Below are 123070 nucleotides of genomic sequence, written 5' to 3'. Positions count from 1 at the left end.
CCCAGGGTGATACCCCCAGGGGGATGTTCCCTCATTCCCAGGGCAATGCCCTCAGGAGGATTCTCCTCCATTCCCAGGGTGCTGCAGCTCCCCAGGGTGATGGAGCCCCCAGCACCATGCAGCCCCCCTGGCAATGCCCCGAGGAGGAAGTTCTCCCATTCCCATGGCAATGTCCCCAGGAGATGCTCCCCCATTCCCAGGGTGCTGCAGCCCCCAGGAGAAGGTTCCCCCATTCCCAGGACAACGTCCCAAGGGGAGTGTTCCTCCATTCCCAGGGCAATGCGGCCCCCAGGAGGGTGATCCCCCATTCCCAGGGTGATGGAGCCCCAAGGGGGGTGTTCCTCCATTCCCAGAGTGATGGAGCCCCAAGGGGGGTGTTCCTCCATTCCCAGGGCGATGCAGCCCCCAGGAGGGTGATCCCCCATTCCCAGGGTGATGGAGCCCCAAGGGGGGTGTTCCTCCATTCCCAGGGTGATGGAGCCCCAAGGGGGGTGTTCCTCCATTCCCAGGGCAATGCAGCCCCCAGGACGATGCAGCCCCCAGGGCAATGCCCCCAAGAGGATGTTCCCCCATTCCCAGGACGATAAAGCCCCCAGGGTGCTGCAACCCCCAGGGCAGCGCCCCCAGGAGATGCTCCCCCCTTTGCCAGGGCAATGCAGCCCCCAGGTCAATGTCCCCAGGGGATGTTCCCCCATTCCCAGGGCAATGCAGCCCCCAGGGTGATGCCCCCAGGAAGATTCTCCCCCATTCCCAAGGCAACGTCCCCAGGAGATGCTTCTCCATCCCCAGGCTGCTGCAGCCCCCAGGAGGATTCTCCCCCATCCCCAGGGCGATGCAGCCCCCTGGGCTTCCAGACCCCATCCCTTTGCGATGCTCCCCCAGCCCCAGACCCATGTCAGCCCTCGAGGCGCTGCTTCCCCACCCCGGGGCTCCACAGACACCACTCAGGGCTCGCTGCTGCTGCTGCTGCTGCCCGGGAACTGCCCCGGTTTCCTCCTGGGCTGAGGCAGGAGCAGCCGGGATGCCAGCTCAGCTCAGCTCAGCCCAGCCCAGCACAGCCCAGCCCAGCCCAGCCCGGCCCAGCCCAGCCCAGCCTGGCAGTGCCCGAGCCCGGTGTGGGCACGGTGCCCGCGGAACCACCCGCACATCCCGGCCCCGGAAACCACCAGAACCCCGTGGGGACCCCCCGAACCCGAGGGCCGTGGGTACAGGGGGGCTGCGAGGGGCTCAATCGCCCCGTTGTGCAGCCGGGCGTGGGGAGAGGCGCATAACTCGGCGCTGGGCTGAAAGAACGGGCTCCTTTGTGCCGGGCAAAGGGCTGAGTCACGGCCGGGCAGGGCACACGGTGACTCGGCTGGCACCCACGGCGGGGCTCAGCATCACCCTGCCCGTCCCCGTGCCCGATTTAGCTCGGTGCTTCCCGTGCCCGGGGATGCTCCGAGCCAGGAGCGATAAGAACCCGACATGGAGCTGCCTTCCTCCCCCCCCGAAAAACCCCCGAAAAACCCCCGGCCCCCTCCTCTCCTGAAGGCGACAGATTCCTTTTAAGGTGAAACTCCAACGGATCCAAACACCCCAAGGGAAAAAAAAAAAAAAAATCCCCTTCTGATGAGTTTAATCAGGCGCCGAGCCTGCGTTCCATCACACAGCCCGGCGGCAGCTCCAGCAGCGCCCCCCGAGCCCCCCGAGGGGGTCCCCAAAGCTGGGGGGTCCCGGGGAGGGGGGGGAGGATGCTGAGGAGGAGGAGGAGGAGGAGGAGGAGGAGGCGGCTCGGGCCGTGCGGGGGGTGACATTCCTGGCGAAATGAATCCGCATTCCTGCGGCGCTGACAGCGATCGGGGGGCGCAGATGGCGGGGGAGGGGAGCCCCTTCCTCCCACAGGGGGGGGAGGAGGAACAGGAGGAGGAGGAGGAGGGGAGGAAGCGCCGAAAGCTCGGAGCCAGCCGGGGGGATGGGGGAGATCGCCGGGGCCTTTGGGAGCCGCGGGGCTGCGGAGGGGGGAGAAAGAGCCGGGTCTGGGGAGTGCCCGAGGGACCGGCACCCAGAGTGTCCCCAGCAGGAGCGAGGGTGTCCCCAACAGGAGCGAGAGTGTCCCCAACAGGAGCGAGGGTGTCCCCAGCAGGAGCGAGGGTGTCCCCAATAGGACCGAGTGTCCCCAATAGGACCGAGTGTCCCCAACAGGAGCGAGAGTGTCCCCAGCAGGAGCGAGGGTGTCCCCAATAGGACCGAGTGTCCCCAACAGGAGCGAGAGTGTCCCCAACAGGACCGAGTGTCCCCAAAAGGAGCGAGAGTGTCCCCAGCAGGAGCGAGGGTGTCCCCAATAGGAGCGAGGGTGTCCCCAATAGGACCGAGTGTCCCCAATAGGAGCGAGGGTGTCCCCAAAGGGAGGGGTGTCCCCAATAGGCCGTGTCCCCAACAGGAGCGAGGTCCCCAAACGGTGTCCCTGGTGAGAGTGTCCCCAATAGGACCGAATGTCCCCAACAGGACAGAAGTGTCCCCAACAGGACAGAGGGTGTCCCCAAAGGGATTGAGTGTGTCCCCAACAGGACAGAGGGTGTCCCCAAAGGACCGAGTGTCCCCAACAGGACCAAAAATGTCCCCAACAGGAGCGAGAGTGTCCCCAAAGGGATTGAGTGTGCCCCCAACAGGACCAAGAATGTCCCCAGCAGGTCTGAGAATGTCCCCAAAGGGACTGAGCATGTCCCAGCAGGAGCAAGGGTGTCACTGGTGGGACTGAGAGTGTCCCCAACAGGACCAAGAATGTCCCCAACAGGACCAAAAATGACCAAACAGGACAGAGAGTGTCCCCAACAGGACAGAGGATGTCCCCAAAGGGATTGAGTGTGTACCAGCAGGAGCAAGGGTGTCACTGGTGGGACCAAATGTGTCTCCAACAGGACAGAGGATGTCCGCAACAGGACCAAAAATGTCCCCAACAGGACTGAGAGTGTCCCCAAAATGTTTGAAAGTGTCCCCAACAGGACTAACAGTGTCCCCAACAGGACAGAGGATGTCCTCAAAGGGATTGAGCGTGCCCCAGCAAGAGCAAGGGTGTCACTGGTAGGACCAAATGTGTCCCCAACAGGACTGAATGTGTCCCCAACAGCACCGAGAGTGTCCCCAAAGGGATTGAGTGTGTCCCAACAAGACCAAAGGTGTGACTGGAGGGACCAAATATGTCCCCAACAGGACAGAGAATGTCCCCAAAGGGGTTGAGTGTGTCCCCGACAGGACAGAGGGTGCCCCTGATGTGACCCAGCCTGTTCCCAGTGAGATGAGGGATGTCCCTCATGGGATGAAGCGTGTCCTCAGTGGGATCAGGAGTGTTCCCAGTGGGATCTGGGCTGTCCCTCAGCACTGTGTGACCACAACAGGAGCAAACACAACCCTGGGGGGACCAAACGTGATCCTGGGGGGACCAAACACAACCCTGGGGGACCAAACGTGACCCTGGGGGGAAGAAACTCAACCTTGGGGGGAATGAACACAACCCTGGGGGACCAAACGTGACCCTGGGGGGAATAAATGTGACCCTGGGAGGACCAAACTCAACCCTGGGGGGACCAAACGTGACCCTGGGGGGGACATGGGTGCCAGGGTCACCCCATGACCACCCTGCCTGGGGCTGCAGCTCAATCCCCTGACCCCAAATCCCATCAGAGCCAAGCAGGGTGTTCAGACCCCACAGGCAGCACCCACGGGGGGAGGCGCACACGGGGAGAGGTGGGGAAAAACATGATTTGGGGGGCGGAAAGGGGCGCCCTGCACTCAAACTGGGGGCACACAGGCAGATTTTGGGGAGCACGCTGATTTTGGGGGGACTGAAAAGAGCAACGCAAGCGCCCTGCACTCAAAGCCTGCTCACCCCCGGCAAACAGGAGTGTGCAAAGGGGGGGTCCTGCGGTGGGAGCTGCCAATTGTTGCCCGGGCCGGAGCTTTGAGAGCCCCTGGAGCCCCCCCGCAGCCTGGCCCCCCGCCAGCCAGGGCAGGGCTTTGTTTCCTGCCAGCCTGGCCCAGGGGATTTCAATGGAGGCCGCACAAAAAGCTCCCTGTGGGGTGAGCCCGCCGCGGGACAGCGAGGGGGGAGAGGAGGGATGACCTCAGCCATGATTTCATCCTTCTCCCAGCTCCCAAAATTCGTGGGAACCTTATAAGGAAAGGACTGAAAATACAACGGGAGGGGCTGGGGCTGCCCTCGCTCCCCCTCCCCAAAATGGGGATGAGCTGGGCCAAGGGGGATGCACGGTGGGGACATCGATCTTCTTGTGGATGGAGTGATGAAATTGTCCTTTGTGCCTTCAATTGAAAAGGAAGTGAGTTTTTGCGGTCAAACCAATCAGCGCTGGGATTTGAATGTTTGAAAGAAGCTCAGAGGTTTCTCTCTTCCATTAAGTGAAAAGACGCCTTGTAGGATTTAGGGTCCTGCAAATTTTCTTCAAGTTTATGAATTTTTTTATAAGTTAAAATGTTTATCAATTTTTCTTCGAATTTAAAGATAGCTAATTCAACAGAAGCCAAAAAGTCTGCCTGGGCAATTAACTAGGAAAGGACGTGAACAAAGAAATGAATGATTTTTGTAAGGTGTTTTACTAAAAGCAAGAACCTCTGGCACCTGGCTCAGTTTTCCTGTTTGTTATTTCGCTTTTTATTAAACCTTTTTGTTTCCAACACTGCAACAGAAGCCATCCTGCTGATTTTTATGCCTCCAAGGGTAGCTGAGCTACCTTGGTGTGTTATAAATCTCCAAGAGCTCATTAGAACCTGGCTTGAAGAATCTGCTACAACAGGGACAATCCTGTTAATAGGGACCCTGTTAATAACCACAATCCTTATGATAGGGACCCTGTTGCTCTGATTTTTTAAGATTTTCGAAGCTTTGGGATGTTGACATTCATCAATGTACATCACATTTACAATGCATTCTTGTAACGAACTTTCTCACACACTTTCTGTAAATAATTCATTGTTTTGCATTCTTTTGTAGAAGGAGAGAAATTTGATGGACTGTTGGTTTGTCCAGTGTCACTGGAGAGGTGGCACTGTCACCCTCCAACCCACTGTCACTTTTAGAAATCCATAAATGCTGGAGTTAGCATTAAAATTCTCTCTTTTTCACCTTGAAAACAGCAATGTGTGCACTTGTGTTGTTTCACATCCTATAGTGACAGCACCCCAAAATCCCAATTGGACAGCAGAGCAGGGCTGTGGGTGACCCCAGGGTGACATCCCCACTCCCCACAGCACTGTCCCCTCCCGTGCCACCTCCTGTTGCTCTGATTGTTTAAGATTTTCTACGCTTTTTGAAGTTTACATTCTTGTAACAAACTCTCTCACACACTTTCTGTAAATAACTGTTTGGGATTCTTTTAGAGAAGGAGAGAAATTTGATGGACTGTTGGATAGTCTGGTGTCATTGGAGAGGTGGCACTGTCACCCTCCAATCCACTGTCACCCTCCAACCCACTGTCACTTTTAGAAATCTATAAATGCTGGAGTCAGAATTAAATTTCTCTCTTTTTTTGCCTTGAAAACAGCAATGTGTGCGCTCGTATTACTGACAGGACCCCAAAATCCCAATTGGAGAGTAGAGCAGGGCTGTGGGTGACCCTCAGGGTGACATCCCCACTCCCCACAGCACCGTCCCCTCCCGGCCAACCCTTCACCGGGTCAGAGCCGGGAATAGCTCCCGGCGGCTGCAATCAGCTCCGGGGGGCTCGGGGGGCTCGGCGGGCCGGCCCAGCTGCCGGGCCGTGACCCCGCAGCCTCGGCCGTGCCCCCGCTCCGGCTGCAGCTGCTGCCAGACCCGGGCGGGGCCGGTGCTGCCCGGGGCCGAGCCCGGGGCAACCGCGCCGGGAATGCGCGTCTGGGGCTGTCCGTCATCGGCGGGTGGGGGGAACCCCCGGGACAGGGCACCGCGATCGATGGCACAGGGCACCGCGATCGATGGCACAGGGCACCGCGATCGATGGCACAGGACGCTGCGATCGATGGCACAGGGCACCCCCGGGGACAGGGCAACCGCGATCGATGGCACAGGGCACCCCCCGGGACAGGGCACCGCGATTGATGGGACAGGGCACCCTGATCCCCGGGACAGGGCACCGCGATTGCCGGGACAGGGCACTGCGATCAATGGCGCAGGGCACCCCGATTGATGGGACAGGGCACCCCAATTGATGGCACAGGGCACCTCGATTGATGAGACAGTGCACCCCCCGGGACAGGGCACCCCCACGGATGCGGGATGCACCCCGATTGATGGGACAGGGCACCCTGATCCCCGGGACAGTGCACCCCCATTGATGGGTGATGCACTCCCGGGGTAATGCGCCCCGACCCTTGGGACAATGCGCCCCAATCCCTGCGGTGATGTCCCCAAATTCCTGGGGTGATACACCCCCGGATTGATGCACCCCGATCCCCGGGACAATGCACCCCCATTGCTGCATGATGCACCCCGATTTCTCAGTGATTCGCCCCGATTTCTGGGGCGCTGGACGCGGGACAGTGCACCCCGATTGCTGGGATAGTGCACCCCAATTGGTGGGTGATGCACCCCGATTGATGGGTGATGCACCCCCGGGGTGATGCACACCAATCCCTGGGGTGATGCACCTCAATCCCCGGGACATTGCACCCCAATCCCCGGGGTGATGCAGCCCCCAGAGTGATGCACCCCAATCCCTGGGGTGATGCACCCCAATCCCTGGGACATTGCACCCCAATCCCTGGGGGTGCTTTCCCGTTCCCAGGCTGATCCACCCCCCTGGGTTGGTGTTTCCCATTCCTGGGGGCACAAATTCCCCCTGGAGCAACGTTCCCCCGTTCCTGGGCTGATGATTGCCCCTGGTGTGGCACAGGGACACGGGGGGTGTGGCACATGGGTGTGGCACAGGGACACAGGTGTGGCACAGGCATGGGTTGTGGCACAGGGATACTGGGTGTGGCATAGGGACACGGGGTGTGGCACATGGGTGTGGCACAGGGGTGTGGCACACAGGGACAAGGGGGATGGCACACAGGGGTGGCACAGGAGCACACCGGGTGGGGTGGCACAGGGACACAGGATTGGCACAGGAGCAGGTGGGGTATGGCTCATGGGTGTGGCACAGGGACACAGGTGTGGCACAGGGACATAAGTGTGGCACATGGCTGTGGCACAAGCATACGGATGTGGCACATGGGGTGTGGCACAGGGACACAGGGTGGCACAGGGGAACACACAGTGTGGCACAGGGACACATAGTGTGGCACAGGGACACTGGGGGTGGCACATGGGTTTGGCCCAGGAGCACACGGGGGGGGGTGGCAGAGGGACACACAGGGTGTGGCACACGGGGTGTGGCATGGGGACATGAGGTGTGGCACATGGGTGTGGCACAGGGACACACAGGGTGTGGCACAGGGACACTGGGGGTGGCACATGGACACAGAGTGTGACACGCGGGAGTGGCACAGGGACACAGTGACACAGGTGTGGCACACAGGCATGGGGTGTGGCACAGGGACACGGGGTGTGGCACAGGGACATGGGTGTGGCACATGGGTGTGGCACACAGGCAGGGGTGTGGCACAGGGACACTGAAGGTGGCACATGGGTGTGGCACATGGGTGTGGCACAGGGACACTGGGTGTGGCACATGGGTGTGGCACAGGGACACGGGGTGTGGCACACGGACATGGGGTGTGGCACATGGGTGTGGCACACAGGCATGGGGTGTGGCACATGGGGTGTGGCACATGGGCGCATGGGATAAGGAGAAACCCCATCCAGCACCGGCACCGTGCCTCAGTTTCCCTTCTCACCCAGCCTGCCAAGGCCCAGCCACAGCCAGGGTGGGCATGAGCTGAGGGTGGGCAGAGGAGGAGCCCCCCCAGAGCCCCCTCTGATTTTGGGACAGGCTGGGGGACATCAGGGCTGGGCACAGCGAGCGTGGAGGTGACACAGCACAGCTGGACAAGCACGGGTGGCACAGTGGGGCTGTGTCCCCGCCCAGGGCTGGCCCTGAGCCCTGTGCCAAACCCGCTGCCGGTGCCCAGGGGAGGTTTGGGGGGGCACGTGCTGGGGACAGGATGTGACAGCAGCCAGCCCTGAGTCACCGCTGGCCACCGGATCCAGCTGGGGAGGGACAGGAGGGGACAGGAGGGGACAGAAAGGGCCCTTGGCTCCAGCCCCTTGTCCCCAACAGCTCCCACAGAGGGGCTGGGGGCTCGTTCCCAGTTTGGGGCTCCATTCCCAGTTTGGGGCTCCATTCCCAGTTTGGGGACCCCCTTCCCAATTAAGAATCCCCATTCCCAGTTTAGGAACTCCATTCCCAGTTTGTGAACCACGTGCCCAGTTTAGAAACCCCATTCCCAGTTTAGAGACCCCATTCCCAGTTTGGGGAGCCCATTCCCAGTTTAGAAATTCCATTCCCAGTTTAGAAATTCCATTCCCACTTTAGGGACCCCACTCCCAGTTTAGAAACTCCATTCCCAGTTTAGGAACCCCATTCCCAGTTTAGAGACCCCATTCCCAGTTTAGGAACCCCATTCCCAGTTTAGAAATTCCATTCCCAGTTTAGAAATTCCATTCCCAGTTTAGAATCCCCATTCTCAGTTTAGGGACCCCAATCCCAATTTAGAATCCCCATTCCCAGTTTAGAATCCCCATTCCCAGTTTAGGGACCCCATTTCCAGTTCAGGGACCTCACTCCCAGTTCATGGAGCCCATTCCCAGTTTAGGAACCCCATTCCCAGTTTGGGGAGCCCACTCCCAGTTCAGAGCCCCCACTCCCAGTTCAGAGCCTCCATTCCCAGTTCAGAGCTCCCATTCCCAGTTCAGAGCCCCCATTCCCAGTTCAGAGCCCCCATTCCCAGTTTAGAATCCCCACTCCCAGTTCAGAGCCCCCATTCCCAGTTTAGAATCCCCACTCCCAGTTCAGAGCCCCCACTCCCAGTTCAGAGCCCCCATTCCCAGTTTAGAATCCCCACTCCCAGTTCAGAGCCCCCACTCCCAGTTCAGAATCCCCACTCCCAGTTCAGAGCCCCCACTCCCAGTTCAGAGCCCCCATTCCCAGTCCAGAGCCCCCACTCCCAGTTCAGAGCCCCCATTCCCATTTTAGAATCCCCACTCCCAGTTCAGAGCCCCCATTCCCAGTTCAGAGCCCCCATTCCCAGTTCAGAGCCCCCATTCCCAATCCAGAGCCCCCATTCCCAGTTTAGAATCCCCATTCCCAGTTCAGAGCCCCCATTCCCAGTTTAGAATCCCCATTCCCAGTCCAGAGCCCCCACTCCCAGGTCGGGGTGCCCGTGCCAGCCCCTGCGCCCCTCGCAGTGCCCCAGGGCACCTCCTCGGGCTGGAATTCTCCGCCATTCCGGGCCCAGCTGCCCCGGGGCTCCTGCGGGGCAGCAGCTGCCGCCAGGGCTTGGGTTTCAGCCGGGGGAGGGGGGATTGATCCCTGCAGGACCCCCCAGCCCACCCTGAACCCCCTCGAGCCCAGAGGGGCCCAGCCTGCCCAAACCGGGCTGGGGGGGCAGCAGGGCTGGGCTGGAGCTCGGCGAGGGGGTCCCAGCACCCCCAAAGCCCACCAGAGCCTCTGGAACCTTCCTCCTCCTCCTCCTCCTCCCCTCCTGGTCCGACCCCTGCCCAGCCCGGCCTGAGGCCGTGGGGGGCTCAGGGGGGCACCAGAAATGCCTGAGCAGCCCTGGGGGGGGAGACCCTGACCCCCCCACTGTCCCCTCTGAGCGGGGACAAAGGGAATGGGAGGGTCCCAGACCCTGGTTCAGACCCCAGACCCCAGTTCTGACCCCAGACCCCCAGTTGTGACCCCCGGAGAGACCCCAGACCCCCTGGTCAGACCCCACCCCCCCAGTTCTGTCCCTGCCCCCCCCCCAGACAGGCCCTGGTTCCTCAGTTCAGACCCCCCCCAGTTCAGCCCTCAGACCCCTCCCCGCTCTCGTCCCCCTCCTGCTAACAAACCCCATTTGGGGAGGGGGAGCACAACCAGGAACAGCCGGCAAGGCTCTGCTGGGCACCCCTATGGCACGGGGGGGGGAAGAACAGAGACCCCCAGGGCCCCCCACCCTCGTTGGGAGCTCCCCAGGGCCCCCCATCACCCTTTTAGGAACCCCCAGAGCTGCGGGGACCCCCCTGGGACCACGCAGGACCCCCAGGATCCTCCTCAGGACCCGCCTGGGACCACCCGGGAACCCCCAGGAGCCCCTCGAGCCTCACCCGTGACCCCTGAGCCCCCCCAGAACTCCCGGTGCTCCCACCTCAGCACCCAAAACTCCCCCAGGGCCACCCCATGTCCCCCCCACCCAGGCCACGCCCATCGCCACGCCCCGTATATAGCCACGCCCCTTGGCCCCGCCCATTCCATTGACCCCGCCCACTGTCCCGCCCTCTGCGCGCCCCGCGCGCCCCCTGCCGGCCGCCCGCCGCACCTGCATCCCCCCTCTCCCCTCTGATTGGCCACCCGCTCCCAGCCAATGAGAGACAAGGAGTCAACACCCAGCCGCTGTCTCAGCCAATCGCAAGGCGAAGCGGCGCCCCGCCTCCCGAGCGGGCAAGCACCGCCCCTACAGCCAATCAGCGCAGGGCCCGCAGGGTGATGGGCGGGCGCAGGAGGGCGTTTCCACCAATGGGCGCGGCGTGCGGCGCGGAGGGGGCGGGGTCAGCGCGGCGGCTTCCAGAGAGTTCGGAGACGGCGGCGGAGCGGCGGCGGTGAGTGGGGGGGGCGGCCCCGGGACCCCGCCGCGACCCCCGGAACCCCCCGGAGCCCCCCAGGCCCTTCCCGACCTCCCCGGGACCCCCGCCCGCCCGTGTCAGCCGGGGCCCGGCCCGCACAGCCCTGAGGCGGCTCCTCGGGGTGCCCTGAGGGCCTGCCGGGCTCGGGGGGGCTCTGAGGGGACCCCTCCTCCGGGAGCGCCGGGCTGGGCTCCGCTCCGCCGCTCCGGTGTGCGGTGTGAGGGCCTCCGCGGCTGTGGACGGGCTGTCACCGTGTCAGCTCCGGTGCGCGACCCGCGGGGCCGAACCGCCCCACACGGGGCTCCTGGGATGGAGCGACCCGGCCTGAGGGGCCCGGCCCCGGGGGTCTCGGGGGACAGACCCCGCTCCAGCCAAGGGGATCCCGAGCTGGACCCGACCTGTCCCGAGGGACAGACCCCGCTCCAGCCAAGGGGATCCCGCCTTGGACCGGACCGGCTCCGGGTACAGACCCCGCTGCGGTCCCCGGGACCCGGTCCGGAGTGGGAAGCCGGGGTTATTTACCTGGGCGCTCCCCGTGTCGCAAGATAAACGTGTCCCCACGCCCCGCGGGGCTTATCGGCTGTGACACATGGCTGGAGGGGGGGACAGGGCACCCCCGAGTCCGCCCCTCCCTGCCGGACCCCCGTGCTGTGCCTGGCTGTCCCCGGTGGCACCGGTTCGGGCAGCCCCTGTCACCCGCGGGATGCTGCTGCTGCCGGGGGGGGGGGAAACTTGTGCCTGAGGGACAACAGGGATCAGCAGAGCCTTTTGGGGGAACGGGATTTGGGGTCCGCTTGCAGGAGCCCCGTGTGGGGTTGTTGTCACCACCCCCTGTCACACTGGGGGGAAACTGAGGCAGGGCTGTGCATGAGGGACAACAGGGATCAAAGCTTTTTGGGGGAGCAGGATTTGGGGTCCGCTTGCAGGAGCCCTGTGTGGGATTGTTGTCATCACCTCGTGTCCCACTGCGGGGAAACTGAGGCAGGGCTGTGCAGGGGGGGAGCTGGGATCAAAGTCTTTTGGGGGGATGGGATTTGGGATCCACTTGCAGGAGTCCCGTGTGGGGTTCTTGTCACCACCCTGTCACACTGTGGGGAAACTGAGGCAGGGGCCTCACTCAGCGAGGTTTTGGGGTCACTCAGAGCTCAGGCCGGGTGGCAGTGCCAGGCTCACAGCCGAGTCCTGTCCCAGCAGGTCACAGCAGGCGGGAAGATGGTGAAGGAGACGGGTTACTACGACCTGCTGGGCGTGCGGCCGGGCGCCAGCCTGGACGAGATCAAGCGGGCGTACCGGCGCCTGGCGCTGCGCTACCACCCCGACAAGAACCCCAGCGAGGGCGAGCGGGTACGTGCGGCCCCCCCGGCCCCTCCCCGGGCCCCCCACGCCCAGCTGACCCCCCCTGTCCCCTCCCCAGTTCAAGCAGATCTCCCAGGCCTACGAGGTGCTGTCGGATGCCCACAAACGGGCGCTCTACGACCGCGGCGGCAAGCGCGCCATGAAGGAGGGAGGCCTGGGGGGCCGCGGGGGAGGCGGCGGCTTCGGCTCCCCCATGGACATCTTCGACCTGTTCTTTGGAGGGGGAGTGAGGATGCGAGGCCGGGCAGACAGGAGAGGTGAGGGGCTGAGGTGGGGAGGGACTTGCTGTGACCCCAGGGTGGGTGGGAGTGAGGGGGCTGGTGCCCAGCACGGTGAGGAGGTGACAGGAGGTGACAAACCTGCTGGGACCTTTTGGTGGGGAGGGGGCTGACCCCAGCATGTTGCTCACTCAGGACGTGACAAACCTGCTGGGACCTTTTGGTGGGAGAGGGCTGGTGCCCAGCACGGTGAGGAGGTGACAAACCTGCTGGCACCTCTTGGGAGGGGGTTGATGCCCAGCGCTGTGAGGAAGGGATGGAAGGTGACAAACCTGCTGGGACCTCTTGGTGGGAGGGGGCTGGTGCTTAGCGCAGCGCTGGTTTGGAGGACAAGGGACCACTGGGAAGCATGACTGGGAGAGGGTTGGCACCCAAATGCAGTGTGACATTGGCTCAGGAGGTCACAGACTTGCTGGGTCCCCTTGTGTCAGTGCTGGTGCCCAGCACGATGCTGTCTCGGGTGCCAGGAGGCCAGAACTGGCTCTGGGGTGACAGTGCTGCTGGGACCTTGGGGTGCCAGGAGGCTGGTGCCCAGCATGGCACTGGCTCAGGGGTGCCAGGAGGCTGGTGCCCAGCACAGAGCTGGCTCAGGGGTGCCAGGAGGCCGGTGCCCAGCATGGCACTGGCTCAGGGGTGCCAGGAGGCCGGTGCCCAGCACAGAGCTGGCTCAGGGATCCAGCCAGGCTCCCCAGGCTGTCTCTGCCCCTGCGGCACAGCCCGCTGCAGCTCCTCACCACCCTCATTACTTTCTCCATCTGCCTCTCTTCAAAGCGCCCTTCCCTGTCCCTGTCCCGGCTTTCCCCCGCCGTCCCCGGCCCCGGGGCTGGGCTGAGTCACCGGAGCAGCCGCGGGGTGGCAGCAGGACGCGGGGCCAGCCCGGTGACTCGGGCCTGGGTCACAGGGACACGGTGACTCTGTCAGCTTCTTGCTGAGATGGCAGGAGTTAATTGCAGGGCAATTAAGAGGCTGAGGGAGTCATCCCAGCCGCTCCAGCTGGAGCAGCTGGGGGTGGCTGGGAGCCCTGGGGTGGGAGCTGTGCCCTGCCCACGCTGGGGACCCGGCACTGCCCCAGGGTGGCATCCAGGCTTGGAGTGAAGCTGTCCCTGCCTCTGTCCTTGAGGAAGGAGCAGGGCTGGCTCACCTGGTGAGCCTGAGCAGTGTCCAGTGCGTGTCTGGCCGTGGCACGGGGGTGGCACACGGCTGGTGCTGAGCCAGGCTCTCCCCGTGCCCAGGGAAGACGGTGGTGCACCAGCTCTCGGTGTCGCTGGAGGATCTGTACAACGGCTCCACACGGAAGCTGTCCCTGCAGAAAAACATCATCTGCCGCAAGTGTGGAGGTGAGTGAGGGGCTGAGGGGCCTCCCCAGCACCCCCTACCGCAGTGTCTGACCCCCTGCCCCCCCTGGCACAGGCTGCGGGGTGCGGGAGGGCGCCCAGAGGAGATGCCCCAAGTGCCACGGCTCGGGCATGGAGGTTCGCATCCACCAGCTGGGGCCCAGCATGATCCAGCAGATCCAGACCGTGTGCTCCCAGTGCCAGGGCCAGGGCGAGTGGATCCGGCCCCGCGACTGCTGCCTCACCTGCAACGGCCGCAAGGTGGTGCGGGAGAAGAAAATCCTCAGCGTGCACCTGGATAAAGGTGAGCCGCGGCTGGATGCACAGGAGGTCAGCCCAAAGCGCCCCACGGGCTCTGAGCCTCCTCCACCCTCCTCACAGGCATGAAGGACGGGCAGAAAATCACCTTCCACGAGGAAGGGGACCAGGTGCCCGGCCTGGAGCCCGGGGACATCATCATTGTCCTGGATCAGAAGGAACATCCTGTTTTCCGGCGCAGCGGTGACGACCTGATTGTCAGGAGGGAGATCAGCCTGGCAGACGCCCTGTGTGGGTGCAGGCAGGTGATCCACACCCTGGACAACCGCACCCTGCTCGTGTCCTCCCCGCCAGGTGAGGGGCACTCAGCGCCTGGGAGTGGCACAGCACTACAGGGATGTGCCCCCTGTTGATGGAGTGACAAAACTGTCCTTTGTCTCCTTAAAAAGGAAAAAAAGCCCAGTTTATCTCCTCAGTTAGGTAAAAAGACAGCTCATAGGAGATGTCCCCACCTCCTGGGGGGATTTCACCTCGAGCTTAAGGATGGCCAGTTGGACAGGAGCTAAAAAGTCCCACCTAAGCAATTTACTAGAAAAAGAAGAGCACAAAGGAACTAATCGCTTTTGTGAGGTGTTTTAGAACCTTTTGCACCTGGCTCTGCTTGTCTCTGTAAAGAGTTTTGTTATTTTGCCTTTCCAACACTACCGCAGAAGCCATCCTGCAGATTTTATGCCTTCTAAGGTAGCTGAGCTATCTCGGGTGTGATATAAATCTCCAAGAGCTTATGAGACCTGGCTCAAAGAGACCAATATATCACACCAGGAGCTGCCAGCACAGCAGGGTGACCCTCATCTCTGTCCCTCAGGTGACGTGATCCGCCCCGGGGACCTGAAGTGCATCCCCAACGAGGGGATGCCCGTGTACAGGAGCCCCTTTCAGAAAGGAAAGCTCATCGTGCAGTTCGAGGTGAGCTAGGGCAGGGTGCTGAGACTCAACATCTCCCACCTGTGGCCTTCCCGAGCTGCCTCACACCTCTCTCTGTGCTCTCAGGTGAAGTTCCCCGAGCCGGGCTGGCTGCCCACGGATCGCCTGCGGCAGCTGCAGGGCTTCTTCCCGCCGCAGGAGGAGGTGATGGCCACGGAGGACACGGAGGAGGTGGAGCTCAGCGATTACACGGCTCGCGGCGGGCCGGGCCGGCGGCCCTACACGGGGGAAGCTTATCACGAGGATGATTTTGAGGACGGCATGCGGCAGCACGTGCAGTGCCAGACCTCCTAGCGGGCTGGGGCCCGGGAGCAGGCAGGGCGCAGGCGGGGCAGGGGAGGGGCTGCCACCTTCAGGGATGTACATAGGGCGCCTTTCCGACAGCACTTCACCTTCCCGGCCCCCCAGAGCCGGCAGAGCCCCCCCTGCCCTGCCGGGTGAGCCCCCTGCCCTGCCGTGGGGGGCACGGGGTGGGCTCCAGCTGCCGCTGCTGGAGAGGAGCAGGGGGTACCCGCTGCCCCTGCCTCAGTTTCCCCATCTGCTGTGCTGGAGGCAGTGTGGGGAGCAGGGGAAGTGCCCACCCCCTTTTGGGGATGCCCCAATCTCAGCCCCACCCTGGGCACCTGCTGCCCGGGCCCCCAGCTCCTTGCTTTGCCCGTTTCTTTCCTTACTGGAGCCTGGCTCAGGCCTGGGATGCAGAGGGGGTGGCTCTTTTCTCTTTGCACACGACAGGAGGGGTTGGGGGGGACCCGTCCCTTCCCTTTAATTTATTTTTGGAAGAATTTTAGAAGTTTTTCTTTTTTTTTTTTTTTTTTTTTTGGGGGCGGAGATGGGGGGGTGGTGACTTTGTACTTGGCATTAAACGCGAATCCCAACTCGGTGTGTGGGGCTGAGCCTGGGGCAGGGTGTGGGGCTGAACATGGGGCAGGGTGTGGGGCAAGGTGTGGGGTTGAATGTGGAACAGAGCCTGGGACAGTGTATGGGGCAGGTTATGGGGTTGAGCCTGGGACAGTGTGTGGGGCAGGGTGTGTAACAGAGTGTGGGGTTTTGTGTGGAGCAGGGTATGGGGTTGAACATGGGGCAGGGTGTGGGGCTGAACATGGGACAGCATGTGGGGCAGGCTGTGGGGTTGAGCCTGGCTCAGGGTGTGGGGCAGGCTGTGGGATTGAGCGTGGGACTGTGTATGGGGCAGGGTGTGGGGTTGAGCATGGAGCAGTATGTGGGGCAGGCTCTGGGGTTGAACGTGGGGCAGGGTGTAGGATTGAGCGTGGGACTGTGTGTGGGGCAGGCTGTGGGGCAGGCTGTGGGGTTGAGCATGGGGCAGGATTTAGGATTGAGCATGGAGCAGTATGTGGGGCAGGCTGTGGGGTTGAGCGTGGGGCAGCAGAAGCCCCAGGGCAGTGACTCTGCCCCGCTTTGATCCCGGGTGTGCCTCAGTTTCCCCCTCCTTACCCAACCGGGCGGTGCCGGCTCCTGCCTTCCCCTGCCCCCGGCTGCTCCCGGCTCCTCCCGCTCCCGGACCCCAAGGCTGCCTAGGGACGGGTCTGTCCCCCTTCCCTTCCCCCCTTTGCCAGCCCTGCACCCCCCTTGTCTGCTCTTCTCCCTTGTCTGCACACAGCCTCGACCCCATGCACACCCCCAGTCCCTCTCCCTGTCCTTGTCACTTCCAGAACCCTCCTGGGCCCTCTGCATCATCTCAGCATCCCTGGAGACCCCAAACAGAGACAGACCCCCCCCAAATAGCTTCAGCCCTGCACTCACCCCATGGGAGGTTCCAGCCATGGCACAGAGCTGGGCTGCTGAGCTGTTAAGGCGGATCCCCCCCCAAAAAATCCCCCACTGGGGGGCAACTGCATGCCAGAACCCCCCTGCCCCCTCCACGTGCTGGACCAGGCTCCTCTCCACAGTGGGATGGGGGTGAAACCCCCCAGGCCGGGGGAGCTTTGTGGGGCTGGAGCTCCCCCTCCCCTGGAACCCAGGAAAGCTCCGGCGCCAGCTGCAGCTGGAGGGAGGAGGAGGAGGAGGAGGGAAGGAGAACAATGCTGGCCGGCCGCCAGCCGAGGGGAGTGGGGGGAAGGGGGGAGCTCCTGCCCAGCCCCCGGCCCGGCGGGCACAGGGAGGGCTGAGCGCGGGCGGTGACAGTGACAGCCCCTGTGCCCCGGGGCTCAGCAGGCGGTGGCAGTGACAGCCCCTGTGCCCTGTGCCCCGGGGCTCAGCGGGCGGTGGCAGTGACAGCCCCTGTGCCCCGGGGCGGGCGGTGACCGCCCCTGGCCCACCACGCCTCGCTGAGCCACCCAGGCTGCATTGTCCCCGCTGCCCTGAGCCATGGAGACACCCCTGGGGACACCCCCGAGAGCAGGGTCCCCTCCTGCCACGCTGGGCACAGGGACCCTGTGCCATGTGCCAGAGCCCACCTGGGCACGTGGCACGGTGGCTGCGTGGTGCCCCAGCCGTGCCAGGCACCGAGCGGGGTCCCCAGGTTTGTCACCCATCCAGAGACCCCTCTGGAGAGCAGGGCAGCCGGGACACCCCGCTGGGGCTGGCACCTCCCTGTCCCCAGCTCCTCGGTCAGGACGTTTTGGGGTGGGGGGGATGCCAAGCAGCCAGCCTGGACCATCCAGGGTGGGCTCCGAGCTGGGCAGCAGCCGGCCCGGGGTGTGGGGGTGACCCCAGCCCTTGGGGGGTACAGCTTGGCTGGGGTCACGTTGGATGTGTGTCTGGGGGGGGATGTTCCCTCCCTCCTCTACCCCATCCCCAGCGTCACCGGGGCTGGGTGACCCCCCAAGCCTGTCCTGTGCCCCTGTCCCTTGTAGGGACACCCCTCTCCTGTCCCCTTTAGGGACACCCCTGTCCTGTCCCCCTGTCCCTTGTAGGGGCACCCCTGTCCCTTTGGGGACACCCCTGTCCTGTCCCCTGTCCCCTTTAGGGACACCCCGGCAGGGGCAGACCGAAGCCCCCCCGCTCCCTCCCGGCACGGAGCGGGGAGGGGGATGAGAGAGCCGCGGTTCCCGCACACCCAGCCCAACCTCAGCTTCCAGAAAAATGCGCGGAAAAATTCCGGGGTGAGGGGCCAGGGCCCCCCAGGGTCGCGCATTCATTGCCCGCTTTGTCTCCGCAGATGAAAGGCGAGGGGCCAGCCCGGCCCCCTGCCCAGCCCGGGGGGGCAGCGGGGTCACCGGGCGGGATTAGTGCCGGATTAGAGGCGCCGGGCACCGCGACACCACCCAGGCGGAGCCGCGGGAGGGGGGCACAGCCCCCCGGAGCAGTTTTGGGGTTACTCACGGCCCCAGCCCCCTCCCCAGGAATTGCAATTCGCTTTTGTTCCGAGAGCCGCCGAGCTCCGGGGAGGGGGCGCCTCCCGCCGCTGCCCCTCCGGAGCCCCCCGGGACCCCCGGGCTGCCGTGGGGGCAGCGCAGGCAGCCCCAGCCCCCTCCCCATCCGTGCCCCCGCCATTTCTCGGGGTCCCGGAGCCCCCCCAGGGATCCCCCCAGGCCGAGGCGAAGCGGAGCCGTCCCCAGGGCTCCGAGGAAAGCGGAGATTCCTCCGGCGGGGCGGGGGGCACGGCTGCATTCCATTACCGGCGGCTCCCGGCGCTCCCGGGGTCTCCGGGGCCGCGGGGGTGAAGTGGGGAGGGGTCCGGGACCCCCGGCGGAGGCGGGACAGGGCCCTGGGAACGGCGCCAAGGGTGATGGGCGCCTGCCAAGTGTCCACCTGGAGATACCGGAGCCTTCCTCCCCCTTCTCCTTCTCCTCCTCCTCCCCAGGGAAGGTGTAATTCCACCCTTGCTGCTCCTGGACGAGCTCCCGGGGTGCGGGATCACAGCCCGGCCGTGGCGGTGAGGCCAACACCGAGCCCTGGCTCCCTTCTCCATCCCCCCGTCACTGCTCCGTGGGGCGGTGCCCCCCAACTGCCCCAGGGCCGCTCGGGAGGGGGGCACTGCCCCCGAGGGGTCCCGGCCCGGTCTGGGGGAGCCGAGCTGGGCAGGGAACGGGGGGGAGCAGCAGCACCCCGGAGCTCGAGGCAGGGCAGTCCTGCACCCCGATCCTCCCTGCACCTTCCTGCACCCCGATCCTCCTTGAACTCCGATCCTTCCTGCACCCCGATCCTTCCCTGCACCCCGATACTCCCCGCACCCCAACCCTCTCTGCACCTTCCTGCACCCCAACCCTCCCTGGACCCCAATCCTTCCTGCACCCCGATCCTTCCTGCACTTCCCGAACCCTCCCTGCATCCCGACCCTCCTCCCTGAACCCCAATCCCTCCCTGCACCCCGATCCTCCCTCCTCCTCCCTGCACCCCAATCCTCTCTGCACCCCAATCCTTCCTGCACCCCAACCCTCCCTGAACCCCGATCATTCCCTGAACCCCGACCTTCCCTGCCCCCCCCCAGCTCAGCCCCGGTGTCCTGCGCTCATTAACGCCATCCCATGCAGAGCAATTATCGGCCAGCCCGATAATTAACAAACCCACAGAACAAACCCACGGGCGTCCCCGGCTCCCCTGCCCCAGCCCCGATGGGGTCTCACGGTGACAACTGGGGCAGAGCCCAAAGTCCCGGCCCCACACCGCCCTCCCTGCCCCACAGCCACCCCACAGCCACCCCACAATGACCCCACGGTCACCCCGGAGCCAGCACCCGCTTCCCACGCGGGATGTGCCAACCCCGCTGCCGCCCTTGCCCCCGGCCCCTTGCGCAACGGCCCCACAGGAGGTGTGGGATTTGGGGTGCAGAATCCAGGGTGTGGGATCTGCAGTGTGGGATTTGGGGGTGGGGGTGTGGGATTTGGGGGGTGGGATATGGTGTGTGAGATCTGGGGTGTAGGAATCTGGGGTGTGGGATTTGGGGGGTGGGATTTGGGGTGCACAATCCCGGGTGTGGGATCCGGGGTGTGGGATCCAGAGGGAAGGATCCAGGCTGTGGGATTTGAGGTGTGGGATTTGGAGTGCACAATCCCGAGTGTGGGATCTGCAGTGTGGGATTTGGGGGGTGGGATTTGGGGGGTGGGATATGGAGTGTGGGATCTGGGGGGTGGGATTTGGGGTGTGGGATCTGGGGTGTGGGATTTGGGGAGTGGGATTTGGGGTGCACAATCCCAAGTGTGGGATCTGCAGTGTGAGATTTGGGGTGTGGGATTTGGGCTGTGGGATCTGGAGAGAAGGATCCAGGGTGTGGCATCCGGGGTGTGGGATTTGGGGATGCAGAATCCGAGGTGAAAGATCTGGGGTGTGGTAATCCGGTGTGTGGGATCTGGGGTGTGGAAATCTGGGGTGTGGAATCCATTGTGTGAGATCCAGACTGCGGGATTTGGGGTGAAGGATGCAGGATGTGGGATTTGGAGTGCAGGATTTGGGGTGCAGGATGCAGGGTATGGGATCCAGGGTGCAGGATTTGGGGTGCAGGATGCAGGGTGTGGGATTCAGACTGAGGGATTTGGGGTGCAGGATGCAGGCTGTGGGATCCAGGGTGCAGGATTTGGGGTGCAGGATGCAGGCTGTGGGATCCAGGGTGCAGATCTAGAGCACAGAATGTGGGATGTGGGATGCAGAGCCCCAGGGTGTGGGCTCTGTGTGCCAGTGGGGCCAGCAGGAGAGTCAGGGATACCCGGGGGGGGTCACAGGACATTTATTGAAAAAGGGGGGAGGCAACAGAGGGAAGCTGGACCCTGGGGTGGGGGCTGGGACCTGGCACTGCCCACGCTGGGGGGTTTGGTGTCCCCATCTGTACCATATTCACAAATAAATACCGGGGAGGGGTGGCGGGGCAGGGCTGGGGGCTGTGGGCACCGAGAGCAGCCCGAAGCCGAAGCAGCTCAAAGCAGCGCCGAGGGCAGGCAGGGAGGGGCCGCGTTACCCCCCGCCGCAGCCGGCACCGAGCCCGGCCCCAGCGGGAGCAGAGCGGGGCCGGGCCGGGCCGGGAGATTCTGCTGGGCCCGGAGAGCCCCGCCCTGCGCGGGGAGGGAATCCGTGTGTGTGTCCCCCCCAAAAAATGGGGGTTCAGGGATGCAACACCCCCCTGTGACAGGGGGAGGAGCGCAGGGGACTGAGGGGACACGGGGAGGGAGAGGGGGGAGATTGGGGAGGGGTCGGCTGAGCGGGGTGGGGGTCACTCCCGAATGTACACCCTGGTGCACACAACGTCATCGGCCGTCATGGTCTGCAGGGAGAAGGGGGTCGGTCACAGGGGGTGTGCCCCCTCCTGTCCCCATCTGCCCTCCTGTCCCCTTTACCCCCCTGCCCCCATCCACCCCTCCTGTCCCCATCCATGCCCCCTCTTGTCCCATCGCCCCTCTGTCCCTCCTGTCTTTTTGTCCCCATCTGCCCCCCTGCCCATCCTCCCTCTTGTCCCCATCCACCCCCTTCTGCCTCCATCCCAACGTGCTCCTGTCCCCATCCATCCCCTCCCGTCCCTTTCCCCCCACTCCTATCCCCATCCCAGCGCACTCCTATCCCCATCCCAGCGCACTCCTGTCCCCATCCAGCCTCTCCTGTCCCCATCCAGCCTCTCCTGTCCCCATCCAGCCTCTCCTGCCCCATCCACCCCCTCTTGTTCCATTCCCCCCTCCTGTCCCCATCCACCCCCTCCAGTCCCCATCCCAGCGCACTCCTGTCCCCATCTGTCCCCTCCTGTCCCTCCTGTCCCCTTTCTCCCCCTTCTGTCCCCATCCCCTGCTCCTCCTGTCCCCATCCACCCCCTTCTGCCCCGATCCCAGTGGGACCACTGCCCCCACAGCCCCGGTTGGCCCCGGTTGTCCCTGGTTGGTCCCGTTTGGCCCCGGTTGGTCCCAGCTGGCCCCGGTTCCCCGTTGTTCCCCTCACCAGGATGAGCTCCCCGTCGTTGCTCATCTCCCGGGACCAGCCCGTCCTGGGCCCGTCTCCCTTGAGCAGGCGCTGCTCACACACCATCTTGTTCTTGCCCTCGTCCTCCCACCTGGCCAGGCTCTGCGGGCACGGGGGGCAGCGCTGGGGGGGGGGGTGCTGCTGTGGGCACCCCCGGGGCACCCCCTGCCCTCCCCGGGGCACCCCCTGCCCTCCCCGGGGCACCTGCCACCAGCCCCGGGGGCAGAACGGGCCCTTCGTCCCTGTGCCAGGGGCGTGTGGGGGCACCAGGGGGGCACCGGGAGGGGATGGGGGCACAACGGGGGCTGGGGGGCACGAGGAGGGGATGAGGGGCACAATGGGGGGCTGGGGGCACAGGGAAGGGAATGAGGGGCACAATGGGGGGCTGGGGGCACAGGGAAGGGGATGAGGGGCACAATGGGGGGCTGGGGGCACAGGGAAGGGGATGGGGGGTGCAAGGAGGGGTTGAGGGGCACAGTGAGGGATTGGAGGCACAGGGAGGGGATGGGAGGCACAGGGAGAGGTTGGGGGGCACAGGGAAGGGGATGGGGGGCACAGGGAGGGGATGGGGGCAAAACAGGGGTTGAGGGGCACAGGGAAGGGGTTTGGGGCACAGGGAAGGGGTTGGGGGAACACGGAGACGTTGAGGGTACAATGAGGGGTTGGGGGTACAGGAAATGGTTGGGGGTACAGGGAGGGGTTGGGGACCCAGGGCAGGGATGGGAGTGCAGTGCAGGAGGGGATGGGGAGCTCAGGAAAGTCCTGGGGGGCACAAGGAGATGTTGGGGTGCAGGAGCAGGGGCTGTGTGCACTGACAGACAGACGCCACACACACACAGATACACACACAGTCACACTCACACTCACACACACACACTCACACCCACACACACACACACAGTTACACACAGAGACACACACACACAGTCACATTGACACTCACACACACACACAGTCACACACACACACACACAGTCACATTGACACACACACAGTCACACTCACACACACACACACACAGTCACACTCACAAACTCACACACACAGTCACACAGTCACACACACACACAGTCACATTGACACACACACAGTCACACCCACACACACACAGTCACATTGACACCCACACAGTTACACACAGAGACACACACACAGTCACACCCACACTCACACAGTCACACTCACAAACTCACACTCACATTCACACAGTCACACCCACACTCACTCACGTGAACACTGACAGAGTCACACACACGCACAGAAACACGCTCACACACAGACACACACACACACAGACAGTTGCATTCACACACACACACTCACACATAATCAGTCACACACATTCACACACGCACAGAAACACAGGATCACAGTCACACACACACACAGAGTCACACTCAGTCTCACATTCACACTCACACACAGTCTCACACTCAGACACACACTCACCCTTATTCACACTCACACAGACTCACACTCAGTCTCACACAGACACACTCACACACAGACACACCCACACGCTTTCACATACAGTCTCTTACTCACACAGAGACACTCACACTGACACACACACTCACACTCACATACCCACACAGTCTCAGTCACTCACACACATTCACACACTCACTAACACACTCACTCATACACTTACACACTTATTCACACTCACACACTGACACACACAGTCACACACAGCCACACTTTCATGCTCTCACACTCACACACACACTCTCAAACTCTCATACACACAGTCTCACACTCACACACTCACACACACTTTCACACTCACATACTCTTACACTGACACATCACACACTCTCACACTCACATACACACTCACATACACACTCACACACACTCACACACACTTCCACACTCTCACTCTCACACACACTCACACCCTCACACTCACATTCTCACACACCCACTCTCACACTCACACTTTCACATTCTCACACTCACACCCACCCTCACTCTCACACCCTCACTTTCACATTCTCACACTCAGTCTCACACTCACACACACTTTCACATTCTCACTCTCACACCCACTCACACCCTCACTCACACACCCTCACTTTCACACTCTCACACCCTCACTCTCACACCCTCACTTTCACACTTTCACACACACACTCACACCCACACTCACTCTCACACACACACTCTCACACTCACACTCTCACACACAGTCTCACACTCACACACACTTTCACACCCTCACACTCTCACACCCTCACTCTCACACACACCCCCACACTCACTCTCACACACACACCCACACCCTCACTCTCACTCCCCACCACGTGTGCCCCTGCCGTGCGGGTCCCACCTTGCAGGGCCGCCCATCCACCGTCTGCTCCTCGAACTCCTCGCCCACCCTGAACCGGATCTCGGTGGTGCGCACGGGGGTCGAGGTGCGGATGTAGAAACTCTCCCCGTCCCCGTCCTGCCGGATCTCCACCGCCGGCTTGGCCGCCGCTGCCACCGCGATCTTCCTCAGCATCACGTTCACGCCTGGAGGGGGCACGGTGCCACCGAGAGTGCCCGGTGAGCAGGGGGGAGCACGGTGCCACCGAGTGTGCCCGGTGACCGGGAGGGGAGCACGGTGCCACCGAGTGTGCCCGGTGACCGGGAGGGGACACAGTGCCACCGAGAGTGCCCGGTGAGCAGGGGGGAGCACGGTGCCACCGAGTGTGCCCGGTGACCCGGGGGGGGAGCCATGGTGACACCGAGCGTGCCCGGTGACCGGGAGGGGACACGGTGCCACCGAGTGTGCCCAGTGACCGGGAGGGACACGGTGCCACCGAGTGTGCCCGGTGACCCAGGGGGGTGAATGGTGGTGCCTGGTGACCAGGGGGATGGGCACGGTGCCACTGAGTGTGCCCGGTGACCCGGGGGGAGCGCAGGGAGTGGCACCGAGCATGCCCAGTGACCGGGGCGATGGTGGTGCCCGGTGACTCGGGGAGGGGACACGGTGGTGCCCGGTGACCGTGGGGAGGCCCTGCACTCGGCAGTGCCACCCCCCAGGGCACAGCGAGGGCTGCAGGTGGCTCCAGGCAGCCCTGGGTGGGAGGGGGGGGACGGGCAATCCCCCGGCACCGCTGGGCCACATCTGGCCACATCTGGCTCTCGTTACCTGCCGAGGGGGCGGGGGTGGCGCCGGATGCGGCCCGGGCAAGGCCCGGGGGTGACAGCGGGGACAAGGCCCCCGGGCCCAGCTCTGTGCTCGGTGTGACCTGTGTGACCCCCCCGGGGGTCCCGCGGCCCCCCCTCGGCAGCTGCGGCTTTGTCCCCGCTGCAGAGGCCGCTCATCCATCACGGCCCGCGGCCCCCGGCTGTCACGGGGGGGCTGCTTTGGGGACATTGTTCCCGTGTCACCCTCGCCGTGGGGACTGACACCCCCCCCCCCCAACCCCGCACAAAGGAGGCGCCCCCGGTACAGCGGGGGGGGCGGGGGACACGGAGGGGCTGCGGGAGCCGGACCCCCCCCATGGGAAAGGACAAAACCCCTCCAAGGCGCCCCCAGCAACACCTGATTCACACCGGGGGGTGCCCCAGAGCCCAGACACGGCCCCCACCGTGATACTGACGGGAATGGGGGAGCAGAAACGGCCCCCAAAGGGAGCGAAACCGAGGCTGGGGGCGGCCGGGTGGGGTCAGTCTGGGGGGGCTGGAGCTGATGAAGCCCCCGACCCCCGCAGGGGAGGCTGTACCCCCCAAATCTGTCTGTATCCCCCAAATCTGTCTGTACGCCCCAAATCTGTCTGTACCCCCCAAAATGTGCTTCTACCCCCCCCAATCTGTCTGTACCTCCCCCAAATCTGTCTGTATCTCCCCCAAATCTGCCTGTACCCCCCCAAATCTGCCTGTATCCCCCCTAAATCTGCCTGCACCCCCCCAAATCTGCCCCCAAGTCTGCCTCTATCTCCCCAAATCTGCCTTTACCCCCCCAAATCTGTCGGTACCCCCCCAAATCTGCCTGCACCACCCCAAATCTGCCCCCAAATCTGCCTGTACCCCCCCCAAATCTGTCTGTACCCCCCAAATCTGCCCGCACCCCGCAGGGAGCAGCCGGGGGGAGCCCCCACTCGCTCCGTGGGAAAGCAGAAAGGTTCGGGGGGGGCTGGGTGGCAGATTTATTTTCCTGCTGAGGTTTCCCCGAGCCGGTTCCATCAGCGGGGCCAGGGCGGGGAGAAGGGGAGAGCCGGGGGATCGGCAGTGAAACCCAAGAAAGTGATAATTATCCTGAAATATTCGTTACGTATCCCCTAACCTGGAAAATATTCTGCTCCGGCTGGCGAGGAGCGGCTCAGGAGGAGGGGAGCAGAGCGGGAGTTGGATTTGATCCTGCCCAAAGCCCCGGGGACCCCCCCACAGGCCGAGCCCCCCCAGTTCCAGCCCCCACGATGAGTCCTGGTCCTCCCCACCCCCGCTCAGCGTGGACACGGCTCTTTGCCCCAAAGGGCCCCGAGATGAGAACGGGGATATTGGGACCCCAAAACCCTCACGAACCCCCCCCAAAAAGGCTCCTGCTCGGGCTGGTTTGGGAACACCCCAAAACCGGGGGGGACAGGTGAGCCCGCGGGAGTTTTTAGGGTGGGGGGTGGAGGGAAGCGGGGTGGTGCTGGGGGGAGCACCAAGGTGGGGAAACTGAGGCAGGAAAGGGGTGGGGGGGATCCCTCGGGAGCGGCAGCGTCGTGCCTGTGACTCCTGAGCGGGCAGCGAGCGCCAGAGCTGCGCGAAAAGGGGGAGCAGAGGGATCCCCGCGGCACACGGCGCCTCCGGGCCCCGCGGGCTGCGAGGGGCTTTGGGGATGGGGAGATGGGGGGAACCCCCCCGGCCCCCCCAGCCCGAGGGAGCTCCAGGGAGCGCGGATCCACTCACCCAACGCCTTGAGCAGCTCCTCGAAATTCTCCGAGCTCTTCATCTTCCAGTTGCCGGAGAAGTTGGGCATCGCGGCTGCCGGCCTGGGGGGCGCAGGGAGGGCACCGAGATGGGCAATGAGCGCTTCGAGGGCTCCCTCGGCACCGGCACCGGCCCCGCCGCTCCCTCCGTCCGTCCGTCTGTCTGTCCGTCCGTCCCGTCCCGCCCGCGCCGCCGCCGTTTTATCGCCGGGCTGGTCCCACCCCCCGCCCCGGCCCCGGCCCGGGGGCTCCGCGCTCACCTGCGGAGGGAGAGCCCAGGCCGAGCCCCCCGCCCCCATTTGGGGGTGTGGGCGCCGGCTGGAGCTTTGCATGTCCCCCCCTAAATTCCCCCATCCCCCCGAGATCCGTTCCCTGCTCACCTCCCCGAGCTGGGGCATCTCCCTGGTGCTCCCTGATCGCCAGCATCCCCCCGAAACTGCCCGTGCCCCACATGTGCTGCACCCCCAAATCTGTTTGGACCCCTCTTAAATCTCTCTGTACCCCCCAAATCTGCTTGTATCCCCCAAAATCCTTCTGTACCCCTCCAAATCTGTCTGCACCCCCCCAAATTTGTCTGTACCCCCTAAATCTGCCTGTACCTCCCCTAAATCTGCCTGTACCCCCTAAATCTGCTTGTACCCCCCCAAATCTCTCTGTGCCCCCAAATCTGTCTGGACCCCTCTCAAATCTCTCTGTACCCCCAAATCTGCTTGTATCCCCCAAAATCCTCCTGTACCCCTCCAAATCTCTCTGTGCCCCCAAATCTGTCTGCACCCCCCCAAATCTGTCTGTACCCCCCTAAATCTGCCTGTACCCCTCTAAATCTGCCTGTACCCCCAAATCTGCCTGCACCCCCAAGTCTCACCGCACCCCCCGAGCGTGCACAGGCCACGCGTGTTTGCCCAGGTGTGTGACGCTGGCACAGGGGTGTGTGGGTGCCTGCGCTCACTTGTGCACACGTGGATTCCATCCTCGACTTTCCCAGCCTCGCCATCACACGCAAACTCGGGCACGGGCTCCCAAACTCACGCAAAAATTCGCACACAAAGTCACAAACTCGCACAAAAATTCACACGCAAACTCACTCCAAACTCCCAGCCGTGTCTGTGCACACTCGAGCTGCCAGGGGCAGGTGGAACCCCCTCTCGCAGCCGGGTAAAAGGAGCTCCGAGGGATTTCCCGAGGTTTCTCAGCCCTGGGAACCGCCGCGGGAAGGGCAGGTTGTGCCGCGGGGCCGGTTCTGGGCAAGAAAAGCCAGAAATGGCGTTTCTGGTTCAACAGGAGCTCTGGAATGGAAGGAGAGAGGAATCTTCTCTGATTTGGGGTGAAAAGGCCTCGCAGAGCCCCCCGTGGCCCCCCTGCTCCTGGTCACATCCCCCCCGTGCCCCCAGAAGCTCCGGCCGGGCCAAGTCCCGGCTTGCCGCATCCCTAATCCCCTGAAGAACAGGATTTCTCACCGGGCTCTGACACAACCTCACCTGCAGCAGGGCACGGGGGCAGCCACAGGGCCGGGCAGCGCTGCAGGGGCTCGGGGAGGGGGCGCTGGGGAGGGGGGCCCTTCACTCTAGGTGCAAGTGCCTCCCCATCACTCTAGAGATGCAGGAGATGCCTCCCCGGGAATGGGGGAAAGTCGTCTTTTGCTCCAAAGCTGGGGGAAATGGGGGAAAATCATCTTCATTGCAAGGGGGAAAAATAATCTCCATTCTAGCGGGGAAAAATCATCTCCATTCTAGGGGGGAAAAATCATCTCCATTCTAGGAGGGGAAAAATCATCTCCATTCCAGGGGTGGGGGGGAAATAATCTCCATTCTAGGGGAAAAAATCATCTCCATTCCGGGGGGGAAATATCTCCATTCAGGGTAAGGTGGTGCAGGGGTTTGGGATGGGATCTGCCTGCAAACCCCCAGCCCCCCCGTGCTGGGTACCATCACCCGGTGGGGTGGGAGCGCCAGCCCCGCATCTGGCAGGGATTCTGCCGGGAAGGGCAGATGAAGCCTTTGCACCGCACCCTCCTCTCCCTCCCTCCCATCGCGGTGAAGGCCTGGCCCCAAATAACCCCCCCGGAGCGCCGGTCACCCCTGGGAAGGGCACGGATTCCCTGTGCGGCTGCCAGGGCAGCAGCCCCAGCTGGCTCAGCCTGCGGAAACATCCGGCACCATCCACCCCCCTTCCCGGCAGAAATCCTCACAAACCGCAGAAATCCCGAATGCAAATCCTGCGAGGGCTCCCCCAGCCCGGGCAGGGCTCCATCGCTGCCCCGGGACCCCCCCAAAATGCCATCGGTGCCCCAGAGCCCCTCCCGGGAGGATGGGGGGTTCTTGGGGATGTTCCCCCCTCCCCAGTGCTGGGATCCACCCCGGGAGGGGCTGCCGGGTGCCCTCACCCCACACAGGAGCTGAAGCTGTTTGGGGTCACCACAACTTGGGAGAGAACATGGGGGGCTCCTCTGTGTGGGGGGTGAAGCCCGAGCAAGGGCAGGTCACCGTTGTCCCCTCCCCACGTCCCCACAAACGCTCCGCAGCTGGCGGGACGCAGCCCCCACCCCCCGCCTCTGGCCACGGCCACGGCCGCTGCGGAAATGAAACACAGCTGGAAACACAGCTGGATGGCGAGCCCGAGCCCGGCCCGGCCCCGCGGCCGCTGCGACCCCCGGCTGTGCGGCGGGACGGAGCCCACGTGCCCCGGGAGCTCTGCTGGGCGGCCCCAGCGGGGCCCTGCCCTGGGCCGGGACCCTCACTCAGCTCCAAGACCCTGCCCTGGTTCTGGACCCTGCCCTGGTTCCGGACCCCTCCTCAGCTCCAGGACCCTGCCCTGGTTCCGGACCCTGCCCTGGTTCTGGACCCTTTCTCAGCTCCAGGACCCTGCCCTGGCCTGGGACCCTCAATCAGCTCCAGGACCCTGCCCTGGTTCTGGACCCCTCCTCAGCTCCAGGACCCCTACCCAGCTCCAGGACCCTGCCCCAGTTCCAAACCCTTAACTCCAGGACCCTCACTCAGCTCCAGGACCCTGCTCTGGTTCCAGACCCTTCCTGAGCTTCAGGACCCTGCTCTGGTTCTGGACCCTTTCTCAGTTCCAGGACCCTGCCCTGGCCTGGGACCCTCAATCAGCTCCAGGACCCTGATCTGGGCCGGGACCCTCACTCAGCTCCAGGACCCTGCCCTGGTTCCAGACCCTTCCTCAGCTCCAGGACCCTGCCAGTGGCCCTGCCGGCCCCAGACCCTCATCCAGCCCAACCCTGGGACCCCTACTCAGCTCCAGAACCCTGCCCTGGTCTGGGACCCTCACTCAGTTCCAGGACCCTGCCCTAGTTCCAAACCCCTACTCAGCTCCAGGACCCCTACTCAGCTCCAGGACCCCTACTCAGCTCCAGGACCCTCCCTCACCCAGGACCCTCACTCAGTTCCAGGACCCTGCCCTGGCCCCAGCCCCTGATCCAGCCCAGCCCCGGGACCCTCCCTCAGCCCCGGCAAGCCCCCCCCGGTCCAGCCCCATCCGGAGGGACCCCAAGGTGACATTGCAGCCATCCCCCTGACCCTGCCCCGCATCCCGCACCCTCCGGGGGCTGGGGCCCGGCCGGCTGCTTCTCATTTCCAGGGCCATAAACCCCTTGAACGCCCGGCCATTTATAACCGCTGTAAAGCCCCTAATCACCGCCAGAGCCAGCGCAGACACAAAGGCTCCCGCCTGCTCCTCCGCCCTCCCACCTTCCGCCGCGTTTTGGGGCTCGCACAGCTTTTCCCACCCCCACCCGGGCCGATCGGGGGGGATGAACCCCCAGAACCCCGCAAGCTCCGTGGGATGCTCGGCCGTTCGCTCTCCAGCACTGCGGGGGGATCCAAATCCCCCCCAAAAAATGAGGAATGGCCTCTCCTCCTGTACCCCAAAACCCTCCCTCGGGCTCCAGCGCCCCGAGCCAAGCGCAGCCACGTAAACACGAGGAAAGGCTGGAAAAAATGACGCACGGCGGGGGCTCGGGGCCGCGGCCAGCCCGGCGGGGGCGGCGGCGGGCTCGGCACCGGCACCGCTCCCGGTAACGGCAGCACCGGGGAGCCGCCGGTGGTGAGGGGAGAAAACGGGGTTCGGGGGGGTCGGGGAAGGGGCCAGCTCGGCCCCGGCAGGAAGAGGAGGTGGAGGAAGAGCAGATGGCGGAGGGTGCCGGGTGACGGTCCGGTAAGGGACCCCCCGCTCCCGCCCACCGGGGCCGGGGGCTCCTCCCGCCGCCAGCCAAGGGAAGAGCTCTTGAATCATTTCTTTTTAATTAGGATTTTGCACATAAAGCTTTCAGTTCAAAGCGCTTCCCGTCAAGGCTCGGGCGCCTTCAGGGTCCGGCTGCCCCTCCGGGGGTGTCCCCGGGCCAGCGCAGGGAGGGGGATTCACCCCGGGACCCCCAGGGTCGCTCCCGGGGCAGCGCGGGGGGCTCGGGCAGGATGGGGCGATGCTGCTCGGCGCGCCCGGCTTTATCCCGCCCCTTGCACGATGAGGAAAGTGGAATTTCACCACCCTAGAGCAGCTCCCAGAGCAGGGACTTTGCAGAGGGACGCGATCCCAGCTCCCGGAGCAGAACGGGAGTTTTTGCAGAGGGACGCGATCCCAGCTCCCGGAGCAGAACGGGAGTTTTGCAGAGGGATGCGATCCCAACTCCCCGAGCGGAACGGGCACTTTGCAGAGGGATGCGATCCCAGCTCCCGGAGTGGAGCGGGAGTTTTTGCAGACGGATGTGATCCCAACTCCCGGAGCGGAACGGGAGTTTTTGCAGACGGATGTGATCCCAGCTCCCGGAGTGGAGCGGGAGTTTTTGCAGAGGGATGTGATCCCAGCTCCCGGAGCGGAGCGGGAGTTTTTGCAGAGGGATGTGATCCCAGCTCCCGGAGTGGAGCGGGAGTTTTTGCAGAGGGATGCGATCCCAACTCCCGGAGCGGAGCGGGAGTTTTTGCAGAGGGATGTGATCCCACTCCGCAGGCGGGAGTTTTGCAGAGGGACGCGATCCCAGCTCCCGGAGTGGAGCGGGAGTTTTTGCAGACGGATGTGATCCCAGCCACAGTCCCGAGGCGGCTCCCGGCGCACACAGAGGTAGTTCGGGGAGGAGGAAGGAGCCTGCTCCACTCCCCACGCCCCAGAGATGGGGGCTGTGCTCAGGATGTCCCAGGGTCACTCCCGGAGCAGCAGCAGCCCCGAAGCGTTCGGGGGGTGCAGAATGCCAGAGACCCCTCTGGGGTTCCTCCCCCACGCCCTGGGGGTAGCGGCACAAGGCACGACAGGCTTGGGGACAGGGACATCGCACCTGGCTCCTCCTCCTCAGCCACGGACACGGCAGCGCCTCAGTGCTCACAGGAGCCTCGAGGGGCAGGACCGGGCTGGGGGTGTCACTGTGGGACCCCCCAAAGGCAGGACCGGGCTGGGGGTGTGTCACTGTGGGTGATTTAGGGGGATGCAGAAGCTGGGGGTGTCACTCTAAGCCCCCCAGAGGCAGGACCACGCCTGTTGGCATCACTCTGAGCCCCTCCAAAGGCAGGACTGGGCCGGGGATGTCACTCTGATCCCCCAGGGTGTCACTCTGAGCCCCCCCAGAGGCAGGACCAGGCCTAGGCCATCACTGTGGGTCCTCCCAAAGGCAGGACCAGGCTGGGGGTGTCACTCTGATCCCCCAGGGTGTCACTCTGATCCCCCTCAGAGGCAGGACCGGGTTGGGGGTGTCACTGTGGGACCCCCCAGAGGCCGGGGGTGTCACTCTGATCCCCCAGGGTGTCACTTGTGCTCCGGGTTCTGCTGCAGGTGCTGCTCCCACTCCTCCTCCACCACCTTGTAGAGCTCCATGGTGGCTCGGGCATCTTCCACCGAGGAGTGGCCGCTTTTCCCCACCTGTGGGCACAGACACAAAGTGGCCACAGCTCCCATTTTTTGGGGGGATGATGTACAGAGATTAGGGAGTGCAGGCAGCTGTGGGGTGGGGGGGGATGCAGGAAGATTTGGGGGTACAGGAAGCTCTGGGGGGTGCAGGGAGCTTAGGGGGGTACAGGGAGATTTAAAGGGATGCAGGGAGATTTAGGGGGATGCAGGGAGCTTAGGGGGGTACAGGCAGATTTGGGGGGTACAGGGAGCTTAGGGGGGTACAGGGGGATTTAGGGGGATGCAGGGAGCTTAGAGGGGTACAGAGAACATTGGGGAGGTGCAGGCAAAGCTGCGGGGTGTGCATAAAGGGAAAAAAAAACCCTGAGGCTGCAGGGGTTGAGCTGAAATGGAAAGGGAAACTGAGGCACGGGGCTGCCCTGCTCCAGGACTGGCAGCCATGGCTGAACTCAGGGTGCCTCAGATCTTTCCCCCTCCCCTCCCCACTGTGCCCTGGGGTGCTGTGGGGTGCCCAGGGTACCTGGATGTCCTGGTTGAGCAGGGCCTTGGTGAGGCGTTTCAGGGAGATGGCCACGTTCTCAGGGAAGCCAGCCCTGCGGTTCAGCAGAGGGATCTGGGACGTGTCCCTGGTCAGGGCTTTGGGGTGGCAGTAATGCAGAGCCTTGAAGTCGTTGTGGACGGCGTGGCCCACCACCACCTTGCCAGCCAGGATCTGCAGCACCTGCAGGACACGAGGAGGGTGAGACCCCCAGCAGGGCCAGCCCTGCTCTGCGGGAAGTTTCTGTCCCCTCCCCAGGAATGGGGGCAGGCCCACGGGGCAGAGTGTGGGGCTGGTGAAGTGTGGGGACAATCCCTGTGCCCCACGGAGCAGGCAGGGACAATCCCTGCGCCCCCCACATGGCAGGAGGGGACAATCCCTGTGCCCCAAAGGATAGGGCAGGGACAATCCCTGTGCCCCTGGGACAATCTCTGTGCCCCAAAGGACAGGGCAGGGACAATCCCTGTGCCCCTGGGACAATCTCCCCACAGGGCAGGGGGGGACAATCCCTGTGCCCCTGGGACAATCCCTGTGCCCCTGGGACAATGGGGGGAACTCATGGGCTGGGGCAGGGAGTGAGGGATTGCAGCACCACGGGTGGAGGGCACAGGGTTGCGATCTGCAGCCCAGGGGGCACAGGGATTGTCCCCATCTGCCCTCTGGGGCACAGAGATTGTCCCAGGGGCACAGGGATTGTCCCTGCCCTGTCCTTTGGGGCACAGGGATTGTCCCTGTGGGGCACAGGGTTTGTTCCCTCCTGCCCTTTGGGGGGGCACAAGGATTGTCTACCCTTGCCCTGTGGGGCACAGGGATTGTTCTGAGGGGCACAGGGATTGTCTCCAGGGCACAGGGATTGTCCCCTCCTGCCCTATGCGGCACAGGGATTGTCCCTGGCTGCCATGTGCGGCACAGGGATTGTCCCAGGGGTACAGGGATTGTCCCAGAGGCACAGAGATTGTCCCAGGGGCACAGGGATTGTCCCAGGGGCACAGAGATTGTCCCAGGGGTACAGGGATTGTCCCAGAGGCACAGGGATTGTCCCAGAGGCACAGGGATTGTCCCATGGGCACAGGGATTGTCCTGTGGGGCAGAGAGATTGTCCCAGGGGTACAGGGATTGTCCCAGAGGCACAGGGATTGTCCCAGGGGCACAGAGATTGTCCCAGGGGCACAGAGATTGTCCCAGAGGCACAGGGATTGTCCTGTGGGGCACAGGGATTGTCCCAGGGGCACAGAGATTGTCCCAGGGGCACAGGGATTGTCTCCAGGGACACAGGAATTATCCCAGGGGCACAGAGATTGTCCCAGGGGCACAGGGATTGTCCCAGGGGCACAGAGATTGTCCCAGAGGCACAGGGATTGTCCCAGGGACACAGGAATTATCCCAGGGGCACAGAGATTGTCCCCCACACCCCACACCCCCGTGTCCCCAGCAGCCCCCGTCCCCGTGCCCACCCCGCTCCGCGTGCCCGGGCAGGCTGACCTGCTGCTGCGCCCTGCGGAAGGGCACGGCCTGCGCCATGTGCCGCGGGCGGATGCCGCTCCAGCGGGTGCGGTAATCCACGACGGGCGCCTCGGGCCGCACGTAGCGGTCGTACACCACGTCCCCCTCGTAGGTGACGATGCTGCAGCGCGCCAGGGCGCTGGTGCGACCGCCGGGGCCCGTGCCCACCATCTCACAGTCCAGGGCCACCAGCTTGGGGGGCGCCGGGGGGGCCCCGACAGCCCCCCGGGCCTTGGCCTTGCTCTGAGCGGGGGCACCGGGGCCGTTCTGGGATACCGGGGGGGCTCCAAGGGCCGCCCCCCGGGCCTTGGCCTTGCTCTGAGCTGAAGCTCCGGTGCCGGTGGGGCCGTTCTGGGCCGCCCCCCGAGCCTTCCCCTTGGCTCCGGTGCTGTTCTGGGCCGCCCCCCGAGCCTTCCCCTTGCTGCCGGCGGGGCCGTTCTGTGCTACCGGAGAGCACCGGGGGTGGTGGCGTTGCCGTTCTCTTTAGGGCAGCGCCGGCCCGAGCGCGGTTTGGCCGCCGAGCGCCGGCCCGGTGCCGCTGCCGGGAGCTGTTTCTGCCGCAGGACCCCGCGGCGCTCCAGCTCCCGGCGCCGCCGCACGAAGCTCTGGTGCTTTCGGTTGCCCGGTTCCTTCTTGGCGCGGCGCTCCGGGGCGGAGAAGTCAACGTTGAGGATCAGATCGTCCATGGCGGGGCCGCTGCGGGGCGGAGAGGGGGATCAGCGGCGGGGCCCGGGGCACCGGGAAACCCCGGCAGTGGGAACCTCTGACCCCCGGGACCGGCAATCCCCGACCCCCGGACTGCGGCACCGGGAACTGCCGACCGCCGGGACTCCCGGTACCGGGTACCCCCGATCCCCGGGACCCCCGGTCCCTCAAATCCCCGACCCCGGTACCGGGAATTTCTGACCCCTGGGACTCCCGGTACCGGCAATCCCCGACTCCCGGGACTCCCGGTACTGGGAACCCTCGATCCCCAGGACTCCCGGCCCCGGCAAGCCCCGATCCCCGGTACCGGACACCCCCGGTTTCACCCATACCCCCGCTCACCTCCGCGCCCCGGAACCGGAAGTTCCCCGGGAACCACGCTGTCGGCCCGGTACCGGCAGTGACGTCATCCGCGCGCGCCGCGGCGGGAACTCGGTGGCGCCGGGCGCTGAGGGGCACGCACGCGGCCGCTCCGTGACGTGTGTGATGACGTCAGGCCGACGTCACGGAACATCGGCGACGACATGCCCGGTGTGCCGGCCGGGCCGGTGACGTCACGGGTGCCCGGGGGTGAGTGATGTCATGGCTCCGGGGGGCCTCTCGGTGTGGGGGGTGTGATGTCGCTGCTGCGTGACGTCACGGCGGGACGCGTTCTCGCGTGACGTCACTGCCCAAATGACGTCATGTGTGTGCTGAATGGCGTGGGCAGAGCCGGGGAGGGGTGAGAGTGCCAGGGTGGCCTCAGGGTGCCAGGGTGGCCTCAGGGTGCCATTGCTGATGTCCCTCAGGAGCCGCCGTGGCAGCCGCGCCCCCAGAGCCGCCATGGCAGAGCCTGGAGCAGCGCAGAGCCGCCGACATCATCCGCCTGCTGAGCCTCTACCGGCCCCTGCTCGACGCCTTCGTCATTGTGAGTGTCCCAGAGCTGTGCCCGGGCTGTGCCCCCCGGGCTGTGCCCACTGAGCTGTACCCACTGAGCTGTGATCCCTGGGCTGTGCCCCATGAGCTGTGATCCCTATTCTGTCCCCCAGGGTTGTGTCCCTCAGGTTGTGACCCCCTGAGCTGTGACCCCCGAACTGTCCCCTTGGGCTGTGTCCCCTGCGCTGTGATTCCCAGGCCTGTGCCCCCCCGGGCTGTGCCCCCTGGGCTGTCCCCTAGGCCTTTGTCCCTTGGGCTGTGCCCCCCAGGCTGTGCCACCCCCAGACTATGCCTTCCTCAGGCTGTGCCCCCCATACTTCCCCCCCATCTGTGCCCCCCATGCTGCCCCCTGTCCCCGCAGGATTTCTTCACCGAGGATCTGTGGTCCCAGCTGCCCCCATCCTGGCAGCCCGCCCTGGCCGGTGCCACCCCGGAGCAGCTGGCCGGGCTCCTGGGGGGCCGGGGGTGCCCGGGGGCGGCCTGGCCGCTGTCCCTGCTGGCCTTTGGGGCCGCTGCCCGTGCCCTGGCCTTCCCCCGGGGCTGCCCGGGATCGGCCCCGCGCCCGCCGTGCCAGAGCTCCCGCCTGCCCCCGCTGCTGCGCCGCCACGTCAAACCCAAAAAACAGCACGAGATCCAGCGCCTGGGCAAGGTGGGTGCCGCTCGCTGTGCCCTGAGCCCCCCTGGCTGCCCCCAAGAGCCCCCTAAGAGCCGCCCTTCCCCACAGCTGCTGCAGCGGCTGAGCCGCGCCACCGGCTGCGAGCGTGTGGTGGACGTTGGAGCGGGGCAGGTGAGAGCAGGGGGACATGGAGGGGGGTCCTGGGGATCCCCCAGCCCGGCTGAGCCCCTATCGCCCTCCAAGGGATCTCCCAGCCCAGCTGAGCCCGTGTCCCCTCCAGGGGATGCCCCCAGCCCAGCAAAGCCCATGTCCCCCTAGATGATCCCCCCAGCCGAGCTGAGCCCGTGTCTCCACCTAGGGGATCTGTGGGCCCAGCTGAGCTCGTGTCCCCCCCCAGGGGATTCCCCCAGCCTAGCTGAGCCCGTGTCCCCCACCATGTCCCCCCCCCAGCCCATCTGACCCCTGTCCCCCCCAGGGCCACCTGTCCCGGTTCCTGTCCTTCGCCCTGGGGCTCAGGGTCACTGCCGTGGAGAGCGATGCCCGCCTGGCAGCCCTGGCCGAGCGCTTTGACCAGGAGCTGCTGCAGGAGCTGGGTAAAACCAAGGGCCTGGCACACAGGGGAGCCCCCCCGTGCCCCCTGACCCCCCGTGCCCCCCAGCACATCCCCGGCCGCCTGGACCCCGCAGCTCCCTGGGGGGAGCTCCTGCTGCCCCCCGACCCGCCAGGAGCTGGCCCCGCTGCCCGCAACCCGCTGGGGGGCCCGGGGGGCTCCGAGGACGGGCACAGGGTGCTGGTGACAGGGCTCCACGCCTGCGGGGACCTCGGGCCGGCCCTGCTGTGCCACTTTGCCCGCAGCCCCGCCGTGGCTGCCATAGCCTTGGTGGGCTGCTGCTACATGAAGCTGTCGAGCGCCCCGGAGCATCAGCAGCACCCTGGGTACCCCCTGAGCGCCTCGGTGGCGGCACTGCCGGGCCACCAGCTGTCCTACCGGGCACGGGAGGCTGCGTGCCACGCTCTGGAGGAGTACCAGGCACGGCTGAGAGGGGGCAGTGCCCACCTGCGTGCCCACTGCTACCGCGCCGTGCTCGAGAGCCTGATCCGCACCGTCGAGCCCGGCAAGAGGCACCTGGGGCTGCAGCCCGGCAGGAAAGCACACACCCTGAGCTTCACACAGTGAGTCTGGGCATGGGGACCTCCTTGTGCATCCCCTGGTGGGCAACAGAGAGTCTGGGCATGGGGACCCCCTTCTGTATCCATCCCCTGATGGGCACCAGTGAGTTTGGGCATGGGGATCTCCTTCTGCATCCCCTGGTGGGCCCCAGTGAGCCCTTTCTGGGAGGTCTCCTGGCCCTCCATGAGTTGGGGGATGGAGGATCCCTTTCTGGGATGTGTCCTAGCCCACCATGAGTCTGGGGAGGGAGGATCACTTTTCTGGAACTCTTCTTGTGAGTCTGGGGAGGGGGAACCCCCTTTCACTCTTCATGAGCGGGGTCAACCTCCTGTGTCCCCTCCTGACCCTGCAGTGAGTCTGGGGAGGGGGGGAACTCCCTTCTGGGACCCTCCTCATGAGTTTGGGGCTGGGGGAGTCCTGCCTGGGACTGCCCTGCCCCCTTCCATGACAGATACGCCCAGCTGGGGCTGCCCCTGGCGGGACTGGACCCAGTGAGGGTCCCACTGGACTCGGGGGCTGTGGGGGCCATGCTGGAGCAGCAGCACAAGGTGGTGGCGTTCTGCACCCTGGGGCAGCTCCTGGCACCTGCTGTGGAGACCCTGATCCTGCTGGACCGGCTGCTCTACCTGCGGGAGCAAGGTGGGCATAGGCACAGATCCTCCCCCTCCTGTTTCCTCTCTCCCTGCACCCCTCTCTTTCTCCCAACTCTCCTTTTTCCCTTTTCCCCAGGTTTCCACTGTGCCCTCGTGCCCCTGTTCAACCCCCGGTTCTCCCCACGGAACCTGGTGCTGGTGGCTGCACGGACCCCGCTGGCCACAGCGCTGGCTGGGCTGGCCAAGGACACTGAGGGTGGGCACAGCAGCGAGGATGAGGATGTGGAGGAAGCAGAGTCCCCCAGAGAGGGGCAGAACCCCCAATAAACCCAGGATTTTTACACTCAAGGGCTGGCTATGAGTCGGTGCCACACCAAAAGCACAAACACAGCAAATTGAGGGGGTGTTTATTGCAGAGCCCACCTTGGGGGGCCCCACCTCCCCCAGTTAATACCAGGAGGATTTCTTGGCCTTCCTCAGGAGGCTCCCAGCTCTCCCAGTTAATACCAGGAGGATTCCCTCGGGGGGCTCCCAGCTCTCCCAGTTAATACCAGGAGGATTTCTAGGCGTTCCTCAGTGGGCTCCCAGCTCTCCCAGTTAATACCAGTAGGATTTCTTGGCCCGGCGTGTCTCCACAATGCCCATGGCATCCATGATCTCCTCCTCGAAGGTCTTCAACGACGGCCGGTATGTCTTGGCCAGCGCGTCCTCCTGTGACGTGTCCTTGGGGCCATCTGTGCGGGCAGGGGGACAATGTTGACCCCTCTGTGTGCCCTTCCCCATGCCCCCAGCCCCCTGTGCCACCCCTCTCACCGATCCACTGCTCGGGCACGATGCCGTCCTTGCGTGGCTGCGGGGGCACGGGCAGGATGCGGCCGCTGCGCAGCGACACGCGCACGCGCTCGCCCTCCTCCGTGAACCTCCACTCCACCTCCGTGGGCTTCCTGCGGGCACACGGCGTCGGTGACAGGCAGGAGCGAGGTGGGGTTCCCCTCAGCACCCCCCACCCAGGTTTTACCGGTCCTCAGGGTCCACCAGGCTGATCTGGCTGAGCAGCAGCGGTGCCTCGCTGGCGATGTAGGTGCCCGAGTACTTGGCGGTGCGGTTGACATAGCGATAGTGCTGTGAGGGGACACCATGGGGTCACTGATGGCCCTGTGGCCACCTCAGCCTCCCCAGGGCCTCCTGCAGCCCTCCCTGCTGCAGCCTCACCGTGTTCAGTCCTTCCACCACCACCCAGTTGCGGGCTTGCACCACCTGGCTGACCAAGCCCTGCTTCCCCGCGTCCTTCCCGGCCAGCACCTGCACCTGCGGGTGGGGAGAGGGGCACAGGTGTGTGAAAAACGCCAATCACTTGTTTTTAAAATTTGAAAAGTTTCATAGTAATAAAATGGTTATAAAAAATAGTAATACTATTAGAGTAATAATAATTTGGACAATTTGAATTAGGACAATATGAGAAAATAAATACAAAGAGTTACAGATGTCCAGGTACCTTTTTCTGGGCAGCACCAGCCTGAAAAAGGACCCACGTTAACAGAGGAATAACCCTTAAAAGCAACAGCCTGTTGCATATTCATACACCTCATACATGATGCATAAATTCCAGTCAAACACAGGATTCTGTCTGGTCATCATCTGAATCCTAACAGCACCTTCGAGGCAGGAAGAAGTTCATTTCTTCTGATAAGAAGGCAATAAATTCTTTTTCTCTGAAAGATTGAGGTGTCCTGTGACTGCTATCTCACTGCGAGTCCTTTCTTTAAAAAAACTAACCTACATAGCATCGTTTCTATTTTAACATTTTTTATAACCTAAAACTATATTTAACACACCACTTAAGAGAATTAATACAGCATTACTTTATAACAAAACACATATAATATTCATTTCAATATTTGCGAAAAGCCAATCATAAAATACACGCATTTTTCACAGGTGAGACCCCGGCCAGGGGGGGCAGCCTGGGGAGGGGAAGCCTCACCGTGTCACCCTTGAACACCTTCCAGTCGTCCTTGGCGATGGGTTCCACGAAGACCTTGCGGCGGCGCTGCCCCGGGGGGTTGCGGAGCCGGGCGGCGGTGGAGTCCGGGGGCCACGTGCCGTGCCGGTAGCCCGGGGGCAGCCGCGGCCGTGCCGCGCTCAGCAGGACCGACAGACGCATGGTGCTGCGGGCTGGGAGGGCAGGGGGGCTCTGGGGACACCCCTCATCCTCACCGGGGCTATGGGTGTCCAGCAGAGTCACCCCAACCCACCCAGAGCCCCCTCTGAAGGGGAGGGAAGCGTCTGGCAGAGCAGCCCCCCACAAATGGGATCCCACAACTCTCACCCCCCCTAACAGATCCCCACAGCCCAAAGGGGATCCAGGTACTGGCAGAGCCATCCCTTAACTACGGAGGGACCCAGGGATCCCACAGACTCTCACCCCCACCATGCCCCCAAAGGGGACCCGGTCCCCAGTAAATCCCCACAGCCCAGGATCCAGGTACTGGCAGAGCTCTCCCTCACCCATGGAAGGACCCAGGGATCCCACAGGGTACCCCCCACCCAAAGGGGACCCCGGTGTCCTGCAAAGCACCCTCTCCTTCCAAAGGGGACCTGCAGAGCCCCCCACGCCCCGACGAGACCCGAAGGCTCACACAGACACCTTCCCCCTTCCCCAGTGGGGCACAGGGCATCCCACACACGGGGAGAGACCCCAGCAAGGAGCACCCAGCGGTCCCACAGAGCTCATTCCCACACGGACACGGGCAGAGCCTCCTCCAGCCCCAAAGGGCCCCATGGATACCCCAGAGACCCCCCTGGCTCCCAAAGAGCCCCCTGGCTCCAATGACCCCCCGGCTCCAAAGGCCTCCCTGACTCCCAAAGACCCCCCTGGCTCCCAAAGAGCCCCCACCACCCAAAGGGAACCCGCAGAGCACACACCCCCTCCCCGCCGCCGGGAACGACACCTGCAGAGCTCCGGCCGCCCCCAAAGAGCCCCAAGCCCCGGCAAACCCCCCCAGCACCCCGGAATAGCCCCGCGGAGCTCCCTCGGAGGTCCCGGACCCGACCCCCCTCACCTGAGGGACCGCGCCGCTCCCGCGCTCCGGGGGGCGTGGCCAAGATGCGGGGCCCGCGGGGCACGCCGGGAGTTGTGGTCCTAGCGCGGGGCACGCCGGGAGCCGTAGTCCCGGCGCGGGGCACGCTGGGAGCTGTAGTCCCGCCGCCCCTCCGGCCCTCAGCCCCGGCCCACGGCGAGCGGCTGCCGGGAGCTGTAGTCCGGCCACGGCTCCATCTTCTGCCGCTGCCCTCCCTGCCCCCGAGGTTGGTTCAGGAGCAGGGGACGGTCCGTGATGTCCCCTGTGCAGGGAGCCAGGCATGGCCTAGTTGGCCCGGTTGGGCCTCCCCAGGCTGGGCTGTGTGTGTGGGACAGAGCGGCCAAGGACGGTCACAGCCCCGAGCCTGACACAGCTCATGGGGCGACTGGACACGGCCCTCAGGCACAGGATGGGATTCTGGGGTGTCCAGAGCAGGACTCGATTATCCTGATTGTTCCTGCTCAGGATATTCCACTGTTTCAGCATAAAACATGAGTGCTTGGACAATGCTCTAAGACACTGGGATTTGGGAGCATTTTGGGGTGTCCTGTGCAAGGACAGAGCTCAATGAGCCCTGTGGGTCCCTCCCAGCTCAGGATACCCCATAGTTTCATGATCCTACAGGTCAAGGAGTGTTTAAACAACGCTGGGATTTAGAGGGCAGCAGTGAGAGTTGATCCTTCTGTGTCTCATCCAGCTCAGGGCGTTCTGTGATCCTGCAGTTCCTATTTCAGCTCCCTCCAAACCCTTCCCTTGCCCCAGCCCCATCCCTCCCCATGGTCCATGTGTTGCCACAGGGGCTCTGGCAGCCCAAAGGGTCCCAAACCCCCCCATGCAGAGGTTCCAGGGGCTCACCCACATCCCACAGGCGCTTTTAAAAAGGCAAGATTCGCTTTTATTTCAAATCAACAGCTTAGCCCCGAGGAATCACCAACACAAAGCGTGTGCCCACGGCAGGGCAGGCACAGAGCGCTCGGGGGCAGGACCCAGCTGCTCTGCATTCCTCTCCTTTCTTTTCTTTTTTTTTTTTTTTTTTTTTGTAGTTTTTTTGTTTTCTTTTGGAAATTTCCTTGTCTGGAGCTCCTGGACATGACGAGCCGGCGTGGGGCAGCACCAGGAGCCAGGGGGAAGGATCAGCTCGCCAGGGAAGCCACTACAGGCTGTGGGGGGCCAAGAACAGAGCCAGGCTCTTGTCAGAACCCCCCAAAACCTGGAGGCTGTGGGGACAGGGCTCAGAGCACCCCCCTCACCTCTCCTTGTGGTCTCTGACCTCCTCCTTGCCCTCCTGCTTGGCCTCGTTGGTGGCCGGTGTGTCGGCGGCGGCGCTGTTCTTGTCCCCCTCTCCTGGGTTGGCTTTGGGCTCCTCCTTGGGGGCCTCTTCGTTGGCCACCTTCTTGTCCCCTTCCTGCCCCTCTGCATCCTTGGGGCGTTTGGGGGAGTCCTGGGGGGGGAACTCAGGTCAGCCCAGCTGCTGTCCCCAACATCTCCATCCTCTGTCCCCTGGCCCAAACACCCCCATCTCCAGTCCCTGTCCCAAACATCCCCATTCCTGCCCCCAAAATCCCCAGCCTCAGTCCCCAGCATCCCCATCCCCTGTCCCAAACATCGCCATCCCCAAACATCCCCATTCCTGTCCCACCCATCCCCATCCCCTGTCCCAAACATCCCCTGTCCCCAACATCCCCTGTCCCCAACATCCCCATCCCCAAACATCCCCATTCCTGTCCCCAACATCCCCTGTCCCAAACATCCCCTGTCCCCAACATCCCCATTCCTGTCCCCAACATCCCCTGCCCTGTTCCCAACATCCCCTGTCCCAAACATCCCCATTCCTGTCCCCAACATCCCCTGCCCTGTCCCACCCATCCCCAGCCCCTGTCCCCAACATCCCCTGTCCCCATCCCCTGTCCCAAACATTCCAGGTCCCCAACACCCCCATCCACTCTCCCAAACATCCCATCCTAATCCCTGTTCCCAACATCCCCCATCCCAAACATCCCCATCCCCTCTCCCCAACATCCCCATTCCTGTCCCAAACATTCCCGGTCGTCCCCAACATCCCCATCCCCATCCCAAACATCCCCTTCCCCTGTCCCAAACATCCCCATTCCTGTCCATAACATCCCCAGCCCTGTCCCCAACATCCCCTGTCCCAAACATCCCCCATCCCCATCCCCCGTCCCAAACATCCCCCATCCCAAACATCCCCACCCCTGTCCCAAACATCCCCCATCCCAAACATCCCCATCCCTGTCCCAAACATTCCCTGTGGTCCCCAACATCCCCATCCCCCATCCCAAACATCCCCATCCCCTCTCCCCAACATCCCTATCTCCTGTCCGCAACATCCCCAGCCTGTCCCCAACATCCCCATCCCCTGTCCCCAACATCCCCATCCCCACACATCCCCAGCCCTGCCCAGCCCCCCCAGTACCTCCAAAGCATCCTCAGCTTTCCTCTTGCTGGCTCCTTTCTCGTTCTTCTCCTTGCTCTGCTCGTCGATCACCAGCTTCCCCTCCTCATCACTGCTGCCCTCAGCGTTGCCCTTCTTGTCCCCGTCCCCCCCCGGCTCCCGCTCGGCCGCCTCGGGGCAGCTCTTCTTCTGGGTGGGCTGTGGGCAGGGGAGGGGTCACAGGGGGCTCCCAGGAGGGAGGAAAGGTGGGGGGAGCTGGGATGGAGCCCCCTCAGCTCGTGACCCACCTGGTAACCGGAGGCTTTGACCGTGGGGTTGTTCTCGATCTCCCACAAACCTTCGCTGAACCCTTTCCGCTTGTTGGGTTTGCCAAACTTCTCCTTGCACTCCTCGTAGGGGAAGAGGTCTTTGGGCCCCAGGAATGCCCTGTGCCAGGGGAAACCAGTGAGGGGTGGGAGCAGGGGGGGGTCTCACCTCTCCCAAACTCACTGTGAGCCCCAGCTCCCACTCACGTTTCGTGGGTCCCGAAGAAGAAGACTTGGTACTTATTGGAGGAGGATTTGACTGCAGCTTCTGGCATCTCATCAATCTGTGGAACACAAAGGATGGGGTGAGAGGAGAGGGCAGAGACCCCTGGGGCTCCTCAGACCCCCAGGACATCCCCTCCAATGTCCTGTTGATGGGCACAGCCCAGGAAAGGAAAATTCCTGGGGAATTCCCCCACAGTCTGGAGACAGAGCTGGCAGGAAGTGCTCAGCAGAACAAGGGGTGCCCCTGGTGTGGGGGCCAGCAGGGCTCCCCTTCTCTCACAAGCTCTGCTCTAGACCAGCTCAGACACTCAGCAAATTCAGGCTCAGACCCCAGGACATCCCCTGCAGTGTCCTATGGATGGGCACAGCTCAGGAAAGGAAAATTCCTTGGGAATCTTCCCCCTGGCAGTGGGATTCCCTTCCCAGCCCTTTCCTGCCAGCCCCAGCCCTTCATCAGCCCCTCCTGCACCCCAGGGGATGTGGTGCCTGGGTCTGGAGATGGTGCTGGCAGTCAGTGCTCAGCAGAACCAGGGGGTGCCCCGTGATGTGGGGGCCAGCAGGGCTCCCCTTCCCTCACAAGCTCTGCTCTAAACCAGCTCAGACACACTCAGCAAATCCAGGCAGTGCTGCCAGCAGTGCCACAGCTCCTCAGATGTCCCCAGGACATCCCCCCCATCCCTTCCAGTGTCCTATGGATGGGCACAGCTCAGGAAAGGAAAATTCCTTGGGAATCTCCCCCCTGGCAGTGGGAGTCCCTTCCCAGCCAGCCCCAGCCCCTCCTGCACCCCCGGGGGATGCAGTGGCTCTGTCTGGAGACAGAGCTGGCAGGAAGTGCTCAGCAGAACAAGGGGGTGCCCAGTGGTGTGGGGGCCAGCAGGGCTCCCCTTCTCCCACCCCTTCCCCCCCAATCTCTTATCTAGACCAGCTCAGACACACTTCAGCAAATTCAGGCAGTGCCACAGGCATCGCCCCCAGCCTGGGCCAGCAACAGGGACTGGGGTGCCAGGGGGGACACCCTGGCCAGAAGGGGGTCAGCAGACAAGGGGACAGCCTGGCAGGGCGCTGGGGTCAGGCAGCAGCCGGTGCCAAGCCCCAGGCAGGTGCTGCTCCACCGAGCGTGAATAATCCCGAGGCGCCGAGCGGGAAGGGAGCGAAAGCAACTCCGGCTGCTTTTTATAGCAGCTAAAAATAACCCCCCCTGCAGCCAGCAGCCATAAATTCCCCGAGAAAACCTCAAAGGGAGGTGGAAGGAGCTGAAGGAGGATGCGGGTGGGGGTCTCAGGGCAGGCGCCAGCACGTCACTGTCACCGGGCTGGACGGTGCCAGCGGGGACAGCCGGGGTGCCAGGTCCTGTCCCAGTGCTCTGCTGACTCATGGCACAACCTTCCCTCAGTCACCGTGACCCCCACAGCTTGCCCAGCCTCAGTGTCCCCAGCCAGCAGGGCTGGGGTGCTGCAACAGGGTGGATCTGGCCAAGAGTTTGTCCTGATTTCCTTCACAGAGCTGGGGATGGCACCAACGCTTGTCCCTGTGCCGAGGGGCAGACAGAGGGCATGGGGCACTGGGAGGGGCACAGGGATGTGGTGGAGGGTCAGTGTGATGTCCCACTCCTGGCCTGGGTGCTGTGACAGGGTGGACCTGGCCAAGAGTTTGTCCTGATTTCCTTCACAGAGCTGGGGATGGCACCAACGCTTGTCCCTGTGCTGAGGGGCAGAGTTGGCACAGCCCAGGGCACATGGAAGGCATGGGGCACTGGGGATGTGGTGGAGGCTTGCTGTGATGCCCACTCCTGGCTGGGACGTGCCTTTGTGCCATCCCCACTGCCCAAGTGTGGTTTGGGGCACCCAGGTCCTGCACCAGGATCCGGGGGTGTTTCAGGATTATCGAAGTGCTCCCACCCACAGCCCTGGGGCTCCTGGCACTGCCATGCCCCAATGGCACCGGGGGACACTCCAGGAGCGGGGACAGTCCCCAGCAGAGCCAAGGCCAGTCCCCATAGGGACCCTGGCCCATGGTGGCAGCTGGGAGCAGCAGCTCCATCCCTGCGTGGCACCGAAGGTGGAGGAGGGGATGATGTGACTCAGAGAGGTGGCCACCAGCTCAGCCCAGCCCAACCCGGCCCAGCCCGGCCCGGCCCAGCCCAGCCCAGCCCGGCCCGGCCCAGCTCAGCTCAGCCCAGCCCAGCCCAGCTCAGCCCGGCCCGGCCCAGCTCAGCTCAGCCCGGCCCAGCTCAGCTCAGCCCGGCCCGGCCCAGCTCAGCCCGGCCCGGCCCAGCTCAGCCCGGCCCAGCTCCCGGGGATGGCGGTTCCCCCAGGCCACGTTCCCGCAGGTCACCCCTGTCCCAGTGTGCCAAAGGCCCCATGAGCCCCCCCAGGCAAGGACACAAACCCAGAGCCTCCCCTGCCCGGCCTGCACAGGGACCCCACAGCCCCTGGCAGTGCCAGCGCCCTGCTGGAGATCCCCCAGCAAGTTCCCAAATCTCCTTCCCCGAGGAAAGGCAGCACGGGCAGCAGCTCCAGGATGGCTGCCCTGTGTCACCGTGTCCCCTACTCAGGAACCGAGGGGCTCCATGGAGCTGGGACCCCCTGGCAGTGGCAATGCCTGCCCAGCCCATGGATCTGCTGGGACCCCCTGCCCAGTGGGATTCCCTGCCCAGCCATCCCTGCCAGCCCCCCGGATAGGGACCCCCTGGCAGTGGGATCCCCTGCCCAGTGGGATTCCCTGCCAGCCCATGGATCTGCTGGGACCTGCTGGCAGTGGGATTCTCTACCCAGTGGGATTCCCTGCCCAGCCCATCCCTGCCAGCCCCCCATGGGACAGATGGGACCCCCTGGCAGTGGGAGTCCCTGCCCAGTGGGATTCCCAGCCCAGCCCATCCCTCCCAGCCCTTTATCAGCCCCTCGTGCACCCCCAGGGGTTGTGCTGGCTCTATCTGCAGGGCCAGGTGGGGATTTTGGGGCGCGGGGATACAGGACAGGAGGGTGGCACCCCTTTGGGGACACTGATAGCGCAGACAGTGCAAACCCACCCAAAAACCCTGGGCTGCCCAAACTGCCCCACGATGGCACTGTCACAGCCTGTGTCTGTCTGTCTGTCTGGACAGTGGCAGCAGACAGACACACGGCTGCAGTGCCAGGGTAAAGTCCACGGTGCCCATGTCTGTCCCCCTGCCAATGGCACCGGTGTCACAGCCCAGGGGCAACACCCAGGGGCTGGGGGGGTCTGCAAAGGGGCTGGGGGTGTCACAAAGGGGCTGGGGGTGTCCCCCAGGAAGGGAAGCTCTGGAGCGTGGCAGGGGAGGGACGGGCACAAACCCCTGAGCTGGACTCTGCCCCCGACCTCTGCTCTTCACCTTTGCCACTGCTCAGAGAGCACGGCTGGATCAGCCTGCCCTGCCCTGCCAGGGGGCTGGGAGCAGCCCCCTCCCCTGCCTCAGTTTCCCCGCTGCAGGACAAGGCTGGCGGCGAGGAACAGGAATTCATTAATTAATGGAATTAATCCCGTGGGTCACACACGGTCCATGAAGAACATGGGGGGCACACAGACTGGGTGGGGGTCCTGTGGCACCCCTGAGTCCCATGGGCGCCCCCAGACACTCCCCAGGGCTCCATCCCAGCAGCAGGCTGGACATGGGCACCAAATTCCAGAGGGAATGGCCCAGCAGGATCCTGACCCCATGGCACAGCCAGGAGAATGGGAGATGCTCAGGAAAGGGATGTCAGAGGTGCCAGGAGGGTGTCAGTGGTGCCAGGGGGATGTCAGAGGTACCAGGGGGGTGTCAGAGGTGCCAGGGGGATGTGAGGGGGGCCAGGGGGATGTCAGAGGTACCAGGGGGGTGTCAGGGGTGCCAGGGGGGTGTCAGGAGGGTGTCAGAGGCACCAGGGGGATGTCAGGGGGGTCTCAGGGGTGCCAGGGGGGTGTCAGGGGGATGTCAGGGGGATGTGAGGGGGATGTGAGGGGGATGTCAGGGGGGTGTCAGGGGGGTGTCAGAAGTGCCAGGGGGGTGTCAGGGGGATGTCAGGGGTGCCAGGATCCCGTGTGGTGCTCCTGCCTCATCCCCTGCCCTGCTCCCGGGCTGTCCCAGAGCTCTGTACAAAGAGGGGCTGCAGATCTGGCAGGGAAGCACCAACAACGAGGGTCTGCCATAAGGGACCGTGCAGAGAAGGGGTGAGGGGAAAAGCGAGGCAAGCATCATCCTCCAGTGCCAGCGACTCATCTCCCCACCCCGGTGCCTCAGTTTCCCCTCTGTTTAACGCTGCCCTTCTCAGGGAGAGGTTTCCACCGAGCTGCTGGTGCCATCCCCAGGGAACGGGCCAGGGGAACAACCCCACCCTCCTCCATTTCTCGCCCTATCTCTGAGCTCCAGCCACACCTGGCTGCAAACAAACACCCCATGGAACGCCACGCGTGGCCGGGTAAGGTTTCATCACAGCACCTGATTAGTCACGGGCAAGCCCTGCCTGATTAGTCACGGTGGGGAGAGCTGTGCTCCTAAACCCCCTTGGCCCTGGGGAGCCCAACCAGAGAGAGAGGGAGAAAAAACATTCCCGAGAGGAGGGAAAAAACCTCCAGAGAGGGGGGAAAACAACCCAGGCCCTGGGGAGCCCAAATAGAGAGAGAGGGGGAAAAAACCATTCCCTGCTTGCCCCAAAAATGATGGTGGTGGCCAAGTGATGAGATGAGTGGGGTGTGAAACCCCGACCTGGCATCATCAGCCCGCACCCCATTGGGATGGATGGGGGCAGCAGGAGGATGGGGGCAGCATCGCTTTTTTCCCCCCGAGGGAAGGAAGAGCAGGCGGTGTGGAAGCTCCCAGGGATCCTCTCTGTGGCTCCTCCTCGCAAAAAGCCGCTTTCAAATGCGCGTTGGGAGGGCCGGTGCCAAATCCGAGCGGCTCCCAACCCCCTCCCGGCCTCCCCGCCAGAACCCGACAAACCAAACAAAAGTTATTCAAATCCGCCAGGGGAAGGGGGGCACTGGGGGGGAATCCTCGGCCTTTAAAGCCCTATCGCCCCCATTCCTCCTTTTTTTTCCGCTCAATTTGGGGTTTCCAGGCAGCCCTCGGTGCCCTTTGCAGCAAGGCCGTGAGGGGAGAGTGAGTGTGTGTGTGTGGGGGGGAAACACTCCAAGGAAATTTTAAACTGCATCATCAACCGCTTAAAAATAACCAGCGCCGTGTTGTGCAGCCAGAGCTGCCCACGGGCCCCATGGCTTGGGGTTCATCCCGGGGGTCCCGGGTTCATGGCCCCCTTTAGGGACACCCAGGACCCTCTGGGGACACCGGCGGGGCTGGCACATGGTGGGGCCTGGACCGCCCCCCGTCCCTTCCCCCCCGTCCTAAGTCCTCAATAATTCTATCGATTTTCTAAAGCCAAACTCCCGGCGAGCGCTGCCACCTCTCTGGCACCCGTAAGGCCACCGAGAGCCGGGGGGACACGCTCGGGGCTCTGCCCGTTCGGTTGAACCCCCCCCCAAATCATCCGTGAAGCGCAGGGCGACCGAGCTGGCCCTTCCCGGGGGTCTCGCAGTGGAGCGGGAAGGGCTCATGGAGCGGCCCCACGTGGAGCAGGGACCCCCCGGTACCGGTACCGGGGGATGGAGGGGTCACCCCGGGCTGGCCCAGCCTCGTGCTGCGCTGCCCGGTACCGGGGGGTCCCCGCTCCCACGCGGTGGCAGAAGCCACGCGGTCTCCACCCGTGACACCCCCCCCGGTTCCTCCGGGAGAGAAATGAATAAACAGCACAAAAAAGGGCCCGGGGGGAGCCCGGGATGTTGTTTCCAACACATGAAACCCCCCCTAAAACGCAAAGAAATGTCCCGAAAGCGCCTCCGCAAGCCTCGGTACCGAATAACCCCCGAGTCCGCCGGGCCCGGCCTTACATAAGGAGCCGGCAAAGTTGGACCCCGGCCCCGGTGGAAGAGCCGGGAGGGGGGGGATCGGAGCCTGACCCCGGTGCAGACACACCCCCCACCGCCGCTCCGCTCCGCCGGGGCAGCCTGACCCCGGTGCGCCCCATCCCCCCGCGTTATGCAACGGGGAGCACCGGGAGAGCACCGGGAGAGCACCGAGGGGTCCCACCGCCCTCCCACCCCCTGCCCAGCTCCTTACCCGGGCAGGCCAGTGCGGGTAACCCTTCATCTTGGCGAAAACCAGGTCCCCGCATTTGTATTCCTTCTGCCGGTTGGACCGGGACATCTTGGCTGGGCTGGCGGCTCCTCCCGGGACCGGGGCAGCGGGCGGGGGGAGGGGGTGGGGGAGGGGAGGAGGGGGGGGTTACGGATGAACTTTGGGAGGCAAAACCCGGCCAGGCAAGGGATTAGCCAAATAAATATAAAAAAACCCTAAAAAAAAAAAATCAACAACAAGAGCAAAAAAAAACCCTCCCAAATTCGAAGGGGGAGAGGCAGCGGCTGCTCTGCCCCCCCCGGGCCGGGGTCAGCGGCGGCGCGGCGCAGCGGCGGAGGGCCCGAGCCCCATGCGGTTGTTTGTGTTTGAAATTCAATTGCTCCCTCCCTCGGCCACCCCCCCCCCCCCCGGCCACCCTTCCCCTTCCTCCTCCTCCTCCTCCTCCTCTCCTCCTCCTCCTCCTCCCGCTGCCGGTGGATGCGCTCGGAGCTCGCGGCGCTGCCTGGGCGCGCACACGCACCGCCCGCCCACGGCGCCGTGCGCGCTCCCGGCACCCCAAAAATACCTAAAAATACCCCAAAATGTGCCCGCTGCGGGTGGCACCAACCGCGGTGTGTCACCAGGGGACGGGGAGGGACAGCAGGGCCACGGGCTCGGTGTGGAACCGGGGGGAGTTGGGTGTTGGAGCGGGCAGAATGGATGTAAAGCAGAGGGAAAGGGGGGGGTAAAGACATGGGAAAGGAGGGTGAAACAGCACAAAAATGGTGTAAATAATGTGTAAAGGAGTGCAAAATGATAATGGGAAAAACAGGTGTAAAACACTGTAAATAACCAGTGTGAAACAGCACAAAAATGGTGTAAATAATGTGTAAAGGAGTGCAAAATTATAATGGGAAAACAGGTGTAAAACAGTGTAAAACACTGGAAATAACCACAGTAAAACAGCACAAAAATTGGTGTAAAAAATGTGTAAAGCAGTGCAAAACTATAATGGGAAAACAGGTGTAAAACAGTGTAAAACACTGGAAATAACCACTTTAAAACAGCACAAAAATGGTGTCAATAATGTGTAAAACAGTGCAAAACTAAAATGGGAAAAATAGGTCTAAACCAGTGTAAAACACTGGAAATAACCAGTGTAAATAACCATTGTAAAACAGCACTAAAAATGGTGTAAAAAATATGTAAAACAGTGTGAAACTATAATGGGAAAAACAGGTGTAAAACAGTGTAAAACACTGTAAATAACCACAGTAAAACAGCACAAAAATGGTGTCAATAATGTGTAAAACAGTGCAAAACTAAAATGGGAAAAATAGGTCTAAACCAGTGTAAAACACTGGAAATAACCAGTGTAAATAACCATTGTAAAACAGCACAAAATGGTGTAAAAAATATGTAAAACAGTGTGAAACTATAATGGGAAAAACAGGTGTAAAACAGTGTAAAACACTGTAAATAACCACAGTAAAACAGCACAAAAATGGTGTCAATAATGTGTAAAGCAGTGCAAAACTGAAAGGTGAAAGGCAGGTGTAGAACAGTGCAAAACCAGTGTAAAACAGCACAAAAAATGGTGTAAAAGTATGTAAAACAGTGCAAAACTATAATGGGAAAAGCAGGTGTAAAACAGTGTAAAACACTGGAAATAACCAGTGTAAATAACCATTGTAAAACAGCACTAAAAATGGTGTAAAAATATATAAAACAGTGGAAAACTATAATGGGAAAAATAGGTGTAAAACACTGTAAATAACCAGTGTAAAACAGCAGCAAAATGGTGTAAAAAACATGTAAAACAGTGCAAAACTATAATGGGAAAAGCAGGTGTAAAACAGCGTAAAACACTGGAAATAACCAGCATAAAACAGCAGCAAAATGGTGCAAACTCCTGTAAAACCCTGCAAAATTGGCATAAAATGGTGTAAAACATTGCAAACTTGGCATAAAGATATGTAAAAACGTAAAACAGTGCAAAACTATAATGTGAAAACATGAAAAATAGGTGTAAAACAGTGCATAACCGGTATAAAACAGCACCAAAATGGTGTAAAAAACACATAAAACAGTGCAAAACTGGCATAAAATGGTGTCAAACAGTGTAAAATTGGCATAAAGATATATAAAACAGTGCAAAACTGTTTTTAAACCAATGCAAAACAGTGCAAAATCTATGTGAGACAGCACAAAACCAGTGTAAAGCTGTCAAATTTACTGTAAAAAACAACATACATGGTGAAAATGTGTAAAACAGTGCAAAATATGCAAAACCCAGCATAAAATGATGTGAACCCGGTGTAGCAGCATCCCTAAAATCCCAAATCCTGGCTGCAGCTGAATATGGGAGAGAAAAGGCTTTGAAAAGAGAGAAAATCAAGAATTTGGTGGCGCCGTTCACTCCTAGCAGAAAAATGAATTTTTCTTTAGAAACTGCAGAGCCTGGGCTGGAGCTGCTGGGATTGCTCAGGGCATCTGAAAATCTCTGGAAAATTTTTGGGAAATCTCTGGAAATTCTCCGGTGCCTGGGGAGGAGGTTTGGGCCCCAGCCAGCCTCAGTGTGGGGTTACAGGGTGACAAAGCCACCAGGGAATTAAATAAATTGTCACTTTAATATCAATAAATTGGATTAAATAAATTGTCACTTTAGTCTCAATAAATTGGAATTAAATAAATTGTCACTTTAATATCAATAAATTTGGATTAAATAAATTGTCACTTTAGCCTCAATAAATTGGGATTAAATAAATTGTCACTTTAGTCTCAATAAATTGGGATTAAATAAATTGTCACTTTAATATCAATAAATTGGATTAAATAAATTGTCACTTTAGTCCCAATAAATTGGGATTAAATAAATTGTCACTTTAGTCCCAAAAAATTGGGATTAAATAGTCACCTTCAGTACCAATAAATTGGGATTAAATAAATTGTCACCTTCAGTCCCAATAAATTGGGATTAAATAAATTGTCTCCTTCAGTCCAAATAAATTGGGATTAAATAAATTGTCACTTTAGTCCCAATAAATTGGGATTAAATAAATTGTCTCCTTCAGTCCCAATAAATTGGGATTAAATAGTCACCTTCAGTACCAATAAATTGGGATTAAATAAATTGTCTCCTTCAGTCCAAATAAATTGGGATTAAATAAATTGTCACTTCAGTCCCAATAAATTGGGATTAAATAAATTGTCACTTTAGTCCCCATTTCAGACCAAACCTGGGTGCTGCTGTCCCAGCCAAACCTGGGATTAAACCCAGATTAAATTTTGTAAAACCAGATCCTCCACCCTGCGGGGTTCCTGGGCTGGGCTCTTTTCTTTCCATCCCCTCGTGCTTTCCTTGGCTTAATTTCTCCCAACGAGCTGCAAATAACACAAATAAATAATCCACAGGGTCAGGGCTGACAGCAGGAGCCTCTTCTGGGGGTGAGAACAGAACCCAGGAATCTCCACCTGCTATGGAAAAATGGACAAAGGCCGAGGGAAATGAGGATTTGTGAAAAACGGCCAGTCACTTGTTTTTAAAATTTTAAAAGTTTAATAGTAAGAAAATGGTTATAAAAATAGTAATAAAATTAGACAATTGGACAATTAGGGTTAGGATAATATGAGACAATAAAAATAAAGAGTTTTAGGACGGTTCAGGTACCTTTTTTTGGGTAAAATAAGCCTGAAAAAGGACACGTGTTAACAGAGGATTAACTTTTAAAAGTTTATTGCGTTTCATCCATTTCATACATGATGTAAAAATTCTATTTAAACAAAGGATTTTGTTTGGTCAGTGTTAACTTGTTCTTCTTAATCCTGACAGTGTCTTTAGGGCTGAGCGAGGTAGGGAGTTAATTTTTTCTGATAAGGGAGCAATAATTTTTTTTTTTAAGATTTAGGTGTTTTGTGGCTGTTATTTTGATGTGAGCACTTTATTTTTCTCTTTAAAAATGTATCTTACATAGCATAGTTTCTATTTTAACATTATGTTATAACCTAAAACTCTATTTAACACACGACTTAAGCAAATTAATACAGCATAACTTTCTAACATAATCCATACAATATTCATTTTAATATACACATTTTTCACGTGGGGGACAACAGAACTCGCGTGTCCCAGCTCCTGGAATCCTCCCGTGCTCCCCAAGGCCTCCATGCCTATTTTTAAAGCTGTATTTTTAACACTCCTCAGGCCAGCAGGGGTGGGACGGGGCTGGATTTCACAGCGCTCCAAACCACGCAGGGTTCAGGGTACACTCCTCGTTTATCTCCGTTTTGCTTTCATTATTAGCATTATTAATTCAGCTTTTTCATTTATTACCTATGACAATTACTTGGTGCTGCTACTTCGCAGGAGCTCTGCTGGGTGTTGGGGACACGAATTCCAGCCTGGTTTATTGCTTTATTAAGGCCAGAACGAGCCAGAAGGAGGCCAAAGGCGTCAAACCAAAATTCAGCGAAGTGCCGGAGGGATAAACCAGCTCCTGGCCAGGCTTTTCCTGGGGCTGGCAGCACCGATCGTGCCCCGAACCGTGCCAGGAGGGGAGGATGGCAACGGGGAGAGCCCCGCAGAGCCCGGGCCTTGTCCCGGTCCCGCCGCGTGGCACCACAGACTACATTTCCCGTGGTGCCTCGCGGCGGGGCACACAGGGAGGCGGGCCCAGCGCTGCTCGCTGTGCACGCCGGGAGTTGTAGTCCTGCGCGGCTGCAGCGCGGGCAGCGGGGCGCTGCCGGCAGCCATTACCGGGAGCGCGGAGTCGCCGCTGTCGCCTTGCCTGGCTCCGCGGCCCCGCTGCCGCACGGGGAGGGGCCGCCATGGCGGCGTAGCCTCGCCCCCGCCCGCCCCTTCTTCCCCGCTGCGGGCGCTGAAGGCGCGGCGGCGGTGCGGCCTAGCGCGGAGGGTGGATCCCCGGCCTCGCGTAGCGGCTGCTGCCCGCCAAGGGCCGCCCTCCCCGGGGCCATGTCCCTCGTGGCCTACGCCAGCAGCGAGGAGGACAGCGATGCCGAGGAGCCTGCGGGCGAGGAGGAGGAAGCCGCCGACTCTCCTCCATCCGCGGCCGAGCAGCCCTCATCGCGGGGGCTTTTCGCCGCGCTGCCCCCGCCCAGAGCCCCCGCGGTACCCCCGGCCTTCCTCATGGGCCCCCCGCCCACCCTGAGCGGCTTCGGCAGCGTCCCGCCGGGCCAGGCCGGCACCGAGAGCCCCCCAGAGCCGGCTGCCAGCGGGGACGGGGCCGCGGAGCCCCCCCGGGCCAAGGGGCTCCTCCTGCCGCCCCCCAGGAACGCGGGCACCGCCGCCTCCCCCCTCAGCCCGCCCCCCGCTGCCTCCCCCGGGGCGGGTTTGGGCCTCCCCAAGCCAAAGAAGAGGACGGAGCCGGTGCGGATCGCGGCGCCCGAGCTGCACAAGGGGGATGTGAGTATGGAACGAACCCGAGCCCTTCCCTTCGGGGGTGAAACTTCCCCCCGGCGGGGCTCTTCCCTCGCTCTGTCACTCCAAGCTACCGGGCTCTATTGTTGTGTCATCCGCGGGGAGATTTGTCCTGGCTGCCTGCCCTAATGCTAAAGCGCTTTGCAGAATTAAACTGATATAGAAACCTTATTTATAATCAGAATGCAGCCAAACCCAGATTATCTGCACCCTTCTTATTCCTGGAGTTAACGAGCTGATGATGAGGAGCTGCAGGGCGTTGTAGCCCAAAACCATCTTTTGTTTCCTGTGCAGGTGATGGATTTTTCAGCCAGTTTATTGCTTATTTGTCTAAAGGCTTCAGACGACTTTCAAATTTTTTAGTGACCATTTACCTCTCATTTTGTGTTTTGTTTCTTTGGTTTTTTTTATAATTACTGTGCTTTGCAGGGCTTGTGAACCCAGACAAGGAGAGCAGGGGAAGGCAGGTTTCCATCTGGTTTTTAAGTCGGAATCTCTGCTGATGAAGTTTCATCCTCTCCCCACTGCTCATTTCCTCTGGGACAGCACTGTCAGAGAATCATGGAATGGTTTGGCTTGGAAGGGACCTTAATGCCCATCTTGCTCCACTCCCTTGCCATGGACAGGGCACCTTCCCCTATCCCAGGCTGCTCCAAGCCCTGTCCAGCCTGGCCTTGGACACTTCCAGTGATCCAGGGGCAGCCACAGCTTCTCTGGGCGCCCTGTGCCAGGGCCTGCCCACCTTGACAGAAGAATTTTTTCCTAATATCTTATCAAAACCAGCACCTGGAGTCCTGGAGTGGTTTGGGTTGGAAGAGACCCTTAAAACTCATCCCGTTCACAGTGCCCACAGGCAGGGACAGCTTCCACTAGGCCAGGCTGCCCCGTGTGGAGGTGATGGTTGTGTCGCTGCTTTTGGTGTGACAGGAGTGCCTGTGGCAGTGGGGAGAGCTGAACTGGGAGCTTGGGGTCGTTTCCATGGGCACAGGTGGATTTATAAACGGTGTCCATGGATAGATAGTGGCCTGGCAGCATTTGGGGGAGCCCAGATGAACTCAGTGCTGTGTCTGGGGGGGGTCATAGGAAACAAAACAAAAAGGGGTGAGGACACAGGTTCCCCATCCCTTCCTGCTCCCAATAAGCATCCCAGGATGGCAAATCCCAAAGCTCTGGAGGTTCAGCCTTTGGGACAGAGGGATGAGGGATATCCCAGTCCCTCCTTGCAGCAGTGTGCTGGGATTCCAGGCAGCTGGAATGAGCAGGGATCTGTTCCTGCCTCACCCCTCTCTGTGCTCTGCTGTGACCACACAATCTGCAGGTTCTCAGTGCTGAGCAGATGAATTTGGAAGGGGCAAAAAGTACCTTAAACTGGAGCTGGTGTGAGCAGTTCCCACTTGGGGTTCCTAGAGGTCCCTTGGCCTGTGGCTGACATCCTCAGATGTTCCCTGTTTCTCCTTAAAATCCCTCCCGTGGCTGTAATTCACCCCCTGGAGATGCTCCAGGGCAGCTGCAGTGTCTCCTCTCTCCCAAACCAACACGAGGCTTTACAGTCACTCCCAACTCTCTTTATTTATGCACATTCCTTGTCTTTCCCTGTTTATGGTTTATGATTTGGAGGCAAACTGGCACAAGCCCTCAATCCCTGCTGCCTCTTCCAAGTTCTTTGAGGAGCCATGAAATGATAAAAATACATTTTCTGCTACCAACCAGGCTTTCCACACAAGTTTTAACCAGATATTTAGCAATTTCAGCATGATTTGGAACAATTCTCTGTATCCCTGCAGTGAACTTTGCATCCTTTGTGTGGTTTGTGCTTCCCCTCCAGTAACTCTGTTGTTGTTTGTCCCTGATCTGTAGCTGTGCACCTGCAGTTCTTCCCTCCCTTTAGGTTTATTTTCCTGGGATTTATTAAAATAACTTTTTTAGTTTGGTGTCTCAAGTTGTGCTGAGCTTTGGTTTTTCTCTCTCAGTCAGATTCAGAGGAAGATGAACCAGCAAAGAAAAAAAATACTCTTCAGGTAAATAACAAGGGCACTTGGTTAAACAATTTTCATGGGGAAAAGTGTTTGATTCTCGGGCTTCCACTTGTGTAAATCATCCACTCTGATCACCTTGTGGCTTTAGGGATATTCCTAAAGTCCCATGGGTTTTCAAGTCCTTTTTATTGCCCCCCACAAATAAAACATTGAAATAAATACATTTTTTGCCTTTTTATTGCCCCCCAGGAATAAAGCATAAAAATATTGCCCTTGCTTTTACACTTTTCCTAAAACTCTCGGATTTTAAGAATTCCCACACTTCCTTTTGGGCACTTTCACCAATTTAAATCTTGGTGAAAGAGGCATTAATTTGAGAATTGGGCAGATATTTGCAACATTTCCCTTCAAAACCCCCCAGAATTTTCATGCAATGTATTCAGAGTGGCCAAGTGGTGAGAAACTCTCAAGAAGTGTAAGAATTGGGGAGATAATTGGCAGTAAGTCATGAAAAGTGAATAATCTCCCTCTTTTCTTGCTGGGATCCATTTGACCTCACTGATCACCTTGTGTAAATCATCCACTCTGATCACCTGGTGGCTTTAGGGATATTCCTAAAATCCTGTGGGCTTTCAAGTCCTTTTTTTTGAGCAATTTCACCAATTTAAATCTTGGTGAAAGAGACATTAATCTGAGAATTGGGCAGATGTTTGCAACATTCATTTCCCTTAAAACCCCCCCAGGCTTTTTATGCAGTGTATTCAGAGTGGCCAAGTGGTGAGAAACCCACAAGAAGTGTTAGAACTGGGGGGGGATAACTGTCAGGAAGTCATGAAAAGTGAATAATCTCCCTCTTTTCTTTCTGGGATCCATTTGTCCACACTGATCACCTCACTTTAGGGATATTCCTGTAATCCTGTGGGCTTTCAAGTCCTTTCTTTTGGGCACTTTCACCAATTTAAGTCTTGGTGAAAGAGGCAGTGTATTCAGAGTGACCAAGCAGTAAAAAACCCACAAGAAGTGTTGGAATTGAGGAGGATAACTGTCAGGAAGTCATGAAAAGTGAATAATCTCCCTTTTTTCTTGCTGGGATCCATTTGACCACACTGATCACCTTGTGTAAATCACCCACAGTGATCACCTTGTGTAAATTGTCCACACTGATCACCTTGGGCAGATATTTGAATTGGGCAGATCTTTGCAACATTTCCCTTCAAAACCCCCTGGCTTTTTATGCAGTGTATTCAGAGTGGCCAAGTGGTGAGAAACCCACAAGAAGTGTTAGAATTGAGGGGGATAACTGTCAGGAAGTCATGAAAAGTGAATAATCTCCCTCTTTTCTTTCTGGGATCCATTTGTCCTGCGTGGGCATCACCAGGGACGCAGCGAGGGTTCCGGCTTGTCCGCTCTGCTCCCTCAGCCCAAAAACACCCCAGTGAAAGAGACCAATCGCTTGCTCCTGCCCTACGCCTTCTCCAGGAAAGCAGGAGAAAACTCCTCTGACTCCAAGCCTGCCAAGACCCCGAGCTCTTCCTCCAAACCCAAAGCCGTGCCCAAGCCGGCCGTGCCCACCACCCCGTCCCCGTCGGCCATCAAGGCGGCGGCCAAGAGCGCGGCGCTGCAGGTAACCAAGCAGATCACCCAGGAGGAGGAGGACAGCGACGAGGAGCTGCAGCCAGAGAACTACTTCTCCTTGTCCGACAGGAGCGAGCCTGGCACCGTGGGCACCGAGCCCTACCTGTACCCGGGCTCGGAGGAGCCTCCTCCCGGCACGGAGCCGCAGCCCCAGTTCCAGGACGCGGCCGCTAACGCCCCGCTGGAGTTCAAGACAGGGGTGGGCTCCAGTGGAGTTCAGCACAGCTGGGCACCCAAACCCACTGAGGACTACAGCAGCCAGCCCTATGGGCAGTTCCCCTCTGCCTATGGAGAGCCTGGGGGTTACTACCAGGTGGGTTGGCTGGCCAGAGAGGAGGGGAGGGCTCTGAGCAGGTGGTTGAGTGGTTCCAGTTGGGTACTGGGTGCTGCTGCTGGGAGTGCAGCCTGTGTGAGGTGCCTGGGCAGGGAATGCAGCCTGTGTGAGGTACCTGGGCAGGGAATGCAGTCCTTGGGAGCTACCTGGGCAGGGAATTCAGCCTGTGTGGGATACTTGGGACATAGGGAAGGGAATGCAGTCCTTGGGAGCTACTTAAGACACAGGGCAGGGAATTCAGCCTGTGTGAGGTGCTTGGGGCACTGGGCAGGGAATGCAGCCTGTGTGAGGTGCCTGGGCAGGGAATTCAGCCTGTGTGGGATACCTGGGACACAGGGCAGGGAATCCAGCCTGTGTGAGCTACCTGGGCAGGGAATGCAACCTCTGTGAGGTACCTGGGGTTCAGGGCAGGGAATCCAGCCCAAGCTGTCTGGCACAGGGAGCCACAGCACTGGGCACAAGGGGATTCCTACAGCATGAGAGCTGCAGATGTTCTTTGCTGGACAGATGTTTAACAGCTGCACTCCTGTGAAAATGCCCTGCATGTGAGGGTGCAGAGTCAGGGCTCACTGGAGCTGGTGTCTGAGCTCTGGTTGTTTCTAATAATTCTAATGAATAGAATTCTAATAAATAAAATTCTAATAAATAGAATCCCAGGCCGTTTTGGGTTGGAAGGACCTTAAAGCCCATCCAGTCCCAGCCCCTGCCATGGGCAGGGACACCTTCCACTATCCCATGTTGCTCCAAGCCCTGTACAACCTGGTCTTGAGCACTTCAAGGGATGGGCCAGCCACAGCTTCTCTGGGCAACTTGTACCAGGACCTCACTGCAAGGAAAGAATTGGGAAGAATTCAGGGAAGAATTCCTTCCAATATCCCATCCATCCCTGCCCTCTGGCAGTGGGAGGCCATTCCCCTTGTCCTGTCCCTCCTTGTGAGAAGCCCTTCAGGGTGTTTGTTGCTTTGTCCCTCTGATGGAATCAGCCCACGGGGCAGTCTGTGCCTGGGTGCCACTCCAGGATTGTTCTCATGCCAAACTGGTTTCCATTTCCCTGTTTCCCTGCCAGGATTACTACAGCAGTGGGTACTACCCCGAGGTGGAACCAGCCCAGGCCTCACCACAGGAGAGCAGCACCGACTCCTCCTTCATCGACGACGAAGCGGTTGGCACCTGATTTTCTGTCCCCAAATTCTGTGGAATTTGGCTTTGAGCTCTGCCAGACCTCAGGAGCCTCTTGGCAGCCACACTCCTGCCCCCCAGCACAGCCTGGGTTTCCAGGGGCTTGGGCTGGGTGGTTTTTCTGGGGGGGATCTCTTGCTGTGTTGTGGGCACGTGTGGGCTCCTGCTCCAGCTGGGTCTGCAGGCCCATAAGTACAGAATAGAAGCAATTGCTGAGGTTGGAAAAGGCCTCCAAGACCATCACCCAGCACTGCCAAGGCCACCACTAAACCATGTCCCCAAGTGCCACATCCACCTGGCTTTTAAATCCTTCTGGAGGTGGGGACTTCACCACTGCACTGGGCAGCCTGTGCTAGGGCTGGACAACCCTCAGGGTGGAGGAATTTTCCCTACATCCAACCTCATCTAACCCTGGCACTACTTGAGGCCATTTTCTCTTGTCCTGTCCCTTGTTCCCTGGGAGCAGAGCTCGTTGGCTGTCCCCTCCTGTCAGGGACTTGTGCAGAGCCAGAATATTCCCCTGAGCTTCCCCTGGTGCTCCAGCCCCTTCCCCAGCTTTGTTTGCTTCTCTGGACATGCTCCAGCTCCTCAGTCTCTTGTCATGAAGGGCCCCAAACTGACCTTAGGATTGGAGATGCCAGAACAAGCATGGGCACTGCCTGGAAGCAGCAGCAAATGCTGCTTTCTGCGTAGGAAAATGAAATTATAACCTTCATGCTAAGTAGTTTTAGATACTCTGATCTACAGCACGCTGAAAATCTCCAAAAGATCAAAACCCCAGCTGGAAAATTGTTTGCTGTGCCTGGTGTCAGGTCAGTGCTGGGTGTAATTGCAGCTCTTCTGTTCTTCCTTCAGTTCAAGCGTCTGCAGGGCAAGAGGAATCGTGGGAGGGAGGAGATCAACTTTGTGGACATCAAAGGTGACGACCAGCTGAGCGGGGCCCAGCAGTGGCTGACCAAATCCTTGACGGAGGAGAAGACCATGAAGTCATTCAGCAAGGTGGGTGGAGGGTGAGGGCTGTGCTTGGGGCCTCAGCTCAGTGCCCAAATCCAGCTGGAGCTGTGCTGGGTGCTGGGCGCTCACCAGGGAGGGTAAATAATGACATGTGAGAGCAGAGTTCCTCAGAACACAGCGTGTGCGTGGGGAGGGCCAGCCAGGAAGTGCTGCAGCCCCAGGAATCTGCAGTTTAATGAACAACAAATGCTTGGGATGGCTCTGTGCAGGCCCTGGTCTTGGTTTGCTGTCCAAGCACCTCTCCAGGCTGAACAATTCACCTCTGTCTGCTTTTCCAGAAAAAGGGAGATCAGCCCACAGGACAGCAGAGGAGAAAACACCAGATCACATACCTGATCCACCAGGTGAGTGGCCTCCCTGTGGTGTGTGAGCTGATCCAGCAGAACTGCAGGGCAGCACAAGGCTGGGGTGCCAGGGCCTGGCCCTGAGAACCCCCTGGTGAGACCCAGTGTGGCCAGAATGAGTCCTGGCCCTGAGGGGCTCCCAGTCCTGAGCTTTCAGCTTTGCTTTGCCCTTCCTGCACGTTCTGAGGCCCTGGGATCCTGTCCTGGATTCTGCCCCGGGCTTGGCTGCTGAGCCCATCCCCACGAGAAGCTGCTTTTCAGCATCAATGAAATGCCTGTGCATCCCAATTAATCCAGGCCCGTGTCAGGATGATTGTGCAAAGCCCTGTCCCCACGAGAAGCTGCTTTTCAGCATCAATGAAATGCCTGTGCATCCCAATTAATCCAGGCCTGTGTCAGGATGATTGTGCAAAGCCCTGTAACAAGGCTTCTGGCTGAAGGGCTCCCTAATCCACATGAGGCAGGAATGCTGCTGAGTCACTGAAACACACAGGGTTTAACAGCATCCTCTCCATCTCTGCAGGCCAAGGAGAGGGAGCTGGAACTGAAAAACACATGGTCTGAAAACAAGCTCAGCAGAAGGCAGACTCAAGCCAAGTATGGATTCTGACACATCTGTCCTGCTTTTTGGCTGCTGTGTCCGGTGTCTGCTGGGCTCCTGGAGATCAGCCAGGCCCCAGCATGGGGCTGGGAGGACACTGCACTCCCTGGCCTGGCAGGAAGAAGGGGCATTGCAAGCAGGTCCTGAAACTCCAGCTGTAATCCTTCCCCTCCCTCCTTGTAAACGTGGAAGGTTCTCACCGGCCAAGGACGGTCCCAAGGCACCACGGGGAACGTGCTGGGTGTGAGGCTGCAGCTCCTGTCCTCAGGGAACAGGCTGGGCCTCCTGACCCTTCAGCAGAGGCTCAATAAACTCCCAGTTCCCACTTTGCTCCTCTCTTGGACTTGCTGTGCATTGAGAATGTCGTTTTCCTTTCTAAAACGCGGTGAGTTCCAAGAGCAAGCCTGGCTTTGGAATTTTTATTTTGGTCCTTACCTTTTAAGATGTCCTCACAGCTGTTTTCTCGTGCCTGGGCTGCTCCAGCACTCCTCTCATGTCAAGAATTTTGAATAATTTTGATATCTTGGTTTTTAATTGGGTGTTTTTGCTCTGGGCTCCGCAGGCTGAGCTGTGCTGAGGGGACACCCCCGTGCAGGTCAGAGCCTGTGCCAGGGGAAGCACCACACGTGGAGGGGAGGTTCCTCCTGCCTGGCACACTCAGGGCTTTGGGTTACCCTGAGCCACGTGTGCATGTATATTGTCCTTCCTTTTTCCTCCTCTTTCCTTCTCTCCCAGCCCAAGGCCTCCTGTCCTGCCCCAAGCTGTTCTCAGACTCATCAAAGTGAATGTCCCACGTGTGGCTGCCTGGGACTGAGCCCTGCACTTTCCTCTGGGCAGACACAGAGGACAGCTGCCAACTGTAATTCTTTTTTTCCCAGCTTGTTTGTATCAATTCTGTTTCAATTAAGTGTTGACTTTACCCTCCTGGCTGGGAAGAGGAGACTGCCCAGCCCTAATTTCTTCAAATCAAACCTTTTTGTTTTTTATTTAAGGAATTCTGTCAAGGTGATGCGACTGCAAATTCTGTGCAGCTCTGCTGGCCCAATCCATGGATCCAAATCTGTGGCATCACTTTGTTGTTCACCAAAGCATGTGATGCTGAAGGGAGCAGAGAGCTGGCCTGGTTATTTAACTTATATTCCCACCAATCTGGGTTTTATTTGGCTCAAATGGCCAATGTTTGTTATTCTGGTAAGAAGAACTCCCAAGAGGTGGTTTTTCTCCCATGTTACCTCTTAAAAACAGGCAAACCCCCATGACTGAAGTATTTTCTTAGAATATTTTAAACTAATCTCATTTTTAGTTTAGCTCCCTGTATGTTTAGTACTTTGCAGAGCCTGTTTTGAGTATTTGAATGATCAGAATAAAGTTACTGCTGAGTAATTTATTCATATCTTGTATGTACAGTGAAATCCTCCCAGAAGAGATTTGCTGAAGGAACATATTTCTAAATGAGCCCACCCAGCTCTGTTTCCATCACCAGGGGCTCACATCCTCATCCAGGTATCCTCTTGGCCTGGGGATTTTGCAGTGTGGGGGCTGGAACTGCCACGTTCCCCTTTCCATTTCTCATTGGGGTTATGGCTTGGGTTTAGCACCAAGGGAAGTTCCAAGGGCTCCTGTTCCACTTTCAGCCCTCTAAGAGCAACAAAATTCAGCTTTGTGAAAGGTCAGAAGTGAATTCTTCCAGAGATAAAACAGCTGCAGTCCCCCAACCCTCCTTTTCCCTCCAAGCCAGGGCTTTGGCCATCCTGGCTCCCTGCTCCTGGGGGCACCACTGGCACTGCCCAGCTCCACTGTGCCTCACCAGGGTTTGTGCCCTACAGGACAGCCCTGGGACAGTGGTGTCACCCCAAATTTTGTGGCTGAGGAAGCAGGCAGGGCTTGGGCAGGTTCAGAGTAGGATCACTCCAGTTTCTGGCCAATTTAATATCCAAGTGCATGCACCAACTGTGCCAAACTCATCCCTGGTTTTCCTGTAGCCTTTTTCCCAGTTTCTGGCCAATTTAATATCCAAGTGCATGCACCAACTGTGCCAAGCTCATCCCTGGTTTTCCTGTAACAGCCTTTCCCCCTCATTTTATTACCAGAAGTCTCTTGGAATGTGTTCCTGGGTTCCCCCTGTGCTGTCCAGCAGGGTTGGGAAGCTGGAGGAGCAGGTTGGCACTGCCAGCTGGGGCCAACAGCAGCCTTGGAGCTCCTGCCAGGGCCAAGGGCTTCCTGCAGGGAGGTGGAGGCTGAGGTTGCTCCTGCCTCACCAGGTGCTGTGCAGGTGATTTAGGAGCAGTCCCCAGGCAGCTGCTCGTACACGTTCTCAGCCTGCAGGTCCCTGCGTGTGCTGCTGCTGTACACGGGGTCATCCAGCTCCAGCTCAGGGCTCAGGACAACCTGGGGGATTGCCAGGGACAGGGAATTGAGAGCCAGGAAACAGCACAGGGTTGGTCTTTCACCCCCCCAGCCCTTGGCTTTGGGACAGGGACCCAGGTTTTGTAAGGAGCTGTGTAAGAATCCACATCTCTGGAGTGACAGGATAAGGGGGAGTGGATTCCTGCTGCCAGGGATGGATGGGATATTGGGAAGGAGTTCTTCCCAGTGCCAGGGGGCAGGGATGGATGGGATATTTGGGAAGGAATTCTTCCCACTGTCAGAGATAGGTGGGATATTTGCAAGGAATTCTTCCCAGTGCCAGGGGGCAGGGATGGATGGGATATTGGAAAGGAATTCTTCCCACTGCAGAGGGAAGGGTTAGATGGGATATTGGGAAGGAATGGCCTCCCACTGCCAGAGATAGCTGGGATATTGGGAAGGAATTCTTCCCACTGTCAGAGATAGGTGGGGTATTGGGGAGGAATTCTTCCCTGTGAGGGTGGGGAGGGCCTGGCACAGGTTGCCCAGAGAAGCTGTGGTTGCCCCATCCCTGGAAGTGTCCAAGGCCAGCTTGGACAGGGCTTGGAGCATCGTGGAAGGTGTCCCTGCCCCTGGCAGAGGGTAGAATAGGATGGGCTTCTTTCCAACCCGAACCATTCCAGGTTCCCTGTGCTCCTGGTGTGGAGCAAACCCCGATCCCCCAGACTCCAGGAGCCTCCACTCGTGCTGGGGCTGAGCTCTGGAGCCAGCACCTGCCTTGGGGACCCACCCACCTGTGTGCCCGTGCCGGGAGCTCCTGTGTCCGCCCTGTCCGTGGTGCTGGGAGCCGCCGAGCGCTGCCTCCTCCAGCCGTCCTGGCTGGAAACGCTGCGGAACAGCCGGCGGTGGGGCCGGGCTTTGGGGGGCAGCGTGGAGAAGGCGTTTTGGGGGGCTCTGGGGAGCCGGGCAGGCACATCCTGCCCAGCCAGGGCCACCTCGGAGTAGATGTTCTCCTCGGGGCTGCCCCGGGGGCTCCAGCCGCGGGCCATGGCGTAGAAGGGGATGGGCTCCTCGGGGAGGGGTCCCTCGGGGGTGGGGGGTCCCCCTGGGATGGGTTCGGGGGGGCTGGGGTCGATCTCCTCGCGGGGCTCGGCGTAGACGTGGAAGCACATGAGCTGCTGGTACTTGGCCTCCGGGGGCTCGGGGCGGGCGGATTCCTTGTGCACCTGGGCGTAGGGAGCCTCGGGGGCTGCCGCGCTGCTGGAGGGGCTCTGCAGCCCCCGAGCCGCGCCCCGGGAGCTGCTCCTGGCGGGGAGAGACGGCGGAGCCTGGGGGGGAGATGGGACAGGGCGGAGGTGAGGGTGGGAGTGGGTGTCACTGCATCCACGCCATCTATCCTGTCCTTGGGCAGTGCCTCCATCCCCCCTGCCCCGTTATCTCACGCCGTTATCACAGGTGAGGGTGGCAGTGGGTGTCACTGCATCCCCAGTCCCAGGCTCTCCTTGGGCAGTGCCTCCATCCCCCCTGTTATCTCCTTGGAGGGGGTGAGGGTGGGGGTGGGTGTCACTGCATCCCCCTGCCCTATCCTGCCCACTGGCTGTATTCCACAGTCTGAGAAAATCCTCCAGATGGCTGCAGGTGTTGTGTTCTGATTTCAGGGTTTAGCCCAGAACCTCGGGTCTCTCCCCTGATAATTCCCTCCCAGGTGTGTCAGTCACCTCTCCTTTCCCCTCCCAGCGCTGTCTGTCAGACCTGGAATTCCAGAAGGAATCGAGTGATTGGCAGGTTCAAACCCCTGGGGGGACATTGGGCCATCCAGGTGTCCTTTGTCCCTTGTCCCTCCCCTCCTGTACCTGGTTGGTGGCTCCCTGCCCCTTCCCTGCCCTCTCCCCGGGGTTCAAAGGAACAGCAACCACGGGCTCAGGGAGTTCTGTTGGAGCTGGTGCTGCATTCAGAGGCCTGTGGGCCAGAATAAAGCTCTGGATCCAAACCCTCCATCAGAACCGACTCCTTTCCTTCACCATGGCCTTAAAGCTTCCCTGTCAGAGATAAACCCGAGGAGCACCAGAGCTCCTGCAAGCCTGGATTTGCCTCCACATGCCCAACTGCGGCTCCCAGACAGCCAAAAGTGTCTCTGGAGTGAAACACCACAGTTGCCACTGTTTGGTTCAGCAGCAAGGGCCACACAAGGTCAGGCACATCCCATCTGGTTATGTTGGTAAATATTCCAATGTGCAGGGGCTCTCAGTGGCTCTCAGGGGCTCTTGGGAGCTCTCGGGGGCTCTCAGGAGCTCTCAGAAACTCTCAGAGGCTCTCAGGATCTCTTGGGGGCTCTCAGGAGCTCTTGGGGGCTCTCAGGATCTCTTGGGGGCTCTCAGGGGGGCTCTTGAGGACTCTTGGGGGCTCTCAGGATCTCTTGAGGGCTCTTGGGGGCTCTCAGGATCTCTTGGGGGCTCTCAGGGGCTCTTGAGGGGCTCTTGGGGGCTCTCAGGAGCTCTTGGGGGCTCTCAGGGACTCTCAGAGGCTCTCAGGGTCTCTCGGAGGCTCTTGGGGTCCCTCAGTGGCTCTCAGGATCTCTCAGGAGCTCTCAGGGGCTCTCAGAGGCTCTCGGGGCTCTTGGGATCAGCACTCACCCGTGTGCAGGGCAGGGGCATGGTGAGGAACTCTTGGTACGGGCTCACCGGGGCCGTGCTGTGGTGCTGCAGCAGCTGGGCCAGCTCGGCGTGGGCGCTGCGCTCGCCCAGGATCACATAGCGCCCGTCCGGCTGCTGGTCCAGGACAAAGTGCCGGCAGCGATCCCTGCCCCTGGTGGGACATGGCATGGCATGGCATGGAACGGCACAGCATGGCACGGAATGGCACGGAATGGCACAGCAGGGCATGGCATGGGCACAGCCATCAGGAGGGGACAGAGCACAGCATGGCATGACACAGCACAGCATGGCATGGCCACAGCTGCCAGGAGGGGACAGAGTTGGCATGGCACGACACGGGCACAGAGGCAGGGAGGGAACAGAGCATGGCATGGCATGGCACAGCATGGCATGCATGGCATGGCATGGCACGGCATGGCGCAGCACAGCATGGGCACAGCATGGGCACAGCAGGGCATGGCACAGAATGCCATGGCACGGCACAGCACAGCATGGGCACAGCGGCAGGGAGGGCCCTGAGCCGGCCGGCCCCTCCTCAGCCCGGGCTGTAGGTTTCCCTCACCTGTAGGACAGCACGAAGCCCACGGTGCTCTCGCTGAAGCGCACCAGGAAGCAGCCCAGGGGCTGGTCCTGCAGCAGCTCCTCTGCCTCCCTGCGGGAAGGACCCTGAGCTGTCCAACCTCATCCCTTCCATCCAACCTCACCCCCTCCATCCAACCTCACCCCCTCCATCCAACCTCATCCCTTCCATCCAACCTCAACCCCTCCATCCAACCTCACCCCCTCCATCCAACCTCATCCCCTCCATCCAACCTCACCCCCTCCATCCAACCTCATCCCTTCCATCCAACCTCATCCCCTCCATCCAACCTCACCCCCTCCATCCAACCTCACCCCCTCCATCCAACCTCATCCCCTCCATCCAACCTCATCCCTTCCATCCAACCTCATCCCTTCCATCCAACCTCAACCCCTCCATCCAACCTCATCCCCTCCATCCAACCTCATCCCCTCCCTGTGGTCCATGTCTAGCTCCCTGTCTGGGAGCCCAGGGAGGGGACACCGGGCTGAACCCATCCCCTGCTCCCCACCCTGCCCTCCCTGGCTCACCTGCGGCTGATGAAGCCGTGGAACCACGAGGGCAGCTCCCCCTCGGGCCCCAACCTCTGCGCCTGAGTCTGCTCGAACCACAGCCTGGTGCGGGCACGCAGTGCCACCCGCTCCTCATCCTCGGGCAGGGACGGGGATGCTGGGGCTGGCCAGAAACCTGGGGGGACCTGAGTGGACAGGGACAGCACCGGGAGCTCAGGGGAGGACATACAGCAAGGACGTTCAGCTCCCACTGTGTCAGGAGCCAGGGCATCCCTCTGGCTGTCCTGAGCAGCCCAGACCCCTGCCAGGGGGATCAGGGACCCTGGCACAGAGCCCAAAATGCCCCTGTGGTTTTGATCATGACCCATGGAGCAAATTACCAACCTGGTATGAAGGTCAGCAAGCCACAACAGTTTAAGTAGAATGATAGTGAAGTTATCACGGGGTGGAAAAGTAGATTTTAGGGTTTTTGTATGGGGGTTCAGGAGGCAAGGTGGGGGTTCCTAGGCTTTATTGTCTGAGCCCGCCACATATTCACAGCAAGAATAAACGTTGATACTCGAGCATACCTCACGTCCACTATAATCATTGCTATTCCAGCCGGCATCAAAGTGTTCAGCCAATTAGCCACACTCCACGGAGGTGCAATCAAATGAGACCCCCCAATACTATGAGCCCTAGGATTCATCTTCCTATTCACCATCGGAGGACTAACAGGAACTGTCCTTGCAAACTCCTCACTAGACACTGCCCTACACGACACTTACTACATGGTAGCCCACTTCCACTGTAGGAGCAGTATTTGCAATCCTGGCAGGCTTTACCCACTGATTCCCCCTATTCACTGGATACACTCTCCACTCAACATGAGCTAAGGCACACTTCGGTGTAATGCTCGTAAGCGTACCTGGTGCCATGCCTGCTGTGCCCAGTCCTACTCTGCCGTGTCTGCTGTCCCCATGTCCTGCCCTGCTGTGTCTGCTGTCCCCATGTCCTGCCCTGCCATGGCTGCTGTCCCCATGTCCTACCTTGCTGTGTCTGCTGTCCCCATGTCCTACCCTGCCATGGCTGCTGTCCCCATGTCCTACCGTTGAAGATTGCATGCAAGATGTTTTCCATTACCATCTGTATGGCTGATTACCTTGTCAAGTGGGCAGTTTGCCTTATCTCTCTGAGTGACCACATTCACACCTCCCTCGGGAGGGGACCTCTGCTGATAACAGACTATTGAATGTCACTGCATGACTGATAAGAACTGTAACATCCCATTGTGAGTCACTGCATGACTGATAAGAACTATAACATCCCATTGTGAGATGCTCCGCCCAGAGGGAGGAGCCAAGCACTGCTACCCCCGATATAGTCTGAGATTCTGGAACACCAGCACAGCTTTTCTCCATGAGATTCCCCAGAGGAACAGCAGCTGCCTCTTCCTCCACTGGATCTTCAGAGGAAGACTACGTCCTTCTCTACAGATCCCCCTCGCTCCAACAGAACCACACCTGGTACTTCAGAGGACTGCAGCCACAATTCCAATGGGACTGCCACCAACACTCTGACCAACAGGGTGTCAGGTTGGGTTCTGACTCTGTCAGTGTTGTTCTAGTGGACTGCATTGTTTATTTTATTCTTTTTATTTCTTCCCTATTAAAGAACTGTTATTTCCTGCTCCCATATCTTTGCCTGAGAGCCCTTTAATTTAAAATTATAGCAATTTGGAGGGGTGGGGAGGGTTTACATTCTCCATTTCAGGGGAGGCTCCTGCCTTCCTTAGCAGACTCCTGTCTTTCCAAACCAAGACACCTACCCTGCCGTGTCTGCTGTCCCCATGTCCTCCCCTGCCGTGTCTGCTGAGCCGTCCTGGGGGCTGCTCTGAAGCCCCCTGGGGCTGGCTGGGGGTGCTGGTGGATCCTGCCTTGGCTCTGGCTGTGCTGTCCTCACCGAGGGGCTTGAAGGTGCTGAAGAGGGGCCGCTCGTCATCCATGGAGTGCCCTGTGCCAGGGAGAGGGGAGGAAAAGGCTCAGGGCAGGGGGGTCTCCTTTGGGGAGCTCACTCCAAGACACCCCCACAGGCCCTGCTGTCACCATCACCTTCACCTTGTGCTCCCCAAGCTCAGGCTCAGCACCCTGATCCTCCCCAGGCCGTGTGATGCGGGGGGACAGTGACCTTGGCACCCCAGAGGAGAAGGGGGGACAGTGGAGGAGCTCAGGAGGGAGCACGTGAATCCTCCAGCCCCTCTGAAGTCCTCAGTGTGTCAGCTCAGCCCTGGGAAGGGGAGGGAGAGGCTGAGCAGCTCCAGAGGGACCTTGAGCTTGACCCTGAGCTGCCAACACCCAGCAAAACAACGTTAATGCCCAGCAGAGGCTTGAGGGGGTGGAAGATGCTGGGGCTGCTTGGATCTGGGAGGCAAAGCTGAGTCAGAGGAGTGGGTTGAGGCTTGTCTGAGAGCGAGGGGACCCAGCCACATTTTCTGAGATCAAGGGGACCCAGCCACCTTTTCTGAGAGCGAGGGGACCCAGCCACATTTTCTGACAGTGAGGGGACCCATAAACCTTTTCAAGGGGACCCAGCCACCTCGTCTGAGATCAAGGGGATCCAGCCACCTTTTCAAGGGGACCCAGCCACATTTTCTGAGAGAAATTGGGATCCAGCCACCTTTTCAAGGGGACACAGCCGCCTTTTCAAGGCAATCCAGCAAAGGCACCCCAGCTCCACCTTTAACCCACAGCAGTGCCCAGCCTGGCCCTGCACCCCTGCAGGCAGGGGAAGGTCAGGAAGGTGTTGACAAAGAGAAACAAAACACCCCAAACTGCACTAACCCAGCTCGGGGGGTGCTGGGAAGGAGAATTGGAGTCAGGTCCTGCCCAGGTCAGGTTGTTGGGGACAATGCCACTGTCCCCAGCTCTCTGTGCATCCCCCAGGGGTGCTGGGCAGGGGTGGGGGGCTCAGCCCTGCGCCCCCAGCAGCTTTGGTGGGGCAGCTGGGGGGGATTTGCTCCCTGGGGCAGGATGTGCCTCTGGAACCCTGCAGTGCTGAGGTGGGAACGAGTCAGATCAGCCCTGAGACGGGCTGGAAGCTTTGCTCTGTGCGACAGTTTCGGGCTGAACTTCCCCCTTTGGAGAGGGTAAGATCTGGCAGGAAGGGCTGGCATGGGCAGGGGACCCCAATCCCTCTCTTTTCACCCCATTAATGTGCCTTTTGTCCTGCCTTTGGGCAGGGGGACATCCCCGAACCTCCTGTACGGTGTCCCCTGCTCAGGGTTCACTCCTTGGCCTTGCTGCAAACCCAACCCCAGCCCCCAAACCCAACCCCAGCCCCCAGCCCAAGCTCCTACCTCTGCTGGGTGTCCGTGGCTGGTGATACAGGGGCAGGGGACAGGCAGGGGACAGGCAGGGGACAGGCAGGGGATGAGCAGGATGGGCAGGGGATGGGCAAGGGACAGGCAGGGGATGAGCAGGATGGGTAGGGCAGGCAGGGGGATGGGCAGGGGATGAGCAGAACGGGCAGGGGACAGGAAGGAGACAAGCAGGGGGACGGGCAGGACAGCAGGGGATGGGCAGGGGATGAGCAGGATGGGCAGGACAGGCAGGGGGACAGGGAGGACAGGCAGGGGGACAGGCAGGGGACAGGCAGGGGACGAGAAGAATGGGCAGCGGAGGGGCAGGATGGGCAGGGGACACGCAGGCGGACAGGAAGGGGACAGGCAGGGGACAGGGAGTACAGGCAGGGGGACAGGCAGGGGATGGGCAGGACAGGAAGGGGACAGGAAGGGGACAAGCAGGACAGGCAGGGGATGAGCAGAACGGGCAGGGGACAGGAAGGGGATAGGCAGGACAAGCAGGGGACAGGCAGAGGACAGGCAGGACAGGACAGAGGACAGGCAGGAGGACAGGCAGAGTGAGGCAGCCCCGCCGCCCTGCTCTGCTCTGCCTCTGCCGCCGGCCACAGGCAGGAAGCAGCGACCAAAGCTGCAAGAACTTTCATGTGATGGGGAAACGTCACAGGAAGGTGGCATGGTGGCCCTGCGGTGACAGCCAGGTGACAGCGGCAGCCTCGGGACAGGCTGGGCTGTGCGAGGAGAGCACTGAGGCCAGCTGGCCACTGGCACGTCCTGCAAGGGTGTCATTGTCCCTCCTGTCCTGTCTGCATCCTGGGACCTGCCACTGATGGGAACAGGGAGAGCAGGGCTCAGAGGGGACAGCAGAGGGGACAGCAGAGCATGGAGGGGACAGCAGAGCAGGGAGCTCACACCCTGAGCCCAGATTCAATCCTGGCACAGTGCAATCCAGCACCATTCCCTTCTCAGACTCTGGGTGCCAGAGCTGGGCCGTTCTGGGCCGTTCTGGGCCATTCTGGGGGCATCAGCAGCCGAGCTGCCAACGCCGTGGCTGTGCCACCACGTGTCCTCTGCCACCCTCGCCCGGGTGGTGCCAGGCTCCAGCTGGAGCCAGCCCCAGGGCAGTGCCAGCCGCAGGGCAGTGCCAGCCCCACTGCATCCCATGGATTGGGAATTAGGGCAGGGATTAGGGCAGGGTCTGGCTCATCATCCATGGCACTAGGACAGGGATGGGGGGTGTTGCTGGTTGGGGGTTTATTTATAAATTACAAATGGGACGGGACTGTTGAGGAGTTTGCTTTGAGCTGTTTCATTTTTTGGTATCAGTCTTGTTACATGGTTATGATAATGGGAAGATGTTAATAGTTTACATTTTTGGTAGTAGGCAAAAAATTCAATGTTACAACTCACTTTAAAAGCTTTTTGCCCAATCACACAAAGCAAAAGCACATTGACAGTAGTTCCATCCAATCACTATAAGCCCACGTACCTTTGGTTAAAACAATGCTTGCTTATTTCCAATACAATACCTGCTTGTGAGCCTCAAAACACAATGCACAGAGCTCCATTATTAAGCTTAGAACTTCCTAATATGGGAAGTATAAAAGCATAAAAAAATATAAAAGTAGAAAAGTCTATCTTGCTAGACATACTTTTCTGTAGCTTAGGGAGTTATTTTAGACAAGGATTAATACACAGACCATTCTTCTATTTGTGCCTACTTTCCACTCCTTATATAATTTTTTCACTGACAAATTTTATGGTTACTGCTTAGCTCTAATCACAGTTCTGCTGTTTCTGAAGCTGCCTTTTGCAGCTTTCCCAAAACCTCCAGATTTTAAGGATTAAAATCCTTAAAATTTAGGATTCCCACAGCTGAGCCGTGTGGTGACTCCACAAACCCCAGGGCAGTGCCCGGTGCCCCCCATCAGCCTCGGCTCCCTCCACCTACAGAAAGCCATCCCTCTGTTAAAAACAGGTTAGAAGCTGTTGTAAAATAGTTAATAGATCATTAAGCATGTACTGTTAGTTTGGTTATTATATTATTAAAGGGGTTAAAGTTGTAAGAAATATGGTTCTCAATGTACCAGAACACACCTCAGTAAAGTGCGCCATGAGCCAGAACTGTAATGGGCCAATCAAGGCCTTAAACCATCCTGCAGATGAAGGATCCAAAAAGAAACCACTTCAAAGGGACTAAAAACAGGATACAAAGGGCACCTGACCCAGGGAAGCTGTGCTGTTCCACCTGCTCAAGAAAACCCAGCGCCGCTGCTGCAGCATCCTTGATGGGAACGCTCCTGCTCAGCCCCTTGCTTAAGGCCTTTTCTTTTTTATAATAAAAGCTGAAATCACTTCAGCCCGGGAGCTTGCTCTCGTGTTTATCACCTCCCCAAAACCTTCAGGGCCTCCCACGTTTCCCGTGGCTCGGCCGGGCTTCCTGTTTGCGATGCTCACCGGAACGGGGAGAGCACGGGGTGAGAGCGGACAGCGCCCGCCCCGGCCCATCCCGCGGTGTTCCTCGGGGAGCTGAGGCTGGAACCACCAGGAATTGTTCCTAACAGGCTTTTTCTGGCTCCTCAGCACAGCCGGGGGTGTTTTCGAGAGGAACGCAAAGAGATCTCCTTGTCCTGAGCTGCTGTGGCCGGAGCCTGGCGCAGCTCCCGGGGATGGCGCGGCTCCGAGGAAGATCCTGGCACTGAGGAAGGTCCTGCACTGAGGAAGATCCTGGCGCTGAGGAAGGTCCTGCAGTGAGGAAGGTCCTGGCACTGAGGAAGGTCCTGGCACTGAGGAAGGTCCTGGCACTGAGGAAGGTCCTGCACTGAGGAAGGTCCTGGCACTGAGGAAGGTCCTGCACTGAGGAAGGTCCTGGTCTGAGGAAGATCCTGGTACTGAGGAAGGTCCTGGACTGAGGAAGGTCCTGCACTGAGGAAGGTCCTGGTGCTGAGGAAGATCCTGGTACTGAGGAAGGTCCTGGTGCTGAGGAAGGTCCTGCACTGAGGAAGATCTGGTCTAAAATCCTGGCACTGAGGAAGGTCCTGCACTGAGGAAGATCTGGCACTGAGGAAGGTCCTGCATGGAAGGTCTGGTTAGGAAGGTTGGTGTGAGAGGTCCTGTTGAGGATTGGTATGAGGAAGGTTGGTATGAGGGGACTGGGAGATCTGGCACTGAGGAAGGTCCTGCACTGAGGAAGGTCCTGCACTGAGGAAGGTCCTGGTGCTGAGGAAGATCCTGCACTGAGGAAGGTCCTGGTGCTGAGGAAGATCCTGGTGCTGAGGAAGATCCTGGTCTGAGGAAGATCCTGGCACTGAGGAAGGTCCTGCACTGAGGAAGGTCCTGGTACTGAGGAAGGTCCTGGTGCTGAGGAAGGTCCTGGTCTGAGGGATCTGGTATGAGGAAGGTCCTGGTACTGAGGAAGGTCCTGCACTGAGAGTCTGGCACTGAGGAAGGTCCTGACTGAGGAAGGTTGGTCTGAGGAAGATCCTATGAGGAAGGTCTGGTGCTGAGGAGATTGGTGCTGAGGAAGATGGTCTGAGGAAGATCTGACTGAGGAGGTTAGGAGTTGATGGTGGGTTGGTGGTGAAATGTAGTAGAATGAGAAAGGTTTGGGGTCTGCTTGTGGTTTTGGGGTCCAAGGGGATTTGGGGGTAACGTTGGTGGGTGGTTTCGGTATTTTGGGCGGCTGCTTTTGCCTTGGCTGGGGGTTTTGGGGTGTTGGGGTCAAATTGGGGTCAGGGATTTTTTTGGGCATGGACAGGACTTTTTGAGTGACAGGACAAGGGGACAGGACAGGACAGGACAGGACAGGACAGGACAGGACAGGACACTCTGCCCCCCCCGGGTCCATCTCTAAACGAACTCAGCGCTTTCCACCAGGCCCAGCCGTGCCTCAGTTTCCCTCCTTTCAATGCCGGGGCGTGCCTGTCAATGCACGGGGCAATCAGCTGCTTGTGTCCATCCCCGGGGGACAAACGGACACGCTGTGCCCCCACGGACACGGCACACGGCCAGGGGTGTTGGTCAGCTGCAGCTGCAGCCGCCCCCGGGCACGGAGCCGCCCGGGATGGGCATGGGGCAGTGCCGTGCCAGGGCCGTGCCAGGGCCGTGCCAGGGCCGTGCCAGGGCCGTGCCAGGGCCAGCAGAGCCTGCCCCGGGTGCCAGGGCACAGGGCACACGCAGAGGGGACAGGCAGTGCCCCCTGTGCGGGCCGGCAGGCTGGGCAGTGAGGAGGAGGAGGCGCTGCTGGATGTGGAGGAAGGCTCGGGGAGGGTAAGGGGGGCACAGCTGGGCTGGGAGGGGGAGGGGCTGGGGGGAGCTGGGCTTGGGGACTGTCCCTTAGGGCTTGGGGACTGTCCCTTAGGGTCTGGGCACCACCGACTCTTCTTTAGGGTTTGGGGACTGTCCTTTAGGGTTTGGGAATCACTGACTGTCCTTTAGAGCTTGGGGATTCTTCTTTAGGGTTTGGGCAACTCTGACTCTCCTTTAGGGTTTGGGGACTGTCCCTTAGGGTTTGGGGACTGTCCCTTGGGGTTTGGGGACTGTCCCTTGGGGTTTGGGGACCTCCAGCTGTCCTTTAGGGTTTGGGGGCCAGGGACTGTCCCTAAGGGTTTGGGGACTGTCCTTTGGGGTTTGGGGACTGTCCTTTAGGGTTTGGGGACCTCCAACTGGCCTTTAGGGTTTGGGGCTTGGGGCCTTGGGGACCTCCGACTGTCCTTTATATATATGTATCTATATAAATAATTTTATTATATAAATAACAATATATACTATATAACAATATATTCACATTTATAGAAAATATTTGTTATATAAGCAATATTTATAGGTGATGTATTTTAATATAAAATTATATTAAAATAGAAATATAAATCTAGATAGAAATATAAATACATATATAATTTCTATTATTAAATAATATCTATATTATCATGGACAAATATTAGTCTTATAGGCTGTGAGATTTCAGAGGAGTACGGATTTGGCCATAGGACGCAGTAGCCACAAGTTCTTTGTTATAAGTCAATATAAAACTTTCTAATTTAAATGCCAGTTGCTCCAAGGTTTATTTTGCTTTTCTAACTTATCCCCTTTATTCACTTTTACTGCACTGTGGTTATTTTTAGGTAATAGGCTGCTGTTGCATGCATACACATATGCTCCTGTTAAAACTCTTAAACTTTTAACTTTATATAATCACATTACTATGCTGTAGACTCTTCACCATCTTATCAACACAGTTTCTTATTTACTTAAAGCATATTCTTACTTATGGAAACATAAGGTTATGATTTTTCTACTTAATGTCTGTGCACTTTATTTTTACATCAATTTTAAATTTGATTTTTACATCAACTTTTAACTCTATATCATCACATTGCTATACTGTAGACTCTTCACCATCTTATCAATAGTTTCTTACTTAAATTTAAATTATATTCTTACCTATAAAAACCCATAAGTTTATTATTTTTTCTACGTAATGTCTCTGCACTTCATTTTTACATCCATTTTAAATTTAATTTTTACATCAACTTTTAACTCTATATAATCACATTACTATGCTGTAGACTCTTCACCATCTTATCAATACAGTTTCTTACTTAAATTATATTCTTCCTTATAACTACAAAAACATGTTTATGATTTTTCTACCTAATGTCTGTGCACTTTATTTTAATACCCATTTTTAACTTTTAATTTAATTTTCACATCAACTTTTAACTCTATATAATCACATTACTATGCTGTAGACTCTTCACCATCTTATCCAACCCAGTTTCTTATTTACTTAAGGCATATTGTTACTTATAGAAACAGAAGTTTATTATTTTTCTACTTAATGTCTGTGCACTTTATTTTTACAGCAATTTTTGGGCTCCTTTTATCCCAATTTTCCGTCTTTCTTTCCCCATTTCTGAGGTACTTGAGAGGTTCAGACTTCCTGGAACACCTGATACCAAAGATTCCCCTCTAATGTATAACCCTGCCTTTTAATTTTTAATTCTTATGGAATTTAGGGGTTTCCCCCATTGTTTCCTTCATCTTTCAATATCCAATTTCATTTCTCAGCAAAGTTTATTTTTAAAATCAAATCTCTAAAGTTTATTTTTAAAATCAAATCTCATTTTCCATTCACCAGCCAGTGGAATCGTTCCTTTTATCTCTCAGTGCTGGTTTTATCTCCCAGCTTGTCTGTAAAGACAAATCCCTCACTCCTCTCAACGTCATGGGCAAAATAGACTCGACATGGGGGAATTAATTGCATTTATTACTAATCAAATCAGAGCAGGATAATGAAAAGCAAAACCTTAGCAACATCTTCCCTCCATCCCTCCCTCCTCAGGCTCTCCCTCCTCCCTCCAGGGGAGCAGGAGATGGGAATGGGGGCCCCTCATGCCCCTCCTTGCACTCTGGCCTGCTCTCTCTTCTCTTCTCTTCTCTTCTCTTCTCTTCTCTTCTCTTCTCTTCTCTTCTCTTCTCTTCTCTTCTCTTCTCTTCTCTTCTCTTCTCTTCTCTTCTCTTCTCTTCTCTTCTCTTCTCTTCTCTTCTCTTCTCTTCTCTTCTCTTCTCTTCTCTTCTCTTCTCTTCTCTTCTCTTCTCTTCTCTTCTCTTCTCTTCTCTTCTCTTCTCTTCTCTTCTCTCCTCTCCTCTCCTCTCCTCTCCTCTCCTCTCCTCTCCTCTCCTCCCTCCCCTCTCTCTCCCTCCCTCCTCTCCTCTCCTCTCCTCTCCTCTCCTCTCCTCTCCTCTCCTCTCCTCTCCTCTCCTTTTCTCTTATCTTTTCTCTTTTCTCTTTTTTCTCTTCTCTCCTCTCTCCTTTCTCTTTCCTCTTTCCTCTTCCCTTCCCAAAACTTCCCTTCCCAAAACTTCCTTCTCTTCCCAAAACTTTCCTTCCCCTGCTGTGGGGGGCACTGCCAGGGAGTGGCTGAGCTCACGGTGCTTTCATCTCCTATTAATCTGTTTTGTTTTGGTTTGTTTTTTAAACCCCAAACTTTGTGTTTTCTCTGCCTTTTGCACCCCTTGCCCACTGAGGGAGGGGGATGCTGCTGTGACCCCCCAATTCCTGCTCCTGCCCCATTTCCAAACCCCCTGAGCAGCCCCTGCGGGTCCTTCCCAAGGGCTGAAAGTCTCCAAATTTCCACCTGCTGGAAAATTCAGTGTAAACTGGGAGAGCTGGGCAGGGGCTGGGCTCTGACACAGCACTGGGAATTCCCCTTGGGAGATTCTGGGGGTTCTGGGGGTTTTGGGTGTTCTGGGGGGTCCTGGGGGTCCCCGGGCAGAGGTTGAGCTCTGACACAGCACTGGGAATTCCTGTTGGAGTGTCCTGGGGGGTTCTGGGGGGTTTGGGGGGTCCTGGGGGATCTGGGTGTCCCTGGGCAGGGGCTGAGCTCTGACACAGCACTGGCAATTCCCCTTGGAGTGTCCTGGGCTGTCCTGGGGTGTCCTGGGGGGTTCTGGGGGGTCCCTGCACCCCCAGGTGTGGCTCAGCCCCTGCCCAGGTGCTGCTGCTGCCTCACAGGACGTGGCTGAGCCCAGGGAGGATGAGGAGAGCCAGGGCCTGGCAGGCAGCACGAGCCCGGGCAGCGTGGAGGACGCGTATGAGCTGCTGGAGAGGCTGGGCAGGTGAGGGGGGTCCGGGCAGGTGAGGGGGGTCCGGGCAGGTGAGGGGAGCCCGGGCAGGTGAGGAGGGGTCTGGGAAGGTGAGGGGGATCCAAACGGGTGAGGGGAATCTGGATCTGGACAGGTGAGTGGGCTGTACCACAGATGAGCAGGGATCTGGGCACGTGAGGGGAATGCAGGCAGGTGAACAGAACCCACCACAGGTGAACACAGGGCAGGTGGGGATCCAGGCAGGTGAGGGGGATCTGGGCAGGTGAGGGGGATCCAGGCAGGTGAACAGGAATCCGGGCAGGTGAGCAGGATCTGTGTCACTATACAACACGAAAGAACACAAGCACACTACGTTCTCAAGGTGAAGGAAGAAAGAGGAAGTTTATTTTCTTGACTCTAACATTTATAGTTTTCCAAAAGTGACAGATTGGAGGGTGACAGTGCCACCTCTCCAATGGCACTGGTCAAACCAACAGTCCATCAACTTTCTCCTCCTCCATAAAAGAAGACAAAACAATCAGTTATTTACAGAAAGTGTCTGAGAAAGTTCACCACAAGAATGTCAATATCAGAAGGCTTAGAAAATCTTAAAAAACCAGGGTGACAGATCTGGGCAGGTGAGCAGGGATCCAAACAGGTGAGGGGAATCTGGGAAGGCGAGTGGGATCTGGATCTGGGCAGGTGAGTGGGGTCTGGGAGGGTAAATGGGATCCAGACAGGTGAGCAGGAGCCACCCCAGGTGAGCAGGTCGCAGGCAGGTGAACATAGGGCAGGTGGGGATCCAGGTAGGTGAGGGGGACCTGGGCAGGTGAGAAGGACCCATGACAGGCAAGCAGGTCACAGGCAGGTGAGCAGGATCTGGGCAAGTGAGCAGGAATTTGGGCAGGTGAGGGGGATTCAGGCAGGTGAGCAGGTCGCAGGCAGGTGAACACAGGGCAGGTGCGGATCCAGGCAGGTTCACTGGGGCACTGGCAGGATCTCAGCTCCCTGGCAGCCCCAGGGCTGCCCAGATTTCTGGGTTCTCCCCCTGCCCAGCCGTGCCCAGCCCGGGATGGGATCCCAGCTCCCTGAGAGCCCCAGGGCTGCCCGGATTTCGGGGTTTTTCCCCTGCCCGGTGCCAGCCCAGCCCGGGATGGGATCCCAGCTCCCTGAGAGCCCCAGGGCTGCCCAGATTTCTGGGTTCTCCCCCTGCCCAGCCGTGCCCAGCCCGGGATGGGATCCCAGCTCCCTGAGAGCCCCGGGGCTGCCCGGATTTCGGGGTTTTTCCCCTGCCCGGTGCCAGCCCAGCCGTGCCCCAGCCCTGCTCTCTCCGCAGCGGCCACTTCGGCGTGGTGAGGCTGTGCCGGGAGCGCAGCACGGGCGCTCTCTACGCCGCCAAGGTGCTGAGGATGCGGCGGGGCCGGCCGGGGCCGGAGCGGGCTCAGGTGGAGCGGGAGGTCTCCATCCTCCGCCAGCTCCGGCACCCCAACATCCTGCGGCTCCACCAGCTCTTCGCCAGCACGGCCGAGGTGGTGCTCGTCCTGGAGCTGTGAGTGGGGTCCCGGCGGGTGGGACCACCTTTTTGTGCCGCCTGTAGGAGGTGGCCGAGCTCCGCTGTCCCCGCCTCGTGCAGGATCAGCGGTGGGGAGCTCTTTGACTTCATCGCTGAGAAGGAGATGCTGTCGGAGGAGGAGGCCATCGAGTTCCTGGGGCAGATCCTGAGCGGGGTGCAGTACCTGCACGCTCGGCTCATCGCTCACTTCGACCTCAAGGTGGGTATCGCCGGCAGGGGGCTATCCACAGACCACAAATGTCATGGGGCTGCTGTGCAACGTGCCCTGAGCTGTTTTATTTTCCAGCATCACTCTCATTCCATGGTTATGACAATGGGAAGATGCCAGCAGCTCACATCCCAGGCAGCAGACTAAGAATTTAATGCTACAACTCACTTTATAAGTTTCTTGACCAATCCCACAAAGCAAAAGCACATTGACAGCAGTTCTATCCAACCACTATAAGCACATGTACCTTTGGTTAAACAATGCTTGCTTATTTTGAATACAATACCTGCTTGTGAGCCTTAAAACACAATGCACAGAGCTCCATTATTAAACTTTAACATTCTTAATATCTTGCTAGATCAACTTTTCTGTAGCTTAGAGAGTTATTTTAGACACACATTAATACCATTGTTCTATTTGCCCTTGTTTTTCTACAGTTTAAATAATTTTCCTGCTGACCTATCTAATGGCTGCCGCTTAGCTCCACTCACAGTTCTGCTGTCTCTGGGGCCTGCCTTTTGCAGCTTTCCCAAAACCCTCTGATTTTGTGGATTCCCACACGTGGGGACCCCCCATCCTCACTCCCTGATGATCTGAGGGGTGCCAGGCACCTCCAGAGCCCTGCTCCCACCCTCCTCATCCTCCCGAGGTGCTGCTGGAGCCCCAGCACCCCTCGGTCACCCCGCTGTGCCCGGCCCTGTTCCCACAGCCCGAGAACATCATGCTGCAGGACAAGGACGTCCCCAAGCCCTGGATCAAGATCATCGACTTTGGGCTGGCCCGGCAGCTGGAGGATGGCATCACCTACAGGAGCCTCTGTGGGACCCCCCAGTACATTGGTACGGGGCTGGCACATTCCTGGGGGTCCCTGCACCCAACCAGGCGTGGGGATGGGACCCCCAGGCATTCTCCTGTCCCCCTGTCCCTCTGATGTGCCACCCTGGCTCTGTTTGCCCCCAGCTCCTGAAGTGATCAATTATGAACCACTGAGCCCTGCGACCGACATGTGGTGAGGATCAGGACCTTGGGGGGCAACAGGCTGAGCTGGTGGGTGGGGAGAGCCCCCCCTGGGTGCCACAGGGCATGGGGGGGGCCCAGGCAGGGCAGCACCTGACCCCCACCCCTGCATTTCAGGAGCATCGGAGTCATCACCTACATCCTGTGAGTATGGGGCAATCTCTCTGTGGCTGGGGGAAACTGAGGCACAGGGACGCTGTGGGTGCTGGGGTGGCCGAGCTGGTGCTGTCCTGGCACTCAGTCGCTCTGTTGTGTCCCCACAGGCTCAGTGGCCTGTCCCCCTTCCAGGGTGAGACGGATGCTGAGACCCTGTCCAACGTTGTGGCTGGAGCCTACGAGTTCGAGGAGCGCTGCTTCAGCCAGACCTCCGAGCTGGCCAAGGACTTCATCCGCCAGCTGCTGCTGAAGGAGCCACAGTGAGGCCCCAGCCCCATCCCTTCCATCGCCTTCCCATCTCTGCCCCACCTCCACCTCTGTTATCCCCACCTCCAACATCCCCATCCCCATCTTCATCGTCCCCATCCCCATCTTCATCACCACCATCCCCATCTCTTCCTGGTCCCAAACTCATCTTCATCCCCATCCATTATCCACATCTCCCTTTCTATCTCCCTCCCATTCCTGTCTGCATTTCCATCCCTATCTCCATCACCATCCCCACTGATCCCATCCCATCCCACCCCATCATTTCCATGCCCATCCCAACATCTTTATCCCCAACCCATCCTTATCTCCAACCCGTCCTTATCTCCAACCCATCCTTATCTCCATCTCATCTCTATTTCCACCTCCATCTCATCCCCATCTATATCCCCACCATGTCCAACTCCATCTGGTTCCTTTCTCTGACCCCACCAGCACCATCCTGACCCTGACCCTAACCCTGACATTGATCCTGACCCTAAACCTAACCCTGACCCTGACCCTGACCCTAACCCTGACCCCGACCCCGACCTAACGTGACCCTGTCCCTGACCCCGTCCCCATCCCCACCGTGGGCCTGTGGGGCCAGGACCCCCAACCCCATCCCCTCCCTGTGTTCCGCAGGCGCCGCATGAGCGCAGCCGAGTGCCTGGTGCACCCCTGGATCAAGGTGAGCGGCACGGGCAGGCCCCTGGCAGCGGGGAGGGGACACGGGGACAGTGCCAGGGCCAGTGCCAGTGCCAGTGCCACGTCCTTGTCCCCGCAGCCCCTGAGCAGGAAGCAGGCGCTGAGCCGGAGCCGCTCCTCCATCAACATGAGAAACTTCCGCAGGTTCAACGCCCGCAGGAAGTGGAAGGTGCCCGGCCCTGGGGTCCCAGCACCCCTGAGTCCCCTGGGGAGCCCCCCAGATCTGGGGAGGGACCCCCACCTCGGACCGCCTCCCTCTCTGTCCCCCTGTAGCTCTCCTACAACACCGTGTCCGCCTGCAACCGCCTGTGCCGCCTCGGGAGGGAGGATGAGGAGCTGGTGAGCCCCCAGATCCCACCCAGCACGGGCTGGGGAGGGGGAGAAGGGATTTGGGGGGGTCCCTCTCAGTTTCTCTCTGTGGCAGTGCCCCCTGCGCTGCAGACCCCCTGTTTTGGGCATCCCCCCCATTGCTGGGATGGGATGGGGGAAGTGTGGTGGGGGGCTTGGCCAGAGATGGGGGCATGGTGCAGATTGGGGTGCTGTGCAGTGAGGGGCGCCCTCTCCTCTGGGGGAACCCTGGCCGTGCCCTGCAGCCCCGCCCTGTGCCCCCAGCGCCGCTGTGAGAGCGACCCAGAGGAGGAGAGGAGCCCCCAGACCGCCCTGCTGCGCCGGAGGAGAAGCAGCTGCTCCTGAGCTCCTCCCAAAAAAGGCAGGATCTCCACGAGAGGAGCCTTGGGGTGCCCCCATCGCCCCATCCGAGGGGGCAGGGGCACGGCCAGCTCCTAGCTCGGTGGTTTTGGGGGTCTCTGGGACATCAGCACCCCGCTCCTGCCCCCGGGTTTTGCCCTCCTCCCTGCTTTGTCCTAATGAGAAAAATAAATGTCACCTCCTCCTACTCCAGCCTCTTCTGCTTCTCCTTCCCCTTAGGGGTGGCTCGTGTCAGCCAGGCAGGTGCTGAGTGCCCGCAGCTTCCTCCCTCACTGCAGGGCTGCTCTTCTGCGGGGACCCCAGAGCCGTGGGCTCCTGGCACCCCAGATTCACCCTGCCAGGCACAGCGACCCTTAAATTGTCCCTTCTGTGCCGTTCCGTGTGTTGCTGGCTGCTTTCCCGGCGTCCCCCAGCCAGAGCCGCTCGGAACCTCCTGCTCCGGCTGGGGAAACTGAGGCACGAGGCAGCTCTTCCTTCCCACCCACTCGGGCGCGGGGGGGCCGCCCTGTTTTTCTCCCTCTCTATTTCCCAAACATGCCCTGGCCCCGGCCCTGACAGTTGTCAGGCTAAATATTTTGTGTGCGGCAGCCGAAAACAAAAGTGAAGGGGCCGCAGGCTCCGGGCAGGGTCCCCCCCCCGCATCCCGGCGCTCCCCGGGCACGGACACGGCGAGCGGGACCCGAGCGAGCGCGATCCGGGACCCGGCAGAGCCCGAGGTGGGACCGGGACGGGGCCCGGTCGAGGATGGGGCCGGGGGCGCTGCGTGCCCCGAGGCTGGGGGTGATGCTGCTGCTCCTTGGGCACCTCCCGGTGCCCCCCGTGCGGGCTCCCTCCGAAAGTGAGTGCTTTTGGGGGCGGGGGGATGTTTTGGGGCGGGGGCTGCCTGTGCTCGGGGGTCTGCAAGGGATAAACCCCGAGGCAAAGCTCTTGGGGTGCTCCCTGTCTGGGTTTGCCTGCCCCCCAATGCTGCAGACCCCCCGTTTTGGGCAGAGGGGCAGAGAGTGGGAGCTCCCTACAGCTGGGATGGGATGAGGGGAGTGGAGTGAGGGGCTTGGCCGGAGATGGGACCCTCAGCCCCACTGGGAGGGTGGGGAATTGTCACAGCTCCCTGTGCAGCTGCTGGGGTGGGAAAGGTTGGGGAGGGGGTGCCAGGGTGGGGAGGGGGCAGCCGTGAGTCCTGGGTCTCATGGCCACAACAGGGAACAGCTGGGGGTACACGGAGGGTCTGTCGTTTATCCTGCCTTCCCCTCTCCCTGCCACCCGTGCCTCAGTTTCCCCAGTCACCGAGAGGCTGTGCTGGGGGGTGGGAGCGATGGAGGAAGAGGATGAAGCCCCCAAGGGACACAGGTCACTGTGCCTGCTCCCGCTGGGACCCCTGCCCTCTGTCTGTGCTCCCAGGGGACCCCCTCCCCTTACAGGGGACTTTGCAGGGTCAGGGAGGTGATGGTGGCAGGGGGGGTTGGTGCTGCAGGGGGACCGAGGGACCCTCCTGTCCTCAGAGAGAGGGGACAGGGCTGCCAGTGAGGGGCTGAACCTGGGGTGAGGGGCTGCGGGCAGCTGCCAGAGCCACGGTGCCCACGGTGCCCACGGTGCCCACTGTGCCCACAGTGCCCATGGGGCCACGGTTCATGGGTGACACCAAGAGGGGAAAATCACACTGGGCATGAGGTCACAAGGACATGGCCATGAGCCCGGGCTGGCAGCGGGTAGATGAGGGGTGAACCACACACCTGATCCCCTCCAGGACCTGGCCCTGGTTTCTGGCCGGGGATGATGTCCGTGAAGCTCTTTGCTCAGCCTGGCTCTTGCATCCCTGCCAGGATCAGGAAGCAGGAGGTGCTGGGGCTCATGCTGCCCATTTCTGGGTGGAAAAGCCCCAGGACAGCCGATGTGGGGCTGGGGCAGGGCCACATGGACACCTGTGGTAGCCTTGTGGGCCCCATTCCCTATCTGGGCATGAGGGGGAGTTAATGGGGACAACCTCGCTGGAGCTGCCACTCCCTGGGTAACCATGAGTGGGCACACCCATGAGCACCCTGCAGCCTGGGGAAGGGGAAAATCCATCTGCACCCCCAGACAGCTTCCCCCAGAGCTGGGACGTGATCCCTGCCCCATGTCAGCCTGCCAGGCCTCGTTGGAGCTGCCACTCGCTGGGTAACCGTGAGTGGGGAAATCCATGAGCACCCACAGCTGCCCCACAACCCAGGGAAGGAGAAAATCCATCTGCACCCCCAGACAGCTTCCCCCAGGGCTGGGACGTGATTGTGGGGCTGACAAGGGGCAGGGCACCCTGCCAGGCCTCATTAGCATCACTGCTGACGGCCCTGCCGTGCCCTGGAGAGCCAGCTGCTGCCAGAGCCGCTCACATCTCCAACTCCAGCCACGCTTGACAGGCAGCACCAGGATATTAAACCTGCCCTGAGCACCCCCTGGGGGATCCCTGGGTGGGGTATGGGGGTGTGGGGCTCTGCCCCATCCCTGCTGCCGCCCACGGGGTCCCCCTCTCGCCACCACAGTCTGCGGCAGCATGGACATCCGCCACGACGTGTCCCAGCTGCGGAAGCTGGAGAACTGCTCCATCATCGAGGGCAACCTGCAGATCCTGCTGATGTTCACCACGGGCGCCGAGGACTTCCGGGGGCTCAGCTTCCCTCGGCTGCTGATGATCACGGAGTACCTGCTCCTTTTCCGCGTCTACGGGCTGGAGAGCCTGCGGGATCTCTTCCCCAACCTCTCGGTCATCCGCGGCACCAACCTCTTCTTCAGCTACGCCTTGGTCATCTTTGAGATGCCGCACCTGCGGGACGTGGGGCTGCACAGCCTGGGCCACATCCTGCGCGGCTCGGTGCGCATCGAGCGCAACCAGGAGCTCTGCCACCTCTCCACCATCGACTGGGGGCTGCTGCTGCCCGACAGCGGGGACAGCACCTACATTGTTGGCAATAAGTTGGCTGAAGAGTGTGCTGATGTCTGCCCGGGCATCCTGGATGTGGAGAAGCCGTGTGTGCAGACCAGCGTCAACGGGCAGCTGGATTATCGCTGCTGGACCTCCAGCTACTGCCAGAAAGGTGGGTGCCAGTGCCACGGGGTCTGGTTGTGCTGCTTTTCTGGGGTGGTGCTGGTTGGCGCTGCGGGGTAAACTGGGAGGGCACTGGTGGTGTGGCTGTGGCTCCCCTGCTGCTGGGAGTGTGCTGTGCAGGCAGCACGGTGGGGTAACCAGATCCGTGCTGTATCATCCTCTGAGGAGAGGCCAGCTCCTGGCTGCTGTGTTTTCCCAGCAGCGAGGTAAATACAGGCCCCTCCTGAGCTCGTTTTCTGTAAACAGGAGAGCTGGTAATGAAATATGTACTATAAACACAGATCCTTATCTGGGCTGCAACTTCAGCTGTGGGCCTGGCCTGGCTACACTGGGCAGAGGGGGTTCAGCATGGGCCGAGCCCCACCTTGTCCATCCGTCTGTCCTGCTGTCCCTCCATGCAGCCCCTCACCCACCCACCCAGCTTCTCACACAGCCACCCCTCAGCCCACCTGCCCAGCCAGCCTCACTCATCACATGTCCATCCATCCATTCCTCCATCCCTTTGGGCACCCCTCCATCAGCGCTGCCATGCCTCCATCCACTCCTCCATCAACCCATCCCTACCTCCCTGTATCCTTGTATCCATCCCTTTCTCCCTCCGTTCTTGCATCCTCACATCCCAGCATCCCCCCTTCCGTCCTTGCATACATTCCTCCCTGCATCCCACCATCCATCCCTGCATTCCTCCATCACTGCATCCATCCCCACGTCCCTCCCTCCCTGCACGCCTTCATCTCACCATCCATCCCTCCCTCCATTACCAAATCCATCCCCACATCCCAACATCCCTCCTTCTGTCCCTGCATCCTTCCTTCTTCCCTTGCATCACATTCCTCCCTTCATCCCACCATCCATCCCTCTGTCCCTGCATTCCTCCATCACCAAATCCATCCCCAAATCCCCACATCCCTCCCTGCATCCCTTTATCCCACCATCCATCCCTCCCTCCCTCCATCCCTCCATCCCAGCATTCCTCCATCATGGAATCCATCCATCCATCCATCCACCCATCCATCCATCCATTCCTCCCTGCATCCCTCCATCCATCCATCCACTCATCCATCCATCATCCATCCATCCATCCATCCATCCATCCATCCATCCATCCATCCATCCATCCATCCATCCATCCATCCATCCATCATCCATCCCTCCATCCCTGCATTCCTCCATTCCTCCACCACTGAATCCATGCCCACATCCCTCCCTCCCTGCATCTCTTCATCCCACCATCCATCATCCATCATCCATCCATCCATCCATCCATCCATCCATCCATCCATCCATCCATCCATCCATCCATCCATCCCTCTATCTATCTCTCCACCCCACCCTCACTCCCGTTTTCCCCCATCCCTGGAGGATGCCACCAGCCCCCCAACCCCTTCCCCCCTCTCTCCTCTCCCCCTGCCCCCAGTCCCAATCCATGCAGCCTGTGCCCCATGCCCACAATGCCCATCTCCCCTGTCAGTGTGCCCGTGCGGGGCGGGCTCAGCGTGCACGGCGGCGGGCGAGTGCTGCCACGCCGAGTGCCTGGGGGCTGCGGCCGCCCCCACGACCGACGGGCCTGCGTCGCCTGCCGCCACTTCCACTTCAACGGGCACTGCCTGCCCTCGTGCCCGCCCCGCACCTACGAGTACGAGGGCTGGCGCTGCGTCACGGCTGAGTACTGCGCCAGCCTGCGCAAGGTCTCCCACAACCCCCGCGACGCCTCCAAGTTCGTCATCCACCAGCGGCAGTGCCTGTCCGAGTGTCCCTCAGGCTACACCAGGAACGAGAGCAGGTGGGGGTGTCCCCGGTGCCCTGGCATGGGCAGGGTGGTGGCACGCTGGCCAGCTCACGTCCCGTCCCTGTCACCCTGCCCACAGCATGTTCTGCCACAAGTGCGAGGGGCTGTGTCCCAAGGAGTGCAAGGTGGGCACCAAGACCATCGACTCGATGCAGGCGGCGCAGGAGCTGGGGGGCTGCACCCTCATCGAGGGGAACCTCATCCTCAACATCCGCCGGGGCTGTGAGTGCCAGAGCTGGCCCTGCCAGACCCACCCCGGGTGGGAGAGCTGCTGTGGAGGGCAGGGGGTGTTTTGCCTTGCAGGATGAGTTAATGGGGAGGTGCCCCTCTCCCTGAGCTCATGCAGTCTGTCATTCCCAGATAACCTGGCCTCAGAGCTACAGAGCAGCCTGGGGCTCATTGAGACCATCACGGGCTTCCTGAAGATCAAACACTCCTTCGCCCTCGTCTCCTTGTCCTTCTTCAAGAACCTAAAGCTGATCCGTGGTGACTCCATGGTGGATGGGTGAGGATGGTGTGGTTTTGGGGGGGACCTGTGGCCCTGAAGGTGCCCTTGCCCACTACCTCCACCCACATCTCCTCCGCCAGGAATTACACCCTATACGTCCTGGACAACCAGAACCTGCAGCAGCTCTGGGACTGGAGCCACCACATCCTCTCCATCCCCGTGGGCAAGATGTACTTTGCGTTCAATCCTAAGCTGTGCCTGGCTGAGATCTATCGCATGGAGGAGGTGACGGGCACCAAGGGCAGGCAGAACAAGGCAGAGATCAACCCCCGCACCAACGGGGACAGGGCGTCCTGTGAGTACGGGGATGGGGACAGCCAGCAGCGCCACGAGCCTCTGCCTGAGTCCTGCCTCCTCCCCACAGGCAAGACCCAGACCCTGCGCTTCATCTCCAACGTCACCGAGTCCGACCGCATCTTCCTCAAGTGGGAGCGGTACCGGCCCCCCGAGTACCGGGACCTCCTCAGCTTCATCGTCTACTACAAGGAGTCGTAAGTGCTCCTCTTGTCCCCGTGGTGGAGGCCTTGGGAATGCCAGCCTGTGGGGTTTTCTGTCCCTGCTGGACCCTCCCCGATGCCCGGTGTGGGACAGACCCTTCCAGAACGTGTCGGAGTATGTGGGGCAGGACGCCTGTGGGGCCCAGAGCTGGAACGTGCTGGACGTGGATCTGCCACTGAGCAGCGAGCAGGAGCCGGGGGTGACGCTGCTCAACCTCCGTCCCTGGACCCAGTACGCCATCTTCGTTCGCGCCATCACCCTCACCACGGCCGAGGAAGGACGCAACTACGGGGCCCAGAGCGAGGTGGTTTACATCCGCACCATGCCAGCGGGTAAGGGACTGACAATGCCTGTGGTGGACACCCCATATCCCTACAGGAAAGACTGACCACCCCTGTGTCATCCCAGCCCCGACAGTGCCCCGGGATGTCATCTCCATGTCCAACTCTTCCTCCCATATCGTGGTGCGTTGGAAGCCGCCCACGCAACGCAACGGCAACATCGTCTACTACCTGGTGCTGTGGCAGCAGCTGGCCGAGGACATGGAGCTCTACATCAACGACTACTGCCACAAAGGTGAGGCCAGGCAGGGCAGGGGCAGCACAGCCGCCGAGGGCACCGGCAGAACGAGGGTGGTGCCGCTGAGCCAGGCTCTGCCAGCCCTGCCCATTGCTGCCCACAGGCCTGAAGCTGCCCACCAGCAGCGCAGACACGCGTTTCGGGTTTGGGGATGGCCCCGAGGGGGAGCAGGATGCGGAGGAGAGGTGCTGCCCCTGCCGCCCCACTGACGGGCAGCTCCGCATGGAGGGCGAGGCCGAGTCCTTCCAGAAGAAGTTTGAGAACTTCCTCCACAATTCCATCACCATCCCCAGGTGCCATCTGGGGGGGTTCCCTGCTTTGGGGGGCTCCCTCAAGCTGGGTGCGTGGGTCTGCCTGGGTGGGGGGGTCCTGTGGCTGCTCCTGGCAGACCCTTTAACTGATTTCCTGCTGTCTCAGGCCACCCTGGAAGGTGACATCCATCAATAAGAACCCACAGAGGTGAGCTGGGGGATCTCCCCTCCCCTGACCAATTCTCGGGGACAACCTCAGGTCTTCAGCTCCCCACCACATCCTGTCCCCATGTCCTGCAGGACCCCAAAGCAGCGCAGGGACGTGGTGGCTGTCACACCTGCAGCCAACACCTCGTCAGCAGTGCCGCTGGCCCCGAACTGCCGGCCCGGAGGCGAGCCCAAGCCTGACTTCCAGATCTTCGAGGACAAGGTGGTGCGTGACCGGGCGGTGCTGTCGCGGCTGCGCCACTTCACCGAGTACCGCATTGACATCCACGCCTGCAACCACGCCGCGCACACCGTGGGCTGCAGCGCCGCCACCTTCGTCTTCGCCAGGACCATGCCTGAGCGTGCGTGCCCAGCGCTCCAAACCCCACCCCAGCCATGCTGGCGTGTTGTTGAGATGGGGGTTGGGGTCCAGGCGGTGCCCCCAGGAGCTGACTCCCACCATGCCTCTCTGCAGTGCAAGCTGACAACATTCCTGGCAACGTGACGTGGGAGCCGGCTGGCAAGAACAGCGTCCTGCTGCGCTGGGAGGAACCCAGGAACCCCAACGGGCTCATCCTCAAGTATGAGATCAAGTACAGCCGGGAGACTGAGGTGAGAACCTTCTGTGGCATCCGCTGCCCAGCCCTGCCAGGTCTGGTTATAGGGGCACAGCACCCATCCCATCTCCATCTCCATCTCCATCTCCATCTCCATCTCCATCTCCATCTCCATCTCCATCTCCATCTCCATCTCCATCTCCATCTCCATCTCCATCATCTCCATCTCCATCCCATCCCATGCCATCCCATGCCATCCCATGCCATCCCATCCCCATCCCCATCCCCATCCCCATCCCCATCCCTATCCCATCCCATCCCATCCCATCCTCATCTCCATCCTCATTTTCATCTCCATCTCCATCTCTGTCTCCATCTCCATCTCCATCCCGTCCCATCCCATCCCTCTCCCACATCTCCGTTTCCATCATCTCCATCTCCATCTCCATCCCATCCCATCCCATCCCATCCCATCCCATCCCATCCCATCCCATCCCATCTCCATGCCATCTCCATCCCAAGCCTTACACATGTCTGGGGGGAGTGAATCCCCTTTGCCACCCCCACGTTGTCCCCTCCAGGAGGTCACCACTGTTGTCTGCGTCTCACGCCACCGCTACTCCAAGTATGGGGGTGTCCACCTGGCTCTGCTCCAGCCAGGGAATTACTCAGCCAAGGTCCGGGCCACCTCGCTGGCTGGCAACGGCTCCTGGACAGGGCTGGTCAAGTTTTACATCCTGGGGCCAGGTACGTGCAGGGGACAGGGGGACATCAGCAGGGACCTTGGCGGGCAGGGAGGGGGCAGCTGTGGGGTCGGGGAGCTGGGGCTCACTGGGGAATTGGGCTGTGCTGCTGGGATGGACGTGTGGGGTCAGGGGATGCTGCTGGAGGTGGGAGTTGTTGTTGGACTGGGAAGTTGAGGGGTTGAGGGATGATCCTGGCCTGAGACACTGGAGCATCACAGAGTCACAGAATTGTTTGGGTTGGAAAAGGCCTCCAAGTCCAAATGTTCCCTCAGCACTGCCAAGGCTGTCTCTAACTGATGTCCCCAAGTGCCACATCCACACCTCTGTGAAATCTCCTCAGGGACAAAGACTTCACCAGTGCCCTGGGCAGCCTGCTCCAATGCTTTCCAGTTTTCCCCAATATCCAATCTAGACCTCCCCTGGCACATCCTGAGGCCCCTTCCTCTGGTCCTGTCCCTGTTCCCTGGGAGCAGAGCCTGACCCCTCCTGGCTGTCCCCTCCTGTCAGGAACTGTGCAGAGACACAAGGTCCCCCTGAGCCTCCTTTTCTCCAGGATGAGTCCCCCCACCCCTCTCAGGTGCTCCTGGTGCTCCACACCCCTCCGCAGTTCTGATCCTTCTCTGGTCACATTCCAGCCCTGCTTCCTTGTCATGTGAGGTCCAAAACTTACCCCAGGATTTGAGGTTCCTCAGCAGTGCCCAGCACTCACTTTCTTCTCAGCTCTCTCTTGGGTACAAATGGATTTATAGAAATATTTTTTATTGTCTCTCATGGCAGATTCAGTTCTAGTTGGGGTTTGGCCCTTCTAACTTCCATTCTTGTCCTGAGCTCCCTCAGATCCTCCTGAACTTCCTGCCCCCTCTTCCAAAGATCAGAGCCTCTCCTTTATCCCTGAGCTCCAGCCAAAAACCTCTGCTCAGCCAGGCTGGTCTTCTTCCCATCCTTCATCCAAGGATGCTGCTGGATGGAGGAGTTGTGGGACTGGGGAGTTGGACACTGGGACAAAAAGTTGAGGGATGCTCTGGGACAGGGATCAGAGGGTGCTGCTGGTCTGGGGAGCTGGAGGCTCCCCCTCTCCGGCCTGGTGGTGGGACAGGTGTCCCATGTGAGCTGGGATGAGTGCCCAGACCCTGATCCATGGCCACCTGCTCCCGGCAGCCGAGGAAGAGTCCAGCAGCTTCTACGTGCTGCTCACCGTCACGCCCGTGGTGCTCATGGTGCTCATCTCCTGCCTGGCCGTCTTTGTCTTCTTCTACAACAAGAAGAGGTAACGACCCCCCTGCCCCCCCATGGCCGGGCTGGGCTGGGGTCTGGCCAAACCAGGCCTGGGCAGGGCTGGGGAGAGGCAGCAGCTCCAAGCCCTGCCCACCCCTGGCAGGAACCACGACGGGTACCCCAGCGGGACCCTCTACGCCTCCGTCAACCCCGAGTACTTCAGCACCTCAGACAGTACGTGGGGACTTGGGGACACGCAGGGGCCACCCCAAAGGGCCACCGAGCCCTTTCTGTGCTGGGGTCACGCTGGGGGAGGATGGGGATGGGATGGGGTGAGAATGGGATGGGATGGAGATGAGTACGAGGGTGGGGATGGAGTGGAGATGATGGGAATGGAGGTGGGGATGGGAATGGGATGGGAATGAAAATGGGATGAAGATCAAGATGGGGATGGGGATGGGGACAGGGAGGAGGATGGTGATGGAATGGAGATGATGGGATGGAGGTGGGAATGGGACTGGGGACCGGGAGGAGGATGGTGATGGGATGGAGATGATGGGATGGGGATGGAGATGGGGATGGGATGAAGATCAAAATGGGGATGGGGTGGGGACAGGGAGGAGGATGGTGATGGGATGGAGATGGGAATGAGAAAGTGATGGAGATGACGATGGAGATGGGAATGGGGATAGGGACTAGGATGGTGATGACATGGAGATGGGGATGGGGATGCAGATGGGGTTAGTCACAGTGATGGGGACGGGGTGATCCCCGCTCACCCCACAGTGTACATGCCTGATGAGTGGGAGGTGTCCCGGGAGAAGATCACAGTGATCCGGGAGCTGGGACAGGGCTCCTTTGGGATGGTGTATGAGGGGGTGGCGCTGGGGCTGGTCACGGAGGGAGAGGAGACCAAGGTGGCCCTGAAGACAGTCAACGAGCTGGCCACCATGCGGGAGCGCATCGAGTTCCTCAACGAGGCCTCCGTCATGAAAGCCTTCAAGTGCCACCACGTGGTAGGTGGGCAGCTGAGGGGGAGGGAGGGGGCATGGGGGGTCTGGCCACTGACATGCCAGCCCTCTTTGTCCCTGCAGGTCCGTCTGCTCGGCGTGGTATCCCAGGGCCAGCCAGCTTTGGTCATCATGGAGCTGATGACACGTGGTGACCTGAAGAGCTACCTGCGTTCACTCAGGCCTGAAGCCGAGGTGAGGAGCTGGTCAGATGCCAGGACAATGATGAGGGGACACTCACCCTGTGCCCAGGGTGGTCCTGGCGTGCCCCTGCCCCATCCCTGAGTGTGTGCACGGTGCAGAACAACCCCGGGCTGCCTCCACCGTCGCTGAAGGACATGATCCAGATGGCGGGGGAGATCGCCGACGGCATGGCCTACCTCAGCGCCAACAAGTTCGTGCACCGGGACCTGGCTGCCCGCAACTGCATGGTGTCCGAGGACTTCACCGTCAAGATTGGAGGTGGGCGTGAGAAATGGACAGAAAATTCTCAAAACCTGACAGAACTGTGTCCAGTTCTGGGCCCCTCAGTTTGGGAAGGATGTTGGGATGCTTGAGTGCGTCCAGAGGAGGCAATGAGGCTGGAGAGGGGCTGGGAACACGAACACTGTGAGGAACCACTGAGGGAGCTGGGGGTGCTTAGCCTGGAGAAAAGGAGACTCAGGGGTGACCTTATCACTCCCCACAGCCCCCTGAACGTGGCTGTGGTCAGGTGGTGTCTTTCTCCAGGAACTAGCAGAACCAGAGGACACAGCCTTATACTTCACCAAGGGTTGGATATCAGGAAAAAAGTTTCTCACATAAAGAGTGATAAAGTTCTGGAATAGCTGCATGGGAAGGTGGTAGAGTCACCATCCCTGGGTGTGTTTAAAACAAACCTGGATGTGGCACTGGGTGCCAGGGCTTAGTTGAGTTGTTGGGGCTGGGTTGGACTCGATGATCTTGAAGGTTTCTTCCAACCACTGAGGGAGCTGGGACTGTTCAGCCTGGAGAAAAGGAGACTCAGGGGTGACCTCATCACTCTCTACAACTTCTTGAAAAACGCTTGTAGTCAGGTGGGGTTGGTCTCTTTCTCCAGGAACTGGCAGAACCAGAGGACACAGCCTTAAACTTCACCAAGGGTTGGATATCAGGAAAAAAGTTTCTCACATAAAGAGTGATAAAGTTCTGGAATAGCTGCCTGGGAAGGTGGTAGAGTCACCATCCCTGGGTGTGTTTAAAACAAACCTGGATGTGGCACTGGGTGCCAGGGTCTGGTTGAGATGTTGGGGCTGGGTTGGATTCCATGATCTTGAAGGTCTCCTCCAACCCAGTGATTCTGCAATTTCTGCGAGAAGACTCACACAGTGTGTATCTGTATACAAATCTTGAGATAAGATACTAATTTAGAAATACCATGGAATAAGACAGACATTGCTGAGAGAAAAATTGAACTAGAAACAAGTTTCAAAAGATGGCCTTACAAAAAAGGCTAGATACTTTAGAGAAATAAAATTATGAAAGATGCATTGTAGCAGGACCCACAAAGAGTAATTTTAGATGATTAGCTGCAAGGCATTTACAGCATGGTGTACCCAAAGCTGATAGGCCAAAAAACACTTAGGGTGTATTGTAATTAGGAAATCATTAGCTTCTGATTGTGATGGCATGAATTATAACATCTGTATTGTCTCACCCTTCGCACGAGACTGAAAATAGAATCAAAGTTTTTAAAACACCTCTCAGTTGCCCCATCTCTGGGTCAGAAAAGGGCAACAGTGGGTGGGCAGTGGCGGTGCCAGCCCTGTCTCCTTCCTCCTCCTCTTCCTCCTCCACCAGATTTCGGCATGACCCGGGATATCTATGAGACGGATTATTACCGGAAGGGGGGCAAGGGGCTGCTCCCCGTGCGCTGGATGTCCCCCGAGGCGCTCAAGGACGGCATCTTCAACACCCAGTCTGACGTCTGGTGGGTGCTGGGGTGGGCACAACCGGGGGGATTTGGGGACCCCCCCAGGCTGAGCAGAGGTGCTCTGGCAGGTCCTTCGGGGTGGTGCTGTGGGAGATCGCCACGCTGGCCGAGCAGCCCTACCAGGGCATGTCCAACGAGCAGGTCCTGCGCTTCGTCATGGACAACGGCATCCTGGAGCGGCCTGAGAACTGCCCCGACGAGCTGTGAGTGCTGGGGACAGCCCCACCCTGCTATGGGAGAGGCTGCCAGGGGAAATCCTGCTCTCTGCGGTGCTGGGGGGGCTGTTGGGAGCCCCCCAAAGCCAGCGGGTGCCCTCTCTCCGCAGCCACGAGCTGATGTGCCTGTGCTGGCAGCAGAACCCTCGCCAGCGCCCCTCCTTCGTCCAGCTCCTGGAGCGCATCAAGGACCACATGGCGCCTGCTTTCCGCACCCTCTCCTTCTTCTACAGCCCCGAGAACGGCCATCACGGCTCGGGAGAGCCCTCCAGCACCGAGACAGACCCGTGCCCCGAGGAGGATGAGCCCCCCGCATCCCCCCTGCCCGCACGCAGGGACCACAGCCCCGGGCAGCTCCCCAACGGGACAGCCCTGCTCTGACCCCGGGGTGTCCTCGGATCCCGCTGGACTCTGCACCCCTCGCCCCTCTCCAGCCACCCCCCACTTGCTGGGACCCCCCCTCCTGCATTATTTATTGCTTCCAAGGGCCCAGCCGAGGCGTGGGTGCCTTGGGAGGAGGGTGGCAGCAAGGCAAGGATGTTCCGTGGGATGCATTTGCCCCTGAAAATAAATTGGGGGTGCTCTGAGTCAGGGGGAGGGAGTGGGGAGCTGCTGGCTGGGAGGAGAACACCCATTTTTCCTTTTTGTGGGGGGTGGGATAAGGTGGGTATGGGAATGGGTAGCAGGGTTCGACATTTGGGGTCCCCCATCAATCTGCTCCCCAGGTCAACAACCCCTGTGATCCCCACACCTTTCCCAGGTGGGGAAACTGAGTCACGGGACTCAGACAAGCCTGGGGTTGCGCTGATGTCTCTTCCCAGAGGCCGTGCTGAGCCATGGAAGGGGCATCACCGCCTAATGTGAGCTCGAATAAAGGGGATGAAGCTCAACTGCAGCAGTGCCTGGCTTGGGGGGGTCGCGGGGGGGGCAGCACAAGGGGCTTCCCGCTCCCCACCCCCCCTGCCCTATCTGCGTCCTGTGGCTTTGCCCTGCGGTGCCCAAACCGGGGGCGTTTCTAGAGAAAAACGTCAAAGCAGTGGAATTTAGGAGGATGTGGCAACAGCCGCGGGCCCGCTCTGCCGGGGGTGGGGTCCTGGGGTGTCCAGTGGGGCCCCACGGGAGGTGACCCCAAAGGAATCGGGGTCCCGTGGGTGCCGCTGGGGGCCGGCGGGGGGGATGAGCCTTGGGGGACGGGTGCGGGATGAGAACGTGCAGAAATCAGCGCTGGGATGAGCCACCCCCGACGGGCTTCCCAGCGAGCTCGGGGACAAAACAAGGTCCGGTGGGGATGGGGAATTCTGTCCTGTCCTGCCTCACCTCGGGGAGGAGGATGAGGCGGGTGCTGGTCGGAGGGGACAGCTGGGGACAGGGCCACTGTGCCACAAACGTGTCCCCATCTCCAGCATCTCTGTGCCCCCGGGGTGCTGGGGAGAGCTTGATCCAGGAGAGGCCATCACGCCTCGAGATTTGGGGGGGTGCGACAGCTCGGGGGACAGCAGGTGGCCCCCGGGATGGTGATAAGCCCTGTCCCTTGTACTGCAGCCCGCCCCGAGCCATGCTGGAGCGGGTGTGGCGTCTGTGTGTACACGGGGGTGCCCCGGGAATTTTGGGGGTTTGATGGGAATTTTGGGGGTTTGGTGGGATGGATCCTCTTGGTGGGGCTGGGGGTGCAGGTGTAGGGTGCCAGCGTGCAGGGAGGGTGGCGGCAGGGCACGGGCAGGGCACGGGCAGGGCACAGGCAGGGAACGGGCAGGGCACGGGCAGGGCATAGACGGTCTCCATGGTCGGTGCCAGCGTGAGGAATCCCCCTGTCCCGGCTCGGAGCCTTCCCGGTGCCGGTGAATCACGGCCGGGGGTAACTCGGGCCGGGCCGGGGGCGGTGCCGGTGCCGGCCCCTCCCGGGAGGCTGGTCCGTGTTGCTGCTTTTAAAGCCCCGCACGGCCCCGTGCTCGGGCTGCCGGGCAAGTGCGAGGGAGGGCGGCATCGGCAGCAGCGGCACCGGGACCAGCACCGGCGCCGGCACCGGCACCGGGACCGGCACCGGCCCCGCGATGCCGCCGCTGCCCGCCTGGCTCTGCCTGGCCGCGCTGCTCCTGCCGCTGTCCCCGGCAGCCCCGGGCGCTGCCGGTGCCTGCCCCCGGCCCTGCCACTGCCCCGGGGCCGGGATATTGCTCTGCCGGGAGCCCGACACCGTGGACAGCCTGGCCCCGCTGCTGGGAAGCGGCAGCTTCACCGACGTGTGAGTGAGGCCGAGGGTCGGGGGGACGGAGCTCAGACACCGGGTACAGCGACCGGGAGCGATGGGACAGCGCGGTGGGGCTTGTGGGGACACAGCTCGGGGTGGGGGTGACAGAGCTCGGGGAGCAGGCGGAGGAGCTGGGGGTGACGGGGCTGAGCGATGCAGCGATGGGGCTGAAGCAGCGATGGAGTTGGCGGTGACCGAGCTCGGGGGACGGAGCTGATGGGGTTGGGAGCGATGGAGGTGATGGGGCTGGGAGTGACGGATTTTGGGGGGCAGGCAGAGGGGCTGGTGGTTGTGGCTGGGGGCAGCAGAGCTGGTGGGCTGGGCGGTGATGGGGATGGAGGTGATTTGCTCGGGGGCTGGAGCAGGGATGGCTGGATGGGCTGGGGTGGCTGTGGGGAGAGCGCCTGCTCGGTGGGAGGCACTGGGGGCTGCAAAATGGGGTGGGGGGTGCAGCATCCCCCCAGGGAGCAAACGAGGGCCTGGGGGCAGCTCTTCACCCCGTCCTGCGGTGATGCCAACACGCTGAGGGTGCAGCTGGGAGCACCCATACCGTGCTGGGCAGGGCTGCGGGGAGCTGTTTGTCCCCATCCTGTTGGGGCTGTCGCTGTGCCCTGGGGCCGGTGGGTGGGCATGCTGGGGGGACACACCCCAAATTCGCTGCTCTGGGGCATCTGCTCTGCTCCCACTCCTTCCCCTGCTGCAGGATGTGAGGTGGGGAGAGCGGGGCTGGAGCGAGCAGAGACAGGAGGGTGCTGGGGGCACAGGGACACGGGGTGCTGCAGGACACCAAAGTGCCCCAATTGCTGGGGTTTGCCCCCACCCCAGAGCCCTGCCTGTGCCGCATTGCTGGGGCCTGGCTGCGGTGTCTCCGTGCCTCAGTTTCCCCACGTGCTGCGCCACAGGCGCTGCCAGCTCTTTGTTTGCTGGCTCCTGGGGTGGGGTGGCGTGGCTGGTGGTGGGGATGGTGGTCCTTGACAGACCCCCAGCCATCCCACTGCCCCAGCTGCTCTCGTCCCATCCTCATCGGGGTCAGGGGCACCAAAACCCCCTTGGAGTGGATCTGAACCCCAATTAACTGAGCCCTGTGATCTGGGGTTCACAGGAGTGGGGTGGGGCAGGGGAAAACCCTGCAGCTGCTCCCAAAGAGGCTTTTCTTCATCTCCTGCCTGGAGAGAAGGGTGGGGGCACAGTGACAGCCGTGTCCCTGTCACAGAGCACACTCTGGGGTGAGAGACAAGATGGGGACCCAAAGGGGGAGGGGGGCTGAGACCCAGCAAACTTATTCTGTGTGGGCTCCAGGTGCTGGCTGAGCCCTGACCCCGCACAGTTCACACTGAGCAGGGGCTCGGCACCATCGGGATCACCCACTGCCATCCCCCCTTCTTCCCAGCTCATCCCAGGGGAAACTGAGGCACAGTGGGGCGGCACAGCTCCACCTCGTCCCCATCCCCACAGCCTGGGGACTGGGAGAGCTCTCACCTCACGCTTTGGGGCATGAAGGGTCGTGGGCTGCCACCCTGAGCCCCCTCCTTTGCCTTCCAGGGTCATTGAGAACCAGCCGGCGCTCACCACCCTGACCCGAGCTGACACCAGGACACTGCGGGACCTCAGGAACCTGTGAGCACCGCGGGGGTGGGGCCCCTGCACCGGGAAATGAGGGGGGTGGGGGGGGATCCCCAGAGCTCCATCCCACTGCAACGAGTCGCAGGAGATGCTCCCAGAGCAGGGAACCTGAGAGCACCCCGGGGTGAGGTCCCTGCACAGGGAAATGAGAGGAGGGAAGGGCTGGTGGAGTGGGGGATGCCCAGAGCTCCATCCCACTGCCAGGGGATGCTCTCAGAGTGGAGAACCTGTGAGCACCGTGGGGGTGGGGTCCCTGCACAGGGAATTGAGGGGGGTGGAGGGGTCCCCAGAGCTCCATCCCACTGCCAAGAATTGCAGGGGATGCTCTCAGAGTGGAGAACCTGTGAGCACCCCAGGGATGGGGTCCCTGCACAAGGAAATGAGGGGGGTGGAGGGGTCCCCAGAGCTCCATCCCACTGCCAGGAGTTACAGGGGACACTCCCATAGTGGAGAACCTGGGAGCACCCTGGGGTGGGGTCCCTGCACAGGGAAATTAATGGAGTGGAGGGGGGGGTCCCCAGAGCTCCATCCCACAGCCAGGAGTCGCAGGGGACGCTCTCAGAGCAGAGATTCTCACAGGTGCCCACCCTTCCCCTCCTCTCAGCACCATCTCCAGGTCGGGGCTGCAGCACATCTCTGCCGATGCCTTCCAGGACACCCCCCGGCTGAGCCACGTGTGAGTCTCCCCTTCCCCACTCCCCTCCCTCCACCCCGTGCCCCCGTTCGTGCCCCGGGGGGCTGTGCCCGCTGCAGGGTGGCCGGTCCCGTGTCCCCGTGCCCAGGCAGGATCGATGGTGTCCCATCGCCGCCCGCGGGCACATCAGCCCGGCCGGGGGGGCACGGGGGCTCTGCTGCTGAGTGGGAAAGCATCGATCTGGGCAGGAGGGCAGGCAATGCTGCCCCCCCGGGAGCTCTGTGCTGCCCCATTGAGGGTGGGGTCCCCCAAAAACGGGGGGGGACCTTGTTCTGGGGTGCACGGGGTTCGCCCCTGAGGGCCGGTGGCACGCCTGGCACAGCTGGTTTTGCTTGGTCACGGTGTGGCAGCCCCGGGGCTGCCCCGTGCCACCAGAGCCTCTGTTGGATGGGAAGGGGTGGCTGATGGGGGCTGTCCCGACAGGAATCTCTCCTCCAATGCCCTGCAAAGCCTTTCCTGGAAAACCTTCTGGCATCTGCCCCTGCAAGAGCTGTGAGTGATGAGAGAGAGGGGGGGGAGGTGGGTGTGGAGCCTCTCCCACTGGGGATGTGCCCCTCCGGTGACACAGAGGCAGCGCTGGGGATGCAGTGAGAGGGTGAGATGGTGGCTCTCACATCCACGGGCGTGGGGACAGGGACAGGGTGGCACATGGGGTATGTGTGACACAAAGCTCGAGGCTGGGAGTGCCCAGCTGCAGCCTTGGCCGACTCTGCTGGGACACACACGAACGTGTGGGGCCTGGAGTCCTTTTGAGTTCTCTTCCCTGCTCCATCTCAGCATCGTGGTGGGAAATCCCTTCAACTGCTCCTGTGGGCTTCGCTGGCTGCAGCTGTGGCACAACAGCAGCCGGGCCGAGCTGGGCAACCAGTCCCTGCACTGCTGGGAGGGCAGCGTGCCCGTGGCCCTGGGCAACCAGGCTCTCCACGCCTGTGGTACGTGCCTGGCCATGGCTTTGGCCCCTGTCCTGAGCCTGGGCATGCCAGGGACACAGGGACACACGTGGCTCACCCTTCCTGCCCCTGCAGACCCCCCGAGCGTCCGCATCGAGCCCCCCGAGGTGGTGCTGAGCCAAGGGGACAGCGTCAACCTCACCTGCCACATCAGCGCCAGCCCAGCGGCCACCGCCAAGTGGGTGGGACCCGAGGTGGTCCCCGAGGTGGGACCCGAGCTGCTCCCTGTCACCAAGGCAAGCTCAGCCTCCCAGGGGTCTGGCCTCAGCAGCGCTGACCCCCCCAGCATCCTCTCACTGGTGGGGTGGGCACGGGGGGATGCGGGAGCTGGTCAGGCTGGGGGGGTGGCATCTGCTCACCGCTGGTGTTCCCTGCAGCTCTCAGACTGGGAGATCGTCCTGGAGATCAGCAACGTCTCCTCCCAGCTGAACCACAAGGAGCTGGTGTGCCGGGCAGAGAACGCGGCGGGGCTGGCAGAGGACAGCGTGGTGCTGAACGTCACCTGTGAGGAGGCCAGAAGGGGCTGGGCTGGGGGCTGGGCGGGGGTCTGGCTCAGGAACCCACCCAGGCCTGTCTGTCCCAGTTCCCCCCGTGATCCTGCTGCTGGACACAGCCATCCCCCGGCATTTCTGGTGCATCCCCTTCTCCGTGGATGGCAACCCCGTCCCCGACATCAGCTGGCTCTTCAACAGCTCGGTCCTGAGGGAGGGGCCCTACATCCACACCCTCATCATGGAGTACGAGCACAACTCCACCGTCCTCCACGGCTGCCTCCAGCTCAACCGTCCCACCCACGTCAACAACGGCAACTACACCCTGGTGGTGGAGAACGCCCTGGGCTCGGCCTCCCGCAGCGTCCAGGTGCGCTTCATGGACAACCCCTTCAGCTTCAGCCCCGAGGAGCCCATCCCCGGTAGGTGCCAGCTGCCAGGGGCTGCCTGGGCTGTCCCCTGTGTCATGGAGGAGCTGTGTCACACCTGCTGTGCAGGACAGGTTGTACTGGGCTCTGCCTGTCGTCTACATGAGCCCTGGTGTGCCTCAGTTTCCCCCAAGGATGGGAGGGGGAAGGATGGGCTGCTCCCACCTGAGGAATAACGAGTGTTTCTCCTTTCTCTCCCTTTGGGCCGCTCCAGTGTCTCTGTCCCCACTGGGTGAGTGGCCAGGATTGCTGCCCCAGCCCCCCTAAACTGGGCATTCCACCCATCCCGGGGTGTCCAGGTCCTTCCAGGGCCATTTTTGGGGGGATGGGGACCCCACACTCACCCTACACCTTGTCCCTGCCCCAGGCACCAGGAACAGCTCGCTGGAGGGGCCTGTGGAGACAACAGATGAGCACACATTTGGGGTGAGGAGATGCTCTGCAGTGTGGGATGGGGGACCAGGACACCTGCACAAAGAGGGTGGCACAAAACCCTAGAGGACCGAGCGGGATGTGGGTTATATGATGGGGATGAAGGACAGACTCTCAGTGCCTCAGTTTCCCCTGTGGCACCTCCTGGGATTTGTCACCATCTCACAGTTTGTTCCCATCCCGTGGGGTGAGAAAAGGGACCTGGTGGGACCTGGCTGACCTCTGTCCTCGCTGCCAGCAGGTCTCGGTGGCCGTGGCTCTGGCTGTGTTCGCCTGCCTCTCCCTCTCTGTCATGCTCATCCTGCTCAACAAGTGTGGGCGCCGCTCCAAGTTTGGCATTAACCGTGAGTGCCCCCAGCCTGGCGACTCAATACTGGGGCTGTGACACAGGGGCAGCCCCGTTCCCACGTCCCTGTGGCACCTGCCTTGGGTCACAGGTGTGGGAAGAGGGGCTGTGGGTGGGGGGACACCCGTGGAGAGGTGCTGGCTCCCCCGGGAGCGCGGGCAGCAGCTGCTAATTCACTCCTGGAATGGATTCAGCCTCTAAATGGTTTTGATCGGGCTGCCTGGCCCCCGGGGGCTGGACGAGCAGGGGGTTGCTCGGCAGAGCCTGGCACTGGCTGCACAGGCTGGGGGGGAGGAGAGCAGCTGGGGGACCCCCTGATGGCCTTGTCCTTGTCCCCACAAGGCTCAGCCGTGCTGGCCCAAGAGGATGACCTGGCCATGTCCCTGCACTTCATGAACCTGGGCAGCAGCCCCCTTTCCTCGGCTGAGAGCAAGCTGGAGGGGCTCAAGAGCAACTTCATCGAGAACCCCCAGTATTTCTGCAACGCCTGTAAGGCTTGGGCTGGGGACTGCGCTCCCCGAGCACCCCTCAATGCTCACACCCGCGCTGGGGGGCACTGACGGGTGGGGGTCCCCCCAGGCGTGCACCACGTGCAGAGGAGGGACATCGTGCTCAAGTGGGAGCTGGGCGAGGGCGCCTTCGGGAAGGTTTTCTTGGCCGAGTGCTACAACCTCCTCCCAGAGCAGGAGAAGATGCTGGTGGCCGTGAAGGTGAGGAGGGGGCAGGATGAGGGGCTGAGGGGGTCCCTGGGGGCGGTGTCACTGATGCCGTGTCCCCGCAGGCGCTGAAGGAGGTGACGGAAAGCGCCCGCTTGGATTTCCAGCGCGAGGCCGAGCTGCTGACGGTGCTGCAGCACGAGCACATCGTCAAGTTCTACGGCGTGTGCACGGAGGGCGAGCCCCTCATCATGGTCTTCGAGTACATGAAACACGGCGACCTCAACCGCTTCCTCAGGTGGGACGGGGGGGACAGGATCCCCCCATCTGCCTCTCCATCAGAGCAGCCAGCCTGCTCCCTGCTAATGCAGCCCTCCTTGCAATATTGATTAGATTAGCTGTCTGAGAGGCTTAAATAGAGAGAGATTGGCCATCAGCTGGAATAAGCAGAGACTTTTCGATTGCCCCCCCAGGTATTGCTGCTAGACAGGGGGGGCTGCCAGAGGCATCGCTTTAGTGGCCGCGCGAGGAGCTCTGAGACGTGGCTTTTATGATTATTGTTATGGGAGTTGGCATTAATGGTTCTGCCGAGCAGAGCTCCCCCAGCCCCCGGCCACGGCCGCCCCGGCCGGGCTGTCAGCCGCGCTCGGCATCAAAGGCACCGAGGGCTGCGGGCGGGCGGAGCCGCGCTGGCCCCCCGGCCGGGCTCGCACGGCCCAGCTGCACACACGCGGCTGCTTTCACACCCTCCCCGTGTGCCCTGGCACGCCACCTTGCACCCTGACACGCCGCCTTGCACCCCAACCCTACTGCCTTCCACCCTGACGTGCTGCCTTCTGCAGGGCCCCTGAGCGTGCACGGGTGTGTGTGCCCTCCCTGAGTGTGCATGTGTGTGTGCCCTCCCCATGTGTGTGCACGTGTGTGTGCCCTCCCCATGTGTGTGCACATGTGTGCATGCCCTCCCTGTGTGTTTGCACAGGTGTGTGTGCCCTCCTCGCATGTTTTCACAGGTGTGCCCTCCCTGTGTCTGTCCACACATACGTGCCCTCCCATGTGCATGCGCAGGTGTGTGTGCCCTCCCTGTGCATGTGTGCATGCATGTGTGCTCTCCCCTGTGTGTGTGCACAGGTGTGCATGCCCTCCCTGTGTGTGTCCTCCCTGTGTGTGTACAGGTGTGTGTGCCCACATGTGTGCCCTCCCTCTGTGTGTGTGCACAGGTGTGCCCTCCCTGTGTGTCCAGGTGTGTGTGCACACATGTGTGCCCTCCCTCTGTGTGTGTGCACAGGTGTGCATGCTCTCCCTCTGTGTGTGTACAGGTGTGAGTGCCCCACCCCATGTGCGCACACAGGTGTGCACACCCACGCACACCTCTCCCCTGTGAGTGTGTAACTCCCCTGTGCACACACACACGCCATGTGAGCGCCTTTCCCTTCTGTGTTTCCCTTCCGCACACATGTGTGTGTGTGTGTGTGTGTGTGTGCGCTCCCTTCCCTGGCACACCTGGGCACACCTTCCACGCCTCTCCCTTGCGTGCCCACGTGCCAGGGGAGGATGCACACGTGTGTGTGTGTGTGTGTGTGTGTGTGTGTGTGTGTGTGTGTGCTCAGACCCTGCTGGACTCTGCGCCCCACGCCCTTCCCCAGCCACCCTCCCCTGCATTATTTATTGCATTTATTGCAGCCAAGGCGTGGGCGCCTTCCTCCCCCACGTGTGCACACACACACACACATGTGCACACCCCTCTCTGGTGTGTGTGAACACCAGTGCTTGCCCATTCCCGGACACACATGAGCACCTTTCCCTATTTGCCAACCCTTTATTTTTACCCCTTTCCCCCATCCAGGGAGGATCAAATTAGGGTGTCGCTCACGTGGTGAATAATGAATTCTGACTCTGTGATTCAGAGTGCTGAACAAATTGTTTTATTGAGCAATCTATACTAAATTACATACTAAAAAGAAAAAAATATATATATTTCTACATATTTATATATATTTATATTTTAAATATATTTTATATTTTATATATTTATAGATATATTTTTATATATTTATATATATTTTATATATTTTTCCTATATTTTTATATATTTATATATTATATATATTTATTTTTATATCTTTTATATCTATTTTATAATTTTTCTATATATTTTAATATATTTATATATAAATATATATATTTATTTTTATATCTTTTATATCTATTTTATAATTTTTTCTATATATTTTAATATATTTATATATAAATATATATTTATTTTTATGTATTTCTTTACTATACTAAAGAAAAACCCGTGACTGTCTCCAGACAGTCAGACACAACTTTGAGTGATTGGCTAATCACTCAAACCAACTTTCACCCATGTCCAATATCACTTTGGGAAAACAATCTCCGTTACACATTCCACATGTGCAAAAACAGGAGCAGTGAATAGGGATAAGAATTGTTTGTTTTCTCTCCTTCTCCCTGTGTGGTGGTGGAATCACCATCCCTGGATGTGTTTTAAAAAAGCCTGGATGTGGCAATTGGTGCCAGGGTTTAGTTGAGATGTTGGGGCTGGGTTGGACTCGATGATCTTGAAGGTTTCTTCCAACCCAGTGATTCTGTGCTTCTCACTGCCTTCCCAGGAAAAATGGGAAATTTTGGAAAATTGGGAAGTTGTGCTCTCTCCCACCCATCCCACACTCCAAGCAGCTCCTGTGCTCCGCAGGTCCCATGGCCCCGATGCCAAAATCCTGGAGCAGGGCATGGGGCAGCCGAGGGCTCACTGCCTTCCCAGGAAAATTGGGAATTTTTTTGGAAAATTGGGAATTTTGCTCTCTCCCACCCACCCCACACTCCAAGCAGCCCCTGTGCCCCGCAGGTCCCATGGCCCCGATGCCAAGATCCGGGAGCAGGGCTCACTGACTTCCAAGGAAAAATGGGAATTTTTTTGGAAAATTGGCAAGTTGTGCTCTCTCCCACCCACCCCGCGCTCCAAGCAGCTGCTCTGCCCCGCAGGTCCCACGGCCCCGATGCCAAAATCCTGGAGCAGGGCATGGGGCAGCCGAGGGCTCACTGCCTTCCCAGGAAAATTGGGAATTTTTTTGGAAAATTGGGAATTTTGCTCTCTCCCACCCACCCCACACTCCAAGCAGCCCCTGTGCCCCACAGATCCCACGGCCCCGATGCCAAGATCCGGGAGCAGGGCTCACTGACTTCCCAGGAAAAATGGGAATTTTTTGGAAAGTTGGGAAGTTGTGCTCTCTCCCACCCACCCCACACTCCAAGCAGCCCCTCTGCCCCGCAGGTCCCACGGCCCCGATGCCAAGATCCTGGAGCAGGGCGCGGGGCAGGCGCGGGGGCCACTGGCGCTGGGGCACATGCTGCACATCGCCACGCAGATCGCCTCGGGCATGGTGTACCTGGCCTCCCTCCACTTCGTGCACCGGGACCTGGCCACCCGCAACTGCCTGGTGGGGCACGAGCTGGTGGTGAAAATTGGGGATTTCGGCATGTCCCGGGACATCTACAGCACCGACTATTACCGGGTGAGCTGCTCCCTCTTCCTCTCTGCACTGGGTTGGGTTGGGAGGCCACACTCAATTTTCCTCGTGGTTGCTGCCTCCCACCCCTTCTCCTCACATCCATATTTAACCACAGAATGGGTTGGAAAGGATGCTTGGAAGCCATCCAGCTCAACCTGCAGGGATGCTTTCCAAAAGAACAGGTTGCTCGCTCCAAATCCTGACCTTGAGTATCTCCAGGGATGGGGCAGCCCCAGCTTCTCTGGGCATCACCGCCCTCAGAGTAAAAAATTTCTTCCTTACATCAAACCTGGGGGTTAAGGGGTGAGGGAAGGGAAACAGGAGAGTCCCTGCCGTGCTGACAGCCCTGCTGTGGGCAGGTGGGGGGCAGGACCATGCTGCCCATCCGCTGGATGCCTCCTGAGAGCATCCTGTACCGTAAATTCACCACCGAGAGCGACATCTGGAGCTTCGGCGTGGTGCTCTGGGAGATCTTCACCTACGGGAAGCAGCCCTGGTACCAACTCTCCAACACTGAGGTGAGCGAGCAGGGGGCAAGGAGGATGGTAACAGCTCCTGGGGGTACCAGAGTGGGGCAAGGAGGATGGTGACAGCACCCCTGGGGTACCCAGAGTGGGGCAGGGAGGATGGCAACAGCCCCAGAGTAGGGGAAAGAGGATGGTAACAGCCCCTGGGTGTACCAGAGTGGGGCAGGGATGATGGTAACAGCCCCAGAGCGGGGCAAGCAGGAGGGTAACAGCCCCGGAGTGGGGCAGGGATGATGGTAACAGCCCCCCCGGGGGTACCCAGGGCAGGGGGTCCCATCTGCAGCCCTGTTCCCGCAGGCCATCGAGTGCATCACGCAGGGCCGGGAGCTGGAGCGGCCCCGCACGTGCCCCTCCGAGGTCTATGCCATCATGCAGAGCTGCTGGCACAGGGAGCCCCAGCAGCGCCAGCCCATCAAGGAGATCCACAGCCGCCTCCAGGCCCTCGTCAAGGCCCCCCCTGTGTACCTGGACATCCTGGGCTGAGTGGGGACCCCCAGGCACCCTCTGCTCCCTGCTGCTCCCCTGCCTGCCCTGCTGCCCGGGGCACGGCTTTGCCCCTCACAGCGCTGGACTGATGCCCCGAGGAGGGAGAAGCCTGAAATGTTATTTATAGTGCAAAATGCCAGCCCACTCCTGGGGAGGGAGGGCTGGGCTGGGCTGTGGCACCCCTGTTTGGCTCCTTGGCACTCCCACGGTGCCACGATGGAGGCTCTGGGCTGATGTGGGTTGGCTCAGGGGGGAGCAGAGCTGGGAGAGCCCAGCATGGGGAGGAGCTGGGGGGGCTCAGCTCTCCCAGGGGAGTTGGGATTGCCCTGTGCCCGCCTGCTCTGCAGCAAAACCAGTCACTAATAAACTGTGTCTCCCCTGCACTCCCCCTGTGTTCTGCGGGGTGTCAGCTGGGCAGGAGGGATGGGGGCATTTTGGGGTGAAAAAGGGGATTTTCACATCAGGGAAGCTGCCCTGGGCTGGGAGAGAGGAGCTGGAGGGGAGGTGCCGTGCCAGGGATCCTCCCAGGCTGTGGGTCAAGGCTCTCACATGCCCGGGGTGCTGTGTTTGGTACCCAGGGCCCGGGCAGGGAAGGTGCCCCCATCCCCAGCACACACAGGGATGGTTTTGGCTGTGCCATGAGGATAATTTTGGGCAGCATCCAGGGATTCGTGTGCCACACCCCGGCCTGGGCATTCTCCTTGCCAAGGGCTCTGCAGGTGGAGGATGGGACTTTGCAGCACCCATCCCCCCAAAAGGGTGACATCCCCCCTTGGCTGTGTCCTCTCCTCGGAACCAGGGGTTATCACAAGCCCTGTAGCATCCACTCCATCATCCTCCCTCAGGCTCTCCAGCCGCCTTGGTAATGGTTGAGACCTGGATTTGACCATAATGGAGCTGAATTGATTTCATCTGGATAATTAGGCAGCACAGGCAGAGCCCTGGCAGCTCCTTTGTTACCCCCTGCGACCCGAGATAAGCAGGGGGGAAGCGAGGTCGCGGGGGAAACTGAGGCACGGCACGAGGTGCGAGCGGTCAGGGGGTCTGTGGTGGGTGCTGAGGGGTTTGGGGCTGCCATGGCACCTGGCTGTGCCCAGTGGCTGCTGTGGCACAATGAAATGGGAGCTGCCAGCCTGTAATTCATCCCAGGTCAGGCCCCTCTGGCTCTCCTGGATCTTTGCTGAGGGTCCTGCCCTGGGAAATGAGGACCTGGCATGGGCAGCTCCGGCTCTGCTGGAGCTCAGCCCGGCTGGCAGAGCCCCCACCTGCTTCCTTGGGGTCTCTAATCGCTGCCCACGCTGATTTATGGCCTTTTTTCCCCTCTTATCTAATTTGAGGAAGGAACTAGATTACAACCTTGAGCTTCTCCAGCCCCGTGCTGGAGATTGCCGCAGACCAAAGCCCCAAAAGGACCATGCGTGGTGGTGACACCCCCTCTCCAAACAGGGGTGGGCTTCCCTGCCGCTGCGCCTCAGATTCCTTCATGGCGTGGCCGTGCCTCAGTTTCCCCCTCAGAGCGGTCAGGGAAGAGTTAAGGTTCACCCCGCCATCGATTTTATCCCCCCGGCCCCTCCTTCCTGCCGAAGTTTCTCCATTTCAGTGCTCCGGGGGGAGCGGTAATGGACTCTGGCAATGAGGTAATTAACGGCTCCGCTCCCTGGCGAGGCTGCCGCCCCAGCGGCACCGGGGCCTGGCCCTGCTCACCCGGTTTCGGCGGGGCTGGGGCTCCCCGGGCCCGATTCTGCTTCGTTCTGCTCTGCTGGTGATCGCCACTCACATCCCGCCCTGCCTGTGCCACCCTCCCGTGTCCTGGTGCCACCAGCTCTGAGCATGGCAAGGTTGGCTTTGCCCTTTAGAAAGTTCCACTCCATCCCAAAAGCTCCTAAGGGCACCCCAGGTCCGCTCCGAGAGGATCAGTGATGGGTTTGGGGGAGCTGAGGATGCAGCCGGATCCCGGCACTGCGAGCGGTGGGCTCTGCACAGCCCCAACCACACCAAAGTGCACTCGGGGGTCTCCGTCCTCTCCGCCTCTGGGGGTCCCGGGGGGGCTGCAAAGGCATCTCAGCACTGAAGTGCCCCTGGAATGTCCCCGAGCAATATTTCCCCCCCTCGCCCTGGGGACACCTTAAAAAGCATTGGAGGGAGGGGTCACTTCCCCGGCAGATCCTCAGCTCCGGATGTCCCCAGCCCGTCCCGTGTCCAATATCCTCTCCCATTCCAGGGCCCCGCAGCCCCCACGTTCCCCATTCCCACCCCTGCTCCGGGAAACGCCGTTTTGGGGGAGCCCCAGCTGCGGGTGGGCTTGATCCTAATGGAGACCCCGGGAGAGGAACGGCGAGGGGGGGCGGGCAGCCGAGTCTCCCTGGGATGTGAAAATCATTGTGAGTGATTAGAGCTGTTCCTGTAACGAGCAGAGCAATTAACGGCGCATCGGGAGCCGCTAATGTGTGCTGGGGGTGGGGGGCAGCTGGGCAAGGGGGCCCCCGTGGTGCTGAGCTGTCTGTCCGGGGGTCCCGGGGTCGGGGGAACACGGGGGGAACACGGGGACCGCGGGATGAGGGGAGGTGGTCAGGAATCCGGGATTGAATTGTGGTATTTGGGATGCAGAGGTGGGGGATGGCTGAGAACCCGGGGGTGCGGGGGTGATCCCAGGGTATGGGGGTGATGTGTGGTCAGGGATCCTGGGATGCGGGGGGACACACGGCCAGGGACCCTGGGGTGTCTGCAGTGAGGGAATGACTCGTGCCTGCAGCCCTGGGGTGTGCCCAGGATCCTAAAATGTGGAGATGCTGTGTGCCCGGGGTGTGGGGACACTGTGCCCCGGGGTGTGGGGACACTGTGCCCGGGATGGGGGAACACAGTGTCCGGGATGGGGGGACACTGTGCCCCGGGGTGTGGGGGAGATGTGCATCTGAGATTTGGGGATGCAGGGATGCTGTGCCAGGGACATTGGGATGCAGGAATGATGTCCTGGGATGTTGGGATGATGTCCTGGGATGCAGGGATGCCATTCTGGGATGCAGGGATGCTCTGCCCAGGGTGTTAGATGCAGGGATGATGTGCCAGGGATGCAGGGATGCTGTGCCCAGGATGTTGGGATGTTGGGATGATGTGTGCCCAGATATTGGGATGTAGGGCCCACATGTCCCTGGGATGCAGGGATGACATTCTGGGATGCAGGGATGCTGTGCCCAGGATGTTGGGATGCAGGGATGACATGCCAGGGATGTTGGGATGCAGGGATGACGTCCTGGGATGAAGGAATGATATCCTGGGATGTTGGGATGCAGGGACCATGTGACCCTGGGATGCAGGAATTATGTCCTGGGATGCAGGGATGATGTCCTGGGATGCAGGGATGCCATGCCTGGAGTGTTGGGATGCAGGGATGATGTCCTGGGATGCAGGGATGATGTCCTGGGATGCAGGGATGCCATGCCTGGAGTGTTGGGATGCAGGGATGATGTCTCTGGGATGCAGAGATGATGTCCTGGGATGCAGGGATGATGTCCTGGGATGCAGGGATGCTGTGCCCAGGACGTTGGGCACCAACCCCGGTCTCTGCTCTGCTGCCAGCAGCCTCTGCCCTGAAGCCAGAGGACTCCCTGGTCCCCACATGCCCTCACCACAGAGCAGCTGCCCCTTGCTCAGGGGGTCCCTTCGCTTGCCCCAGCCCTGGGGGACAACCCGGGCCAGGCCCTGGGGAAGGGGACACCCTGCAGCACCAGGACCCCCCCGAGGGGCTGCACCAGGATGTCCCCACAGACCCCTCCCCATCCAGTGCTCTGTGAGAGCAGTCCCGGCAGTGCTGCTCTGCCAAAACCCTCTGGTTTCTGGACAGAAGCGAAAAAAAAAAAGAAAAAAAAATAATTAAGGGGAATTTTTTTATTTTTTTCCCTTTTCCGTAGTTGACTCCACGTCCAAACTTCCTGAGAGCAGCTCCAGCCCTCCCTCCGCTTCCGACGGCCGCGCTGCGCCATCCCGGCCGGCCAGGCCAGCCCTGCCCCTGCCTGCCACCGCGGCCCGGCCAGGTGAGTGCCACTGTCCCCAGCGGGGCACCCCGGGGCAGGGCTGGCTCGGGCGGGTGGCACCGTGCCCTGCGGGGCGCTGTGCGCGGGGACGGTGCCATCGCCCTGGGGGACACGGGAGGGCGCAGGTTCCAGAGGGAGGGGACAGCGCTGCGACACCCCTTTGGTGACCCCAAAGCCGCCCCTGCCCCTTTCCCTGCCCCTGACTCGCCCCCGTGCGCCCCTGGCCCTCCGCAGCCCCATCCCTGCGGAGGAAACGCGTCAGCCCCCGGGCTGTGGCAGAGGAAGCGCTTTGGGCGCAGATAGCGGCTGTGGGGGGGTCAGCACCGTGTCCCCCGCAGGGACAGGGCAGGGCAGCTCCCCTGCCCTCACCCCACACGCTCCTTCCAGCCCCATCACCCGCGGGATGCTCCTCACCCCACCCGGGGGGCTCTTAGGGACGCTGTGCGGAGGGGAGCGCTGGGTCTGGGGGTGCCTGTTGCCGTTTTGGGGGGGCTGAGCCCCACGGTGAGGAGCAGATGGGACGTGCTGGCAACGTTTGATGACTCCTTGCATTTCCTGCCAGCATCTCCCCGTGGTTCCTGTTTTTCCCAGCGCTGCTGGGACCCCCCTGGTCCCCCCGCATTGCTGGAAGAGGGGGATGAGGCTGGATATGAACTTGGGGTTCTCCTGGGGATGAGGCTGGGGATGAACTCGGGGTTCCCCTGAGGATGAGGCTGGGGAGGAGGGTTCTCCCGAGGATGAGGCTGGGGATGAACTTGGGGTTCCCCCGAGGATGAGGTGGGGAGGGCTGGGGTTCTCCCCGGAGGTGGGGATGAGGGTTCCCCATGAGGCTGGGGAGGGCTCGGTTCTCCTGAGGTGAGGCTGGGGATGCTCTTCCCGAGGATGAGGCTGGGGATGAACTCGGCGTTCTCCTGAGGATGAGGCTGGGGATGAACTCGGGGTTCTCCTGAGGATGAGGGGGGGGAAGCTCCTGAGGATGAGGCTGGGGATGAACTCGGGGTTCTCCTGGGGATGAGGCTGGGGATGAACTCGGGGTGCCCCCAAGGATGAGGCTGGGGATGAACTCGGGGTCCCCCTGAGGATGAGGCTGGATATGAACTCGGGGTTCCCTTGAGGATGAGGCTGGATATGAACTCGGGGTTCTCCGAGGATGAGGCTGGATATGAACTCGGGGTTCTCCTGAGGATGAGGCTGGGGAGGAGCTCGGGGTTCTCCCGAGGATGAGGCTGGGGATGAACTTGGGGTTCCCCCGAGGATGAGGCTGGATATGACCTCGGGGTTCCCCTGGCTCTCTCCCCTCGGCAGGGTCCATGGGAGGGAATTCTGGCAGCGGCTGAGCAATTAATTCCTCCCTGCTGGGAGTTGAAGGGAAATGGGGGGAAACTTTCCCACTGACACTTTTTCCACCCCAAACCGGATGCTCTGGCCCCAAAACGCAGCGCGGGCTCTGCTGAGGGGGAGGACAAACCCAGGGAGCACCTTTGGGGTATCCTATGGCTGGAACAGCAAGGAAGCCCCGGTAAATCCAGCTGTGCTAACCAGGAAACCTCTGTTTCCTCCCTGGCACACGGCAGCCCTGCCCCGAAATGCTGATCCCGGTAAACAACACGCCCGGCACGGCGGGCTCGGGGGTCGCCGGCCCTCCCAGCCCGGCCCCGCGGCTGGAAACACTCCCAGAGCCGCCCCGGCAGAGCCAGACCCTCTCTGGGTTGAGCAAGAAGCTGCTGGATCCAGGAAACTCAGCTGGGAATAAACACAGAGCGAGTTGAAGTGGGGCCGCGCGGCGCCGTGCCAGGGCTGGAGGCGCCGTGCCCGACCCCACCCTGGCACCCCGGGCATCCCCCCCTTAGCATGGGGTGTCCAGGACAGGTCGGGGTGATGCTCCAGATGTGCCCCGAGGTGTCTCAGGATGCCGGGATGAGGCTGGTGGGGCCACCCAGGCTGCTGAGCGGCCGTGCCTCAGTTTCCCTTTGGCATAGAGCAGCGCTCGGGGAGCAGCGGGGCCGGGGCTGATTTTTGGGATGGAGGAATGCGAAGGCAGCCCTGCAGGGAGGTCGGATGTGGAGCTGGGCCCGGGGGCGGTGGGTGGGGAGCGGGAATTTGTGGAGGCACGGGGTGCAGCCGCTCTCTCCGTGCAGGATGCTGCTGCGGGCCGCGGTGCTGGCCGTGCACGCCGGGCTCCTGGCTGCCCTCCGGCCCGGAGACCCCAACGTCTGCAGCTACTGGGAGAGGTAGGAGTGAAGGGACAGGGGAGGGGGACAGCGACAGCCCTGGGGTCTCCCAGGACCGGCAGTCACCCCAAACTCCCCCCACCCGCAGCTTCACGGCGCCAGTGAAGGAATCCTACAGCAAACCGCACGTGGTGCCCTCCAGCCGGCCCTGCCCTGGGGGGCTGGGGCTCCCCCTGCCCTGCCCACAGCAGAGGTGGGAGCACCCCAGAGCCCCTCGGGGACCGCAGGGTGTCCCCAGGGCCATGGGGGGGTGGAGGGGGACAAGGACAGTGAGGGGGCTGGAGGGGGAATGTCCCACTGAAGTGTCCCAAAGGCTATGAAGGGTTGGAGGGGGGCTGTTCCACTGCAGGGTGTCCCCAGGGCCATGGGGGGCTGTCCCACCCCAGGGCATCCCCAAGGGTTTGAGGGCTTGGAGGGGGACAAGGACAGTGAGGGGGCTGGAGGGGGAATGTCCCAGTGCATGGTGTCCCCAGGGCCGTGGGGGCTGGAGGGGGACAAGAACAGTGACGGGGATGGAGGAGGGGCTGGGGGGGTTGCCCCAAGCTCAGGGGGGCTGTCCCAATGCCGGTGTCCCCAGGCTCACGGAGGGGCTGCAGAGGGTCTGTCCCCAAGGCCAGGAGGCTGCAGGTGCCAAGGGGCCATGGGGAGCTGAAGGGGAATTATCCCGGCACAGCGTGTCCCCAAGGCCCTGCGAGGACTGGAGGGAGGCTGGGAGGGCTGTCCCAGTGCAAGGTGTCCCCAAGGCCAGGGGGACAGGGACATTGGGAGGGCTGTCCCAGTGCAAGGTGTCCCCAAAACAGGCTGCAGGAAACTGCAGGCTGAGAGGGCGGAGGGTGTCAGTGCAGGCTGTCCCCAAGCCCTGAGTGGGGGGCTGTGCCCAAGGCCAGGGGGGCTGTCCCAGTGCAGGGTGTCCCCAAGCTCTGGCAGGACTGGAGAGGTGCTGCGCCCAAGGCCAGGGGGGACAGGGGGGCTGGAAGGACTGGAGGGGACAGGGGGTCTGGGAGGGCTGTCCCAGCTCAGGCTGTCCCCAAGGCTGGGGGGACAGGGGGGATGTCCCAGTGCAGGCTGTCCCCAAGGCCAGGGGCACAGGGACACTGCGAGGGCTGTCCCAGCTCAGGCTGTCCGCAAGCCCTGGCAGCCAGGAGCCTCACGGTGTCCCCTGGCGGCGCAGGGTGCTGTACCGCACCGAGTACCGCCTGGCCGTCCGCACCGACTACCGGCGGCGCTACCAGTGCTGCCAGGGCTACTACGAGAGCCGCGACTCGTGTGTCCGTGAGTGGGGCCGGGGCTCGGGGGGGCCCTGGGGCTGTGTCCCCCTGCAGGGTGTCCCCAGAGCTCCCTGGGGACGCTCCGTGCCGTGTCCCCCCAGCTCACTGCAGCCAGGAGTGCGTCCATGGGCGCTGCGTGGCTCCCGAGCTGTGCCAGTGCGAGCCGGGCTGGCGCGGGCCCAGCTGCTCCAGCGGTGAGGGCACAGCTGGGGCGGGCACGGCTGGGGTGGGTGGGAACAGCTTGGGGGGGCACGGCTGGGGTGGGAACAGCTGGGGTGGGTGGGCACAGCTGGGGTGGGTGGGCACAGCTGGGCAGGGCACTGCTGAGATGGGTGGGCACAGCTGGGGTGGGCACAGCTGGGGTGGACACAGCTGGATTGGGTGCAGCTGGGATGGCACAGCTGGGGTGGCACATCTGGGGTGGGTGGCACAGCTGAGGGGGCACAGCTGGAGTGGACACAGCTGGAGTGGGCACCCCCAGCCAGGAGGGGCAGATGGGGCTTCCCGGGAGGGCTGGGCAGCCGCGGTGGGGCACCCAAGGGGTTAATGGGGATGGGGTTGGGATGGGATTGGGGTGGGATGGGATGGCATGGCATGGCATGGTATCGATGGGATGGGATGGGATGGGATGGGATGGATGGGATGGCATGGCATGGCATGGCATGGCATGGTATCAATGGGATGGGATGGGATGGGATGGATGGGATGGCATGGCATGGCATGGCATGGCATGGTATCGATGGGATGGGATGGGATGGGATGGGATGGGATGGGATGGGATGGGATGGGATGGGATGGGATGGCATGGCATGGCATGGCACGGCATGGCATGGCATGGCATGGTATCGATGGGATGGGTTGGAACAGGAAGTACCCCTGCTCTCCCCCATGCAGAGTGCGATGAGCATTCCTGGGGCCCGGACTGTGGACAGCGCTGCCCCTGCCACCATGGGGCCCCTTGTGACCCCCTGACCGGGGTCTGCTCCTGTCCCTCCGGCTTCACCGACCCCCTGTGCAGCCAGCCGTGCCCACCTGGCACCTACGGGCAGAGCTGCCACCTGTCCTGCCCCTGCCACCACCAGGCCCCCTGCAACGCCTCCACCGGCGCCTGCCTCTGCCCCCCGGGGCTGAGCGGCCCCCTGTGAGTTGGGACCCTCCCTCTGTGCCCTCCCCTCCTGTGCCAGCCCCAGGCAGGGCCCTGCTCACCCCTGACCCCCCACAGCTGCGAGGTGCCCTGTCCTGAGGGGATGTCCTGTGCCACCCCCTGTCCCTGCCAGAATGGGGGCATCTGCCACCCCTCCAGCAGCAGCACCTGCGTCTGCCCTCACGGATGGATGGTAGGTGGGCTGTGCCCCTCTCTGAACGCGCTCCCTGCCTCAGTTTCCCCCGCTGAGCCCGGTGCTCCTTTGCAGGGGGAGATCTGCTCCGTGCCGTGCCCCCCCGGGCGCTTCGGGCCCGGCTGCCAGGGCCGGTGCGGGTGCCACAACGGGGGGCACTGTGACCCCCACGGGGGGCAGTGCCAGTGCAGCCCCGGCTTCACCGGAGAGCAGTGAGGGGGAAAAATGGGGCAAAAATGGGGGAAAAATGGGCATGGGGGTCTGAGGTGATGGGGGATGGAGGGAGGGGCATGAGCAGCACCTGGATTGTGGGGGCTGGGGATACATTTTGGGGTGGGGAGGGGAATGAGGGGCTGGGGGATTGGGGGTACAGGGGGTGGGAAGGCCGAGGGGATGGGGGAAGGGGGAGGGGACACTTGGGGACAGGGCGTTTTGGGGGGGGGGGTCGATGGTCCGGCAGCAGGTGGAGGTGGAGGTGCACGGGGAGGGGGCACCCAGGGACAAGGCACAGGGGATGGCAGGGGGCATGTGGCACATGGGGATGTGGCACATGGGGACAAGGCCACCACAACCCACCGCATGCATGCCAGGCACCCCCAGTGTGGCAGGCAACGAGCTGGATGGCCTCAGCTCGGGGTTGGGGGCATCCCAGGGGGCACCCCAGCTCTTGGCGGGGCTGTGTCACCAGCTGTGCCCCCCCGCAGGTGCCAGGAGAGGTGCCCGGCGGGGCGGTACGGGCAGGACTGCCGGCAGAGCTGTGACTGTGCCAATGGCGGGCAGTGCTTCCATGTGGACGGGGGCTGCCTGTGCGAGGCCGGGTTCCGGGGCAGCCGCTGCGAGGAGCGGCACTGCGGGCCCGGCCTCTACGGGCTGCACTGCGAGAGCCGCTGCCTCTGCCACCCGCAGCACAGCCTGAGGTACTGCAGCCAGCGCATCCTGGTATCCCCAGCCGACGCCGGCGTTCCCATCCCACCCCAACACCCCCATCCAACCCTGTCATTCCAGCCCACCCAAACACACCCATCCCATCCTGGCACGCCAGTCCCACCCCAACACCTCCATCCCACTCCAACACCCCAATCGCACCCCAGCATCCCAAACCCATCCCATTCTGGCATCCTCTTCTCATCCTGGCACCCCAATCCCACCCCAACACTCCCATCCTGGCACTCTCATCCCACCCTGGCATCCCCCTCCCATCCTGGCACCCCAATCCTACCTGAACATCCCCATCCCACCCCAGCACTCCCATCCCACCCAAACACCCCCATCCCACCCTGGCATACTCAATCTCACTGCAGCACCCCCATCCCACCCCAGCATCCCAATCCCATCCCATCCTAGCACTCCAATCCCACCCCAACACCCCCAGCCCACCCCAACACCCCAATCCCACTCCAGCATCCCCATCCCATCCTGGCACCTGAATCCCACCCCAACATCGTGGCACCCCAATCCCACTCAAACACCCCAATCCCACCCCAACATGCCCATCCTACCCCATCATTCCATCCCACCCCAACATCCCCAGTCCACCCTGACACCCCAATCCCACCCCAAAACCCCAATCCCACCCCAGCATCCCCATCCCACCCCAGCATCCCCATCCCACCCAGCTCCTCCCTCCCCTCTCCCACCATCCTCATCCTCCCCTCCTTCCTCCCCCCATGCCACCCCCACCCCCCCAGGCCTTGGCTGCATCCCCAGGAGCTCTTTAATCCCCACCTGGGGCAGGAGTTTTGTGCTCCCCCCTTTGCAAAGCCCCTCGCCAGCAGCTCCAGTGCCTGTACTGGGAGCACTGGGGTTCTGAGTGTGCATCAGTGCCCGTACTGGGAGCACTGGGGTTCTGAGCGTGCTCCAGTGCCCGTACTGGGAGCACTGGGGTTCTGAGTGTGCTCCAGTGCCCGTACTGGGAGCACTGGGGTTCTGAGTGTGCACCAGTGCCCGTACTGGGAGCACTGGGGTTCTGAGCGAGCTCCAGTGCCCCTTACTGGGAGCACTGGGGTTCTGAATGTGCACCACTGCCCCTTACTGGGAGCACTGGGGTTCTGAGCGTGCTCCAGTGCCCGTACTGGGAGCACTGGGGTTCTGAGTGTGCACCAGTGCCCGTACTGGGAGCACTGGGGTTCTGAGCGTGCTCCAGTGCCTGTACTGGGAGCACTGGGGTTCTGAGTGTGCACCACTGCCCCTTACTGGGAGCACTGGGGTTCTGAGCGTGCTCCAGTGCCCGTACTGGGAGCACTGGGGTTCTGAGCGTGCTCCAGTGCCCGTACTGGGAGCACTGGGGTTCTGAGCGAGCTCCACTGCCCCGTACTGGGAGCACTGGGGTTCTGAGCGTGCTCCAGTGCCCGTACTGGGAGCACTGGGGTTCTGAGTGTGCCCCCCCCAGCTGCCACCCGATGCTCGGCGAATGCCTTTGCCTGCCAGGCTGGGCTGGGCTCTACTGCAACGAGAGCTGCCCCCCGGGCTCCTTCGGGGCCGGCTGCCTGCACAGCTGCCTCTGCCTGCACGGGGGGGTCTGTGATGGGACCACCGGGCGCTGCCACTGCCCCCCCGGCTACACGGTGAGGGGCTGGGGGAGAGGGAGGGGTGGGTGCTGCTGGAGGGGTCACGGGGGCTCTGGAAAGTTCTGGGGGCAAAGGGGGGGTCTGGATGGTTTGGAGGGTGGGGGAGAGTGGGGTCTGGGCATCCCTGGGGGAAATTTGGGGTCTGAGCATCCCTGGGGGAAACAGGGGGGTCTGGGCATCCCTGGGGGAAGCATAGGGGTCTGGGCATCTCCAGGGATGGGTTGGGGGTCTGGTTATCTCTGAGGGCAATTTCAGGGTCTGGGCATCATTTGGGGGCATCTTTGGGGGGCAATTTGGGGATCTGGGCAACCCTGGGGAGAGTTCGAGGTTCCTGTGGGAGAATGGGGGTTTGGGGTTGTCCACTTTCCCTACAGCACCAGGTTCCCCCAGACACGTGGGTGCTTTCCCCGGCCCTGGGCAGGGCTCTGGTCTGTCCTGAACTCTTGTTCCCCACACCCAGGACGAGCACTGCTCCTCCCTGTGTCCCCCCAACACCTTTGGGGTGAACTGCTCGGGGCTCTGCTCCTGCCAGCACAGCCTCGCCTGCTCCCCGCTCGACGGCTCCTGCTTCTGCAAGGAAGGTGGGAACCCCTCCCCATGTGCCCTCCCCTCCTCTGGAGCCCCAGGCAGGGTCCTGCTCACCCCCTGCCCTGAGGGGATGTCCTGTGCCACCCCCTGTCCCTGCCCAGAATGGGGGCATCTGCCACCCCTCCAGCAGCAGCACCTGTGTCCTGGTGCTCACCAGGTCCTGGGGTGTCAGGATCTGTAGCTGGTCACAGTGACCCCGAGAAAAGTCCCAAAGTCTCTTTTCCCAGCCCGGTGCTTGAAGAAGCAGTCAGGGCTCTTCTTTTCTCAGTCTCAAGGTTGTTTATTGTTCCTTATCTGTAAAAAATTTTCTCCTGCCCTGCCAAGGTCTGTCCAGCAGGACAGTTCCAGGCACTCTGCCTGCCTCTGGGGCGGTTTTATGTCTTTATACCAAAAACTACATGTACAATATTTACAATTACTTCCCTATCACCTGTGTTAGACAGTGAGCTTCTATTCTAAACCAATCTGTAAGTGCCACCATCACAGCAGAAGATGGAGGCCAAGAAAAAGAAGGAGAAAGGCTGGACACACCCAGTTCCCTCCATCTTGCCTCCTGAACCCCCATACCAAAAACCCTAAAATTTACTTTTCCACCCCATAATAACTTCACTAATATTCTACTTAAACTGTTGTGGCTTGCTGATTTTCATACAAGGTTGGTAATTTGCTCCACGGGTCATAATCAAAACCACAGGGGCATTTTGGGCTCTGTGCCAGGGTCTCTGAGCCCCCTGGCAGGGGTTGGAGCCATCCAGGGTTGTCCTGGGTTCTGACACTGGGGGGTCCCTGTCCCCATCCCCACACCCACCCCAGTGTCCCCTCATCCCACCCCACAGGCTGGCACGGACCTGACTGCTCCCTGCCCTGCCCTGCTGGCACTTGGGGTCCCGGCTGCAACCGGAGCTGTGACTGTGCCCATGGGGCACCCTGCGACCCCCAGAGTGGGACCTGCCACTGCCCCCCGGGCTGGCAGGGCCCTCAGTGCCTGCAGCCCTGCCCGGTGAGTGCTGCTGGCTCTGCTGCTGCTGCTGCTGGCACCGGGGTTGGTGCCACCAGCCCGTGCTGAGTGCCAGCCTGTCCCTGTGCTCCAGAACGGGACGTTTGGGGCAGGCTGTGGGCAGCGCTGCGTCTGTGCCCACGCTGATGGATGTGACCCCGTGACAGGAGAGTGCCACTGCCT

General features: G+C 60.6%; 11 protein-coding genes across 15 annotated transcripts in view; 7 read left to right on the top strand and 4 right to left on the bottom strand.

Moving 5' to 3' along the window:
• The first annotated feature begins 10657 nt into the window (after positions 1 to 10657).
• Positions 10658 to 15788, top strand: LOC115913452 (dnaJ homolog subfamily A member 1-like). Of its 3 annotated transcripts, none has more exons than XM_030965479.1 (8): positions 10658 to 10708; positions 11927 to 12076; positions 12147 to 12345; positions 13599 to 13703; positions 13777 to 14004; positions 14082 to 14312; positions 14824 to 14924; positions 15009 to 15787. In XM_030965479.1, the coding sequence occupies exons 2-8, from the start codon at positions 11945 to 11947 to the stop codon at positions 15234 to 15236; spliced, it is 1224 nt and encodes a 407-aa protein (XP_030821339.1). In that variant the 5' UTR covers positions 10658 to 10708; positions 11927 to 11944; the 3' UTR covers positions 15237 to 15787. The 3 variants fall into 3 exon arrangements, with proteins under 3 accessions (XP_030821339.1, XP_030821337.1, XP_030821340.1); XM_030965477.1 differs by having other exon boundaries at positions 10661 to 10708; positions 11924 to 12076; XM_030965480.1 differs by lacking the exon at positions 14082 to 14312 and having other exon boundaries at positions 10661 to 10708; positions 11924 to 12076; positions 15009 to 15788.
• A 4737-nt stretch (positions 15789 to 20525) lies between these two features.
• Positions 20526 to 26883, bottom strand: CRABP2 (cellular retinoic acid binding protein 2). Its single transcript, XM_030965294.1, has 4 exons — positions 26667 to 26883; positions 24112 to 24296; positions 21759 to 21881; positions 20526 to 21096 (listed from the first exon to the last, which is right to left on the bottom strand). The coding sequence occupies exons 1-4, from the start codon at positions 26734 to 26736 to the stop codon at positions 21046 to 21048; spliced, it is 429 nt and encodes a 142-aa protein (XP_030821154.1). The 5' UTR covers positions 26737 to 26883; the 3' UTR covers positions 20526 to 21045.
• Positions 26884 to 31662: 4779 nt separating this feature from the next.
• ISG20L2 (interferon stimulated exonuclease gene 20 like 2) lies at positions 31663 to 35837 on the bottom strand. The gene is given in 5 exon segments (XM_030965456.1): positions 31663 to 32545; positions 33054 to 33254; positions 34554 to 35038; positions 35041 to 35270; positions 35622 to 35837. Coding segments are annotated over 5 exon segments (1098 nt in total). The 5' UTR covers positions 35690 to 35837; the 3' UTR covers positions 31663 to 32431.
• On the top strand, positions 35387 to 40020 carry RRNAD1 (ribosomal RNA adenine dimethylase domain containing 1). Its single transcript, XM_030965455.1, has 7 exons — positions 35387 to 35849; positions 36068 to 36186; positions 36556 to 36843; positions 36919 to 36981; positions 37286 to 37983; positions 38433 to 38620; positions 38711 to 40020. The coding sequence occupies exons 1-7, from the start codon at positions 35804 to 35806 to the stop codon at positions 38899 to 38901; spliced, it is 1593 nt and encodes a 530-aa protein (XP_030821315.1). The 5' UTR covers positions 35387 to 35803; the 3' UTR covers positions 38902 to 40020.
• MRPL24 (mitochondrial ribosomal protein L24) lies at positions 38967 to 41692 on the bottom strand. Its single transcript, XM_030965459.1, has 6 exons — positions 41637 to 41692; positions 40559 to 40749; positions 39787 to 39882; positions 39593 to 39696; positions 39388 to 39518; positions 38967 to 39308 (listed from the first exon to the last, which is right to left on the bottom strand). Exons 2-6 carry the CDS (start codon positions 40736 to 40738, stop codon positions 39172 to 39174), a joined length of 648 nt encoding a protein of 215 aa, XP_030821319.1. The 5' UTR covers positions 40739 to 40749; positions 41637 to 41692; the 3' UTR covers positions 38967 to 39171.
• Positions 41693 to 42526: 834 nt separating this feature from the next.
• Positions 42527 to 51126, bottom strand: HDGF (heparin binding growth factor). 2 transcript variants are annotated; one of them, XM_030965292.1, is made up of 6 exons: positions 50707 to 51126; positions 44580 to 44656; positions 44355 to 44493; positions 44089 to 44265; positions 42925 to 43095; positions 42527 to 42814 (listed from the first exon to the last, which is right to left on the bottom strand). In XM_030965292.1, the coding sequence occupies exons 1-6, from the start codon at positions 50791 to 50793 to the stop codon at positions 42788 to 42790; spliced, it is 678 nt and encodes a 225-aa protein (XP_030821152.1). In that variant the 5' UTR covers positions 50794 to 51126; the 3' UTR covers positions 42527 to 42787. The 2 variants fall into 2 exon arrangements, with proteins under 2 accessions (XP_030821152.1, XP_030821151.1); XM_030965291.1 differs by having other exon boundaries at positions 42694 to 42814; positions 42905 to 43095; positions 50707 to 51124.
• Positions 51127 to 55294: 4168 nt separating this feature from the next.
• Positions 55295 to 63566, top strand: PRCC (proline rich mitotic checkpoint control factor). Its single transcript, XM_030965463.1, has 7 exons — positions 55295 to 56125; positions 58111 to 58158; positions 59495 to 60064; positions 61152 to 61247; positions 62120 to 62263; positions 62557 to 62622; positions 63146 to 63566. The coding sequence occupies exons 1-7, from the start codon at positions 55676 to 55678 to the stop codon at positions 63230 to 63232; spliced, it is 1461 nt and encodes a 486-aa protein (XP_030821323.1). The 5' UTR covers positions 55295 to 55675; the 3' UTR covers positions 63233 to 63566.
• A 17515-nt stretch (positions 63567 to 81081) lies between these two features.
• LOC115913237 (death-associated protein kinase 2-like) lies at positions 81082 to 84896 on the top strand. Its single transcript, XM_030965160.1, has 11 exons — positions 81082 to 81107; positions 81576 to 81788; positions 81873 to 82011; positions 82730 to 82859; positions 82981 to 83029; positions 83155 to 83181; positions 83301 to 83453; positions 84085 to 84130; positions 84227 to 84316; positions 84421 to 84486; positions 84760 to 84896. Exons 1-11 carry the CDS (start codon positions 81082 to 81084, stop codon positions 84838 to 84840), a joined length of 1020 nt encoding a protein of 339 aa, XP_030821020.1. The 3' UTR covers positions 84841 to 84896.
• Positions 84897 to 85599: 703 nt separating this feature from the next.
• INSRR (insulin receptor related receptor) lies at positions 85600 to 97841 on the top strand. Its single transcript, XM_030965293.1, is given in 23 exon segments — positions 85600 to 85693; positions 87372 to 87923; positions 89406 to 89465; positions 89468 to 89717; positions 89803 to 89945; positions 90084 to 90228; positions 90312 to 90526; positions 90596 to 90722; positions 90823 to 91061; positions 91138 to 91305; positions 91412 to 91601; positions 91726 to 91767; positions 91860 to 92128; positions 92242 to 92378; positions 92905 to 93070; positions 94228 to 94336; positions 94448 to 94518; positions 95071 to 95300; positions 95379 to 95489; positions 95597 to 95756; positions 97113 to 97242; positions 97314 to 97448; positions 97571 to 97841. Coding segments are annotated over 23 exon segments (4014 nt in total).
• Positions 97842 to 99511: 1670 nt separating this feature from the next.
• On the top strand, positions 99512 to 110218 carry NTRK1 (neurotrophic receptor tyrosine kinase 1). The gene is made up of 17 exons (XM_030965312.1): positions 99512 to 99699; positions 101248 to 101322; positions 101933 to 102004; positions 102446 to 102514; positions 102800 to 102954; positions 103048 to 103208; positions 103350 to 103476; positions 103556 to 103885; positions 104106 to 104123; positions 104259 to 104317; positions 104565 to 104667; positions 105012 to 105158; positions 105249 to 105379; positions 105451 to 105623; positions 108618 to 108858; positions 109215 to 109373; positions 109680 to 110218. Exons 1-17 carry the CDS (start codon positions 99512 to 99514, stop codon positions 109863 to 109865), a joined length of 2394 nt encoding a protein of 797 aa, XP_030821172.1. The 3' UTR covers positions 109866 to 110218.
• A 3570-nt stretch (positions 110219 to 113788) lies between these two features.
• The window catches only part of PEAR1 (platelet endothelial aggregation receptor 1), a 13356-nt gene continuing 4074 nt past the window's right edge, over positions 113789 to 123070 (top strand). Inside the window, exons 1-13 of one of the 2 annotated variants that reach the window (XM_030965307.1) lie at positions 113789 to 113899; positions 116038 to 116130; positions 116219 to 116323; positions 117302 to 117402; positions 117500 to 117592; positions 118293 to 118539; positions 118621 to 118735; positions 118811 to 118947; positions 119440 to 119652; positions 121125 to 121299; positions 121763 to 121883; positions 122727 to 122890; positions 122982 to 123070. The exon at positions 122982 to 123070 is cut by the window's right edge and continues 14 nt beyond it. In XM_030965307.1, the coding sequence (XP_030821167.1) occupies positions 116039 to 116130; positions 116219 to 116323; positions 117302 to 117402; positions 117500 to 117592; positions 118293 to 118539; positions 118621 to 118735; positions 118811 to 118947; positions 119440 to 119652; positions 121125 to 121299; positions 121763 to 121883; positions 122727 to 122890; positions 122982 to 123070 (1652 nt within the window). In that variant the 5' untranslated portion in view covers positions 113789 to 113899; position 116038. Of the gene's footprint in view, positions 113900 to 116037; positions 116131 to 116218; positions 116324 to 117301; positions 117403 to 117499; positions 117593 to 118292; positions 118540 to 118620; positions 118736 to 118810; positions 118948 to 119325; positions 119653 to 121124; positions 121300 to 121762; positions 121884 to 122726; positions 122891 to 122981 lie in introns of both variants that reach the window. The other variant, XM_030965306.1, reaches the window with a different exon arrangement.

This window comes from Camarhynchus parvulus, chromosome 25 (genome assembly GCF_901933205.1).
Source record: "Camarhynchus parvulus chromosome 25, STF_HiC, whole genome shotgun sequence".
Classification (NCBI taxonomy): domain Eukaryota; kingdom Metazoa; phylum Chordata; class Aves; order Passeriformes; family Thraupidae; genus Camarhynchus; species Camarhynchus parvulus.
The sequence above is the reverse complement of the archived record's forward strand: the minus strand, read 5'-3'. Positions and strand labels throughout refer to the sequence as shown.

Bases quoted from the DNA above. Each gene is read 5' to 3' on its own strand.
- LOC115913452 (XM_030965479.1), top strand. From the start codon at position 11,945: ATGGTGAAGGAGACGGGTTACTACGACCTGCTGGGCGTGCGGCCGGGC. The intron at 14,005-14,081 runs GTGAGCCGCGGC...CCCTCCTCACAG, and splicing joins CAGCGTGCACCTGGATAAAG to GCATGAAGGACGGGCAGAAA. The intron at 14,313-14,823 runs GTGAGGGGCACT...TCTGTCCCTCAG, and splicing joins GCTCGTGTCCTCCCCGCCAG to GTGACGTGATCCGCCCCGGG.
- CRABP2 (XM_030965294.1), bottom strand. From the start codon at position 26,736: ATGCCCAACTTCTCCGGCAACTGGAAGATGAAGAGCTCGGAGAATTTC. The intron at 24,297-26,666 runs GTGAGTGGATCC...TGCCCCCTCCAG, and splicing joins GGAGCTGCTCAAGGCGTTGG to GCGTGAACGTGATGCTGAGG. The intron at 21,882-24,111 runs GTGGGACCCGCA...CCGTGCCCGCAG, and splicing joins TGGATGGGCGGCCCTGCAAG to AGCCTGGCCAGGTGGGAGGA.
- RRNAD1 (XM_030965455.1), top strand. From the start codon at position 35,804: ATGCCCGGTGTGCCGGCCGGGCCGGTGACGTCACGGGTGCCCGGGG. The intron at 37,984-38,432 runs GTGAGTCTGGGC...CTTCCATGACAG, and splicing joins CACACCCTGAGCTTCACACA to ATACGCCCAGCTGGGGCTGC. The intron at 38,621-38,710 runs GTGGGCATAGGC...CCTTTTCCCCAG, and splicing joins GCTCTACCTGCGGGAGCAAG to GTTTCCACTGTGCCCTCGTG.
- MRPL24 (XM_030965459.1), bottom strand. From the start codon at position 40,738: ATGCGTCTGTCGGTCCTGCTGAGCGCGGCACGGCCGCGGCTGCCCCCG. The intron at 39,883-40,558 runs GTGAGGCTTCCC...CCCCACCCGCAG, and splicing joins AGGTGTTCAAGGGTGACACG to GTGCAGGTGCTGGCCGGGAA. The intron at 39,519-39,592 runs GTAAAACCTGGG...GTGTGCCCGCAG, and splicing joins CTGGTGGACCCTGAGGACCG to GAAGCCCACGGAGGTGGAGT.
- HDGF (XM_030965292.1), bottom strand. From the start codon at position 50,793: ATGTCCCGGTCCAACCGGCAGAAGGAATACAAATGCGGGGACCTGGTT. The intron at 44,266-44,354 runs GTGGGTCACGAG...CCCTGCCCACAG, and splicing joins TCAAAGCCTCCGGTTACCAG to CCCACCCAGAAGAAGAGCTG. The intron at 42,815-42,924 runs GTCAGAGACCAC...GGCCCCCCACAG, and splicing joins AGCAGGAGGGCAAGGAGGAG to CCTGTAGTGGCTTCCCTGGC.
- PRCC (XM_030965463.1), top strand. From the start codon at position 55,676: ATGTCCCTCGTGGCCTACGCCAGCAGCGAGGAGGACAGCGATGCCGAG. The intron at 56,126-58,110 runs GTGAGTATGGAA...TTTCTCTCTCAG, and splicing joins CCGAGCTGCACAAGGGGGAT to TCAGATTCAGAGGAAGATGA. The intron at 61,248-62,119 runs GTTGGCACCTGA...TTCTTCCTTCAG, and splicing joins CCTTCATCGACGACGAAGCG to TTCAAGCGTCTGCAGGGCAA.
- LOC115913237 (XM_030965160.1), top strand. From the start codon at position 81,082: ATGACAGGCAAGCAGGTCACAGGCAG. The intron at 82,860-82,980 runs GTACGGGGCTGG...GTTTGCCCCCAG, and splicing joins TGGGACCCCCCAGTACATTG to CTCCTGAAGTGATCAATTAT. The intron at 84,317-84,420 runs GTGCCCGGCCCT...GTCCCCCTGTAG, and splicing joins ACGCCCGCAGGAAGTGGAAG to CTCTCCTACAACACCGTGTC.
- NTRK1 (XM_030965312.1), top strand. From the start codon at position 99,512: ATGCCGCCGCTGCCCGCCTGGCTCTGCCTGGCCGCGCTGCTCCTGCCG. The intron at 102,515-102,799 runs GTGAGTGATGAG...GCTCCATCTCAG, and splicing joins CATCTGCCCCTGCAAGAGCT to CATCGTGGTGGGAAATCCCT. The intron at 108,859-109,214 runs GTGAGCTGCTCC...TGCTGTGGGCAG, and splicing joins ACAGCACCGACTATTACCGG to GTGGGGGGCAGGACCATGCT.